We start from the raw sequence: 125,952 nt of genomic DNA, 5'->3' as shown, positions 1-125,952 counted from the left end.
TTGTGTGTATGCTTTCCCGAGGGGGAAAAAACGTGCATGCTCAGAATCGAGTATGAGACGGGAGCGCTCGTTCTGGTAAAACTAGCATTCGGAATGGAGATGGCACATTCGTCACGCTGTAACAGACTGAAAAGCGTGAATCGTCTTTTACTAACACGTTACAGGTTCGGCCTGTAACCCACTTCCAGTTCTAGGATGACGATGCTTGCTTGCCCTCAATCAGAAAAACAGGTATTTTTGTAAACTCAAACAAATATAACACAACGCTTCCAATGGTGTATATATAACAGACAAAAGAAAGCAAATAAGAGAAGTTTGCTGTTAGGATTTATATACACTTTAATTTGCATCTCTTATTGTCACATTAAAAAGAAAATATTAAGCAAATCAATGTTGAAGGAAATGTAATAATTACAATCTGGTGATAATCTATCATGTATTCATGGATCACACCATTGCAGTCCAAAGGAATAAAAAAACAGCTAAAAATCTACTTATATACAATATTGACTGTAAATAGTCCACTACATTGCACAGCATATCATTTACACAATCAGGTTAAAGTGTATTTATTTTCCTAGGAAGGCACACACATTTCTTTCCCAACAGATATTTCTGACGTTTGTAGTTCTGAAAGTACCATAACATTCACCAAAAGACTTGGGCCCCATGCACAGAGGGCATTTACCCTCAAGCAGAGAGCACATCCTCTATGAGAGTTTGCCAGCTGCTGTGGCTGGACAGGGCTGGGTGGTGCACTCACAATATGTAGGTTTAGGGCCATATGCACCAAGATATACACTGGAGGTCAAAATTAGAGAAATTTGAAATGATCTAAACACGAGTAAAAGAGCACTTTGTTAAGCATTGAAAGATTCACACTGGGCTGCGGGAGTGAAGTTCAGCTGAACTCGCACAATTTCACTCCCGCTGGCAGTACCGATATCGGCCGCGATTTAAGAGACATCTGTTCAGGTTTCTGCACAGATGTCAATGTAAATCCCGAAATCGCAAAAAGTATTACAATAACTACTGTATTGAAATCTGAGCAGCACCGCAGATGCAGCGTCGCACCGATTAGGACGGTGTCATTGCCAGCAAATGCCGCCGATTTGAGATGCGATTTGACATGTGAAATCGCATCTCAAATCGTACCCAGTGTGAACCTGGGCTTAATGAGTTGCATATATTTTGAAGCACAGAATTAAAAAACTTCAATGAGTTTTAAAAAAGAACAAAATTAGAGAACACTTTGAGATACCTCACAGTTATTGTTGTTAATCTGGCACCTTGTGCTAATTTATTTAATTATCTAACAAACCCTATTTAACTGGCAGCCTAACTTTCCAGTTTTCACTGACTTTGCAAGATGGCGAGCTGTTCTAAAGAGAATGAAACCCTCCGGCCACAGGTTGTCCAGATGAAGACCAAAGGGATGGCCCTTTCAGCCATAGCAAGAAAAGTTTTTCGTTCCAAATCTGTGATTTATAGAATATTGCTTTATCTTTACAACATCACAAACTGATTAAAGTCCTCCAAGAAGGCTGGTCGTCCATGAAAGTCAAATGCAAGACAGGACAGGATAATGCAGAGAATCTCAATTGGCAATTGGTTCAACTCTGCAGCATGCGTGCGGGAGATTTCCTTTCCGGCATGGGTCGGCGGGGCCGGCCCTTCAGCCGAGGATCCCCCCTGCGCATGCGCCACTGCAATCAGCGGCGCATTGCGAGCGGAATATCTCCTAAACCGTACAGGTTTAGGAGATATTCTTTATACCTACAGGTAAGCCTTAATATAGGCTTACCTGTAGGCAAAAGTAAAAAAAAGTGGGTTTACAACCACTTTAAGAGAATTTGGACTGATAGAATTAATTAAAGAGCTAGAGCAGGGGTGCGCAACCAGTGGCCCGGGGGCCACATGCGGCCCACGGAGCCCTCTGATGTGGCCCACGACCTCCTGCTTTGGGATGGAATAGAATAGAATACTGTTATTAACCACTTTAGCCCCGGGCCTGTTTTTCAGAGTCGGTGTTTACGAGACAAAACCATTTTTTTTTGCTAGAAAATTACTTAAAACCCCCAAACATTATATATTTTTTTTTTCTAACACCCTAGAGAATAAAATGGAAGTCATTGCAATACTTTTTGTCACACCGTATTTGCGCAGCGGTCTTACAAGCGCACTTTTTTTTGAAAAAATTCACTTTTTTAAATGAAAAAATAAGACAACAATAAATTTGGCCCAATTTTTTTATATATTGTGAAAGATAATGTTACGCCGAGTAAAATGATACCCAACATGTCACGCTTAAAAATTTCGCCCGCTCGTGGCATGGCGTCAAACTTTTACCCTTAAAAATCTTGATAGGCGACGTTTAAAAAATTCTACAGGTTGCATTTTTTGAGTTACAGAGTAGGCCTAAGGCTAAAATTAATGCTCTCGCTCTAACGATCGCGGCGATACCTCACTTGTGTGGTTTGAATACCGTTTTCATATGTCGGCGCTACTCGCGTATACGTTCGCTTCTACGCGCGAGCTCGTCGGGACGGGGCGCTTTAAAAAAATTTTTTTTTGCTTTTCGCATTTATTTTTATTTATTTTACAATTTTTAACACTGAAAAAAAAAAAAAAAAAAATTATCACTTTTATTCCTATTACAAGGAATGTAAACATCCCTTGTAATAGAAAAAAGCATGACAGGTCCTCTTAAATATGAGATCTGGGGTCAAAAAGACCTCAGATCTCATATTTAGGCTTAAATGCAAAAAAAAAAAAAAAAATTTGGAAATGTCATTTTTTCAAATGACAAAAAAAAAAATGTTTCTTTAAGACGCTGGGCGGGACTGACGTTTTGACGTCACTTCCGCCCAGCGGAGCTATGGGGACGGGCGAAGGAGATTTTTCCTTCAGTCTCGTCCCCGCTCACCATCCGGATGGTCGCGATCTCCTCCGCCGCTACCGACGGCTCCGGTAAGCGGCGGAGGGCGCGGAACAGCGGCGGGAGGGGGGGGGGGCCCCTCTCCCGCCACCGATAACGGCGATCTCGCGGTGGATTCGCCGCGGAGACCGCCATTATCGTTAACACGGCCGCCCACAGAAGAGATGAATATCTCGATTGTGGCAGCAGCTGCTACCGTTACCGAGATATTCATCTCTAAAGTGATGACGTATAACGACGGTGGGCGGTCGGCAAGTAGTTAAGGCTCCATTCACACTAATGCGTTTTTGGTGCATTTTGTAGAAATGCAGGGATTTTTTTTAACATGGGTTCCTATGGAACATGTTCACATCAATGCTTTTTTGTGCCTCTGCGTTTTTGGAAAGGGTCGGGGACTTGTTTTCCTGCAAAAAGCAGCGTTTTGCATGTAATAGAATTCAAAGTGCCGCGATTTGCGTTTGCGTTTTTTTTAACCTGTTTATAACTGGTTGTTAAAGGAAATGTAAAAAAAAGAAAAATTACCGGCTAAAAAAAAAACCCTGCAAATTGCAGTAAAATCGTGGTAAACACGCACGTCAAAAAAACGCAGCAAGCACCGCAAAAATCACTGCAAAAACACTCAAAAGCAACATGCATAGGTGTGAATCGAGCCTCAGGCCTGGTTCACACTGGTGAGTTTTGAAATGCGATTTGGCATGGACTGACCATTATTAACTCTTTCCTGGGAAGACTGGAAGTTCAGAAAAGCAGCCCTGAAAGAGAGGAGCCAGTAGAATTAAACATTGTAAACTGCAAGTGCTAGGGTATGATTTTAACGAGTACTTTACTGGGGAATTTTGTTTTATTGAGTTCAATGTATTAAGGTAAAACATTGAGTGTTTAATACTACTTTAACCTTGACGTTCGCATATGTGGTTATGGTCAGGGCTCAAGTCCTGCGGGAACGCGTGGGAACGGAGTCCCTGCACTTTTTTCACAGCAGGAACTCCGTTCCCTTTGCAGGACTATAGCATCCGAGAGCAGCTGAGCCGCCTGAGCCAATCCACTAAGCGGCGATGCCCAGCTCGAGTCACTGTCAGGGGCAGGCGAATCTTAGTAATCCTTTATGTTACCGGCCACTTCCTGTATATGGATTCACCGGGGAGTGTGCGGGTATTCCGTCACTTCCTCGATGACGCAATGTCTCCTGGGAGCTTTTGTCATTGTTCCCAGGAGACATTGCGGAGGTCTACCGCGAGTTATGGCGGGATTTAGAAAGAACTTGCTTCTTTCTAAATCCTGCGATAACTCGGGGCAGACCTCCGCAATGTCTCCTGGGAACAATGAAAAAAGCTCCCAGGAGACATTGCGGCATCGAGGAAGTGACGGAATACCCGCACACTACCCGGTGAATCCATATACAGGAAGTGGCCGGTAACATAAAGGATTGCTAAGGTACAGTGGATCGGGAAAAAAAACATGTGGTTTAGAAATTATGCATATGAGCGTATCTTTTTTAATTTTTTTTTGGTGGGGGAGTGGATCTTGGGTGGGAGTTCCCACACTTTTTTTCCCAGGACTTGACCCCTGGTTATGGTACTGTACAGAAGCACAAAGCAGACCTATAAAAGGAAAGACTCACACTGATATTTCATTTGGCCCCGATTTGTCCCAGGGTCCTATAGCAGTCATGTGGGCAGTTATTGAAGTAGTTCCAGTATTGCTAGAATAAAAAGTCTTCCAGCCTTTATAGTAATTCTACTGGTTCACAGTCATCATTCTCCTCTGGTGAGCAGCCTACTTTATTATGGAAAATGTGAGGCAAGCTTCCCTTCTGAGAGAGTTTACTCCGCACTGAGGTCTTCTTCTGGTGCTTGGTCTGCGAGCAGATTTCTTTTATATCCCAGACTCTAAGAGTTCCATCATGAGAAGCCGTATATAAAACATTGTCATATATCTGCAAACAAAAATCACAGGACAATAATGAGCGAATGTTCCTCCAGAGACTAAACACAAACTAGGGAGTTCAATAAAGCAATTAAAGTGATACTAAACACATTCTGTTTAATTTGCATTGTCCCTTGTATTTCTGTTTATGGATGATGGTACAGTGGAACCTCAGATTGCGAGTAGCGCTGTTAACGAGCGTTTTGCAATACGAGCACTGTATTAAAAAAAAAAAAAAATAACTCGGTTTGGGACTGTTGTCTCGCAAAACGAGCAGGATTCAGGTCAAAGTGTTTGGCCTGAGGGGGGGGGCGTGGTTCGGCCGATCGGCGCCATTTGGAAATGCACGGAAAGGCCAGAGGACAGCTCGGGTGACCTCAGAAAACCTTGGGAACGGAGTCTTTCCGAGGTTTGCTGAGGTCAGCCGAGGTGTCCTCGGGCCTTTCCGGCCGTTTCCGAGGCTCTCCAGCGCCCCCCCCCATCTCTGGCCGCATGTGGTATTGCACGCCATTGAAGTAAATGCGGAACAAATCATTTTAGTTTCCATTGACTTCAATGGGGAAACTGGCTTTGATATGCAAGTACTTTGGATTACGAGTATTCTCCTGAAACGGATTATGCTCGTAATCCAAGGTTCCACTGTACTTTAAAAAAATATCCAAGTACCTTTTTCCTAATCGATATACAGCTGTCACATGGCCCAGATCTTTCCCAGCCTTCCTGCAGGGAAACATAGTCTTGGTTCACACCTATGCATGTGGCTGTGGGTATCGCAGCGATTCCTGCACCCGCAACCACCCGCAGAGGAAATGTGCTGCTGTGAGAAAACACGCGGGGATGACATTCATTCTGAATGGCACCCCCACACATGTAAAAATGCAGCGCAATTGCTGGTGCAGCAACTGCAGCAAAATGCCTGTGGGACAGGTTTTGAGAAAGGCGCATGCGCCTTTTTCTTTGAAAACGCAGGCATGGCAGCCCATTCAAAAGCGGGGGCCGCAAGAACGCAGAGGTGTGAACCTTGGGATAAGCAGGAGGAGCTTCTAGTTCTCTGCTGCTGGTTACATGTTCAAAATAAGAAAAACGCCCTTTGGAATTCAGAGTAAAAATAAATAATATCAATAAACTATTTTAAATTGTCATACAAATATATATTTGAAATCAAATCTTAATTTTTTTTTGCCAATAACATGGTGTGGGCGGATTTTTTACCAGTCACAGGCTATGTCACGCCCCTCCAACCTGTGTTTTATGCTGGCCATACACTATATGAAAAAATCGCCCGAAATTCGGTCATTTAAACAGTTTTTTTTTTAAGGACAGTTAATGGACACAAAATTGATAATCATTGAGATGTTTTTGAGCCGAATAAATTAAGGACAAGTTTGGAAATTTTCTGACGAATGAACGATAAATTTAAAGGTTAATGTGTTTCCCGTCTGAACTTTCTGCACTAGGTAGATGTAAAAAAAAAAAAAAAAAATGTATTCATTTATGTCCACTGAACGATTTATCGGTCATTACATGATGGCACTATCGTTTGCGCTCACGGCCGAACGTTCATTTTTCGAAAATGTGTTTGCCCGATTTTTTGTACAGTGTATGGCCAGCATTAGAATAAGAGGGAGGTGAAGCCTCCATTAATCTACATGTAATATCCCGCCCCCATTGTGTTTAGCTGGTTAGTGGGCATGGAGGAGGAGGAGGGAGGGAGTGGGCTGTCATTTACCTCTGTGTATACGCCCACTTGTGTGACTCTATAGTCACATGGGCTACTCAGATGTCATAGGGAGGAAATGCTCAGCATAAAAACTCACTGAAAACTGAGCATGTGCAGAGTTGCCACCACAGCTGCAAAATTCCTAGCTGAATTGGTGATAGAGAGCAGCAGGATTACGCAGGTTTTTTGCAGAATACAGAAAACGAATCTCATAGTGACTGAGTGAGTATGAACAGCATGTAATAAATCATATATTGATAGTTTTTTTTATGTTGTGGGTTTAGTGACACTTTAACCTCTTGGCGCCGAGCGGCTGCATAGATGTGTGCAATAGCACCAACAGTGCACACCTTGTGCTCTACCGACACAGTGACTGGCGGCTCATGGAAAGACTTTTCCGATCATGTGGCCACCCTGACAGCCAAGGCTCTCACATATCTCTCTCTTCAGAGTGTGTGAGGTCTGGTACTTCCTGTCCCTACTAGTGGCGTCATGTCACATGACTTCATCAGTCAGACATGACGCCACTAGTAGGGACAGGAAGTACCAGACCTCACACACTCTAAAGAGAGAGATATGAGCTCGCTGCTCGTTTTGTTTGGATATTTCTGACATTTTAAATGTCAGTTTTTTATATGTTTTTATATTAAATACCTTTTGAAGCGGAGCTGTACTATGTGCCTTCTTCTCTCTTTGCCCATCTATACCTGCTGAGCATTTAGTGCCAGTATCCGTGGATGTTTAGGTGGAGGCCAAAGAGAGAGGATCAGCATACAATCAAGATCACAGACTGGGTCGCACGAACTCGCCGTTCGTAGGAGATAGGCCCACTGCTCACGGCCTCCATGTGAGTGCATGTGCATGTGATTGATCGTTTTTTAGACCCTTGCTTCCAGTATTACGCCATATCTTTTTCTTGTTTCTTCCAATATGGTCATTTAATGTGGAGACTACATCTAGCCCTCATCCTGCTGGATCTTTGAGTACACCCTGAGTGGTATCCAGGCTATCCGTGCTATGGCCTTGAGGTGAGCATTCCATACCACTAGAGGTGTGCGCACCGAAGCTTGCCTTTCTCTGAAATATTGGATTTCCTGGTTTCTCATCACTTATTACTCACAGCTATCAAGGACTGCACCTTTAAATATATGCTTTTTGGATGCGAGATTTGTATTTGCACTTGATTTCACTGGATTTTTACCCTTTATTATGTGTTGGGATCACTTACCTTTGGTCTTTAGTACCAATCCTGGACATTTATTTTGATAACTGTACTTCCATGTTTATTTTATTTCCTTATAAGGATTTTGCTGCATAGTGTTAACCTTTTCCAGACCACCCACCTTCACAGTTCAGATTGCACACTGCTTGTAGAGTTCACCCCGCCCATTTGGTGGGACTTATTTGATCACTGTTTATTTCATTTTTTTATTTATTTTTTTATTTTATTTTTTATTATTGTTTATTGTTTTTTGGTTGTTGCCCTATCCCTCCATACCCACACAGCGCAGTTATTATCACTCATTTCATTTGTTTTCATTTTTGGCTGGGACCAATTTCAGGTAACTGCAGCAGTGCCCCCTAGGTTTAGAATATCGATAGCGCGAGAGCCCTTCCATTGCATTATAGTGTGAACCCAGCCTCAATCCTTGCCTATGCTCCAGTTTAAGCCATGGCCACTACTCCAGGTTTCCTGTTTCAGGGTGGTGCCTTTATCTTGCATCATCCTATGGTGCCACCCTTGCATGCAGGGACTAGCGTTGTGCCTCCCCACACTGTGTACTTTAATAGAAACTCACAGCCCTGTAACCTAGGATGGTAAGGCGTCTTCTTCCTTCATATTCCTCCCTTCTCTAAGCTAATAGATTGGTTTCAGACTGCACTGTCCACTGTTAACTCTTTCCTGTGAAGACCAGGGAGGCAGCATTGAGAATGCAGGAACCAGCATTAAAAGTCGTAAACTGCAAGTGTTCTGGTAAGAATTTTAACAAATATCTTACTGGGGAATGTTTGTTTTATGGTGCTCTGTGCGTTAACCTAAATGCTTATAGGTAGATTCAGGTAGAGAAGCCTATAGTTACGGCGGCGTAGCTTAGCGTGTTTAGGCTACGCCGCCGTAAGTTAGCTAGGCAAGTACATGATTCTCAATGTACTTGCCTGCTAATATATGGCGGCGTAGCCTAAAGCGGGCGGGCGTAAGGGCGCCGAATTCAAATGTCTTGGAGGGGGGCGTGTTTAATGGCAATGAGGCTTGACCTCACGTTTTTGAAGTCTTTTTTTTATGCGCATGCGCCAGGCGCCTACATTTCCCAGGGTGCATTGCGGCTAATTTTTAACGACGTTAAAAATTCGAATCTCGCGGCGGGAACGACGGCCATACTTTAACATTGTTATTCCACCTAATAGATGGAATAACTTTAGGCCTGCTAATGCCTTACGGAAACGGCGTAAAACTACTGCGGCGGCCGGGCGTACGTTCGTGAATCGGCGTATCAACTCATTTACATATTCTACACGGACCGCAATGGAAGCGCCACCTAGCGGCCATCCGAAATATTGCAATCTAAGATAGGACGGCGCAAGCCGTCTTATCTTAGATATGTTTAAGCGTATCTCTGTTTGAGCATACACTTAAACATAAGTCGGCGTAGATTCTGAGTTAGGTCGGCTTATCTACTGATAAGCCGGCCTAACTCTTTCTGAATCTACCTATTAGTGTTTAATTGGGTTTCATACAACTTTAGTGACGCTTTTCTGTTGGTAGCTCCCTTCAGTACTGCCTGCACATAACTCGGTACTATATTGTACTCATTTCAGTAACATTACTGACATGTGTGCCAAATTCAGGTAGTTATTACTATTGCCACCTTGAGAACCTATCACTCGGACCTCAGGACTGGCCCCAGACACATTCATATACCGTTTTCTGACAGCTGCATGAATATCAGGCAAGCACTCACAATCTCAGTTTGGAGGGTTGGAGGGTTCTAAAGAGTGTCTATGACACCTGCAATGAAATCCCCCCAAAATATCATCCTGAATCCTGCCTTGATGTAACATGGACTGAATGAGGAACAGGAACCTTCCAGGGCCAGAAAATGCAAAACCTGCAATCTTCAGGTTCTCCATCACTGGATCCACATAGGGGTCCTCACACACCTGAATGCAGTTTATGATGAATGTGTGTCCTGGGAAGACTTGTTGCAAAGCTCCGGTCCTTGTGTTAAATGCCCTTGCACAAGTATCACCACTTCCTGTAAATACTGGAAAGAGAATAAAGAAAAGATCATATATCACATTTGTGAACAAAACACAACTGTAGCAAAGTCAATGCAAACCTAAAGTGACACTAAACTTTGGTTAAAAAAATTTTTTTTTTTTTTTTTTTTTTTTTTTTTTTTAAAGCGGGGGTTCACCCTTAGAGGGCACTTTTCCCCCTTAGATTCCTGCTCGTTATTACTAGGGGAATCGGCTATTTATTTAAAAATAGGTGCAGTACTTACCCGTTTACGAGACGCATCCTCTCCGTCGCTTCCGGGTATGGGCTTCGGGAATGGGCGTTCCTTCTTGATTGACAGGTTTCCGAGAGGCTTCCGACGGTCGCATCCATCGCGTCACGATTTTCCGAAAGAAGCCGAACGTCGGTGCGCAGGCGCAGTATAGAGCCGCACCGACGTTCGGCTTCTTTCGGCTACGAGTGACGCGATGGATGCGACCGTCGGAAGCCTCTCGGAAGACTGTCAATCAAGAAGGAACGCCCGCTCCCGAAGACCATACCCGGAAGCGACGGAAGAAGATGCAGCTCGAAAACGGGTAAGTACTGCACCTATTTTAATACAAATAGCCGATTCCCCTAGACCGAACGAGCAGGAATCTAGGGGAAGAAAAAATTTTTTTTTAGAAATGGGTGAACTCCCGCTTTAAGTCCCTTCTATTGTTCTCAGCCTCTTCAAAACCTCCAAATTCCTTATTTTCTTTGGTGCTGTGATCTGACTTCTTGTTAGAGGGTGGCTACATTCGTAAAAGGAGAAGTTTCGAAGTCCACAGAGGACCCTACAAGGGGGAAGAAAAAAACAGTAAGCCTGGCCATACACAGAGCACATTTCTTTCCGGCAAACACGGGTTGCAGAAAAGAAAATTGCTTGATTTTCCCGTCAACACAGACGGTGGTGACAGGGGAATCCCTCCTGCCGAGACATTGGGGGTTATTTACTAAAGGAAAATCCACTTTGCACTACAAGTGCACTTGCTGTAGATCCGAGGGGGACATGCAAGGAAAATAAAAAACATAATTTTAGCATCCACATGATTGGATGATAAAATCAGCAGAGCTTCCCCTCATTTCAGATCTTCCCCTCAGATCTACAGCGACTGCACTGCTATGACTAAGCACTAGTTTCAGTGCGAAACGCGTCAGCAGTCAGGTTTTATTTCATGTTGCTGTGACTTGTAGTGCTGTCTTTTTTTTTTTTTTTTAATAAAGGCTACAACTTGTTCAGAGTGCGGCTGTCCAGAAAGTATCTTTGTTCCTGCTTTACTATAATAAGTTGGTTGCTAAAGCAAAAGCAGCTCAGTGGCCTTTGTATACTAGATGCCTTGATCATATTAATTAACTGCAATGTAGTTTGATCATTCATGCACACAGTGACATAGCAACCTTGTGTCACACAGATATAACCATGGAGTACATATCACAGTTCTGCACGGCATTCCAAACAATTTGTCTACATACCAACCTTCAGGCTTGGTATACATAATTCCTTTTATTACTCAGAAAATGGCACATTACCAATGGGTTACCCAAAGGTGTGCAGTAACAAAGCAAGGTACGGGAAAGAGACCGCCGCTCCAGATGAGTGCACCTTGGTGGTGAGTATGGACTCAGAAAAATCCAGTGGGTGCAGGCAATGCACAAAGCATAAATAGAAGCAGAAAGGTATGGACAGCAGCACTCCGATAAATGTAAAAAACAATAAAAGCCTTTAACCACTTAAGCCCCGGACCTTTAGGCAGCTAAATGCCCAGGCCAGGTTTTGCGATTCGGCACTGCGTCGCTTTAACAGACAATTGCGCGGTCGTGCGACGTGGCTCCCAAACAAAATTGGCGTCCTTTTTTCCCCACAAATAGAGCTTTCTTTTGGTGGTATTTGATCACCTCTGCGGTTTTTATTTTTTGCGCTATAAACAAAAATAGAGCGACAATTTTGAAAAAAATGCAATATTTTTTACTTTTTGCTGTAATTAATATCCCCCAAAAACATATATAAATTATTTTTTTCCCTCAGTTTAGGCTGATACGTATTATTCTACCTATTTTTGGTAAAAAAAATCGCAATAAGCGTTTATCGATTGGTTTGCGCAAAATTTATAGCGTTTACAAAATAGGGGATATTTTTATTGCATTTTTATTAATTTTTTTTTTTTACTACTAATGGCGGCGATCAGCGATTTTTTTCGTGACTGCGACATTATGGCGGACACTTCGGACAATTTTGACACATTTTTGGGACCATTGTCATTTTCACAGAAAAAAATGCATTTAAATTGCATTCTTTATTGTGAAAATGACAGTTGCAGTTTGGGAGTTAACCACAGGGGGCGCTGAACGTGTTAGGCTTCACCTAGTGTGTGTTTACAACAGTAGGGGGGTGTGTCTGAAGGTCTGATGTCATCGATTGTGTCTCCCCTATAAAGGGGAAGACACGATCGATGCGCCGCCACAGTGAAGCATGGGGAAGCCGTGTTTACATACGGCTCTCCCCGTTCTTCAGCTCCGGGGAGCGATCGCGCCGTCGTCCTGGATCGCTCCCCGAGGTAAGCCGCCCCCCGCCCCCGATCGGACCCCAGACACGCGGAAAGGCAAGGACGTATAAATACGCCCATCTGCCTGTCCGTGCCATTTTGCGGACGTAAATAGTCGTGCGGCGGGCGTTAAGTGGTTAATCCAGTAAAAAAACACTGCACAAACAGAGAAACAGCAAACGGTGGGATGATATAGCTGACGTGTTTCACATTGATGTACAATGCTTAGTCAAACTGCAATGTAGTTTGATCAATGTGAAACGCGCCGGGGTGCGGCTGTCCATAACTTTCTGTTTCTAACAAAGCAAGGTACCATGGCAATAGATCATAAGTACCCAGGGATCCACAAAGCTCCACCTCCACCTGAAATCTAAAGTCTGGGTGGACTGACCCTTTATCAGACTTCCATATAGCACCTGTAGTTTCCATGTCATTGCTTATATGTGTATGCTAGTGTACGGGCTGCAATGCAACTAGTCTGATTGTGGACATGGCTGTGACTTACATATTCCAGCATGGTATTTCAAAGTGCTAACGCTGTGCTTGTGAGACTTGTATGTCCGGACGCATTCACCGGTGTCAGGCAACCAGCATTTCGCTGTTCGGTCCACACTCCCAGAATACAAGTGTCGTCCCACCATCTGCAAATATAAAGAAAACATCCAGCATGAGGAACCTGTGCACACACATGACAGGCAGTCACAAGTGCTTTATTTGAGCAGAGATCTATAAATATAAGCTTTATAAGTCTGGAAATGTCATGGAAGATATAGAATTTTTCATTTCACGTAAAGTAGAACTCAAGTCAAAAACAACAAGATAAATATAAATAGGCCATTAACAGGTACAATAACTGCTATTAAAAACTTCCATCTGGAGCAGGGCTTCTTAACGTAGGGTCCACGGATGAGTTTTCCAGGGGCACGTGAGGGTCAAATTTTTACATTCACTATACAGCCCTCCTTCTTGTCCCAATCAATGGTTTGCAATTGAAATAAATAAAGAAAACGCACCCTGCACTGCTTATAGTGCTGACCGCCAAGTGTCTCTTGACTTGCTGTTGGCCCATTTCTAAATTTGTATTGTCTAATAAAAAAAAAAAAAAAAATTGTATCGTCATTCTGTGCACAACCACCATCTTGTGCCACTCCAGCAGCAAGTGCTAATTCTCATTTCTATTAGTAGTAGTAAATTGTTTTGTTTAACCACTTTAGCCCCAGAAGGATTTGCCCCCTAAATGACCGGGCCATTTTTTGCGATACGGCACTGCGTTGCTTTAACTGACAATTGCGTGGTCGTGCGACGTTGTACCAAAACAAAATTATCCTTTTTTTATTCCCACAAATAGAACTTTCTTGTGGTGGTATTTGATCACCTCTGTGTTTTTTATTTTTTTGCGCTCTAAGCCACATGCTGAGGATACCACCAGAGTAAGGCCTTTGTGCCTAACACTGCAGTCTAAGGCCCCGTACACACGAGAGGATCCATCCGCTGAAAAATCTCAGCGGATCGGTTTCAGCGGATAGATCCCCTGGTGTGTACGTTCCAGCGGATATTTCCGATTTCCAGCAGATAAAAATTTGTAGACATGCTTACAAATCTATCCGCTGGAATCGGCTCCAGCGAATCGATCCGGTGGTCTGTACAGACTCACCGGATCGATCCGTCCGAACCCGTCCCTCGCATGCGTCGTAATGATTCGACGCATTGCGTGGAATTGCTTATATGACAGCGTCGCGCACGTCACCGCGGTGTAAATTCGGCGCGGATTTCGATCCGATGGTGAGTACACTCCATCGGATCAAAATCCTCAGAGGATTTATCCGCGGATACGGTCCGGCGGACCGTATCCGCGGATCAATCCAATCGTGTGTACCAGGCCTCACAGAGGGACCGGCTCGCCAGCTAGGAATACTGGACTTTTCCATGCACCAACTCTAAAAGGGACAATACCTAGAGCGTTGCAACGCAAGGTTTTGGGCCCCAACAAGCTGGCCAGCATAAGATTTAGTACAAGGGGACTACTGACTGTTGCTGCAGTGACCATCCTTTGTAAATTAAGGAAAGGGGTAAATTACTGAGTTCACTGTTTGCAGCTTGCTAATAATTCCAGTTAATCATCACAACATTACTGTTTGCTAATGTTTGATCATAAACTGCTGCGTTATAATCTTTCATGGTGAACTAATTTCAATATAACCTTCCTTCCTGATATACCCCAGTATAGCTCTTATTGCTCATGCCAGTTTACAATATAATTAAGGCCTGAATCACACTAGTGCGTTGCGTTTTGGAGCTCCGTTGTCTTTGCGAATTTCTCTATAAGGTGTTCTGCAGATCAACTGCGTTTTAGCTGCAGATCAGGTGCGAATTTGGAGACCTGGGAGAGGGGAGGGGGAGGGGGGAAGTCTATTGAACCAAATGAGACAAATACTGAAGAGAAATGAACACATCTGCGAATTTAGCTGCGTACCCATAGAAGATAATGTTACTGAATTCGCACCTGAGCCGCACCGCAAGACATAAAAACCGCACACGGTTTGGAGGCAATGTGCAGTGCGGATGCATCGCACATATGTGAACCAGCCTCATTGAAAACAATGTATTTTGAAATGTCCTGCGAATTAGATGCAGTTTAAGCCGCACTCAATTCGCATAGGTGTGAACCTGGCCTCAATGATACTTCAATTGTAAAAAAAATTATATTTAAACAGGTTTCTGTCATTTTCTGGTGCATATGTGCTGCTTTATGTGGGGGTATTTTTACGCACAGGTTTCTGCATTTATATCCTTGGTCCAAGCAGGCATTTCAGAGAGTACAGAGCTATTAGCAGAGTTATAGGTACGCAACAGAAGACCTGACAAAAGCAGCTTTTTCGAGGGCAAGGACTACACCTAAAACAGCCTTTGCAATCTTGTTCTCCCAGATAAATCCAGTTCATTATGGGTCAAATGGGAAATGCCCCTTACAGTGGGGGTCATGGTTTCTTGCACCGGGGCAAGTAGCATATAGTAGTGATCAGAATGTCACTCTTAGGCCCCGTACACACGGTCGGTTTGGTCCGATGAGAATGAACCGAAGTTCATTTTCATCGGACCAAACCGACCGTGTGTATAGGCTATCGGTCTGTTTTCCTTCGGTCCAAAATTTTAAAACTTGCTTCAAAACCGAACCGATGGACCGCTGCCCGATCGGACCAAACCGATGGTTAGTACAGAAAAGCATCGGTTCAAAACCCACGCATGCTCAGAATCAAGTCGACGCATGCTTGGAAGCATTGAACTTGGTTTTATTCAGCACGTCGTGTGTTTGATGTCACCGCGTTCTGATCAGATCGGATTTTGGACTGTTGGTGTGTACACATATCAGGCCGTACGGCCACTTCAGAGGTGAACCGATAAAAACGGTCCGACGGACCAGTCACATCGGTTTGATCCGACCGTGTGTACGGGGCCTTAAAGACAGATGAAAAGATTATTGGTGCCATGGTGCTGGCTCTGCCTTGTGACGTTGATCTTGGAACTAAGCAGGAACCGTCAAATAGGAAGTCAATCGGCTACAGCTCAGGGAACCTCTAGCAACCCCTGTAGGGATGCCAGTGTTTCACAGAACCCTGGTTGAGAATGGCTGCTCTAAAAACTGGTTCCAAAGCCTTGGCATCTTTAATAGATTGTTCGAATATAAAGAGCTGGAGATTGAAATACAAAGATCAAACAAAAGAAAGTTAGATGACATTAGATTGACATTAGATGACCAATAGCAAAGGATGTCATTCTTTTTCTTTTGTCTAATTCAGGTCATACGATAAAAGTAAGCATCGGACAGGTTGCTATGGACAGTACCCTCCCACGTCCCTTTCATATGATGACAACTCAGCCTCAATGTCCTCCTATTGCCCTCCAGCAGGAGCTCATGCAGCATAACAGAGAAGCCAGGAAAATGGAGCAAGCTGATGATATCATTAGAAATTACCGACCAAGAACAACATTTCACAGTCTTCTAATTCCCTCTTCCAGCTAACTACAGTGAGATAAAGGCCAGCTCAGGGCAGCCCATGTAAACAGTCTGTCCATGTATCTGTCAATATTATCTCATGTAGCATGCTGTCCGATATATCATCTGTTTCCTTTCTTCTCCAAAAGAAATCTCTGCTCTGCCCAATAACAGCTCAGCTAAAGTGCGATGATTATAGGAGACCAATACCGAGACAACGGTCAGGATTTCCAGACCTGCACAGAGATCAGCCAGATGGTTGTTTTTCTTTTTCTATTGTTTAACATCATCTGAAGATAGAATTTCATGGATTAATCTGCCAGGACCTACAGGTGACGTGAGAGGCACTCCACTCCTTGATGATTTGTCTGGCTTTTCCCTGATGCTTTGTGCGTTATTGTAAAACACAATTAACATCAAACTAAAATGTATCTGACGTCTATATACACAAAGATGATCCATCTGCCTCATTGAGCTCTATTTTGGATGACTGCTGTCAAGAACTGTAATGCCCCGTACACACGATCGGAATTTCCGACAGCAAAAGTCCGATGTGAGCTTTTGAACGGAAATTCCGACCGTGTGTATGCTCCATCAGTATTTTTCTGTCGGAATTTCTGCCAATAAAAGATTGAGAGCTGGTTCTCAAATTTTGGAAAATCCTATCCTCTGTAGCAATTCCAGCGTGCAAAATTCCAACGCATGGTCGGAAACAATTTCGACGCATGCTCGGAAAAAATTAAATTCATTTTCTCGGCCCGTTGTAGTGTTGTACGTCACTGCGTTCTTGACGGACGAAAGTTCAGAGAACTTTTGTGTGACCGTGTGTATGCAAGCCAAGCTTGAGCGGAATTCCGTCAGAAAAAGCATCCAAGGTTTTTCCAAAGGAAAATCCGATCGTGTGTACGCGGCATAAGAGTATGTTAATATTTGTTTTTTATTTGTTTTATTAATGGAAGCACACCTGGTTCACAACTGTCCAGGTCTTAAACCCCAAATCCAGTTTAATAAAAAAAAAAAGAAACATAGAATACACTTGCCCAAGGTTCCTTAAAATATAGAAAGAGCAGCCCTAGCAGAAATAGTTACTTTCTACCTGGGGCTGTCCCTCGTAGACTCACCTCTTTTTCCTGTAGAGTTCCTCTTTTTGGTGAAACGTCATTTAACTAGCTTGCTTATAGGTAGATTCAGAAAGAGTTAGGCCGGCTTATCAGTAGATAAGCCGACCTAACTCAGAATCTACGCCGACTTATGTTTAAGCGTATGCTCAAACAGAGATACGCTTAAACATATCTAAGATAGGACGGCTTGCGCCGTCCTATCTTAGATTGCAATATTTTGGATGGCTGCTAGGTGGCGCTTCCATTGCGGTCGGCGTAGAATATGTAAATGAGGAGATACGCCGATTCACGAACGTACGCCCGGCCGACGCAGTACTTTTACGCCGTTTACGTAAGAGATGGGCCGTGTAAAGTTAGAGCTAGGCTCTAGTGGAATAGTAATGTCAAGTATGGCCGCCGTTCCCGCGTCGAAATTCGAAATGTTTACGTCGTTTGCGTAAGTCGTCCGTAAATCGGGATTTAGCCGCAATGCACACTGGGAAATGTAGGCGCCCGGCGCATGCGCAGTGCCAAAAAAACGTAAGGTCAAGCCTGATTAACATTAAACACGCCCCCCTTCCACACATTTGAATTGGGCTCCCTTACGCCAGGCCGCTTTAGGCTACGCCGCCGTATATTAGCAGGCAAGTACATTGAGAATCATGTACTTGCCTAGCTAACTTACGGCGGCGTAGCCTAAACAGGCTAAGCTACGCCGCCGCAAGTTTGCATGGATGTACCTGAATCTACCTATTAGAGTTTAAGGTGTCAAGGGCACAGCCCCTGGGGAAGTAACATCAAACTGGGCTTACAGGAGAATACTGCTGAGCCATAATGCTGAACAAAGTCCTCTGCAGCATTCAGAACTGACCAATGCCAGAAAAGACCAGGAGATGAACAGGACCCCATGCATCACATGGCTGGTCATAAGACAGTTGAAAAAGGAAAGTATACAGTGCCTTGAAAAAGTATTCATAACCCTTGAAATATTCCGCATTTTGTCATGTTACAACCAAAAAAACTAAATGTATTTTATGTGATAGACCAACACAAAGTGGCGCATGATTGTCAAGTGTAAGGTAAATGATAAAGAGATTGATTTTTTTAAAATTTGTGAAGTGTGGCATACATTTGTATTCAGTCAATACTTTGTAGAACCACCCGTCGCTGCAATTACAACTGTAATGCCGCGTACACACGGTCGTTTTTTGTGATGAAATAAAACAACGTTTTTCATCATGAAAAAAAAAACGCAGTTTTTCTAACTTCATCATAAAAAACGAGGTTGCCCACACACCATCGTTTTCTGAAAATGTTCTAGCAAAGCGCGGTTACGTACAACACGTACGACGGCACTCTGTTCCATTCAAGCTCCCGTCTCATAAGTTGCTTATGAGCATGCGCAGGTTTAAAACGTTGTTTAAAACGTCGTTTTAGCCCACACACGATAATTTTTTTATGACACAAAAAACGACATTTTGAAAAACGACATAAAAAATTGAAGCATGTTCGAATTTTTTTTTGGTCGTTTTTTAGAAGACAAAAAAACAATGTGAAGCCCACACACGATCATTTTAAATGACGTTTTTTAAAACGTAGTTTTATTTCATCACAAAAAACGACTGTGTGTACGCGTCATCAGTCTTTTTGGGGATGTCTCTACCAGCTTTGCACATCTATAGAGTGAAAATTTTGCCCATTCTTCTTTGCAAAAGAGCTCAAGCTCTGTCAGATTGGATGGAGAGCGTCTGTGAACAGCAATTTTCAAGTCTTGCCACAGATTCTCAATTGGATTTAGGTCTGGACTTTGACAGGGCCATTCTAACACACGAACATGCTTTGATCTAAACCAGGGGTCTCAAACTGGCGGCCCTCCAGCTGTTGCGAAACTACAAATCCCATCATGCCTCTGCCTGTGGGAGTTATGCTTGTAACTGTCAGCCTTGCAATGCCTCATGGGACTTGTAGTTTCGCAACAGCTGGAGGGCTGCCAGTTTGAGACCCCTGATCTAAACCATTCTATTTTAGCTCTGGCTGTATGTTTAGGGTCATTGACCTGCTGGAAGGTGAACCTCCCCCTCAGTCTCAAGTCTTTTGCAGACTCTAACAGGTTTCCTTCCAAGATTGCCCTGTATTTAGCTCCATCCATCTTCACATCAACTCTGACCAGCTTCCCTGTACCTGCTGAGGAAAAGCAACCTCAACATGTTGTTGCCACCACCATGTTTCACGGTGGAGATGGTGTGTTCAGGGTGATATGCAGTGTTAGTTTTCCGCCATACATAGTGTTTTTTCTTTTAGTCCAAAAAGTTTAATTTTGGTCTCATCTGACCAGAGCACCTTTTTCCACATGTTTGTTGTGACCCCCAAGCAAACAGCAAACGGGACTTCTTTTGGCTTTCTTTCAACAATGGCTTTCTTCTTGCCACTCTTCCATACAGGTCAGATTTGTGGAGTACACGACTAATAGTTGTCCTGTGGATAGTTTCTCCCAACTGAGCTGTGGATCTCTGGAGCTCCTCCAGAGTTACCATGGGCCACTTGTCTGCTTCTGATTAATGCTCTCCTTGCCCGGCCTGTCAGTTTAGGTGGACGGCCATGTCTTGGTAGGTTTGCAGTTGTGCCATACTCTTTCCATTTTTGGATGATGGATTGAACAGTGCTCTGTGAGATGTTCAAAGCTTGGGATATTTTTTTTATAACCTAACCCTGCTTCTCCAAAACGTTATTCCGGACCTGTCTGGTGTGTTCCTTGGCCTTCATGATGCTGTTTTTTCCTCACAAAGATTCTCTAACAAACCTCTGAGGGCTTCACAGAACAGCTATATTTATACTGAGATTACATTACACACAGGTGGACTCTATTTACAAATTAGGTGACTTCTGAAGGCAATTGGTTCCACTAGATTTTAGTTGGGGGTATCAGAATAAAGGGGGATGAATACAAATGCACGCCATACTTTTCAGATATTTATTTGTAAAAAAAATTAAACCATTTATCATTTTCCTTCCACTTCACAATTATGTGCCACTTTGTGTTGGTCTATCACATAAAATCCCAATAAAATACATTTACATTTTTGGTTGTAACATGACAAAACATGGAAAATTTCAAGGGGTAGGAATGAGGGGAAAAGGGGATCAGGACTGTTTTAAGGCCCCCCTTTTCCTTATGGGATTCCTGGCAGGGGAAGTTTCAAGGCTTCTGGGGTTGGTTTGAGCGGGAACAGCTGGGATTGGTTTTTGTAAGCTGTTGCTAGGGGTAAAATCTAAAGCTAGGATTGGCTGGTAGGGCCCTTAGGCGGGAAAGGCAGGGATTGGGCTAGCTAGCCAGGTTACTGGGGAAAATTCAGGAATGTTAGGGTACCTGATAGGTCAGCTGAGGTCAGATGACAGGTAAGAACATTCCAGAAGCTGAGAGCAGGCCTATATAAAGAGCTGTTGGAAGGGGTCCGGAGCCAGCCGTTCCTGAGGAGGACCTTTCAGCAGAGCTTTGACACTGAAAAAGAGCTATTACACACCTGCTGTTAACGGTTCCTCTCGGCGGCATGAAGACTCTCGTCCGTCAGCTGCTGGAGCGGGTGGAGACGGAAGATGATGACTGGATTCGGCGATGCCTCGGATTGCCGGCGGGTCAAGCAGCGGAAGAAGCCATCGAGGGTGTCCTGTCGCAGCCGGAGGGGTTCGGAGACGCCATCGTTGAAGACGAGGAAGAGGAGGAGACAGGATCGGAGCTTCCCTTTCCAGGTCCGGCGTCGTGTTCAACAGCGGTGATGGTGGAGGAGGCGGGACTTCCGGCGAAGAGGCTGCGCACATCAAGAACACGGTTCAGCCCATCGTCAAGTCCGGGTCGCGTGACGAAGAAGGCGGAGCCGGCGCCGAAGTCAAGGAAACAGAGGACGCAATCGGTGGGCGGAACGGATGACGCTGGGCCGAGCGCGACGCGGAGATCCGGAAGATCGACGTCACCGCGACGACCGCCGGCGGCGGCGAATCAGAAGACGGCGCGGCAGGCTGGCGTTCCGGCGGCAGTTTCGAATGCGCCGGGACGTGGACGACAGGTAGCTGAAGCAGCCGGTTCCATTCCGGTGCTCGGTGAGCAACAGCAGCAGGTCCGGGCGGATGCCGGATTAGCAACAGGTGAGCTGCAAGGTAATTTTTTACAAAGAATGTCTAGAGATTTCTCTCTTTTTATTGCAGAGATGCAGGGTTCACTGTCGCGCCTGCAAGGTCCAGTAAGTACACCAGAGGTTTCCCCAGAGCCGGCTGCAGTTGTCTGGTCGGCCGACAGGTTATCATCAGTGGGGGGGGAGAGGGTGGTACATCCAGATACGCTGCAATCATCTGCAGGTCTGCCTGTCTCCTCTGTTACTGTTAATGATGGAAATAGTGCCATGGCAATGAAAGAAACTATGCCTTGTTTTTTGTCCCCCTTGGGCTTTCATTTGCCTGCGGCTATGAAAGAAAAAATCTGGAAGGGGGAATACGTAGATGTACTGTCTTTATTACCTGCAAAAGAGTCGTTTGTTAAACCTGACAAGGAAAGAATTGAAGAGGACCGCCGTAAGTATACCCCTTATAGGTCCTTCTCCAACTGGTTGCAAGGCTTTTATATTTTCTCTAGTGTATTGTGTGAAAAATTCCCGCATCACAGCTCGGGCCTTTTTCAACATATAGACATCATTCAGGAGGCTTACAAAAGCTTTGCGGGATTTGCCTGGTTTGCTTATGACGAGGCTTTTCGTCATAAGCTTGCAGTATACCCTGGCTTACAATGGGGTACAAAAGATGTAGGTTTGTGGCTTAATTTGTTTCTTCCGCAGAAGCCGGTAGTACCCAGGGTAAGTTCAGGTAATACTTCTGCTGTGGCTACTGCCAGCTATAGGAAAGGACTGTGCTTCTCTTACAACGACAGTCAGTGCAGATGGCCCACGACGTGTAAGTACAAACACGAGTGTGCTCTATGTGGTGGTGCTCATCCTGTTGCGAAATGTTTTCGCAGAATGTCAGCTAACAACCACAACCTGCCCCAAAAGGAATTTTTTCCTAAAGGCGCCTACTCCGGTGATACTGGAAAGTCTGCTCCCTTGGCTGCAGCAGTATCCAAACCGGCGGACGGCGGACCTTCTCATTAAGGGTTTCACTGAAGGTTTTGTAATTCCTAGGTTTAATGGTTCAGGAGTCACGATGGTGGATAATATGAAATCGGTATCGGTACTTCCTCATGTTGTGGCAGACAAATTGAATTCCGAAATTGTTTTGGGCAGGATTGCGGGTCCTTTTTTGCATCCCCCCTTTCGGGATTTCCGTTTGTCTCCTTTAGGTTTGGTACCTAAGAAGGAACCCGATACGTATAGGTTGATTCACCATCTGTCTTTTCCGTCGGGTTCTTCTTTGAATGATCAGATAGATGGTGATTTAACCTTGGTTTCTTATGCGTCATTTGATCAAGCAGTACGCAAGATTAGAGCTCTGGGTGTGGCGGCGGTGTTAGCCAAGGCAGATGTGAAGGCTGCCTTTAGGCTTTTGCCTATACACCCCAAGTGTTTTAACTCCTTAGGTTTCCAGTTTCAGGGTAAATTTTACTTTGACCGCTGTTTGCCCATGGGCTGTTCCTTGGCATGCTTCTATTTCGAGGAATTTGCTACTTTTGTTGAATGGGTGGTTTCGGTTAGGTCTGGCTCCCATGATTTGATGCACTATCTTGATGACTTTCTGTTCTTGGGACCTCGGGACTCCCCGCAGTGTCTGGACTTGTTGCATCAATTCATGGGAGTATGCGCGGAATTTGGTATCCCGTTGGCAGCAGAAAAAACGGTATATCCATGTACGTGCATAGAATTTTTGGGAATTACCATAGATACGGTTCACCAGGAATTCAGGTTGCCTAGGGCTAAGATCATTAAGCTTCAGAGCCTTCTTCTGTCTTTTATTAAGAGGAAGAAGGTTTTATTGAAGGAATTGCAATCCTTGTTGGGATTGTTGGCTTTTGCCACGAGGGTTTTACCGATCGGGAGGGTTTTTTCTAGACGGCTTTATTTAGCTATAGCCGGAATGAAGAATCCTTTCGCTCATGTTAGGTTGTCTGTTGACATGAAGGAGGATTTGCTAGTCTGGCATAATTTCCTTCTCCATTTCAATGGCAAAACTTTCTGGCAGGAGGAGTTTGTACTGGATGAAGACTACTGTTTATCCACGGACTCTGCTGGATCTGTGGGTTTTGCAGCTGTTTGGGGAAATAGATGGTGTGCAGCGGTTTGGCCTCTCGGATGGGTAAGTAGGGGTTTGTGCAGAAATATTGTCCTACTGGAACTCTTTCCTATTGTTGTTGCTTTGGAAATTTGGGGGGACAGTTTTGCCAACAAGCGTCTTCTGTTTAGTACGGACAACAAAGGCGTTCTGTTCGCAGTGAATTGTTTATCTTCCAAATCCCCCCCTGTTATTTCTTTGATTAGGTATTTGGTGTATAAATGCCTTTGTCTGAACATTTGGATAAAGGCTAAGTACATTCCGGGTAAGGTTAACGAGGTGGCTGACTCCCTCTCTCGTTCGCAGATGGAGCGTTTTTTCTCCCTGCTGCCTACTGCGGACAAGGATGGGACACCTTTCCCTGCTCGCCTTTGGGACATCGTCTAGTTTCAGAGAATATCAAACATTCGTTGGCTGCTTCCTCTTGGTCCAGCTATAGGGCATCTTGGTTAGGATGGGTCAGATTTTTAAACTCTATGCACGAACAGGCGGGGGAGGTTTCGGAAGTTCTGGTACTATCTTACCTGGAGTCGTTAATGGCTCAGCGTTACTCGTGGGCACATATTTATAAAAGCTTCTGTGGTATTTCCTTTTTTCAAAAATTACACGGAGTGCGGTCATGTTTATCCTATTTTTCCGTTCAGCAGGCTTTGAAAGGATACAAAAAGTCCAATTTTAAAGTGGATGGGCGGTGTCCTATCTCTCCTGCTTTATTGGCGGCCCTTTGTAAAATTACCTCGGCGGTGTGTTCGTCTTCATTTGAAGCAATTCTTTTTAACGCGGTTTTTACATTGGCCTTTTTTGCGGCGCTGCGTATTTCGGAATTGGTGTCGGCTAGCAGGGATAGACGTTCAGGTTTACTGTTACAGCATGTTGTGCTGGACGAATTACAGTTAAAAAATTTTATTCGGTCCAGCAAAACGGATCAGTTGGGCAAGGGAGCTTGGATACATCTGGTTCCTTGCCCAACGTCTGAAATTTGCCCGGTGGCTACATTAAGAAGGTATTTGTCGGTCAGGCCTGGTTCATCAGGCGTGCTTTTTGTGCACGAGGACTCCTCCCCTCTCACTAAATATCAGTTTAATGTTGTGTTATCCAGGTGTTGTCGGGCTTTGAATCTTGGGAATGTGCGTATTTCGTCACATTCGTTCAGGATTGGGGCAGCGACGGAAGCTGCAGGATTGGGTATGGGTTCGAGTCGTATTAAGTCTCTAGGTAGGTGGAAATCCAGTGCATTTCAGTTGTATGTTCGTCCTAATCTTCTGTGTTGATTGTTTTTAGGTACTGGAGTGGTCTGGATTATTGGTCATTCGTTCGTGTACTGGGCACAGCAGCGGGCGAACGGACGGTCTTATTCATCCAACTTGGGCCTGGATCCCAGTTCTTTTCAGGTTTTTTGGTTCGGTAGGAGAGGGATGGGCTGGGAGGATCTCTTGTTTGAATTTAATACATTGCTGTTATCCTTTCCTGAGCCCAATGTGCTGATTCTCCACTTAGGGGGAAACGATATTGGGCAGATGAAGACGTTGGATTTGATCTTCAGTATCAGGGATACTATTTTGATAATTAAGGAAGCTTGCCCAAATCTAGTGGTAGTTTTCTCTGAAATTATTCCCAGGTTGCGTTGGCTGGAGTCAGCCGCCCTGAAACCCTTTGAGAAGATTAGAAGGAGGATTAACAAAGCGGTGGAGAAATTCATGTCTCCGTCGCTGGGTTTCTCCTTTAGGCACGTGGATCTTGAAGGTGGGATTGAAGGGCTTTACAGAAGTGATGGGGTGCACTTATCGGGCATAGGCCTGGACATACTAAATGTTTCATTTCAAGCTTGTGTTGAGCGTGCTGCGGGTTGGGGTTTGGGTGCCAGTCTGGGTTGAGGCAACCCTTGCCTGGCGTATGGGATGGTTATTAAAGTTTTTTTTATGACAGCTCGAGCCGTAGTGACTGAGTTGTTTATGTGGTTTTGAACTATGGGTTGAGTAAGTTACAGTTGTGTACAAGTTAAAAGGTATAGTAATTAATCCAATAGTTATGCCGCGGCCAATTTTATCCAAAAAAAAAAAAAAATATATATACTATTATATTTAAATAATATTTATATTTAATAAAGATGTGTTATGGTTTACATTTGTGTAGTTTCAAGTTATTTGGTGTGTCCAGGCATCCTGCCTAGAATCCCATGAGGGGAAAAGGGGAACAGGACTGTTTTAAGGCCCCCCTTTTCCTTATGGGATTCCTGGCAGGGGAAGTTTCAAGGCTTCTGGGGTTGGTTTGAGCGGGAACAGCTGGGATTGGTTTTTGTAAGCTGTTGCTAGGGGTAAAATCTAAAGCTAGGATTGGCTGGTAGGGCCCTTAGGCGGGAAAGGCAGGGATTGGGCTAGCTAGCCAGGTTACTGGGGAAAATTCAGGAATGTTAGGGTACCTGATAGGTCAGCTGAGGTCAGATGACAGGTAAGAACATTCCAGAAGCTGAGAGCAGGCCTATATAAAGAGCTGTTGGAAGGGGTCCGGAGCCAGCCGTTCCTGAGGAGGACCTTTCAGCAGAGCTTCCCACCCACCCTCCCTTGTCGCGGCAAGACTATATGGATAAATCTCTTTGTGATAACAAAGGGGATGGTTATTAAAGTCTTTTTTATGACAGCTCGAGCCGTAGTGACTGAGTTGTTTATGTGGTTTTGAACTATGGGTTGAGTAAGTTACAGTTGTGTACAAGTTAAAAGGTATAGTAATTAATCCAATAGTTATGCCGCGGCCAATTTTATCCAAAAAAAAAAAAATATATATATATATGTACTATTATATTTAAATAATATTTATATTTAATAAAGATGTGTTATGGTTTACATTTGTGTAGTTTCAAGTTATTTGGTGTGTCCAGGCATCCTGCCTAGAATCCCATACTTTTTCAAGGCACTGTACTGTGAATAATACACTGAACAAAAGAATGGTTGTGGTGAAGGAGAGGCTTCTGAAAAGGAAGGTGTCAAAAGACTTGTGGGTGCCCAAACTGGAGTTGGGTGTTAAAGTGGAACTTGACTCCACAAACTAACTTTGTCCCATTGATCAGGATCATGTGACCACTCTGACGGCCAATCACAGTGAACATATAACCGAATAGTTCATTCTGCCTATTTTTCCGCCCCACCCCTAAAAGAGACAGCCAGCTCCAGATGACATCAGAGAGGAAGATGGTGGCCCGGGACCCAGTCTGCGGCAGCCGGGCAGTTGAGTCCAGAAGAACAATGCTATATTTGCTGGAGGGGCGATTATGATAATTCAGGATAAAAGGAATGAACAGACTGAAAAACAAAAACCACAGAGGGACACAGGGGAAAGAAGTTCCTCTTTAACATAAATCTTCATTGAAAGGCTGCCAAATAAATTAGATTACATTTTCACCAGCAGTCTTTACTCTCATAGTCTTATAAACTGCTGGCATTCGCTGACTGCCCATAATATCATGAAGAAGGGAAAGGGATGCTTGGTTTGTTTTAAACTCTTAGAATATTAGTTCATTTCAATGTTCTTTTATTTTATTTTTTTTAATATAAACTGTAAAATGTTGATGTGACATTGCAATACTAATTTAAAATATGTGCTGAAAAAAAAAACAATACTGTCCCTCATAGGAGCTAAGGGTCCTCAGCCAGCCTGAGCAGCCCTGCAGGTCACTGGCCAACCCATGGAGCCGTCTCTCTGTAGAGTTAGGGGTGTGCTCAGATTCTGGCGCAAGATAATAGTAGATAAGGATCACTTAAGAGCACATTATTCATGCTATTGCAGGTCAGTGAAACTCTAGCACAGTTTCCATTAGTACATATTTAAGTTATTATTCTAAAGTCATTTTTAGAATTAGATTTAGATTTAGTAATGTGACTTTTCCATTTGTGATTTTTTTTTTTTATTACACTGACTCTCAGACTAACAGGCTTGCCCCGAGAAAAGCAAAGAAGGACAAAGAGTATATAGTAATACTAAGCAGGAAATAGGACCTGCATATGTATTAAGCTAATATGGCTGCTACATGGATATACAGTGCCTTGAAAAAGTATTCGTACCCCTTTAAAATTTCCATGTTTTGTCATGTTACAAGCAAAAATGTAAATGTATTTTATTGGGATTTTACGTGATAGACCAACACAAAGCGGCACATAATTGTGAAGTGAAAGGTAAATGATAAATGGTTTTCAAAATGTTTTACAAATAAATATCTCAAAAAAGTATGGTGTGCATTTGTATTCAGCCCCCTTGAGTCAATACTTTGTAGAACCACAATTCACTACAATTACAGCTGCAAGTCTTTTTGGGGATGTCTCTACCAGCTTTGCACATCTAGAGAGTGAAATTTTTTTCCCATTCTTCTTTGCAAAATAACTCAAGCTCTGTCAGATTGGATGGAGAGCGTCTGTGAACAGCAATCTTCAAGTCTTGCCACAGATTCTCAATTGGATTTAGGTCTGGACTTTGACAGGGCCATTCTAACACACGAACATGCTTTGATCTAAACCAGGGGTCTCAAACTGGCGGCCCTCCAGCTGTTGCGAAACTACAAATCCCATCATGCCTCTGCCTGTGGGAGTTATGCTTGTAACTGTCAGCCTTGCAATGCCTCATGGGACTTGTAGTTTCGCAACAGCTGGAGGGCTGCCAGTTTGAGACCCCTGATCTAAACCATTCTATTTTAGCTCTGGCTGTATGTTTAGGGTCATTGTCCTGCTGGAAGGTGAACCTCCCCCTCAGTCTCAAGTCTTTTGCAGACTCTAACAGGTTTCCTTCCAAGATTCCAAGCCACAGATTCTCAATTGGATTTAGGTCTGGACTTTGATTGGGCCATTCTAATGCCGCGTACACACGATCATTTTTCGGCATGAAAAAAAACAACGTTTTTCGGCATGTAGAAAAAACGAAGTTTTTCCAACTTCATCATTAAAACGACGTTGACCACACACCATCGTTTTAAAAAAATGCTCTAGCAAAGCGCGGTGACGTACAACACGTACGACGGCACTATAAAGGTGAAGTTCCATGCGGATGACGCCACCCTTGGGGCTGCTTTAGCTGATTCCGTGTTAGTAAAAGACGATTCGCGCTTTTCTGTCTGTTACAGCGTGATGAATGTGCTTACTCCATTCCGAATGGTAGTTTTACCAGAACGAGCGCTCCCGTCTCATAACTTGCTTCTGAGCATGCGCGGGTTTTTAACGTCGTTTTAGCCCACACACGATCATTCTTTACAACCCGAAAAACTACATCGTTTAAAATGTTGTTAAAAAATGCAGCATGTTCCAATTTTTTTTTTTGTCGTTTTTCAGAACACGAAAAATGATGTGCAGCCCACACACGATCATTTTAAATGAAATTTTTTAAAAACAACGTTTTTTTTTAATGCCGGAAAATGATCGTGTGTACGCGGCATAACACATGAATATGCTTTGATCTAAACCATTCCATTGTAGCTTTAGGGTCGTTGTTCTGCTGGAAGGTAAACCTCCCCCTCAGTCTCAAGTATTTTGCAGACTCTTGAGTCCTGTACACACGATCCTCACTCCGCATCTACTGTGTTGAGACACGATAGATGTCGTCACTGGCTCTTCACGACGCGTTGCGTCACGTCACGTGACTTTCTCAAGCTTACCCTTGAGAACATGTGTAATTCACGTGTTCAGGTTTAAAGGGAGGAGGTGTCAACCCTACATGGACCTCTTGGCTGCTTCTCTGATTAATGCTCTCCTTGCCCAGCCTGTCAGTTTAGGTGGACGGTCATGTCCTGGTAGGTTTGCAGTTGTGCCATACTCTTTCCATTTTCAGATGATGGCTTGAACAGTGCTCAGTGAGATGTTTCGGATATTTTTTTATAACCTAACCCTGCTTTAAACTTCTCCATAACTTTATCCCTGATCTGTCTGGTTTGTTCACTAAGGCTCTCTAACAAACCTCTGAAGGCTTCACAGAACAGCTGTATTTACACTTAGATTAGATAACACACAGGTGGACTTTATTTACTATTGGTTACACTAGATTTGAGTTAGGGTTATCTAGTAAAGGGGGCTGAATAAAAATGCACGCCACACTTTTCAGGTATTTGTAAAAAATTTAAAACCATTAATAATTTTCCTTCCACAATTATGTGCCACTTTGTGTTGGTCTATCACATAAAATCCCAATAAAATACATTTACGTTTTTGGTCGTAACATGACAAAATGTGGAAAATTTTGATAGGTAACAATACTTTTTCAAGGCACTGTATATTACAAACTATACACAGAAATAAAGCTTCTCTCATTGTTCATTGTGGGGCACAGTATCCGACTTCTGGGTATACACACTGCCTCTAGTTTAGAAGATTTAAAACTAAGAAAACTTAAAGGGTAACTCCATTTTTGTGGGAAAAAAATATAAAGAAATTATATAAAAATAATAGAGGCATATACAGTCAAAAATTACCTTTTAATTTCAATTTACAGCATGGTAATTTTCTGTAAAATTTAAGGCAATATTGCAAGGGTCTCCAAATTTTGTAACCAAGGGACCAGTTTATGGTCCTTCAAACTGTAGGGGGGGGCTGCACTGTGGCCAGTGGGAGAAGAAAATTCTCCAGCATCACTGGACATAAACAATGTCCTTGGTGGTCAATGGTGAAAAAAGACTACAGCGTCTGTGGTCAGTAAGAGGAGGAATAGTGCCCCATTATTGATGTCTGTCGAAGAAATAGTACCCTATCACTGGTGTAAAGCTGCGTACACACGATCAGTCCATCCGATTAAAACAGTCTGAAGGACCGTTGTCATCGGTTAACCGATGAAGCTGACTGATGGTCCGTCGCGCCCACACACCATAGGTTAAATAACCGATCGTGTCAGAACGCGGTGACCTAAAACACAACGACGTGCTGAAAAAAATGAAGTTCAATGCTCCCACGCATGTGTCGACTTGATTCTGAGCATGCGTGGATTTTTAAATTTAAAGCAAGTTGGCTTTTTTTTAAACCAATGGTTAAATAACCTATGGGGCCCACACACGATCGGTTTTGACCGATGAAAACGGTCCATCAGTCCGTTGTCCTCTGTTTAACCTATCGTGTGTACGAGGCCTTAGTGGAGGGAATTTTTCCTGACTATTGGTGTCAGTCGAAGGAATAGTGCCTGACTGTTGGTGTGATTGGGAGGAATGGTGCCTCATTGTTGGTGTTAGTGGGAGGAATAATGCCCCGAAGGCTGGATAAAGGCAAGCAAAGGGCTGCATGGGCCTGTGAGCCCCAGTTTGGAGATCACTGCAATAGTACACAATTGGTGTGCAGAAAATACACAGAGGTGTAATCTCCTACTTGTGTGATTGGCTTACTGATTTTCCCAGAAGTCTAGACTAATTTACAAATCTGATTTTAGGCACCCTCGAAATCCTCTGCAACAAAAATTATATTTTTGGTGAGATACTCCCAAAGGGTTAATCACATTTAAAGGGTTTCAGACCCTGCCACTTTCCTCCTTAGAACACTGCAAGTGCAGTAGCTGATCAATAATGAGGAAGTCACCCCCATATGCATTCACTTTGAACTTGGACAAAGGCAAACAAGCTATTTCTTCAGAGCAGAAACAGGTAGGAATCTGTAAAAATGTTTATTAAAATCCTTGCAATATAAATTGATTACCCAGAGGGGGTTGTCTTTCCTCAACAAAAGTGAAATTACACTTTAAAGCACAGCACCCAATGGACCCCCAGAGATTTACTGAAAGATAAAGCCAAATTACTGGGGGCGACAACTGCATTGTGTAGGTTCTTGGCCCTCTTGCCACCTTGTCCACTCTCGCCCCTAATAGTAAACTGTATGCATGGTAAACAGCCATAGCCACAAATCACTTAAAGGAGTACTAAAGTCACATTTATCACATTAAGTATTATTAAAGAACATTAATCATTGACCCTAAGCACTGTGATAGTATTGCTTACTTTGAAAATATGTGCATATCTTAAGTCATATCTGTAGCTTCAACTGCTGTTCTTTAGTACTTCCTGCTTAGTATAGCCAGCAGGGGGAGTGATATACCAACTTCCTGTTGATTGCAAACAAAAAAGAACACATCCCTGGACACCCTTTGGACATGCATGTTCCAGGGAGGGAGCTGGCCACTGAATGATGTAGATTTTAGCTTTGCAGCCTGTTCATCAGTTGCTTGATAACATTTTATCAGACCTACTTCTGGCACAGTAATTAAGTATAAATGATTAGCACAGCTAAATGCTGCACCATTCATGGGCCAGCAGGGAGGAACATACTCATCTATAGGGATTTCAAGAATGCATTCTCTTTCACTCAAGCTCATCACTCTTAATAACTTACACGCTCTGCTCTCAGACAGTGCATCTGAATGGGTGACTACAAATATTGAGAGAGCAGAATGAAATGTAGATACAGGCAAAAAGAAAATGGATGCAGGTGGGGATATCTGGGACTATTCTAAGATATTTATGGGGATTTGATGCGCAGAGCATTTTAAAGAAACATGTTGAAATAATTGAGAATTGAAACTTGAAGTACTGTATTTTCCGGCGTATAAGATGACTTTTGGCATGTAAACAAATGCCTTAAAACTCGGGGGTCGTCTTATACGCCGGGTACCTGTGTGTTCAGGCTGCGGGCATCCATTATTCAAAAGCCGTGCTCCTCCATCCTGTTCCCTGATAGGCGGAACACTCATTTTCCCAGCAGAGCCTCTGTTTCAGTGTTCCACCTATCACGGATGCCTTCTCATCCTCTGTCTCGGACGAGAGGACATCCGTGATAGGCGGAACACTGAACAGAGGCTCTGCTGGGAAAATTAGTGTTCCGCCTATCACGGAACAGCGCGGATTTTGAATAATGGACGCCCACAGCCTGACAAACGGTACAAACAGGAGAAGGTAGGGAGATCGTGACAGTGAGGTCGGCAATGGCACAGTGGGAGATCATGTGTAATGGCACAGTGAGGCATGTGTAATGGTACAGTGAGGCATGTGTAATGGCACAGTGGGGCATCATGTGTAATGGCACAGTGAGGCAGGTGTAATGGTACAGTGAGGCATGTGTAATGGCACAGTGGGGCTTGTGTAATGGCACAGTGGGGCATGTGTAATGGCACAGTGGGGCATGTGTAATGGCACATTGGGCACGTGTAATGGCACAGTGAGGCATGTGTAATGGCACAGTGAGGCATGTGTAATGGTACAGTGAGGCATGTGTAATGGTACAGTGAGGCATGTGTAATGGCACAGTGAGGCATGTGTAATGGTACAGTGAGGCATGTAATGTAATGGGCACAGTGAGATTTGAGAAAAGCTGAAAAAAGCCTGTTTCTGTCAGTGGTTGTTCCTGTCAACGGTTGTTCTGGCTACCCCTCAGCTTCCTGACAGACTAGTAGGAAGGGGATCGTCTTATACGGCGAGTATATCCCAAAACCAACATTTTAGCTGGAAAAAATGGGGGGGTCGTCTTATACGCCCAGTCGTCTTATACGCCGGGGCTTTAGTGGCTTTAGTTATACTTTCACACGCTGCATTTACACAAATGTTGGCTACATAATATAACAGCAGGGGAAATATAAAAAAAATACAAGTCTTAACATCCCTAGTAGAGATTCTGAGTAGCCACCCAGGAGAAAACATAAGAAGGGCATGTTATAAATATTTAATGCTGCAAAAAATGGTGATGCCAGCATAGAATGGAACGCAGTGTTCAGTGCTATACCGCAAACATCTGCTTTGTTCGCAGAAAGTACGTTACATTCATTTTGACTTCTACCTAAAAGTATACAAATGGTAATCACAACTAACCATTACCATAGCACAGGCAAGAGAGTGCCTCGGTTTTCATCCCAATGTTTATTTCCACTACTGGTCTTGTTGACCACCGATGAAATGAAATCCTCGAACAGAGCAGAGACAAGCTTGTAATCACAATCCTGTTTAATCTGGCTCTAGCTCCCCAAGGAACTCTATAAGAAATGCAGACCGATTTAATAAGTTATTGAAGGGCCCTTCCACACTGGGACTGCGCTGGACACCTTTGCATGGTGCAGTCCCAAGCCTTGTTCACATACTGCCCTGCAGTGGTGTGCACTTAAAAAAGTAGGGAGCCTTAGATACAGTAGTTTACAGCCACATTCATCAGAGATGCCTTAACCTGACAGTGTGGCTTACACCCTATGGGCTAGATTCAGAAAGATCTGCCTATCTTTAGGCGGGCGTAGCGTATCTCAGATACACTACGCTGCTGTAACTTAGAGCGGCAGGTCCTGTATTCAGAAAGAACTTGCGCTCTAAGTTACGGCGGCGTAGTGTAAATGGGCCGGCGTAAGCCCGCCTAATTCAAATTGTCCAGGCAGTGGGCGTGTTGTATTAAAATGAGCCTTGACCCCACGTAATTGACGTTCCTAAGGAACGGCGCATGCGCTGTCCGTGAACGTATCCCAGTATGCATGCTCGAAATCACGTCGCAAATAGTCAATGCTTTCGACATGAACGTAACTTACGCACAGCCCTATTCGCATACGACTTAGGCAAACAACGTAAACGACGGAAAATTCGACGCTGTCCCGACGTCCATACTGAACATTGGCTACGCCTCATATAGCAGGGGTAACTTTACGCCGGAAAAAGCCTTACGTAATCGACGTAGAAAAAATTTGTCGGGCGTACGTACGCTTCTGAATCGGCGTATCTAGCTCATTTGCATATTCTACGCGGAAATCAACAGAAGCGCCACCTAGCGGCCAGCGTAAATATGCACCCTAAGATACGACGGCGTAGGAGACTTACGCCGGTCGTATCTTAGCAACATTTAAGCGTATCTCAGTCAAAGATACGACGGCGCGGATTTGGACTTACGACGGCGTATCTACTGATACGCCCGTCTTAAGTCTTTCTGAATCTAGCCCTATATCTGCAAATGTTTGAAACCTAACCTGAGTAGTTAACCTAAACTGATCATTTTTTTTTATTTCTTTTTTTTGTTGGATAGCTTGAAAGTTTGCTGGCACTTACTTTTGTACAGTCTTTGAGCTCATTCACACCAGGTCAGTTGCGGAATGTTTGTGTATCATTGGGTTGCCTAATGCACCACAATTATCTTAAATGTGCCTAATTTCGAGGGAATGTCCCTAATTTAGAACAGAGTCCGTCTGTCCCTCATTCCTCCTCATTTGTCTCTCATTTTGGTCTGATCTAAATAGTTGTATATTAAAATACACTTTGTATCTTTCAAAAAGTGTTTCCCACTTCTAAACCTTTCATCCAATTTCTAAATTGCTGTAGCTGTCAATTTTAAAAGTCAGTATAAAGTAATAGTAGTGGTGAAAAAAAAAAATTAAGCAGTTGGAGTTAAACTAATCATTTTTTTATTTTTTTCATAGGTTTATAATTTTTTTGTATAATTCTCCTTTAACCACTTCAATACCGGGCACTTTCACCCCCTTCCTTCCCAGTCCAATTTTCAGCTTCTCGCACTTTCAATCATAATTGCATGGTCATATAACGCTGTACCCAAATGAAATTTTTATAATTTTGTTCACACAAATAGAGCTTTCTTTTGGTGGTATTTATTCGCTAACCAGTTTTTTTATTTTTTGCGATATAAGCGAAAAAAGAGAGGAAATTTGGAAAAAATATATATTTTCTTCTTTCTATTTAAAAAAAAATCCAATAAAATCAAATTTTGGCATAAATTTAAGCCAAAATGTATTCTGCTAAATGGCTTTGGTAAAAAAAAATCTTGTTAAGTTTATAATAATTAGTTTGTGTGATCACGGACAGATGTACGCAGATGATCATGTACAGATATGTGCAAGTGATCACGGACATATGTGTGCAGATGATCATTGGGACATATGATTTTACTGTTACATATGTGGGGGACAGGTGTTTTTACTGTGTGGGGACATGTATTTGGGGACACTATTTTGGTGACTTTGTATGTTTACATTGTGTGGGGACATTGGGCCGGTGATCAGTGTGTAAAAAGCTGTAAAAAAAAACAGCTCACACTGATAACCGTCCGGCTGCAGAGATCCGCTCTCCTCTCTTCACTGACAACTTCTGTGTGAGGAGAGCCAATCGCCTAGCAACTGGCTCTTTATTTACATCACATGATGGCTGTGATTGGGCACAGCCGTCATGTGATCAGGAGGGCCAATTAGAGAGCCCTCCTGCTGATCGGAGATGAGCCGTGTCCGGGTGACGCGAGCGCAACGGGATTGCGCAGCTGCGTGGTCACGCACGGGCGCGATCCTCTTCCTTCTGAATGATGTTCCTGAACGTCCACTCAGAAGGAGAAAGCACCCACCCGGCCGTATATGTGCAGTGGCCGGGTGGGAAGTGGTTAAGGGGCATGGCAGGGGGTGTGTCCTATGCCTACATACTCTTGGTAACAGGTTTCCCTTGTTCCTATCTCATAGTTGGAAGGTATGCTAAATGTTTTTCAGCAGTTGCACTGCGATGCATGTTAGTTTATTGACTGCACATTCCTGCTTACTGATGTAGCACCCTCTTAACTAGGTTGCTAATAGTTAAGGTAAATTTAGTTTTTGGCTCCTCTGTAGCAGTGAATAAGTGTTCAATTGCTTTTGGCTGTTGTGGGTTCTGCTAGTGCAGACTCAACTACATTCCCCTGATTTCTAGAATGCTCCAGAATTTAGTAGGTGGAAGAGATGGACCCATGCATGCATATTTATACCGCCTCAGCCAATCCCTGGCAGGAAGAGTGGCCAGTATGGGGCAGAGGTGGGTATAAATAGGCTGGGGCCTTGAACAGCAGGGTCCTTGATCTTATAGGAGAAGATCCGGCCTGAGGGTTGATAGTTGCAGCTTAGAAGAGGCAATCTAGGTACCAGCTTTAGCTAAAGAGCTAGGGGACCCACGTGCTGAATTTCTAAAGAGCAGTGCAGAAAATCCACAACTGATCTGACCTGAGGCATTCGGTACAGAGGCTGGCTGGTACAACAAGAAAGCATGGAAGTACACAGGAAACAGTGAGTACAAGCCTAAAAGATCACAGAGACTGTTCTTGTCACTTTTTGGAAGAGCTTACTCCAGTTTTTTGACTAAGGCCTTACCTTCGCAAAGGGGTGCCCTGAGTTGTAGTTCACTAGACATTGAATACAAGAGGGTGGCTTTACCTTGAAGAGACAGTGCAGTTAGAAGCATCCACCATAATATTTCTACTAGTTTGGAGTATCCCAAGGCTTATCTGCACACAGTTATATCAGCAACTTAAAGGGTCACTAAAGGAAAAACGTTTTTTTGCTGAAATGACTGTTTACAGGGTATAGAGACATAAAAATTAACGGATTCCTTTTAAAAATTATTAAAAATAGATCAAAATCAATCATATAATGTGCCTGCAGGTTAGTTTCACTTTTAAACTGGTTTCATGTTCCTGTGAACTAGAGAGACACACAGAACAAAAACAAACAAATCCAGGGCAGTGTTTTGTTTTTAAAATTAATCTGATTGGGTCTGTTAAGTTTTAGACACACAGTAATTACAGCTTAGACCACCGTGAAAAGCTCCCAGTACTGTGGTTATAAGGAAACAGACAACCAGAAAGTGTGGAGATCAGAGCAGAATTACAGCTACTTCAAAGCAAAAACGAACAATAAGGACATGAAACCAGGACTGCAGTAAGGTAAAGGAAGCTATTTAAAGGTAGCTAAAAAAAAAAATCCTTTAGTGATCCTTTAAACTACAAAAAAAAAAAGCATGCACTGCCTGCTTTGTGAGTTGAGTGACTGTGAACTGCTGTGTGCCTGGCAGCCCTGTGCCTCGCAGGGAATGGAACCTAAGATAATACAGACAGCCCAGCCTGGGGTCTGTGCTACACTGTGAAGGTGCATAGGTGTGCAAATCAAAATGGAAATGTGAACCTCTAATGTATGTGAATGTACAGTGTGTTACCATTCAGTGATGTAACTTCTGTGGTAATACGCACTTTATCACAGTGCACTTCTATGACCAAGCTCTTTAGCTTACAATAAGCACCTTAGGCCCCGTACACACGACCAAACATGTATGCTGAAACTGGTCCGCGGGCCAGTTTCAGCATACATGTTCGGTCGTGTGTGGGCGCGAGCGGGCCGAATTCCAGCAAACATTTGCCCGCCGGGCCTTTTCCCAGCGGGCAAATATTCCTGGACTTGTTTTAAAACAGTCCGCTGGAATCCTGCCCGCTCGGACATGTACGGTCGTCAGTACAGACCTACCGTACATGTCCAGGCGCCCGCCGTCCCTCGCATGCGTCGAATGACTTCGACGCATGCGTGGAAGCCTTTAAATGGCAGGCCCGCCCACGTCTCTGCGTCATCGCCGCGGCGACAACGCGGACACGCCCCGCGTATTGTTTACGCGCGGACTTCTGTACGATGGTGTGTACAACCATCGTACAGAAGCCCTCTGGCAGACATGTACGGTGAAAACGGTCCGACAAACCGCTTTCACCGTACATGTTTGTTCGTGTGTACCCGGCCTTAGAGAACTCTGCTGAGCTTACTTCCAACATGCCTAATGATCCCAAATTACAGACCATGGGAGTTCCTTCTTTTCAGATACCCCACTGCATACATTACATATACATATGTGGAATCTGAGCAGTGATTCTACTGGGTCATTCATATTCAGAACCATTATAAAGGGATGTTAGACGGTAGTGTTTGTTTTTCTGTGACAGAAAAAGTACAGAGAATAATGAGGCTCCTCCTGGAGGTAGGGCATAGACCTCATGATGGGTGAAACAGGGCCAACAACTGAACTTACTGCTGAGTCATTAAAGATGGCAGACGGGACTTCAGGCCAAAATATCTGTTTTGGTGGGAAAAACTTTGCTTTGGTGGGATTTTTTGCAAAGAAAAATGAACACAACACACAAATACCCTTCGCTGAGTGGGACGTCACATTCAGTATCAACTCGCCACACAGAATTGTATTTCTAGTGTGGATCGAGAAAAGCAGACGGCATCTTTATTTTCTCGTTTTCCCTTGAACATATCGTATTCTGTATTGACAGCAGAACATTCTTACCATCTGTCAGCAGATTCATTTATTTCAATAAGATGTTAAAACAAACTTACTGGGCTCGATTTTCCCCTCACATCAACTCAGATCTCCAAAATGTGTATGAAATGGCTCAAAAATCATCTGTAGCCAAATATACAGAGTGATGACACAAACAAATACTCTAAGAGGACCATTGCAGGCGTCTACCTCTGATTAATACATACCTCCCAACGTCTGAATAGCAAAGTTTGAAACAATGTAAGGGACTGTATAATCTATTTTCCTTATAATGTCCAGGGCTGAAAGAAAATCCTGTCTACCACTTGCAGCCAGTAGGAGGCAAGCTCCAAGAATGAGCACCTGCTTTCCTGATGATCAGTAATACTACCAAAGGCAGTAATGGCTGCCATTGTTCTATCTTTACAGGTTCCCTTTTAAAGCAGTATCACTCGTGCACTTGACAACACTATATTTTCATAACTCAGTGTTACTTTTGATATATGTCAGTTATAGTACCAATTAGATATTAAAGCGGAGGTCCACACAAAAAGTGAACCTCCACCTTTTGGAACCCTTCCCCGCTCAGGTGTCACATTTGGCACTTTTCAGGGGGAGGGGGTGCACTTCTGGGCATAGATGCCCGTAGAGGGTCTACGTCACTAGCCCCCCCCCCTCGCTGTCCTCTGGGAAACACAGAGGTCCCAGAAGAGAGCAGGGACCAGTAAGAGAGCGCAGCGCGACTCACGCATGCTCAGTAGGGAATCGGGAAACTAAGCTGCAATGTTTCACTTCCTGATTCCCTCACCGAAGATGGCGGCGGGGGGAAGCCGAGAGCCAAGCGATTGCTCGGCTTCGGCTGCCGACATCGCGGGCACCCTGGACAGGTAAGTGTTTATTTATTAAAAGTCAGCAGCTGCAGTATTTGTAGCTGCTGGCTTTTAATATTTTTTTTAGGTGGACCTCCACTTTAAACACTGCAGTAACCACTTGCCGACTGGGTCATAGACAAATGACATCCTCGGACAAATGACATCCTCGGACAGATGTGCAGTGAAGTTTTTTAAAGCATTAGATCAATGGTTTTTTTTTTATCTGATTTTGTAAAGGAGAGATCTGCCACTACTTATTTCTATCACAAGGGATACTTACATACATTGTGATGGGAAAAAAAGTGGTCAAAATTCGTTTTTTTAAAGGGACAATGTAAAAATAAAAATAAAATGAATAAAATAAATAATTAAAGCTGGGCTAAGTGGTGTGCACATACGTAGGTCACGTCTACATATGTAAACAGAGTTCAAACCACACATGTGAGGTGTTGCTGCAAAGGTCAGAGCGAGAGCAATAATTCTGTAACTCTAAACTGGTAACCTGTAGAAATTCTTAGAAAAGTTGCCTATGGAGATTTCTAAGTACCGTAGTTTTCCGCCATTCCATGAGGGTGCACAATTTTAAAGTATGACATGTTGGGTATCTATTTTGTCAGCATAACATTGTCTTTCATATTGTATTGGGTTATATATTGTTTTTTTTTTTTTTTTTTTTTTTTTTTAAGAATTGCAGTTGAAAAACCGCTGTGCAAATACCATGTGACATTAAAAATTGCAGCAATCTCTATTTTATTCTCTAGGGTCTCTGCTAATATATATATATATGCATATATAATTGGCCCGGTAGGTTGTACAGTTGTGGTTGAATCTGCTTGTATTTAGGTGTGCTGGTGCATTAAACACTCAAAACAAGTTTAGGTTAACTGCCCTTTCTGTCTAACATTTTAAATTGTTTCCAATGTCTTAGATATGCTGTAACTTTACCATGTACAGTCGGAGTTCGCAGCAGTTTCAATGATAGTTCTGATTTTTTTTTTTAACATTTGTCATGCGTGTACATTTGTTCTGTGCGAATTTGGCAAAAACAAATGTTATTAGGCTATTTTCTTAACAAATGTTCTTTATGGGCAGTAATAAAATACTGCAGTATGGCCACTAGATGGAGCCGAAAAACAGTTCCATCTTTTTTTTTTTTTTGTAGCAAGAGACGCAATGTAACAATTCCAGAGAACACTAGCAGAAATAAGCAAATGAATGTAACTATTAATTTTATTTAAAGTGTTACTAAACCCACAACAGTAATTTCAGTCTGTATATGCAGTAAAGCATGCTTGTTATACTCACTGTGGAACCTAAAGGGTTAATCTTCCACATTGTGTAACAAGGCTGTTTGATCCCATCTTCTCTGATCCTCCTATTCTTTTACTGTCCCCAATCCATCTCCTGATAGAACAGAGCTCTAGGAGGCACTCTGCACATGCTCAGTTTGGTGTGTGTTACTAGAGAGTTTTTTTTGTGTGCATGTGATCTGCATAGGGCCAATCAGCACTGTCCAGACAGGGGTTCAGCCTTCTAGGACAGTCAGGGAAGAATGAAAACGACTTTTTAACCGGTGCTCTGCTGGACACTGATAGAAGTCATAAGACTTCTATATACTGTTGATGAAAAAAGGTATTTAGCAGTTTATATTTACTAAAATAATTGCATTTCCATGTTTTGTGTACAGTGGGAGACAAGATATAGTGAATGCAGGTCTTGGGTTTAGTAACACTTTACGGATAGGTTCACGTATCTGCAGACGGATAATGTGCACACAATCACATGCATTCCTGACCTTCAGAGACATGTGCTGAACTTTCTTAAAGGGGTTGTAAAGGTTCGCTTTTTATTTTTTAAATAGGTTCCTTCAGGGGGATACAAAACCTGTGGCCTGTTTTTACCACTCCCTGATCCCCACTTAAAATCTTAAAAGATGTTTACATGGCTTGTCGTATCCTTTCACGCTTGCCCATTCAAGTCAATTGGGCTTGGCTCTCGGTTGCCCTGCACATTAGTCTCATTAAAAATAGTGAATGAAAGGGGTAGGCCAGGGATCAGGCTGGAGAGGAAAGATCTAGATCAGGGGTCTCCAAATTTTTCAAACAAAGGGCCAGTTTATTGTTCTTCAGCCTTTAGGAGGGCCGGATTGTGGCCAGTGGGGGCAGAAAAAACCCCCGGCCCAGCATTGGTGAGATGAGTAGGATAAGGAGTAGTGCCCCTATTAGTAGGAGTAATTGTATCTCATCATTGGTATCAGTGGAAGAAAAAGTGCCCCCTTGTTGGAGTCAGTGGGAAGAATAGTGCCTCATATCAGTGGGAGGAATAAAGCCCTGAGGGCCCTCGGGCCGCAGTTTGGAGACCCCTGATCAAGATGATGCTGCATGTCCTCCAGCCAGGGAGGGAACTGTAAAGCTGTTTTCAAGCCAGTGGGTGGTTAAAGCATGCCACAGGTTTTGTAACCCACTTACCACACCTAAAAACTTAAAAAGTTTCAGGTTGCATTCACAGCTGAGTGTTTTCAGCTCATAAAATGCTCGTAAAACGCCCCAAAAAACTCCTGAAAATGTGCAACAGGCAAAATCCCATTTATTTCAATGGCACCTGTTCACATCTGAGCGTTTTGTCACCTGAAGCGAAACGCCTGAAAAACTACTTAAGCTCAAAAAAGAACATGAGCTTCTTTGGGGCAGATTACAGGTGTTTTTTTTGCTGTTTAAAGCGGTGGTTCACCCTTATTGACAACTTTCCATCATTAAATTAGGCATAGTAGCGCGAGCTACAGTATGCCTGTATTTATTTTTTTAGCCCGGTACTCACTGTGCAATCCTAGCGAGACGATTCCGACTCCCCGCGGGGAATGGGCGTTCCTATCCAGAGGGATCATGATTGACGGCCGGCTCTGGCACGTCACGCTCCTCGAAGATAGCCGGAGTAGGTCTCGGCTCCTTACGGCGCCTGCGCACAGACTATGCGCAGGCGCCGTGAAGCGCCAAGTCCTATTTCGGCTATTTCCGGAGAAGCGTGACGCGCCATAGCCGGCCGTCAATCATGCTGCCTCTGGATATGAACGCCCATTCCCCGCGGGGAGTCGGAATCGTCTCACTAGGATTGCACAGTGAGTACCGGGCTAAAAAAATAAATACAGGCATACTGTAGCTCGCGCTACTATGCCTAATTTAATGATAGAAAAAAAAATGTTTTATTAGGGTGAACCACCGCTTTAAATTGGTGACCTGTACAAAATCGCGGCAAAATCTCAGTAAAAACATTGAAAGGCTCAAGTGTGAAAAAAAGCCTTATGCCGCGTACACACGATCGGTCAAACCGATGAGAACAGTCTGATGGATCGTTTTCATCGGACCAAACCGATCGTGTGTGGGCCCCATCGGTTATTTATCCATAGGTTAAAAAAAAGCAATCTTGTTTTAAATTTAAAAATCCATGCATGCTCAGAATCAAGTCGATGCATGCTTGGAAGCATTGAACTTCGTTTTTTTCAGCACGTCGTTCTGTTTTACGTCACTGCGTTCTGACACGATAGTATTTTTAACCGATGGTGTGTGGGTGCGACTGACCATCAGTCAGCTTCATCGGTTAACCGATAAAAACGGTCCATCAGACCGTTCTCATCGGTTTGACCGATCGTGTGTACGCGGCATAACATGGCTTGCCCATTCAAGTCAAAAGTGCTTGGCTCTCAGTTGCACGGCACATTAGTCTCATTAAAAATTGCAGATTGGTAAAAAAAACAAAAAAAAACAAACAGACATTCAGGAGACGTCAGGATCGCCTCCTGAATGCCTGACAGTAGAAGATTAGCCACCTTCTGTAAAGCAATCCACTGTGAATCATTCTTCAGCAGCTGCCCAAAAGTGAACTAGGCTTACGTTATACTTTTAGAAACCACAAGCCCTAAATGTAAACCCACCCACAGGTATGACTTCAGGGGCAAAGGGTGTGCCTAGAATTCATGGCATCTATAGCGCATCCACGATCTGTGCTGGCAAGAAGTATTGAAGGATTTGCTCAGCTGGGAAGCCCACTGGCACAAACATCCAGATCGTTGTTTTTCCGCTCCTGTAACCCGGTAAGAGGCAATGCCTTCAATGCAAGTTGTAACATGTTGTGGAATTGTACGTGTCTTACGTGTGGCCTGAGAAGAGCATGCTATACATAAATCAGAGCTATATACCTTAGTGTTTCTGAATAAACAATAATATAACATTTATGATATGCAGTTAACACACCGGGCCTAGAAAGAAACAAATGATATCAGAGATGGAATGTTAATTGCTTACTGAAGACCTTAATCAATAAAGCCCAACTCCGGGCAAATAAAATATTATCTCTTGCAAAGGAGCTGAGCCCACTAAACTGTTCCATTCTACTCTATTTACTTACCCGACTCTCTGTTCCTCCCCACATAAAGCTAGACCAGTCCCTTAATCTGCCCCCCCACGCTCCACCAGCCTAGGGTCCCCCTGATGTCATCAACACCAGAGCAAGGTCCATAGCTCTGCTCCGGACATGATGACACCAAGGGACCTGTCAAACTCACCTATCGAAGTCAATAGGACTGCAACACATATAGTAAATTAGCTCATAGTAGTTGCAGTGCGGTATTTCTATGTAAAGTTCCCAGTCAAATGGATTTAAGAGGCAGCAGTATCACCTCCTCCTTGCCTTAAAATCGCCTCTGAAAAGCAGTCCACCGTGGATCACTTTTCAGAGAGGTGGTAATGAATGCTACCTGTCTGAAAGAAGCCAAAGGAAAGCAGACAAGTGATGCCGCGTACACGCGATCGGACATTCCTACAACAAAACCGTGGATTTTTTTTTACGGAATGTTGGCTCAAACTTGTCTTGCATACACACGATCACACAAATGTTGTTGGAAGTTCCGAACGTCAAGAACGCGGTGACGTACAACCAGGGGCATACCTAGAGCATTTGCCACCCGGGGCAGATCCTATATCTAGCACCCCCCCACGTTAAAATGTAAAAACACCCCACTGTGCCCCCTGCATCCCCCAATAACTCTTTGCCACTACTGTGTACCCTCTCTCCACAACTGCACCTCTGGACCCCTTTACACAGCACTCTGCACCCCTGGACCCCTTTATATTACACAGCCCCCTGCACCTCTGGACCCCTTTCCTTCACACAACACTTCTGGACCCCTTTACACATCACCCTGCACCTCTGGACCCCTTTACACAGCACCATGCACCTCTGGAACCCTTTACACAGCACCCTGCACCTCTGGACCCCTTCACACAGCACCCTGCACCTCTGGAACCCTTTACACAGCACCCTGCACCTCTGGACCCCTTCACACAGCACCCTGCACCTTTGGACCCATTCACACAGCACCCTGCACCTCTGGACCCCTTCACACAGCACCCTGCACCTCTGGACCCCTTCACACAGCACCCTGCACCTCTGAACCCATTCACACAGCACCCTGCACCTCTGAACCCATTCACACAGCACCCTGCCCCCGCTGGACCCCTTCACACAGTACCCTGCACATCTGGACCCCTTCGCACAGCACCCTGCACCTCTGGACCCCCTCACACAGTACCCTACACCTCTGGATTCATTCGCACAGCACCCTGCAGCCCCTGCATGTTACTCAGACAGCCACCCCCTCCCCCCCTTCCTACCTTAATCATGCAGCCAGCATGGGAACTGCTGGAGTTATTTTTCAAATTAACAAGATGATTGGTTGCCAGGACCACCTAGCAACCAATCACCTGCTGGTTAACTTTAGCCGTTCCTCTGTTCGGCGCTGCTCACTGTCTCTCCTCCTGCGGTATAGTAGGAGAGAGAGAGAGTCTCCTTTCTTCCGCACGGTCATTATGTCTGTCTTGCAGGTTTCTTTTTTTTGGAGGATTTTTTTACAGAGGTTTACAATCTCTTTAAACCTTACAAAGTAAAGTGTCCTTAAGATTTCGATTCTAAAAATGTAGAAATTGTAATCTAAGCTTAGTGCATTCTTTCGCTAAGCAACTTAATATGCAAATCTCATCACTGAAACCCCTGCCAGTATAACAGTTCCAAGTATGGAATAAGGGTTTCTTAAATCACTATTTACTTCTTCAAATACACATTAGGAAACTGTGAGAAAGGGTAATGGTATTGTTTCTTTCTCTTTTACACAATATTCCAATGCTTAGTTTTTTTTTTTAAAGTTGCTGTATGCTGATGTACACATTATGGCCTGTCATACTTCAGTATCCTGTAGAACAGTGTTTCTCAACCTTTCTTCAGTTACAGCACCCTTTAGAATTGTGCGCAATCTGAGGGGGGGGGGGCAGCAGTCTGAGGGCTCATTCACACAGGAGAGGCTTCCAAGTGCGCTTGCATTTTTGTGCATTCCCATGCTCTGCATCTTTTTAAATCACTGAACCAAAATGCATTATACTACGGTATCATGTGTTTTAGCGGGTGTGAATGACACTTGCAATTGCTAGACACTGGGCCAAATCTAAAATAAAAATTAATGCGATGTCCCTTTAAATCATAAATGATTACATCAATCCTAAACTGCATTAATCTGTGAATACAGAGTGCAAAAAATGCACAAAAAAAACATGCAAATTAATCAGAATGTAAATCACAAAAAGCTAAACATTGTGCAAAAAACAATAGTGCAAATCAAGCAATAAATAAACTAAAAGGGGCAGATCCACAGAGATCTGCACCCGCGCAGCGTATCAGAGATACGCTACGCCGCTGTACCTTACCTGGATTTAAATCGAATCCTGGAAGAATTAGTGCCGTAAGTTACGGCGGCGTTGTGTATCTCTGGCGGCGGAATTCAAATTGGCGATTAGGGGGCGTGTTTCATTTAAATGAAGCGCGTCCCTGCGCCCAATGAACTGTGCATGCTCCGTTTCAAAATTTCCCGCCGTGCATTGTGCTAAATGACGTCGCAACAACGTAATTTTTTTTTAACTTAGACGTGAATTCCGTCCATACCGATTCACGAACGACTTACGCAAAAAAAAAAAATTCTAAATAAACGCGGGAACGACGGCCATACTTAACATGGCAGGTCTAACTATACGCGACAAAATACCAGCTTTAACTATACGCCGGAAAAGCCGACTAGAGACGCCGTAAAAAAATACGCCGGCCGCTCGTACGTTCGTGGATCGACGGAAATAGCTAATTTGCATACCCGACGCGGAAAACGACGTGAACGCCACCCAGCGGACGCCAAAGTATTGCATCTTAGATCTGAAAGGCGTACGAGGACGTATACCTGTCAGATCTAACCCAGATGCCGTTGTATCTTGGTTTGAGGATTCAAACCAAAGATACGACGCGGGTAATTTGAAAGTACGCCGGCGTATCAGTAGATACGCAGGCGTACTCGCTCTGTGGATCTGCCCCAAAGTGTACAAATAAATCCAGTTGATATCAATAATAAAAAAAAATAATCATAAAGAGTCCTTATATAAAGTATAAGTAATGGTGATGTCCCAGAGGATGTCATTTTTTGGAAAACGCTTGGGACGGAGTGTGATGTCATCACGTGTCGGCAGGAAGGGGAGACGCAGCGGCTAGCGTGTTTTACTTCGGATGCCTTTTATACACTGCCTAATTGCAAGGGCAACTTATTTTTTTAATAAAAGTCAATCCGACTTTACTGCACTATGAGTTTTTTCCCGGCTTATCTTTCATATGAGATCTCATGGAGAGTGATCTTATGATGATACAAGGGCTGGTTCTCAAAAAGGTCCAATTACATTATGCCGAGGAAGCATATTGTCACGAGTCGGTTTTGTATGGGAGTTCTCACCTGGAGATGGAAATCATGCTCTTTTGATCCCTGTAATTCAGGATCAATACAGTTTTTTTAAGCGGTCACCTTATTTTTGAAGGAGCACCTTTGAGTACTTTAGCACCTTTTGGAGGACTTTTTTCTGAGCACCTTTATCACCATTTCTTATATAAGGACTTTTTAAATAAGAGACTCTTAAGGATTATTTTTTGAATATTGATATCGACTGAATTTATTTGTACACTTTTAATTTATTTATTACTTGATTGCACTATTGCTTTTTTTTTTTTAAAGGTACATTTTTTTTTTTTTTTTACTTACAAAACAAACAGTACAACAAACACACATACTGGGCGAACATCGCCCGTTACATTATTTTACAAAACTCTGGTAGCTGGTACACATTGAGAATATTCATAGAAACATATAAAAAAATAGGGGGGGGGATAATAAAGTCATCAATTTACTCATTCAGGGTTACTCAACAGGCAGAGGTATCAGTCATCAGTCAAATTTCAAGGAGCAGGTGGTATGGTGCTCTCTGAATCAACCCAAGAGCCCCAAACCTTCAAGAATTTTTTTGGACACCCTCTGGCCTCATATGTCAACTTATACAGCGGTATAGCATGATTGATTGTGGCGAGCCAGTGGAAGGTTATGGACTTCTTAGCATAGAACAATACTACTGTGTTTCCCCGAAAATAAGGCCTACCCTGAAAATAAGCCCTAGTTTAAAATACCTAGCGTTATTTTCCAGGACAGCTGCAATATAAGCCCTACCCCGAAAATAAGCCCTAGTTTAAAATGCTTGTAAAATCCTATAATCCACTCTATTACAGTAGTATATAATGTACAATGTGTGTGTTTCTGTAATATAATTGAAGGGAAGAGAGCTCCGGCGGGTCACAGAATTGCAGAGCGGCACTATAATGAAGGTATTTGGCACAATTATATTACAGAAACACACACATTGTACATTATATACTACTTTAATAGAGTGGATTATCGGATTTTACAAGCATTTTAACTAAGTTCACACTGGGGATTCCTGACAGGCAGGTAGAGAGAGGGGGAGAGAAGACAGCACATTGCATGGTAAGACCTACCCCAAAAATAAGCCCTTCTGTGTCTTTTGTTGCTAAAATTAATATAAGACCCAGGCTTAATTTCGGGGAAACACGGTATCCGCAGGAAGGTTTGCGTATTCTTAGATATACGCTCGTCCTTAATATAGCCCAGTAAACACCTCAGGGGATTACATATATTTGGGATCTGCGTCAGCGAGCTAATGAAGGCCGTGACCTCCGACCAGAACTTTCTAATAGGAGCACACTCCCACATTAAATGAAAGGACGTGCCATCGGCCGCGCCGCATCGGGAGCATAGTGCTGAGGGGATTCTGTTCAGTTTAAACAGTAAGCATGGTGTGAAATAGGATCTGTATAACAGTTTGGTCTGTATTACCTTGTCACGGGACGAAATGACAGAGGGGACCTGGATGGGCAATACCTCCTGCCAGATGTCCTCCGTCAGCTCAGGGATGTCGGCTCTCCAGCTAGCAGCCGCACTATTGCTTTTTAGCACAATGTTTTGCTTTTGTGATTTACATTCTACTTAATTTGCTAATTTTTTGGGGCATATTTTGCACTCTGAATTCACAGAAGAAATCAGATGTAGCACCCTCCTAGTTCAGAGAAGGCTACTAGGTAAATTTAGGTTAGCTCCTCTGTAAACAGTGGAGCATGGATTGACTGCTTAGGGCTGTTAAGTTTTTTCACAGGCTGCTGTTCTGCTTCTCTCCTTGTCTTCTAGCGACTTTTACATGTATAGTTGGAGGGAGAGCATGACAGGCAGCCTGGATATTTATGGGACTCCAGCCAATCCCTAGAGAGATGGGCCCAGAAGGTGGAGGGAGTGCCAACTGTATAAGTAGTCTTAGACTTTGCAGCTGGAGGAGCCAAGGTGAAGACACCGAGATCCCAGCTAGGCTTGGCTGTGGGACCTCCGAAGAAAACTTTGTCTAGAAACAGAGCAGAACTAGATAGAACTTAGTGGGAGGAAGAGCCTCTCCTTAGGGAGTGTAGGCCACTATTGGTGCAAGCAGTCCTGCAGGAAATTTCTCTTGCCAGTCCAGTACAGCCAGGAATTGTGCAAGAAGATAGCAAACATTTGTACATTACTGCACCAAAGTTTGCCCTGTACAGCCAGGGGTTGTGCAATACAGTCAGAAGCCAAGCAGTCTTTAAGTTGTACAGTTATACAGTTCCGGGGTATTCCATGCTTCCCACCCCTATCCAAGTTGCTGTTCCAATAAAAACCAAAAAAGAAACCCCTAGACAGATCTTCTAGCCAAATGAAGAATTCAGAAAATGCTGCGTGCCTGGCTGTGTGTGAGGGGGGAAATAGGACCCAAACTACCTGAGGGAATAGCACTACACTAATATGATCACAAGGAGAGGATAGCACCAAAAAAAGCCCCCTCCCCCTCGTTGACCTGTACCTCCCTATTATCTTTGGAGGCAAGTGAGCAGGAACCAAGGACGTTGTGCAGCCTCCTGACGTGCTCCTTATCAACCAATGACGTTATCAGTTTGTAGGATATAGGTGGGTAGCCCAACACAGGGTTAGGGCTTGTACCTTCAACCTGTGGCTCTGTTTAAAACAAGTAGCTTGATCCAAGATTACCTTATTTTACGCAGAGCCACACTTTTACCCTTTTTTAGCATTTTGCATGGCACCCCTGAGGAGCACAGAAAAAAAAGGCCCAAAAAGGCCACTGTAGACAGATGGGTAAAGATTGACGCACACTGTTTTCACATTTCATGACCTCAGCTCTCAGAATTGTAAGATATTGTACATAATCTGGTTTCCTGCGGAAGCAAATGATGATAATTATGATGTCTTCTGCATAAAGCCACAGAACATAAACATATATTCTTTATGGAACTATTACAAATGGAACTGTAAAATGCACTAGGTTGGGGCTCCTCTGTACAGTACGTTGGGTTGTCCTCGTCTCCAAAAACACTTCTCCTGAAACAACAGGATTACTGCTGTTCCTTTTCTGCTTACATTCTTTGCCAGTTCAGCCAGTGAACCAGAGGTTCCTATGACTAACCAAGTTATTTTATGGTTATGCTACAATACCAGATTTAACCAACAGATGGTGCTTATATTTAAAAAATTATCATTGTAAAATAATAATAAAAAAGAGTGCAACGCTACTCCATATAAAACAATAACATAGAGTCACTCCCAAGTTTTGTGCCAAAAATGATGTTCTATAACACAATAAAAAGTATAAAGTGAAAATTTGTTTCTTTTGTGTTTCTTTTCCAATTTTAACACATCCACAGTGTCTTGTGTATCCATTATTATTATAGTGCTCAAGTAAACCTTCCTGCACCTCTGTGCTCAACACCAGATGTGCTCTCACCTTCTCTCCATGACCCATATATTATAATAGATCATAAATCGCTTGTTTCCCCTTTTTTATATCAAGGTCCCTAGATTTCTCAATTCCAGCTGGTATCTCTTATCCTTTCAATTTCTCAGGGCAGAGGATGTCATGTGTCAAAACGCATTGGAGGGAGCTTGGATGACGTCATTACGTATGTACATACCAGGAAACAACCATAATTTGTACGTATACTGGCCACTGAGCACCCATCGTGTAATATACTTGTGCTTTACACTTCTGTGCCCTGGGGCTTAGTGCACTATGAAATGTGAGTGGATTTTAGTAGTGTTTTTTTTTTTTTTTTTAACGCCTGTCCTGAGAATTGGAGAGGATAAGAGGCACTGGATGGAATCGAAACTCTGAGGATCCTAATAAAAAAAAAGAAGGAGGAAACAAATGATTTATGGCCTATTATAATATATTGATCCTGGAGAGAAGGTGAGAGCACATCTTGTGTCTGTTTTTAATGCAGTGCTGTCTGAGGGCCCAAAGAGAAAATGCATCCAATATTGTGTTTTGGCCTTTTCCCTTGTGCACAGAGATTCCTCCAGGTTCTTTGAATCCTTTGATGATATTATGTACCGTTGATGAGATGTATTTAAAGTCTTTGCAATTTTATGTTAAGGAACATTATTCTGAAACTGTTCGACAATTTTTTTAACTTTTCACAGATTTGTGAACCTCTGCCCAGCTTTACCTCTGAGACACTCTGACTCTCTAATATGCTATTTTTCTACCCAGTCATTGTTGACCTGCTAATTAACCTAATTAGTTGCAAAATGTTATTTCAGCTCTTTCTTGTTAGTACCACATTCTTTGCCAGCTTTTTCTTGCCATATCCCAACTGTTTTGAGACATGTTGCCACCATCAATTTTAAAACTACCTTTTTTTTTGTTGCCGAAAATGGTACATTTTCTCAGTTTAAACATTCAATATGTTTTTTATTTTCTACTGAAAATAAAATATGGGTTTATAAAATTTGCAGATCTGTGCATTCTATTTTTATGTAGATTTTACACAGCATCCCAACTTTTTTGGAATAGGGGTTGTATATATTATGTATATATATATATATATATATATATATATATATATATATATATATATATATACACACACACACACACACAGGGCTCGACAAAATCTGGGCGTCTGGTCGCAATTGCGACAAGAAATAGTGACCTGGCGCCCGGGGAAGCTTAGGCCTGCAGAAGGACGCAAAGCCGCGGCCTCAATTACTGGCCGCGATCGCGCACCCTTTAAAATCTCCATAGGCGACGTTCAAAAAATTCTACGGGTTGCATGTTTTGAGTTACAAAGGAGGTCTAGGGCTAGAATTATTGCTCTCGCTCTACCAATCGCGATACCTCACATGTGTGGTTTGAATATCGTTTACATATGCGGGCGCTACTCACGTATGCGTTCGCTTCTGCACGCAAGCTCGGCGGGACGGGGCACGTTTTCTGGCTCCTAACTTTTTTAGCTAGCTCCTAGATTCCAAGCAAATTTGTCAAACCCTGTGTATATATATATATATATATATATATATATATATATATATATATATATATATATATATATATATATATATATAAACACTGAAAACTATAACCACATTTTCCGTATAGAGTATTTTCTGTGATAATGTTGAAAACCGCTGATGGTTCTCATTATTTACATTGAACATAGTCACCTAATCCATAATCAGATATAGGAGGTTTTAATCAAAACAAAGCACAGTATTCTGCTATCTCATTACTGCAGGGTTTGACAAATTTGCTTGGAATCTAGGAGCCAGGTAAAAAAGTTAGGAGCCAGAAAACGCACCCCGTCCCGACGAGCTTGCGCGCAGAAGCGAACACATAAGTGAGCAGCGCCCGGATATGTAAACGGTGTTCAAACCACACATGCGAGGTATCGCCGCGATTGGTAGAGCGAGAGCAATAATTCTAGCTCTAGACCTCCTCTGTAACTCAAAACATGCAACCTGTAGATTTTTTTTAAACGTTGCCTATGAAGATTTTAAAAGGTAAAAGTTTGTCGGCATTCCACGAGCGGACGCAATTTTGAAGCGTGACATGTTGGGTATGAATTTACTCGGCGTAACATTATCTTTCATAATATAAAAAAAAAATGGGAATAACTTTACTGTTGTCTTATTTTTTAATAAAAAAAAGTGTAATTTTTTCACAAAAAAAGTGCACTTGTAAGACCGCTGCGCAAATACGGCGTGACAGAAAGTATTGCAACGATCGCTATTTTATTCTCTAGGGTGTTAGGATAAAAAATATATATATAATGTTTGGGGGTTCTAATTAGAGGGAAGAAGATGGCAGTAAAAATTGTGAAAAATAACATTAGAATTGCTGTTTAACTTGTAATGCTTAACTTGTAATACCAACGGCCACCACCAGATGGCGCCAGCTTACACATATGGTGGTAATAACTTGTAATGCCAACGGCTGACCACCAGATGGACCAGCTCACAAAAAAAAAAAAAATTTTGTTTTGCCCCCCTTCCAAGCCAAGTCGCCAGGACCCTATTTCTAGTCTCCATGGCGACCTGGCGCCCGGGATTTGTCGAACGCTGCATTAGTGCACTGGGAATCCTTTGTCACATATTAAATGTCTTTGCAAAACAAATTCTGTATATTCTGTACAGTACAATCATACAGCTTATGTTGATAAGTCCTTGAGGGCAGGGACTGATGTGAATGTACAATGTATATGTAAAGCGCTGGGTAAATTGACGGCGTTATATTAGTACCTGAAATAAATAAATAAGGAACTAAAGCAATCCAAATGCTCTCACTCGAATCAATGCATAGCTCAGTAAAACCTTATAAAACAGAAGGTATTTTACATTACTCACCCAACCACATATTCCAAAACAAAAGGATTATTTTGCATTTCAGGACAGTGGGCAGAGACATGCAAATAATTGCTTTACACCCCATTGACCATAAACTGGTGTATAGTGCCAGTATAGTCTAAAATCATAGTGTCATTTATTCTAAATGGTATACAGCTGCTCCAGGCTATTTGGCATCAGTGCATTATATGAAAACGATGGCTTCTGTGGAGTATGCCTTGGGATCCAATGGGACAGTAGGGCTTGGAACCCATTTAAATAATAGCAATCAAAAACCCTCAACTCCAATCAGTGTATATACATCACAGTAAAGCCTTCTTAAAACCGAAAGTGCCTCATTTTATCAAATATCCAAAAATACAAGGATTATTCCTCACTTGTAAAGCAAATCATTGCTTTACACCCCTTTGCACATACAAAACTGTTTATACAGACGACAGTTTCAATATAACAACAGCTTGGATACTTATATAAAAAACAACTAAAATAAAACTGACCTTGTATTCTACACATAAGCAAGGTGCAATGGGTTAAATGGAGATAAAATAGAAGCTGCTTGGGAATTAAAAATAGCTTCCCCTTGAGTACACTGGCCCGCAAGATACAAGAGGAGGAGGTCAATGTACACTGAGAAATTCCAAATTCTCTGCATGGCCTTTCACATAAAAGGAAGTCTTATTCTGATTTTTCTTTCTCTCCAGGATATATATCCAATCAGAACCATGAAAATGTTTCACAGAATACTGATCAGTACGGTAGGTTCTAACAATCATAGAAGAAATATCAATCAAAATGATAAGTAAGGAAGAATTCCAGATATGAGCAAAATTTGAGTATAGCCTCACATAGCACTCAATAATACTTAAAGCGGTCCTCCACCCTAAAGTGGAGTCCCGCTGATCGGAACCCTCCCCCCCTCCGGTGTCACATTTGACACCTTTCAGGGGGGAGGGGGGTGCAGACACCTGTCTAAAGACAGGTATTTGCACCCACTTCCGGCCACACGATACGGGCGAAAGACGGGCATTCCGTCACATCCCGTCTGTCGCCCGTTGTGTGCTGGGAACACTCGGCTCCCAGCACACAGCGTGTGAGCCAATCGGCGGGCGCAGCGCGACTCGCGCATGCGCCGTAGGGAACCGGGCAGTGAAGCCGCAGCGCTTCACTTCCTGGTTCCCTGAGCGTGGATGGCGGGGGGGAGCAGCAGAGTGACGAGCGATCGCTCGTGCTCTGCTGCGATCGGCGCTGGACTCCAGGACAGGTAAGTGTCCTAATATTAAAAGTCAGCAGCTGCAGTATTTGTAGCTGCTGACTTTTAATATTTTGTTCCCATGGCACATCCGCTTTAAAGGGTCACTAAAGGAAAAAACATTTTTTGCTGAAATGACTGTTTACAGGGTATAGAGACATAAAAGTTAACTGATTCCTTTTAAAAATGATTAAAAATAGATTAAATTCAGTCATATAATGTGCCTCTAGTTTCACTTTCGGTTTTAAAGGTACATACATGAAGTTCCGGGTGAGAGGTGAGTCAGGAAGACTCACAGAACAAAAACAAACAAATCCAGGGCAGTGTTTTGTTTTTAAAATGAATCTGATTGGTTCTGAGGAGTTTTAGACACACAGTAATGACAGCTTAGACCACCGTGAGAAGGCTCCCAGTACGATGGTTATTAGGAAACAGGCAACCAGGAAGTGTGGAGCTCACAGCAGAATTACAGCTACTTCAAAGCAAAAACGAACAATGAGGACATGAAACCAGTACTGCAGTAAGGTAAAGGAAGCTATTTAGCTAAAAAAAAAAATCCTTTAGTGACCCTTTAAGCAAAAAGTACCATCATCCAGATTGAATGTAAACGATTAATTCAAGTAGACCCATGGTGGCAGGTGCTGATACTGCCTCCACCCATATATATTGTCACCAGGGAGGAAAATTGGTTGGACTATCTCAGTACCGAGATAGTCCAACCAATTTTCCTCCCAGGTGACCATATATGGGTGAAGGCAGTATCAGCACTTGCCACAATGGGTCTACTTGGATTAATCGTTTGAATTCCAGATATAGATCTTTTATACATAGTACCAAGGTAACTGTATATACCATACCTGGTTGATGCCCCGGAAGCTGGAAATAACTGAAGTAGACACCACTACCCCAGTGATCTCCACTTTCTTTCTGGGTCCTGTGTTGAGTAGCCGGCCTGATGCATTGTGGACACAGTGGTAGGCCGCTTGCCATTCTGAATAAATGCAAAGCATTCTCTAAATTGGATGAGGTGGAGAATGTGACATCACCACCCCGCCTCTCCACCTCGTTCAATCAGAGAACTACAGTAAAACCTTGGTTTGAGAGTAACTTGGTTTGAGAGCGTTTTGCAAGACAAGCAAAATGTTTTAATAAATTTTGCCTTGATATACAAGGGATGTCTTGATATAAGAGTAGCGTCATGTCACAGCTGAGTATAAAAGAGAAGAGAGGAGCCTCCAAGTGTAGCAATATGGTTACATTACGTACAACATTTAGCAACTTATTGCTACACTTAAAGGCGCCTCTCTTCTCTTTTATACCCTGTAAAAAAATGCTTTGATATACAAGTGCTTTGGATTACAAGCATGTTTCTGGAACAAATTATGCTCACAAACCAAGGTTTTACTGTATTTGGATTAATTAACAAACAGCAAAGCATTATATGAATGGCACCCATGCCAAGCATCTGACCTCTTGTGTTCAGTAATCAGGAGTGCAGTTTCTTGGCTCGGGACCCGGAAGCAAGTGAAGATAACTGAAGTAGCAGGGTTTACTTCTGTGATTATCAGCTTCCAAGGGCATCAGCCAGGTATGGTGTATACATACTGTAGGTATATTGGTAAAGATGTACCATGCCTGGAATTCTTTAAAATCTATGCATTGAATTATATTGTAACTGTTCTGTCTGCTCTCTTGCTGCGCGAACTGTTGGAGCTATATAAGTCCTGTATTATAATAATAATAATAACAATAATAATATCAAACCAAATCTTTGTTTCCCATTACTTTTGAATAGGGTGGTGAAGGGACTATCATGTTTTTTTTCTCCTATCCACTTCAGCTCCGGAAGGTTTTTCCCCTTTTACCTCTCATTACCAGGGTGTTTTTTGTTATTCAGCACTGCACTACTTTAATTGGCAATTGCGTGGTCATGCAACACTGAAATTGTTATAATTTTTTTTTCACACACATACAGCCTTCTTTTGGTGGTATTTGATCACCCCTGGGTTTTTTTTGTTTGTTATATAAATAAAATAAAAAAAACATATTTTCTACTGTCTGTCATAAAACATATCCAATAAAATCGAATTTATGCCAAAATGTATTCTGCTACATGACTTAAAATAAATTACCCATAACTGTATAATAGTTGGTGTGAAAGTTATAGCGTTTACAATCTATGGCATATACAGTATATTTGAAAAGTGATCAATTCTGCTGTATTGATGAAATGTATAATTTCTTGAGGACCTACAGTATAATGTCAGGACAGAACAAATATCCCCCAAAATGAACCATTTTTGTAAAGTAAACAGTCTGAGGCATTTAGTAAGAGGCACAGCAATTTTTTTTTAGTTTTTTGCTTTTTTTTTTACATACTGTCACCAGTGCAGTACAGCGTCATCATATGACTAGTGTGGCGGTGATCAGAGACACTAACTGGTGACAGAATGTGATTTTTTTTTTTTTTACACTTTGTTTGCTATTACAATGAAGATCATTGTAATAGCAAAGTTTTCAACTGGCATGAATGTGTTAACCATTCATGACAGCTGTTATCACCAGTGATCTGTGATTGGCTACAGCTAACCACATGGTACAGGGTGCTGTGATTGGTCCAGGTACCATGTGATAGCTGTAGGCCAATCATAGCATAGGCAAAACAGCTGTTATGAATTAATTAATTCATAACAGCTTGGATGGCATTGTGATCGTGTGATTGCATAGCGATCACACGATCACTGGGCTCCGAGTACCAGGATCCTCAATCCACCGCAGTGCCCCCTAGCCCGAGCAATCAAAATGACACACATAGGACAGACTGCATCACATCATAACAGGCTGACTATCTGAATAGGGAGTACTAAATGTGCATGTTCTATCATCCTGATTTTAAATGTTATTCTTTCTGATCAGGACTGCTGGGTTATATTCACACAGAAAGTGGTAGTGTATGTGTATTTTTTTTTTTTTATTTCTAATGAACACAAAATATAATTATGTCTCCTACCTCCAGGCAGATAACAGATCCCTGGTGATCTCTGAACACTTTCAGTTGGTCTCCTGTGACCATGTTCCACTTTCGGATGGTATAGTCTGTGCTTCCTGAAAACAGTTCCTTGTTGGGGACATCCAGCACAATACACAGTATGGCTCCTACGTGTCCCCGTAAGGTCTGGAGGCAGCAACCACTGAAGGCTTCCCAGATTTTCACTGTGCAGTCTGTACTCCCAGTCACCAGAAATTCCTTCACTTCCTTCCCTTCCATGTCGGATGCTTCCAGGATATCGCTGGATGAGAAATGAGCTAAGGCCAACACACAGTTTCTATGACCCTGAAACTCCTGAAGAGATCTGCCAGAGTCTACATCCCATAGACGAGCTGTCCGGTCATAAGAACCACTGAAGAGCAAATTCCTGCTGACTAGAATCCTGTGGGAGATGAATAAACAGTCATGAATTTTCTTAGTTAAGGCTTACCTAACCCCAAATATATTGTTGCTCATGTTCCTGTAATATTGTGCGTTTAAAATAAAATTCTGCTTGTTGCATCTTTGATCAAAAAGCTAATTATATAGGTTCAATGCTACTGCACCTAAAACGCATGTAAAACACACTAGGAAAAGGTAGGCCTAGCCATGCAAACTTCATTTAATTCCCTCATTTAACCTGCAAGCTGAGCGAGAGAAAATCACTTGATTCCTCTATCAACACTTATGCCGCGTACACACGATTATTTTTCGGCATAAAAAAAACGTTTTTCAAAAACGTCATTTAAAATGATCGTGTGTGGGCTGCACATAATTTTTCAGTTTCTGAAAAACGACAAAACATTTTTTTTAACGTCGTTTTAAACAATGTCGTTTTTCGGGTTGTAAAAAATGATCGTGTGAGGGCTAAAACGACGTAAAAAACCTGCGCATGCTCAGAAGCAAGTTATGAGACGGGAGCGCTCGTTCTGGTAAAACTAGCGTTCATAATGGAGTAAGCACATTCATCACGCTGTAACAGACAAAAAAGCGCGAATCGTCTTTTACTAACACTGAATCAGGTAAAGCAGCCCCAAGGGTGGCGTCATCCGAATGGAACTTCCCCTTTATAGTGCCGTCGTACGTGTTTTAGGTCACCGCGCTTTGCTAGATAATTTTTTTAAAACGATGGTGTGTAGGCAATGTCGTTTTAATGATGAAGTTGGGAAAACGTCGTTTTTTGGACATGCTGAAAAACAACGTTTTTTTTCATGCTGAAAAATGATCGTATGTACGCGACATAACAAGTGTGAATAAAGGAATTTCCCCTGCCAGCTATTACCTGTATATTTAAGCAACCGCAAGTCCACGACACCCGTGCCTTGAATACCCAAACAGTGACTGCATATGATAGGATGTGGTCACTCTACAGCCAATAATCAATACCATGTAGTGCAAGGGCCTGCCTGATTCCATACAAATTAAAACTCTTAATCCTCGTACGCACGATCGGATTTCCATCGGACAAAGTGTAGAACTTTTGTCCGAAGGGCGTTGTCGATAAACTTGTCTTGCGGCAAAGAATTGTCGGCCAACAAACACGATTCTACATATTTTTTTAGCTCTTTAGCACCTTTGGGCAACTTCTGCTAATGTTGTATTATGGTTAGCATTGGTTTGGAGCATGCGTGTTTGTACTTTAGATTTTTGTCCGATGGACACACAATCTGAAAAGCTGACAAGACACATTAGTTGTCAGAAAATTTGAAAGCATGCTATCCAACATTTGTAGGCGGAAAATCCGACAACAATTGTACGATGAAGCATACAAACGGTCGGATTTTCCGACGACTAAGGCCCCGTACACACGACCGAACATGTCTGCTGAAACTGGTCCGCGGACCAGTTTCAAAAGACATGTTCGGTCGTGTGTAGGCCCGAGCAGACAAGATTCCAGCGTACATTTGCCCGCCGGGCCTTTTTCCAGCGGGCAAATATTTCTGAACATGTTTTAAAACATGCCCGCTGGAATCCTGCCTGTCGGACATGTTCGGTCGTCTGTACAGACCTACCGTACATGTCCGAGCGGCCGCCATCCCTCGCATGCGTCGAATGACTTTGACGCATGCGTGGAAGCATTGAACTGGCAGGGCCGCGCACGTCGCCGCGTATCGAATACGCGCAGATTTCTGTATGATGGTGTGTACAGCCATCATACAGAAATCCCCGGGCAGACATGTACGCTGAAAACGGTCCGGCGGACCGTTTTCATCGTACATGTTTGCCCGTCTGTACAAGGCCTTAGGTTTAAAGCCTTGTGTGTATACACGATCGGATTATCCAACGGGAATTGTGTGATGGCAGGCTATTGTTGGAAAATCTGACCATTTGTATGCTCCAACGGACAATTGTTGTCGGATTTTCCACCAACAAATGTTGGATAGCATGCTTTAAAATTGTCCCCCAACAAATGTGTGTTGTTGGATTATCCAATTGTGTGTACCCAAGTCCTTTGGACAAAACTCCAAAGTACAAACACGCATGCTCAGAAGCAATGCTAACCATAACACAACATTAGCACTAGCAAGTTGCCCGAACGGTGATGCTAAAGAGCTGAAAAAACACGTAGTTTTGCGTTTGTTAGCCGACAATTCTTTGCCATTTGTATGAAATACATGTTCCTGGCCAAGCCCTTCGGACAAAAGTCCTACGCTTTGTCTGATGAAAATCTGATTGGGCCAGATTCAGAGACATGAGCGGATCTTTGTGCGGGTGTAGCGTATCTTATTTACGCTACGCCGCCGCAACTTAGAGAGATAAGTGCAGTATTCACAAAGCACTTGCGTCCTAAGTTACGGCGGCGTATCGTAAATTGGCCGGCGTAAGCCCGCCTAATTCAAATGTGGAAGTGGTGGGCGTGTTTTATGGTAATTACTCGTGACCCCACGTAAATTACGCTTCTTACGAACGTCGCATGCGCCGTCCGTGGACGTCTCCCAGTTTGCATGCTCAAAATTACGCCGCAAATACTCATTGGTTTCGACGTGAACGTAACTTACGCCCAGCCCCATTCACGGACGACTTATGCAAACGACGTAAAACGTGAAAAAATCAACGCTGTTCCGACGTCCATACCTAACATTGGCTAAGCCTCATAGAGCAGGGGTAACTTTACGCCGGAAAAGGCCTTATGTAAACGACATAAAAAAAATGCGCCTGGCGCACGTACGTTTCTGAATCGGCGTATCTAGGTCATTTGCATATTGGACGCAGAAAATCTACGGAAGTGCCCCTAACGGCCAGCGTAAAATTGCACACAATTATACGCCGGCATATGCAAGTTACGTCGGCGGAGGAAGCCTATTTTTTCAACGTATCTGGCTTTGAGAATCGGCCTAAAGATACGACGGCACAGATTTGAAATTACGTAAGTCGTTTCTGAATCTGGGCCATCATGTGTACCAGGCTTTAGGGTCTGCCTGATTGCATACAAATTTAAAGGGTTTAGGTTTGACCTCATATTATATGGTTTTGGTAAATCTAAAGGAAAGCTGTACAAGAAAATTGTATAAAAGTTGTATAGTATGTAGCCAGCTTAAAGCATAGTAAAGCCTCATACACACGATCAGATTGTTGGCAGGGGATTGTGTGATGACAGACTGTTGGCCTAAAATCTGACCATTAGTACCATTGTCCTTCAAACAATTGTTGTCCAACTTTCGACCAACAAATGTTGGATGACAGGCTAGTAAATTTAACGCGGACAACGGTCTGTTGTAAGATTTTACACAAGTTCGTCGCACAAAAGTCGAAAGTACAAACACGCATGCTCGGAATCAATGCTCACCAAACACTGAGGGCCAGATTCTCAGACGAGATACGCTGGAGTATCTACTGATACTCCGGCATATTTTCAAAATTTGCCGCGTCGTATCGTTATTTGTGATTCACAAACAAGATACGATGGCTTTTGGCTAAGATCCGACAGGCTTATGGCTTCGACGCCTTCGGATCTCAGGCTGCAATACTTCGGCCGCCGCTGGGTGGAGTTTGCGTCGTTTTCCTGCGTCGGGTATGCTAATGAGCATTTACGGCGATCCACGACGGTTTTCGCGTTTGTTACGTCATCGCTAGTAATTTTTTCCTGTCGCAAAGTTAAGCCTCGTTTTACATGCCTTAACTTTACACGAGCCATGTTAAAGTATGGCCGTCGTTCCCGCTTCGAATTTCAATTTTTTTTTTTTTGCGTAAGACGTCCGGGAATTCGAAAGTACGTTACGCACGTCGCCGTTCAAAAAAATTACGTCACTTCGCGCAAAGCACGGCGGGAATTTCCTAACGGAGCATGCGCAGTACGTCCGGCGCGGGAGCGCACCTAATTTAAATGGTACACGCCCCATTTGAATTGGGCGGGCTTGCGCCGGACGTGTTTACGATACACCGCCGCAAGTTTACAGCTTTGTGAGTCAGGCACTTACGCTGAAAACTTGCGGCGGTGTAACGTAAACGGGATACGTTACACCGCCGCTAGTGTACGTGAATCTGGCCCTAAATTAGCAGGTGGGGTCCCAAAGGGTGGCACTCATGAGCTGAAATTCCTCGTAGTACGTCACTACATTTGTGTTTGTTGGCCCACAATTGTGTACCGTTAGTATGCAAGACAAGATCCAGGGACACGCTCTAAAGCCAAAAATCAGATGTTCGGTTGACAACAATCTGCTCATGTGTACGAGGCTTAACACTACAGAGTTGAAGGTAAATCTAAAGGAAATTGAACAACAAAAATTGTATCCAGCTTTATATAATGTCAATCCTGATGTATATTCATTTCTGTGACTTTATTTGGGCTTTAGCTCTCCATCATATTATCAAAAACGGTCATATCAGTTATGTATGGACTGACCCTTTGAAGTACTAAATATATATATAGTTACATGATGTATATACATGTGTGTAGACCCGTTAGACAATATTCCACTTATATGTTTTGCTGATGGATGACTCAGAATACCAGTGGGGCACAACTGCTGTTAATTATACTGAGAAAGAACAAAGAAGACTCCCCACGTTGCACCCATACAAATCACATCTAGCAAACATTATGACAGCTGGTCCGGGGACGGCTTACCCACCTATTAACAATGGACGTGTGTCCTGTGTACACGGTCAGGCACTGTCCTGTTGCTACTTCCCACTTTCTCGCAGAGTGGTCTGCACTGCATGTGAACGCCACCTCGTTCTCCAGATGACAAAAGGTGATGTAGCTGCTGTGTCCTACGACCAAATACATGCAAGACAAACAAAGAGAGGTGTCATGACAGCCGGATACACCCCCTGATCTCCATATAGTGTTTACTATGAAAACTTTGTAATGTGGATGTAGATATACAATTGAAGAAAAAAAACGCCTTTAATGTGTAATCGGTTTATCTTTTTAATAAAGAATCCTAGGTATGGATATTATTATTTTTATTATACAGGATTTATATAGCGCCAACAGTTTGTGCAGCGCTTTACAACATTAGGGCAGACATTACAGTTACAATACAATTCAATACAGGGGGGATCAGAGGGCCCTGCTTGTTAAAGCTTACAATCTTATATCCAGCTTGGACCAATGTACCTCTGTATATATCATACCTGGTCGATGCCCCTGGAAGCTTAAAAAAACTGAAAGTGGAGGTTCACCCGAAAAGTTAATTTTTAACCTTAGATTGATGCTCATTTTGACAAGGGGAATTGGGTAGTTTTTCAAAAATCGAAGCCGTACTTACCGTTTTAGAGATGCATCTTCTCCGCCGCTTCCGGGTATGGGCTGCGGGACTGGGCGTTCCTACTTGATTGACAGGCTTCCGACAGTCACATCTATCGCGTCACGATTTTCCGAAAGTAGCCGAACGTCGGTGCGCAGGCGCCGTATAGAGCCGCACCGACGTTCGGCTTCTTTCGGCTACTCGTGACGCGATGTATGCGACCGTAGGAAGCCTGTCAATCAAATAGGAACGCCCAGTCCCGAAGACCATACCCGGAAGCGGCGGAGAAGATCGCTCTCTAAAACGGTAAGTACGGCTTCGATTTTAAAAAAGCTACCCGATTCCCCTTGACAAAATGAGCATCAACCTAAGGTTAAAAAAACATTTTCGGGTGAACTCCCACTTGAAGTAAACCCTGCTGATGTCAATGCTTCAGCTTTCTACTTCGCCCAATCAGAGAACGCTTTGCATTCATTCAGGTGCTTCATTCTCTGAAGGGTACCCATGCCAAGCAGTCAACCTTTGGTGTACACAATACAGCAGAGCATTCAGATTTAAAGCGTAACTCCACTTTTGTTGAGAAAAAAACATTCCCCTCTGGGTGATCTATGAACATTGCAAGCAGGGGCGGACTGACCATTGAGTAACTCGGGCACTGCCCGAGGGCCCCATGCCACTAGGGGGCCCCATCCGGGTTGCCAGGCTCAGTAAAACCAGGGACAGTATGTAAAAATCTGTGTTTTTTTTAGATCTGTCCCTGATATGTCCGAAAATGACATGCTTTTAATGTGAATATCCCAAGATTTTAGCTGCCCGCCTCTGCACTACCTCCTGGCGTGGTGGTCATCTGTAAGCCAGAGGGGCCCCATAATCTTCTATTGCCCGGGGGCCCCATGAGTTGTCAGTCCGCCCCTGATTGCAAGGATTGTAACAAACTTTGTTACAGATAACTACCTTTTGTTATTCTGAAGAAATCCCTGTTTGTTCCTCTGTGGCCCTGGGCTTAGTGGGTCTAATGGGAGTGGTTTCATAATTATCAGTCAGCTGTGCACCTGCAGGTCTCTAATGAGGAAAGCTGCTGGGCCTGCATTCCTTTAGACGTGTTCCTATTGGGAGTATTTTACCAAAAATACAATTTTTGTTGCATGGGATTCCAAAAATCTGACTTGTATTTTAGTGCAGACTTCTGGGAAAATCAGTAAGCCAATCACACAAGCAGGAAATGTTTCTGGGGGGTGTTCGTACACATTCTGTGTACAGAACACCTCCAGATAGCCATAGTGCAATGCATTTTCCGAAAATTACAGCGGCTGCAGATTGAAAAGGAAAGGTAATTTTTAATAACATTCAATTACAATATGACATGTGTCGCAATTTTATACGCTATATTATTTTTTCTTTAATTGTTATTTTTTCTTCACACAAAAGTGGAGTTATCCTTTAACCACTTAAGGACCGCCTCTTGCACATATTCGTCGGCAGAATGGCACGGCTGGGCACAAGCACGTACCTGTACGTCCTCTTTAAGTGCCCAGCTGTGGGTCGCGGACCTGATCGCCTGCTGGAGTCCCGCGATCGGCCCCCGGAGCTGAAGAACGAGGAGAGCTGTGTGTAAACACAGCTTCCCCATTCTTCACAGTGGCGCTGTCATTGATCGGGTGTTCCCTGATATAGGGAAGCACGATCAATGACGTCACACGTCCAGCCCCGCCCCCCTACAGTTAGAAACACATATGAGGTCACACTTAACCACTAGGGGGCGCTGAAGGGGTTAACTCCCAAACTGCAATTGTAATTTTCACATGAATATTTGGTTATTGAGTTAATATTTGGTTTACGTTTTTTATGAAATAAAGTTGGTATTATACTGTTAAATTTAATAAAACCAATGAATCCGGCCGTGGCCAATATTTTCCAAAAATGTATTTATTTGAGAAATAATAAAATATTATTTGATATATATTTGTTGTGTATTTATTCTCTGTGCATGTTTGGGTATGCATGATGCCTGTGATCCCATTGATTGTCTCTCATTCATTTATCATGCCAGGCTGCCAGCAATTGCCAATGCAATCAGTGTTGCATTTCATTGCCACTGCCTGCCCATCAGTTCCACCTATAATTGCCCATAAGTGCCACCCATCAGCACCCATAAGTGCCACCTATCAGTGCCCATAAATGCCACCTATCAGAGCCAGCATATCAGTGCCCATCAGTCAGTGCCAGCCATCAGTGTTGCATATCAGTACGGTAGTACCCATCATTCAGTGCCACCTATCAGTGCTGCAAATCAGTGCCACCTATCAGTGCTGCATATTAGTGCCAGCCATCAGTGCTGCATATCAGTGCCACCTATCAATGCTGCAAAGATATCATTAGTCTGTATTGTGCTTTGAAAACTGTCACATGACATTAAAAAAAGTATCGGTATCGGCGAGTACCGTATTTATCGGCGTATAACACGCACCCTAACTTTAATAGGGAAGTTTCAGGAAAAAAACGTTCCACAGCCTCCTGCGTATAACACGCAGGCACAGTTTAACCTCTATTTTCAGGGTAAAAAAGTGAGTGTTATACGCCAATAAATACAGTACTTGAAAAGAAGCATCGGTATTTGTGTGGTATCAGTGCAACCCTAGTGACTACCATGGATTTCTTTCACTTTGACGGGATTTCCTCACTTCCTCTATTAGCTTTGTGAAGTGAAGGAAAACCTCCCCAATGGGACACAGCAAAAAAAAAATACTGACAGGGGTTATAGCTCTAAGAAATAAAAAGGTAAAATAACGTTTGTCTTCAGTTCTGCTTTAATTTGATTAACCACTTGGGATCCGCGCTATGGATGAAAGACGTCCACAGCGCGGCTCTCAAGTGCCGAGTGGACGTCTTTGGACGTCCTGTTGTTGTCATTCCCCGTGCGCGCCACTGGGGGGCACGCATCGGGGAAACAACGTGCCCGGCGCATCGCTCGGGAGCCGATGCGTGTGCCTGTCGGTCGCGATGTCCGCCAGGTACCCGCGATCGTCGGTGACACAGCAGGGACGTGGAGCTCTGTGTGTAAACACAGAGCTCCACGTCCTGTCAGGGAGAGAGGAGACCGATCTGTGTCTCTTGTACATAGGGACACAGCATCGGTCACCTCCCCCAGTCAGTCCCCTCCCCCCACACAGTTAGAACACACCCAGGATACACATTTAACCCCTTCCTCACCCCCTAGTGTTAACCCCTTCACTGCCAGTCCCATTTATACAGTAATTAGTGCATTTTTATAGCACTGATCGCTGTATAAATGTGAATGGTCCCAAAATTGTGTCAAAAGTGTCTGATACGTCCGCCGCAATATCGCAGGTCTGACAAAAAAAAAAATCGCAGATCGCCACCATTACTAGTAAAAAAAAAAAAAAAAAAATCATAAATCTATCCCCTATTTTGTAGGCACTATAACTTTTGCGCAAACTAATCAATATACGTTTATTCCGATTTTTTTTTACAAAAATATGTAGAAGAATACGTATCGGCCTAAACCGAGGGAAATTTTTTAAAAAAAAAATTGGGATATTATTATAACAAAAAGTAAAAAATATTGTGTTTTTTTAAAAAAAATTCTGTCTTTTTATGTTTATAGCACAAAAAATAAAAATCGCAGAGATGATCAAATACCACCAAAAGAAAGCTCTATTTGTGGGGAAAAAATTATAAAAATATAATTTGGGTACTGTGTTGTATGACCGCGCAATTGTCATTCAAAATGCGTCAGTGCTGAAAGCTGAAAATTGGTCTGGGCACGAAAGGGGTTTAAGTGCCCAGTAATGAAGTGGTTAAACAATGTCAAAAACCCTGAGATATTGGCATAGTGGTTGTGTACATTATTTTCTCTTAATATACAGAATGCCATATTGTGAACCTCAAGCCATCCAATGGTAGTGCAGGCAGAGCGTAGACACAACAGAGGTAACAGATGAACTCACAGTGACTATTTCACCTCTGGCACACCCCGATTCTCCGCTGCCACTGGCGCTGTGCATATCGGGGCTACAAGAGTCCTGCGGACTGTGAGTTAACTACACACAAAGACATTGCAACCCTGCCAATGTAAACTATTATGTGTTATAAATATACATTTTGCTTAACCAATTCCATTATGTGTTGTTAAATGGTTCCTATTATAAGAGAAAATACTCTTAAATTCAGCAGAAGGTAAGTGCATTCTATAATATTAGGCCTCATGCACAATGAGCTTAAAAACATTTTTTTATAGGCATTTTACAGGTTTTGTTCAGCCTGTAAACGCACCTCTATGTTATACAAGCAAAACTGCTCCAGGTGAGTGGTTAGTCCACCTACTAACCACCCGGGTGAAGGTACTAGCACAGCTCATCTGTAAGCCACAGAGAAGAAAATGATCTGCAATCTGTTGCACTTCCTTACCTTTATTGAATTTTCTTTAAAATCACCACAGACAGTGAGGAGTACACCTGAAAGTTAACGCGTTTCATGCTACAGTTAGCACTTACTCATAACATCCAACATAAGGGTTGAAGAAGTAAGGCAGATTCTGGATTCTTTTCTTCTCTGCACCTCTATGTTAGCCTATGTGGCCACGCATACTTAGGCTTCATTTCCACTGACGTTTTTACAGCCACTTTTCTGAGCGTTTTTTACAGCTTAAAAACGCCTGTCCATGTTATTCTATGGCATCATGCCCACATAGGCGTTTTTGAGCTGCAAATGGCATAGGCGTTTTTGAGCTGTAAAAAAAACGCAGGACCAGGGCGTTCTGAAGCTCCAGAGTAGAGCTGTAAAAACGCCAGACATTACAAAAACGCTCAAAAACACGCGAAAACGCTCAAAAACGCTACCTCGGCATTTTTAAAGCTGCAGCTCACAAAAAAAATGTGCGTTTTTTTTTTTTAGCCAGTAATTTTTTTTTTTACATTTCCTTTAACAACCAGCTATAAACAGGTTAAAAAAAATGCAAATCGCGGCAAAATGCGTTTTGGATGCAGGTCCATTGAATTCTATTGCATGCAAAACGCTGCTTTTTGCTGGAAAAAAAGTCTCTGACCCTTTCGAAAAACGCAGAGGCACAAAAAAGCATTGATGTGAACATGTTCGATAGGAAACCATGTTAAAAAATTTCCCTGCATTTCTGCAAAATGCATCAAAAAAAGCATTAGTGTGAATGGAGCCTTAGAACCGGACAAAGGGACTTTACCCTCCTCACTCCATCCAAAAACAAAAAAAGATAAAGACTTTTCCCTTATTCTTCAATATAATCCATACACATCTACTACTTAAAGAGGAAGTAAACCCTCGTAAAACAAAACAAACAAAAAAAAAAGCCTGCAAGACAAAGGCATAATGAGCTAGTATGCATAGCATACTAGCTCATTATGTATTACTTACCTGAGATCGAAGCCCCCACAGTAGTCCACGTCTCCCCCTCCAGCCGCTGACATGTCGTCCCGGAGTTACTTCTGGGTATCGCGGCGCCAGTGCTGTGATTGGCGCGCGGGAGCCATCGGTAACGGCACGCAGACTGAAGCAGCGGCACATAGGTGACATTGCTTCAATTTGCCTCAGTGCGCATGTGCCGATGGCAGGGGACAGGGGATATCTCCTAAACCGTGCAGGTAATACACTTCTGTTTAAAATAAGCAGTGCACGTTATTTGCAGTCATATACACGCTACAAATCCAACAGTCCACAGTTCATAATGGGAGTGCGCAAGAGAGGGTGGCTACATTCCTACATACAGTGGGGCCGTAGAGAAGGAACGTAGCCACCCTCTAACAGGAAGTTGGATCACAGCAACAAAAACATTTGGAGATTTGAAGGAGGCTGAGAGCAATAGAAGGTATCTTTTTCAGTTACGAATACATACTTGAATCAAATTACATTTTTTAAACCAGAGATTGGTATCGCTTTAACATGGCCAAATCATCAAAATGTTTGCACAAATTCATCACATGCCATGCTTTTATTAGGCTGTGCATGGTAGTAACAAACATGACAATATTTTATAATCCAATTATGCTATCAGATTTCAGTTTACTGTAAGGCGATAATTTAATAATTTCCAGGTGCTTGCTACTGGCATAGTAATTGCTATGAGTAAGACTGTTTGCAATGTGAATGTATTTTGGTTTCTTTTTATAATTTGTAAATTAAAAAAAATGTTAATATACATTAAAGACCAGTTACTTTTGTTTCCATGTGTACCTACACACAACTGTTATTAATGTTTTGAACTATTGTACCCCAGTACTTTTGTCTGAATATGGAAACTGCTTTATCTGCAATAAAAACTTTTATTGTTTAAAAAAAAAAAAAAATTATAAAAAGATGAATGTTTACCAAAACATGTCAGCTTCTCTTGCTGTAATTTTACCGGCTGTGCTAAAAAAAAATCTATGTTTTATCAAGGACATATGTCAGGTGTATTGTTGGGGATCAGCACGCTGGGCTGCAGCACCAACGTTTACACCTACCTCGAGCCTGGCTTCACAGGTGGAGCGTGGTTTTGGAACTGGGTACTGCATGTTGGACATGCCTGGCTCATCACATTGCCCAACTGAATAAGAGTTCCCAGAAAACAGAGTACAAGCAATGGGATTGCAATCAGCCCACAGCCCCAATAAATAATAATTCATTTTAACCTTAAATAAATAAACAAACACAATTGTACTTTTGGCAAAAAATTTAATGGCCGTGGCACTATATTGGTATAATATAAAATACAATTCTTAAATATATATATTAAAGATTATTATTTAAAATAAATATCATAAAATCAATAAATCTGTAAATATGTCAGCTCAGTTATTGGAACTCGAGCCAAACCAAATATTTAAAACATAAAACATCCCCCCCGGAAATCCGAGGTGATTTAAACCACATAAGTGCCTACGACAAGGGAGGGTAGGGTGGGTAGCTCCTTAAACTCTGCTTGATAAGCTAGTCTGAGGTGAATTACCTCAGAGCACCCCTATATATAGGGTACCAATCCTTCTGGAAAAATCCATAACTCCCTATTGGTCCATACAATCACCTCAAATTTTTAAAGAGACAGTACACATTTTACAACATGAATACCTATTGTTAAAAAGAGCGGGAATGACCTGACAGGAAAAGGAAAAAAGGGGGCGGGGCTGCCACAAGCCCATGAAGGCGGGCACAAATCCTTGCTCCCTCCTTTTACATTCTCCTATGTGGGGCATCACTTGGGATAATTTCGAAGTCTTCACCTATTTAGGAGGTTGAGTTACTCATTAGCCTACAAAGAGTTTTTCTAGCTTGTCTGCTATGGTGCTTAGGAAAGGATCAGAAAACTGCACATACTTAGGTAGATTCAGAGAGATTGCCGCAACTTTGCGGCGGCGTAGCTTAGCGTGTTTAGGCTACGCCGCCGTAAGTTAGCGAGGCAAGTACTTGATTCTCAAAGTACTTGCCTGCTAAGTTACGGTGGCGTAGCTTAAAGCGGGCGGGCGTAAGGGTGCCTAATTCAAATTTGTCTGAGGGGCGTGTTTTATGGTAATGAGGCTTGACCCGACGTCATTGACGTATTTTATTAACTGCGCATGCGCCTACATTTCCCAGTGTGCATTGCGGCTAAGTCCGCCGCACGGGCCTATTGATTTCGACGTGGACGTAAACTACGTAAATCCCTATTCACGGACAACTTAGGCCTCGTACACACGACCGAACATGTCTGCTGAAACTGGTCCGCTGGACATGTTCGGTCGTGTGTACTGGACAGGTTTCCAGCGGACAAATGTTTCTTAGCATGCTGGAAGCCTGTCCGTCGGACATGTTCGGTCGTCTGTACAGACTCACCGGACATGTCCGATCGGCCGCCATCCCTCGCATGCGTCGAAGTGATTCGACGCATGCGTGGAAGCATTGACCTTCCAGGGTCGCGCACGTCGCCACGTCATCGTCACGGCGACGGCGCGGCCACGTCACAGCGCTGTCTGTCCTTGCGGATTTTGGTTTGATGGTGTGTACAACCATCAGACCGAAATCTCCGAGCGAACATGTCCGCTGAAAACAGTCCGGCGGACCGTTTTCAGCGGACAGTCCACTCGTCTGTACGGGGCCTTACGCAAACGACGTAAAATTTTCGAATTTCGAAGCGGGAACGGCGGCCATACTTTAATATTGTCTACGGCCACCTAGGGGGCAGCTTTAACTTTAGGCGGCCTATCTCTTACGTAAACGGCGTAAATGTACTGCGGCGGCCGGGCGTACGTTCGTGAATAGGCGTATCTACTGATTTACATATTCTACGCCGACCGCAATGGAAGCGCCACCTAGCGGCCAGCCGAAATATTGCAACCTAAGATAGGACGGCGCAAGCCGTCGTATCTTAGATATGTTTAAGCGTATCTCTGTTTGAGAATACACTTAAACATAAGTCGGCGCAGATTCTGAGTTAGGTCGGCGTATCTACTGATACGCCGGCCTAACTCTACCTGAATCTACCTAATTGTCACTACCGGGTCCTATGCCACGTGCACACGATCGGTTAAACCGATGAGAATGGTCTGATGGACCGTTTTCATCTTTCAAAACCGATCGTGTATGGGTGCCATCGATTATTTAACCATCGGTTAAAAAAAAGCCAACTTGTTTTAAATTTAACCGATGGATTCCTAACCGATAGGTCAAAACCGATCGTTAGTATGGAACAACCATCGGTTAAAAATCCACGCATTCTCAGAATCATGTCGATGCATGCTTGGAATTGAACTTCGTTTTTTTCAGCACGTTGTGTGTTTTACGTCACCGCGTTCTGACACGATCGTTTTTTTAACCGATGGTTTGTAGGCGCGATGGACCATCAGTCAGCTTCATCGGTTAAGCAATGAAAACGGTCCATCGGTCCGTTCTCATCGGATGGACTGATCGTGTGTACGCGGCATTAGTGTTGAGCCAATTCAACTAAGTACAGAAAGATACCTTCCCTTCCATCTCTTTTGTGGAGATATACAACTGTCTATTTCCAGCTTTAGTATCCAATTATGGGGAAGATGATTCAAATTAATAAAAGAACTCACATTTATACAATATAAGTTACTCTCGTTACTACAAATTTGTTTGTGCCAGAAACTGTGCTTTTGGAACAGCCACTAAAAATGGATTTATCATAAATAATGACTATTTTTTTATTTTCTGCTAATTACTGCATCAGATGCTGCTCTTATTCCAAAACATTGCAGATCATTTAACAGATTTATTTAAAAAAAACTGCTCCCCTTACCAAACTGCCAAATGACAGCTTTGTATTTGCCAACCTTGCCACGTAGTATGAAGTCTCTGATCCTTCCATGTCCTCATTCAATTTAAATGTCAATTCAATTACTATGCAGTATAAGCTTGTATATAAAACTCAGGTCTGATGTCAGCTGAAAGTGAGAGACTCTTGCCAAGATAGTGTTCTGGCGCAATACCAGAACAAGCTTTTAATTATAAAATGAAACCTGATTAAAGTAACATTCGGCTTCTGGAATTGTCAACTGGAAAAAACCTGGGAAATTAATCTCTGGAGAGAAGCCTGCCTGTCTCCCAGCCAGGTTTAATATACAGCACAGCTTTAGAAGAAAATTGCGGCGTCTTTTTATAACACTCTGCGTGATTATATCTGCAAATCAGGATTAGACCACCAAAGTGTTCTTGGATCACGAGTCCAGTCGACTGCATATTGCATTTATCTATTGTTTTATTGTGGCAATGTTTTATCTCCACTCTTCATCCGTGAGCTCTAGATTTATCAACAAAAACACTGGAGATAAATTAATCAATGTATTTGAATGATATGCAACTCATTTAAGTATCTCTGATAATAAGTATGCAAATGCATCAAAAGTGCTTTTGTCAACATTTTCAGGTATGTATCAAACTAAAACAATTCTCAAGTGGGTAACAGAATCACTGAGTCCGAAAGGTTATTAGTAGGGTCATGGACATAAAGACAGATACACAACATAACAAAGATGCTTTTGCAATAAAGTTGAATTAGGCATATACTGTATATACAATTAGTACAAATATCCAAGTATGTCATATCACATCAAGCATAATACAGCATATTGTAGGTTTTCGCTCCACTGTTAATACCAACAAAAATACTTGCATGTATATACTGTATAGCGAGCATCACTAAAGTCAGACCGTGGTGAAAAGAGGGATGAGTAGGAGGTAAAACTCAACATTTAAGGGGTGTGACTCTCTTTCTCAAGAACCTCCACCCTCACACCCAGAGCCGATCCACCCTATAGGCTCACTATGCAAGGCCCCTCAAATTACTAGAGGCCCCGCCTGGTGAGAAGTCATTTTTGGCCCCTCACCCCGCTTCTCAACTCGCGGGCTGCATTGGAAAGAAGAGGTAAGAAGTCAGCACCCCCGCCTTCTCACTTTAATGTAAGATGTCAGTTCCGATAGCAGAACACCCCCTCCCCCCGCTTCTCAACTTTAATATTTAAAGCGGGGGTTCACCCTATAAACCCACAAAAAATATTTTTTTTTTCCTCTACCATAAAATCAGGCATTGTAGCGCGAGCTACAGTATGCCTGTCCCGATTTTTTTATCCCCGTACTCACCTTGTACTCGTACATCGAAGATACCGACTCCCCTCGGGGAATGGGCGTGCCTATGGAGACGGAGGATAATTGACGGCCGGCTCTGGCGCGTCACGCTTCTCCGGAAATAGCCGAAATAGGCTTGGCACTTCACGGCGCCTGCGCATAGCCTGTGCGCAGGCGCCGTGAAGAGCCGAGACCTACTCCGGCTGTCTTCGGGGAGAGTGACGTGCCAGGGCCGGCCGTCAATCATCCTCCCTCTCCATAGGCACGCCCATTCCCCGCGGGAGCCGAAATCTTTAATGTAGGAGTACACAGTGAGTACGGGGGTAAAAAAATCGGGACAGGCATACTGTAGCTCGCGCTACAATGCCTGTCTCGATGGAAAAATCATGTCAGTGAGGGTGAACTACCGCTTTAATGTGACATTTTGCTTAGGGCCCCAGGGAGGTCAGGATCGGCACTGCTCACACCCTCTTTTGCCAGGGTCTGGAACACATTTGGAAAAATTGGAAATTTTAAGATGTCATAGACTAGCCAATCCTAGAGTAAGGTTTGCTACAAGTGGGCTGACCTCATCCCAATCAGCACTCAGGAGGCAGTAATAAGCAATTCAGAAGTAACAGTTAAAGAAACTATAGGCAAAACTTTTTTTCCCATTTGGATAGAGCAAGGAAGAGTTGTAACCCCTGTCAATTATTTTTCAGCCATTTGTGTCCCATTGTGGAGATTTCCCTTCACTTCCTGTCTCATAGTCAAATAGGAAGTGACAGGAAATCCCTGTAAATCGAGGAACTTTCTTTGGGACCCCGAGGTCACCAGAACTAGTGTACCCATTAGAAGATTTCCCCTCTATTACTTTTCTGGGGACAACCCAAAATTTGGGTAATTTCTTTTACTTTCACTTTCAATAATAATGGTAAACAGGAAAAATAGAGAGGGTGAATCTCCTTAACCGCTTCAGCCCCGTAAAAAAAAAATTGCAATAGGCGTATATTGATTGGTTTGCGCAAAAGTTATAGGGGCAGATCCACAAAGATATTACGCCGGCGTATCTATTGATACGCCGCGTAATTTCAAATTTTGCGCGTCGTATCTTTGTTTTGTATCTTCAAAACAAGATACGATGGCATCTCGGCTAGATCCGACAGTCGTACGTCTTAGTACACCGTCGGATCTAAGTTGCAATTTTTCGGCGGCCGCTAGGTGGCGTTTCCGTCGAATTCCACGTCGAGTATGCAAATTAGCTAGTTACGGCGATCCACGAACGTACATCCGGCCGGCGAATTTTTTTACGTTGTTTGCGTTCGGCTTTTTCCGGCATATAGTTAAAGCTGCTGTTATGAGGCGTACTCAATGTTAAGTATGGCCGCGTACAATTTTGAATTTTTTACGTCGTTTGCGTAAGTCGTTCGCGAATAGGGATTTGCGTAGAATGACATCTCCGTCGTGAGCATTGGCTTGTTCCGGGTTAATTTCGAGCATGCGCACTGGGATACGTAGTTTACGTCGGGTCACGACGTATTAACATAAAAGACGCCCCCATTACATCCATTTGAATTCCACGCCATTACGCCGCCAAAGATACACTACGCCGAATCCTCAAATTCTTTGAGGATTCGAAAAAAAAGAATAAAGTTACGGCGGCGTCGTTTTTCTTAGATACGCTGCGCCCAGCGCAAAGGTACGTGGATCTGCCCCATAGCGTCTAAAATATAGGGGGTAGCGTAGCTTTATGGCATTTTTATTATTGTTATTATTATTTTTACTAGTAATGGCAGCAATCTGCGATTCTTATCGGGACTGCGATATTGCGATGGACACATTGGACACGTCTGACACATTTTTGGGACTATTCACATTTATACAGCGATTAGTGCTATAAAAATGCACTGGTTACTGTATAAATGTCACTGGCAGGTAAGCGGTTAACACTAGGGAGAGATCAAGGGGTTAACTGTGTTCCCTCTCTGTGTTCTAACTGAAGGAGAGATGGGACTTACTAGGGGAGATGTATGAACACACGGTCAGTCTCTTCTCCCCTAAGAGAACCAGAATCTGTGTGTTTACACACACAGATCCCTATTCTCACTCTGTCACGAGCGATCGGGGGTGCCCGGCGGTCATCGCACCTGCCGGTCACTCGCATCGGCACATGCGCCCCAAGTGTCCAAAAGGTGAAACGACGTAAGGTAAGGTGGCTTCAGCTTCGCCCAGCCATGCCATTCTGCCACAGTAAAACTGCAGCGGATGGTCGGCAAGTGGTTAATGGGGGCACAAACCACAAAAATATGACAGGTGTTCTAATTCCTCTCCACCCCATTCAAAACGAAAAAAAAAAAAGTTTTGCCTTTAGTTATACTTTAAGTTAGAGCTGAGTCAATGAAAAGAGGGTTGAAAGTGGTTCTAAAGGCAGAAGTTTTTTTTACCTTAATGCATTACCTGCATTAAAGGAGTTCTATGACCTAAAACTTTTAACCCCTGCTGTGCCCGGGCTGTAAAAATATACAAAATAAACTGTCACTTACCTGCCTACGATCCCCCGTTGTTCCGATATCGCCGTCCCGTTCTCCGGTCCCGGTCTCTTCCGCTTCCTGTGTGTCGGTGACTCATAGTGCGCTCAGCCTATCAGCGGCCGCGACGGGACATTGCTGCGGCCGCTGATAGGCTGAGCGCACTATGAGTCACCGACCCCCAGGAAGCGGAAGGGGCCCGGGACCGGAGAACGGGACGGGGATATCGGAACAACGGGGGATCGTAGGCAGGTAAGTGACAGTTTATTTTGTATATTTTTACAGCCCGGGCACAGCGGGGGTTAAAAGTTTTAGGTCAGAGAACTCCTTTAAGATAAAAGAAACACTTCTGAAACCAGGCCGCCACTTATACTTGTGAAAAATTGAAAGGTTACGGTGCCAAAGAATGAATGAATAACCCAGTGCTGCACCTAAAATTAGTGGTGTACTAATAATTCATGAAAAGTGTATATACACTTTTCATGAATTATTAGTACGCCACTTATACTTAACTGAGCCTGATCTCAATCCAGTGCTGTGCCAGAAAGCAGTGAGTCCCTCTGCTCTCCTCACTTGACATGGAGGCAGCAGCGGGAGCCATCGGCTCTTTAGTCCCATGGGTTGCATGAGTAGAAGCAACAGAACTCAGCGCTAAAGGGACAGGTAGATGGCCACAATGGTTGTTCTTAGGAACATTGCCCTCTACATTTAGCCTAAGTATTTGGGACCATTTATTCAAGGATATATTCTGAAATCTGTGCAGCTGAGGCTATTAGGAAAGCCAGATGGTATATTACACTAGAAAAACAAAACAAAATGGTCATGATGACTTTGAAAACTAATATATGTACCACCACTTAGCTGATGTAATGCCATGGCTTAGTGTCTATGTGCATTCATAGGCTATGAATATACATGAACTGTATACTGTTTATACATGTTGTTTTGACTCCCAATGGCCAACATCCTTCCATTCCTTTCCTGATAAGTCTCTAAGAACTGAAGATAGTCTATGCCAGTGATGGCGAACCATGGCACCCCAGATGTTTTGGAACTACATTTCCCACGATGTTCATGCACTCTGCAGGGTAGTTGAGCATCATGGGAAATGTAGTTCCAAAACATCTGGGGTGCCAAGGTTCGCCATCACTGGTCTATGCAATCTACTACCAAGGGTAATCATGCTAATGGTCACTTGTTTTCAAATTGGTGAAGTAGCGGTGCAGACTCACCTTGCAGCAACCTGCAGCATTGATTGTCAGATGTTCTCCATAGACGGGCCGTGCAATCCTCACTGGCAGTCAGCAGATGACACCCATCGGGGCTCAAGCTCATCCAGTTAATTCCTCCCTTGTGATCTCTACAGATTTTAATCAGCGAGTTGGTTGTAGTAAAAGTGGAGCTACTGCTCCCCATTCTCTGGAGCCCAGCATGGGCAGTGGCAGAGGGAGGAGGACTCATTGGGTTCACCACTCCAATGTGAAAAGAGAAGACAGCGCTTTCCAGCCGACACTTGAATCTTCTACATTGTGACAAATTGTCTGTAGCCACTAAACCCTGTTTTTAAGAAATAAAGAAAAAAAATGTAAGCAAGGAGGTTGACTACCATCATACAGGATGCAAGAAATGACCATATTGGTGCACTAAAGAAAGACACAAGTGATTTTTTTACACTCAATAGCGCCTGATCTTTGATTAATGTATATATGGGAAATTCCGGCAGTTATGACTATTACTGTTGCTAAATCAATTAAAATTATTTCTGACTATTGCATACTGAATTCTGCACACCATCAAAGCTTTTTGCAGTGACATCCTGAGCAAGCCATTGGTGTTCTTTCATTCTGTCTATAAGACCAGCACCAGCCTTCCACATGCATTTATGCACTTAGGGCCATATTCTGAGTAAGGATATGATGGAGTATCTCAGGATACTCCATTGTATCTCTTTTTTTTGGCCCGTGTATCTATGCGATATAGATACACTTAAGATCCGCCATGTAAGTCACTTACACTGTCGGATCTTAAATGTAATTACTCCGCCCGCCGCTAGATGTCGTTTACGTTCAGGTCTCATTTGTTTATGCAAATTAGCCTGATACGCTGATTCCCGAACGAATTCGCGTCGCGTAACCGTCGCTAACGTCGTTTGCGTAAGCGTAAACTTACCCCTGCTATATGAGGGGTACGTTTACACAAGTCCCACGTAGGCCATGTTAAGTATGGCGTCGGGTCCGCGTCGTGTTTTTCCGTCGGCTACGTCGTTTCCCTAAGTCGTTCTTGAATACGACTTTACGTCAATGACGCACACGTCGGCGTCATTGACGTTTTACGCCGAGAACTGGAGCATGCGCACTGGGCTATTTTAAGCCCGGCGCATGCGCAGTTCGTTAGAATCGGTGGCGCGCTTAATTTAAATAGAAGCCGCCCCCTTGGAGATACGCGTGGCTACGCCGGGCCATTTACACTCCGCCGCCCCAAACTACGGAGCAAGTGTTTGGGGAATACAGCACTTGCTCCTGTAGGTTGGGGCGGCGGAGTGTAAATGGCTTACGCGCCGCCCGCGGGAAATCTAGGAGAATATGGCCCTTAAACTTCAGACATTTCAAAATTTCAAAAGAAACACAACATATTCAGTTAGTGTAATCTGTTAATGATATACAATCTGATCGACATTCTGTAGTGTGGGAGCAGAAAGTTCCTAGGATGTTGGGAACAAATACATTCAGTTGGTCTGTATATGGACCTCATTTCTGCCCTAGGAACACCTAAATAACAATGGCATTTTGTACAGGCTCCTACCCTTGTGCCATGTAATTATCACAGTGAAATGTACTATAAAAGACTGGTACCAATGCTATGCATTAAAAAATATTATGCATTCTTTAAAAAAAAAAGTGAACTAACTCCAAATATCCTGGCCGCCCCTTCAGACACCTCTGCATGTAGTGACTATAATTCCCCAGGCTGTCAGTGTAGCAGTCTGTAGTCTGTTATACTCAGCTCCAGTGAGTATCCATCATAATACTCGCAATGGCAGGCGCTTCTCATTGGTCAGCGCGGTCACATGGTTAAGCATTATGATGAATACTCCCTCTGGGGCTGTGTATAACAGAGTACAGCACGCTACATCAGTAACGCTGGGCATCACAGCCACTATGTGCAGTGGGTTCCAGATGGGGTGGCCAGGATATTTAAAGTTTGTTCACTTTTTTCTTTTTCATGAAAGGATGAACTTAGCCTCTAAGTGTGTGTTTGTTATTTTGCTGGTACTATTTTGAAAGGCTTAAAGTGGAGGTTCACCCAGAAATAACATTTTTTAACCTTAGATTCCTGCTCATTTTGTCTAGGGGAATCGGCTATTTTTTTTTAAATCTAAGCTGTACTTACCGTTTGAGAGATGCATCTTCTCCGCCGCTTCCGGGTATGGGCTGCGGGACTGGGCGTTCCTATTTTGATTGACAGTCTTCCGACGGTCGCATCCATCGCGTCACGATTTTCCGAAAGTAGCCGAACGTCGGTGCACAGGCGCAGTATAGAGCCGCACCGACGTTCGACTTCTTTCGGCTACTGTCGGAAGACTGTCAATCAAAATAGGAACGCCCAGTCCCGAAGACCATACCCGGAAGCGGCGGAGAAGATCGCTCTCTAAAACGGTAAGTACAGCTTTGATTTTAAAATAACTAGCCGATTCCCGTAGACAAGATGAGCATCAATCTAAGGGCAAATTTTTTTTTATGGGTGAACTCCCGCTTTAAATCACATATATCAGCGGTCGCCAGCCAGTGGGCCATAGGGAAAATTTTGGTGGTCCCCAGGTATTCTGCCTCAGATGAACATTGTGGCGGATGTACAGTATACTGCCCAATGTTGTTTCCAGTGTCAATACTGTCAGTACACATTGATACGTGATGCCTCTGTGGTTTCGGCTCCTGTGAACTCAGAGGGAGAATCTGGGAGTAGTGCAGAAAACGGGAGGTGAAGAAGGAGGGGACTTCCAATGGCAGCGCTGAACACAGACTGTGGGAGGGAGCATGAAGCTTGAGCATATGGCTAAATAAGGCGTAGGGCTGAGTCTGAGAATGATGAGTCTGCGTAAGGCAACAGTGTGATGCAGAGTGCAGGGGGGAAGACAGCTGGAGCATTGTGTGTATAAGGCGGCAGCGTGATCCAGGGGAAGGGGGACAGAGAGGCAGAGCATTGTGCATATAAGGCGGCAGTGTGATCCAGGGGAAGGGGGACAGAGAGGCAGAGCATTGTGTGTATAAGGCGGCAGTGTGATCCAGGGGAAGGGGGACAGAGAGGCAGAGCATTGTGTGTATAAGGCAGCAGTGTGATCCAGGGGAAGGGGGACAGAGAGGCAGAGCATTGTGTGTATAAGGCAGCAGTGTGATCCAGGGGAAGGGGGACAGAGAGGCAGAGCATTGTGCATATAAGGCGGCAGTGTGATCCAGGGGAAGGAGGACAGAGAGGCAGAGCATTGTGTGTATAAGGCGGCAGTGTGATCCAGGGAAAGGGGGACAGAGAGGCAGAGCATTGTGTGTATAAGGCGGCAGTGTGATCCAGGGGAAGGGGGACAGAGAGGCAGAGCATTGTGCATATAAGGCGGCAGTGTGATCCAGGGGAAGGAAGACAGAGAGGCAGAGCATTGTGTGTATAAGGCGGCAGTGTGATCCAGGGGAAGGAGGACAGAGAGGCAGAGCATTGTGTGTATAAGGCTGCAGTGTGTGGCAGTGTGATCCAGGGGGGACAAAGAGGCAGAGCATTGTGTGTGTATAAGGCAGCAGTGTGATCCAGGGGAAGGAGGACAGAGAGGCAGAGCATTGTGTGTATAAGGCGGCAGTGTGATCTAGGGGAAGGGGGACAGAGAGGCAGAGCATTGTGCGTATAAGGCGGCAGTGTGATCCAGGGGAAGGGGGACAGAGAGGCAGAGAATTGTGTGTGTATAAGGCATGTAGAATTCAAGTCAGTGGTCCGTGAGGTCCAAAAGGTTGGTGACCACTGACCTATATATTCAGTTTGCTTGAGGTTGGATAGAAATCTCTTTAAGATCTAATCACTGCATTAAAAGTCTAAACAAAAAGCATTACAATGGTGGAAGTGGTGGGATTCTTTATTTAAGGTCATGAGATCATGCCAAAGCACTAATGTGTGTGATTTAAAAAAAAAAATGATCAGCTGAAGCTGAAAGAGAGGAATGAATTTGAAAGAAGTAAAGCCCTGTACACACGATCGGATATCTGATGGAATCTTATCCGATGGATTTTTTCGTCGGTTATCCGATGAAGCTGACTACACACCATCAGTCAAAAATCCGGTCTTGCCTACATACCATCAGTCAAAAATCCGACCGTGTCCAACGCGGTGACGTAAAACACTACGACGTGCTGAGAAAAATGAAGTTCAATGCTTCCGAGCATGTGTCGACTTGATTCTGAGCATGCATGGATGTTTGATTGATGGACTTCGATCATTCGACAGACGATCATTTTTTTCTATCTGTTTTTTATCCATAGAAAATTTTTAAAACATGCTCTATTTTTTTTCCACCGATGGAAAACAAACCGATGGGGCCTACACACGATCGGTTTGTCCAATGAAAACGGTCTGTTTTTATCAGACAAACCGATTGTGTGTACAGGGCTTAAGACTTATCAATGATGTCCAGTATCTGGTGTTTTATCTAGCGACAATTACAGTGCATATTGAATTGTATGGCATAACAGACACAAGTACTTTACCAAATCGAATCAAATCGCTCTAATAGTTCTTATTAGATTTGTACTTGTTTGCCGATTATCCTACCAAGTTATTTCAGGTCACTGTCTGCATTATATAGCTGTATAATTATAACGGGAATGTTTTCTAGAAGAGCATCCAAGAGGTTATGCATGCAAAGAGTTCATAAGTCAACATAATAACATTTTTATTATATATTTGTTCCACTCAGGAAAATTTAAAAAGTTGTATTATTTTTGGCAGGAAAACAAGTGTTTGCTAATACTGACAGTCAAGAAAATTTTTCTTCTGCTAAATGATAAAATAAAGAGTTTGTTGAGAATGTTTTATGTTTAATTTTTATTGCCGGATCCCTTGGATAGCCTATTTCTATTTGTTTTTTTCTTTTATTTGTCACTTTGAATTATCTGAAGCAATTACTCTCTGGTATAAAGGTGAATGTTTCCTTATGGTCAACATATACAGTACTAATAAGCTTCATATGAGATACATAGTATATGCCATGTCAAATGGTTGTTCAAAACAGAACTTTAAGACTGCAGCTAAATTCGCCTTTAAAATACATATAAAATTGCAATATAGCCTTTAGAAATCTATGTGTAATATATAATATAAATCCGCAGTACCATCATCCAAAAAATTAGAGATATAGAAATCCGAATTATTTGGTCCCCAAACCAAAGTTCCTCACCCTTTTTTCCTTTTTCCTCTTTTACTACCCTTCATTTACCACATTTCATTCCACACAATAATTCCCCAATTTTGTTTTTTCTCCCATCACTATAACACTATAACACCTCACGTCCACACACTCCTACCCTCCTACCCCTTACACTCCATTGGTCTTGTGTATCCACTGTCTTATATTGTTTATCTAGATAGATAGTCCATAATTTGGCACTTCCCCCCTAGTCGCCGCAGGGGACCCTGTTTGGTGATGTCTACTGTCCCATTTTGGCAAGGGCTATAGATAAGCAGCTCTGCTCCTTTTCCCCCATGTACATAATATTTCTGTGTTTTTCATGTACGAGACTGTATTAATGATTTGATTAATTATATAGTTTTCTGATTAAATTGTCAATCAAATTACAGATATTCTTCTGACGAAGTGGCAATAGACCGCAAAACTAGTTGAGATGCCTTTCGTGACCCACAATTCCATTGTGATTCTCCCCTTTTGGGGACCTTTATACTGGTGATATGTATGGATTGCCATCATGCTTTATATCTGTATATGATTTTGTGTCGTCTTTTATTGGTTTTGTATTAATAAAAACGTCATTTATATTTTTCTATATATGTTTTTCCATATATATGGGTCTACTTTTCAAACCTGTACCGAGATAGTCCAATTGCCCCCGCCCTTTGGATCTTTGGTTTGGGGACCAAATAATTCAGATTTCTATATCTTTAAAACACATTTATATAATCATTTAACCTGGTGAAATAAAATAATACACCCAACAGATAATACACCTGTCAGAAAACCTTTCCTTTCCTTTCAGAATCAATATTTTCTATATTATACTATACTACATAATAGTCCCACAAATGCGGGCCATTGATTGCAACCAAGATTTGTTCATTTGTACACACAAAAAAGTATTTTTCCTAACAAATTCATTCAAGACCATGTTGCAAATATGAATACACCCCAATGAAAGTCTTATGGGCAAAGCTACATTTTAGACAACAACAATCCTAATTAACTCATAAATAAATCCTAATTAAATCCTAATTAACAAGAATTCAACTACAGGTGGATTTATTAAACAGGTGTCCAGCAGACAGTTGATTATAAAAGGGCGTTACTTAACAAAGAAAACCCCTTCCCATTTCATGCTGTCAGCCATGGAAGAGAAATATCACAAGGCCTTAGAACAGTGGTTCTCAACCTGGGGGTCGGGACCACCATGGGGGTCAAATTACAATTTGCCAGGGGTCACCAAATTCTGGGCCGTTCCTGAAGCCTGTGCTGCTCTCCCAGCCTCTTTGCAGCTGCCCAGCAGGGCTGTCCCTGGAGCATGTGGCCACCCAGCTGGACTGTTCCTGGAGCCCGCAGCCACCCACTCAGCCTCTTCGCAGCCGCCCATTCAGTTTATGGCATGGGTGGGGGGCAGAGACTAGAGGTCTGCTGACTGGTGAGGAATGTGAAGTGGGAGGGGCTGGAGGAGACCCTATCTCCTGATTTTGGCATAAGTGTCACTGCTGCGAGACACCACAAAGTCGGAGACACAGTGAAGCCAGAGACATAGTGAGTAACACTACCTGGGGTTATAGTTGCCATTAAAAGTCCCCCCTACAGTTCTCAGATGAGCAGATGACCTTGATCAAGAGCACCTAAGTTGGCTGATCAGAACTCCCACCAGCATTGCCACTGATCCCAACTCCCTGCCAGCACTGCCACTCACCCCACCCCACCCCCACCCCTCCACCAAGTAGTAAGAGAAGGAATAAAAATAGAGAATACATGGAAGAGAGAGGTGGAAGAACAAAGAAAAGGGGAGAGAAAGAACAAGAAAGACAGCTAGAGAGAGGGATGGGGGGAAAAACAAAGAAGTTAGCATAGAGAGATATAAAAGAAAGGAGAACAAAGAGAAAGAGCGGTACATCTGAAAATGTACCAGAAGGGGTTTTAATACTGTACGAGTGGAAGGGACTCAGGGAATGGTAAATGTTCCTGGGTTAGGAGCGCAAATTACTTGTCCTGCCTTGGATGCTGACAACCCACACTACGAAAATTATTTTACTGTTAAGGGTCCCCACAACTTAGGAAATTTTATCAAGGGGTCACGGCACTAGAAAGGTTGAGAAGCACTTCCTTAGAAGATCCTTTACATGAGAAAGGTGAAGGCTACAAGATCAGCAAATCTTTACTTGTCAGAATACTGTAGCAAAAGTGATAATTTTTTTTCTAACAAAGATGGAACTGCAACCATCTCACAGCGACATCCAGGCCATCCAAAAAAATGAACACCTCATCAGGAGCATCTTATGATGAGAAGGGATGAAGAAAATCACCATCCAAGTTCACTGCAGTCAGCAAAAGAAGTAGAAAGCCAAACTGGGGTGATTGTTTCCCGTGACACAATACGGTGTACGCTGCAGAGGAATGGCATGCATGGGTCTCATCCACGAAGGAAGCCTCTCCTAAAGCCCATGCATAAAAAGCCCACCTAGAATTTGCCAGGGTCCATGCTAAAAAAGAAGAAGACTACTGTGACTCTGTACTCTAGACGAGACCAAGATAAATGTTTTTGGAACTGATGGCTTAAAAACATTTTGGGGTTGCAAAGGTGAGGAGAACAAAGAAAAATGAATGGTGCCTACAGTGAACTATGGTGGTCGCAGGGTCCTTTTGTGGGGCTGCATGAGTGCTGTTGGTGTTGGGAGCTGCATTTCATTGATGGTATCATGAATTCACAGATGAACTACTCTATATTGAAAGAGAAGATTCTACCATCACTCCGCGCCCTTGGTCGTCATGCACTTTTCCAACATGACTCAAAACACACATCTAAGGCCAATGTTACATTTCTAAAGAAGAACGGGGTGAAAGTGATTCAGTGGCCAAGTATGTCTCCTGATCTGAACCCAATAGAACACCTATGGGGAATTCTGAAGAGACGAGCGTCACTCTCCATCCAGCATCCAGGCTCTAAAAGAGGTTGTTCTTGAAGAATGGAAGAAGACAGATGTTGCAATATGTCGCCAATTGTTCATTCCATGCCTAGAAGACTTGGTGCTGTCCTTACAAATCATGGAGGTCAAACAAAAAGCTAGATGTAGTCGTTTGTGCTGTGAGGGTGTATTAATTTTTTTTTTTTTTTTGCACCAAGTAATTTGAGTAAAACTGAAGATTTTGTAATCTAAGTTATATTATTAACCTTATTTTCATGTAATGAGCTAAACAAATGTTTTATAAAACTAAATTTTGGAAATTGTTCTTGTATTCATTTAGATATTAATTAAAATCTCAAAAGGGGTGTACTCATTTATGCAGAGCACTGTATGTAATTCTGTCTGGTGTCCCTAACCTTACTTATCTTCACTGTAGACATTTACTATGACCACTGATGTCCCAAACAATCTGTTCTGTAGACAAGCCACACTAAGGCAGGCCATAGACAGTGCAAATTTCTTTCCTGAAACCGCAGGTTAGAATGGGGTTGAGGAAAGCCATCCTGCTGGGAGAACACAGTGATTATTGCTAGTGGCTATAGCAGCCGCTAGTGATAATTGCAAGTAAATCCAGCAGACTGGTTGTACCTAAGTTGATCGATCAATTTGATACATTCAGCCTGACCACACATGGTTTTAATCTCTGCCGCTTCCTGCTGAACCAGCCGAGATTTGAACCGTCTATGGCCGGCCTAATTTGTCAATACCATACTTAGTTACCTCATTCTAAAAACACAGGTGTGATACGTCAAATACAAGTGAAACTGTAATACATCAAACTAGCTTTGTAAAACATTAGTAACCAAAATCTCACTTAATATATGAGTGGTTATAAAGGTGTTTTTTTCTTAAAATACCAAACATGTTTACTTACCTGTTCTGTGCAATGGTATCACACAGAGCCCCAAACCTCCCATTTTTGGGGTCCCCCATTGGCACTCTCCGCTTCTCTTCTTTTGTTTCTGCCACTATAGCCACCATAGCAAGCCTCTTGCTGTAAGGGCAGAAGTGTGGGCTCACCCCCAAACTGGGCTGTGCATGTCTATAGACATACACAGAGAGGCTTACCCCGCCCCTGCTCTCAGGGTTTGATTAATAGCAGCAGGAGCCACTGACTCCCTCTGCTGCTTCGCTGTCCTGTGAACACAAGGAGAGAAGTATAGCGCTGGATCGAGTGAGGACTCAGGTAAGTATATAGCAGGGTGAGGGGGTGATACTGCTACTGGAACATTTTGGACCTAATAAAGGGGATGCATTAAGGTAAAAAATGCCTTGGCTTTGGAACCACTTTAACCACTTGCCGACTGCCGCACGCTTAATCACGTTGACAGAATGTCACGGCTGGTCAAATGGGCGTAGAGGTACATCACCTTTAATTTGCGGCCGTTTGGTCACAAACGTGCCGCCGCCGCTTTCGCAAACCTGTTGCGAGCTCCGTGACCGTGGGACCCGCAAACTCAATGTCCGCCGGTGTCCCACGATTGGGTCACAGAGCTGAAGAACAGAGAGATGTAAACACAACATCTCCCCTGTTCTTCCTAGTGACATGTCACTGATCGTCTGTTCCCTGTCATCGGGAACAGCGATCAGTGATGTGTCACTCGTAGCCACGCCCCCTAACAGTAAGGATCACTCCCTAGGACACACTTAGCCCCTTTAGTGCCCCCTACAGGTTAACCCCTTCACTGCAAGGTCCATAAAGAGATGGATGAGCAAGTTTGTGGTGGAGGAACTTGACTGGCCTGCACAGAGTCCTGACCTCAACCCGATAGAACACCCTTGGGATGAATTAGAGAGGAGCCAGGCCTTCTTGTCCACATCAGTGCCTGACCTCACAAATATGCTTCTGGAAGAATGGTCAAACATTCCCACAGACACCATCCTAAACCTTGTGGACAGCCTTCCCAGAAGAATTGAAGCTGTTATAGCTGCAAAGGGTGGGCTAACTGAATATTGAACCCTACAGACTAAGACTGGGATGCCATTAAAGTTCATGTGCGCGTAAAGGCAGGCGTCCCAATACTTTTGGTAATTTAGTACACGAATATATGAAAAAATACATATCAAATATTTCACACGTCACTCGAGATCAGGCTCCACAATCGCATCTCAGGTGCTGGCTGGGCTCCCCTGAAGTCATCCATACCAGAAACAGGACCAAATTCTATTCTGACATGTTTTATGTTAGGTACAGCTCTATTACCCCCCCCCCCCCTTCATTCTTTGTGACATCGGAGATAAAGACAGTTAGAGACAGCGAAACTCCTGTACATTATTATTTATTACAAACAGTAATAAAAACCTGGTCGTGGTTCTAACCCCTCGCCACTCTATCCAGATCTAAATTAAAAAGATTTTGCTTTAGTTAGACTTTAAGTGACCACAGAAGTTCTAGAACCTTTGCCAGATCAGGCATTTTATGATCGGATTGGGAAACATTCCTGTTTTTTGGCACTTTCATGACCCTGGCAGTCACAGAAAAAGAGAGGAATGGCAGTGAGATAGAGAAAACAGCCCCGGGGGGGGGGGGGGTTTGGACCACAAAGCAGGAACAGAGCTGGAGAGTGTGGACTGAGAAGAACAGTGATGGAAGTAGACCTAAACCCAATCACTCTAATCTCATACAGGCTTTAACATGTTCATGTTTTAAAAGTAATTTACCTTATTTATAAATCTGCAGCTACTATTAAAGAATAAGGACACCCGACACTAAAATCTCTACATCTACAGACATCTACGATCCAACACTAACCTACAGTATGTAGCCCTGTAAAGAAAAAATCAGTATACATACCTTTTTTAAAGCCGATCCGACCCGATCTCACGCTGAGCTGTCAGCCGTGGCTTCGCTGTGGAGGACACATCTGACAACGGAAGCACCATAGTAAGTCTATGGGTGACGTCACTTCCCATTCATTTCACAGCCATTGTATAGCTTGCCATTAATAAGCTATATTATGCAATCAAAATGCACTTGTCTTTCAGAGCTACATTTGAACAAAATCCTAATTGCTTTGCATGCCACTGTTACTCTGTAATTTACTAGTTATGTGCACTACGCTAAAGTTAGTGGGGAATGGGAGAGTTATTTTGCTCCCATTCACAATTTTCTATATTTTGAGCTGCTGTCATTCCTGAACTGTCCTGTAGGTCAGTCTGCGCTCCAGGGGTGCTGTTCCCACCCCTGGGTGACAGGTGGCGATAGAGGGGTTCTGGCAGAGCCACTTTTCCCCAGCAGCCAATTAGAGGAGATTTCCCTCGCGGGGCATGCTGGGGGAGAGTATATCTGTGGCAGACGCCATTTTTCTACATCCTTCGTGGGTTCCAGGTGCGGCACCCACCTTCAGGGTGTGCATATCCAATGGACCCCGGCGATGATCTACCAGGCCGGGGTCACATTCTACGCGGAGTTCCATGTTCCTGAGAGGGGCCTCAGTGACTTACTGGGTCCCCAGTTCTATTGAAAGGATCCCAGGCTGGGTGCCATTAGATTAGGGGGGGGTCGACTTGAGGAGAACCCGGAGGCAGGTTGTCTGACAGGGCTTTAACGAACCAATCGGGGATCTGGTGACCGGAATGCCGACAGGTACACTTTGCTGTCATCCGGTGACCTCTGCTAAAACCTACTGGGAGGATTCGTTCAATTCATTCATTTAGCTCATTTAAAGTAATAGGCCTGTGGCAGAGGCCCTAGAGCCAGGTCTGTGTGAGAGACCTGTTCCTCCCAGCAATCTAAAGTGACACTTCGGCTGCCAGGCTTGTGGCAGGAGTCTGTCCGGGGGCACTTCACCCACTCTGGCTAGAGTGGCGACGAACTGAAATTGATACTACTGAGAGCAGGATTGCTCGGTTCATATCCAGGCCTGATACTGCGAAGTTCTCTCTCTCTTGCTTCATCAACCTTTCCTTCCCATTTGATGTTGATGTTGGCCGTGTTGGCCTGGAAATAAAGCATTGGAAAATCTTTATTCACTGTCTGGACATTCGCTCAATATTCTGTTCTCCAACTGCACCCCTAGACAACACCAAGGTAACTTAATACGCCGATCCCAACAACAAATCACCAGCTCCTGAGGGGGTAGCGCTACACAAGTTTAACAAAACAATTTGTAAAGTGACCGTTTTGATGCAGTTGGGATGCAAACTTTGGAGTGGAGCACAGCAAGCAAATGATGGTCGGTTAGAGCAAGGGTCTCTAAAATTTCTAAGCAAAGGGTCTGTTTACTGTCCTTCAGGCATTAGGGGGGGGCAGACTGTGCCCAGTGAGAGTAGAAAAATGCCCTGGCAATCAGTGCCCCATCATTGGTTTCAATAAGAGGAATAGGGCCCTATTGTTATCATATCAATGAGGAGAATAGTACTCAATTGATGGTGTCATTAGGGGGAATGGTACCCAATCATTGGTGTCAGTTGGTAGAATATTGCCCCAAGGGCCAGATAAAGGCAAGCAAATGGTCACATACGGCCCCCGGGCTGCAGTTTAGAGAACACTATGTTTGAGTATAGACCCAAAGCCCTTATACAGCCTGAAGGGGACAAATTCGTCCTCTATTTTTCACAATCTCACTGCTCCTTTAGATGTCCAGTAGTTATGAAGTTTTTTCATGCAAATTGGCATTTACAGTATACTATATGGCACTATTTTTGCATTTTAATTAATTGGGTTGAATAAAACTGATGTGTTTAGCCCAGTGGATCCTGGTGCACGGGTAGGTGCACCCCTGTTCATGTTACTGCATAGTTAATGCCACTGTTGGGCATAATTTAATATGGGACCATATACAGTATCTGTATGGTCTTGGCCACTGTGCTGCAGCTCAGTTTCAGGTTCTTGGCAATCTTCTTATAGCCTAGGCCATCTTTATGTTGAACAACGATTCTTTTTTATAGCTCCTCAGAGAGTTATTTGCCATGAGGTGCCATGTTGAACTTCCAGTGACCAGTAGGAGAGAGTGCGAGCGACAACACCAAATTTTTACACACCTGCTCCCCATTCACACCTGAGACTTTGTAACACTAACGAGTCACATGACACAGGGGAGGTAAAATGGCTAATTGGGTCCAATTTAGACATTTTCACTTAGGGGTGTACTCACTTTTGTTGCCAACAGTTTAAACATTAATGGCTGCGTGTGGAGTTATTTTGAGGGGACAACAAATTTACACTGCGAGAGCCGGTTCACACAGGGGCGGCACAACTTTGGGGGCGACTCGGCAAGGCGATCTCAAGACGACTTCAGTGGCGACTTGCAAAATTACTTCTGTATTGAAGTCATTGCAAGTCGCCCCGAGTCGCCCCCGAAGTCGTACAAGACATTTTTTCTAAGTCGGAGTGACTTGAGTCGCTCCTATTAGAACGGTTCCATTGAATAGAACGGAGCGCGACTTGTCAGGCGACTGAGTCGCCTGACGTGTCGCCCCTGTGTGAACCAGCTCTTATACAAGTTGTACACTCACTACTTTACATTGTGTTATTTCTTCAGTGTTGTCCCATGAAAAGATATAATAAAATATTTACAAAACTGTGAGGGGTGTACTCACTTTTGTGAGATACTGTCGTTTTTGTTTGGATTATATTCGTGGATGCTTGTATCGACATGCGATTGTATTACTCTTGGGCTTGTGTAAGATTAAAAATCACAAATAAGAATGCTGAATAAATGTCGCAGCATGATAACTGAGGTCGGGTAGGTTCATCTAAAAACGTATGCCGTGTACACACGATCGGTTAAACCGATGAGAATGGTCTGATGGACTGTTTTCATCAGTCCAAACCGATCGTGTGTGGGCGCCATCGGTTATATAACCATCGGTTAAAAAAAAGCCAACTTGTTTTAAATTTAACTGATGGATTCCTAACCGATGGGAAAAAATCGATCGTTAGTAGGCACAACCATCGGTTAAAAATCCACGAATGCTCAGAATCAAGTCGACGCATGCTTGGAAGCATTGAACTTAGTTTTTTTCAGCACGTTTTACGTCACCGCGTTCTGACACGATAGTTTTTTTAACCGATGGTGTGTAGGCGCGACGGACTATCAGTCAGCTTCATCGGTTAATCGATGAAAACGGTCCATCGGTCCGTTCTCATTGGATGGACCGATTGTGTGTACGCGGCATAGCAATCTTTTGGGCTTTGTATTGTGAGTGTCTGTACAGATCAGCATTGCCTGGATCTGGGTCCTATATATATATATATATATATATATATATATATATATATATATATATACATACATACATATATATAAATGATAACTGTATAGGCTGTAAAGACAATGTAGAGTATCTAGAGGTTGTGCAAAGAATGCTTAGTCTGGCCTGCCAGAGGAGAGGGTGACACACTGCAGAACAGAACAATGCTATCTATGCAGGGGGCTGCAGAGAGAAGTGCACAGTCAGCACAGTGTGGGGCTCCTCTGGAGTTCTTTCAGTGTAGATTCCAGGACTCAGCAACCAAGAGCAACAATATTAGACGTAAACTGCCATGTTATTCCATATTTAAACATAAAAACCACACGTGCAGGCCCATACTGTTTGTGAATTTATTGTATTGTCTAATATGGAACTGTAAGTCCCTGCCATTCCAGTCTCATGTGTTGTACAAAACAGAAAATGCCTGGGCTCAGTTAGGGGTTGGTGAGGCCTGCTGGAACTTGTAGTCCTACCTCAGGTGAAGACAAGAACGCAGTTGGCAATGCTGGGATTTGTAGTACCACAGGTAGCAGTAGTAGGGCCATGTATCATGTTAACCATCATTGGTTAGTTCACACCAGACGCAGTTTCGTGCGCTTTTTCCTGCACAAAATGCATGCACAGTGTTTTCCACGTATTCCAATGGCTCTAGTTCACACCTTGCAGTCAGTTTCTAGTCAGTTTCTGCATCGGACACTAACTGCATGGTGGGAACTAGAGCCATTGGAATACATGGAAAACTGTGCATGCATTTTTAGTACATAAGAAAAGCGTACAGAACTGAATGGAACTGCGTCTGGTGTGAACTGGCTCTTAATGAAGAAAGTTTGGAGTTTAAGTGACACCCTTTATTGGATAACTTAGGTTTTTATTTGTTTTTGGGACAACTTGGGTTTTAAACCTTTCCATGTTATTAGTACCACAAACAGAATTCCCCCCACACAGCTTATACTATGCTTGGCTATGCAGGATCACATCAAGGAACTAAAAATTAGCATGCAACCTAAAGTCATGCTGATGCTTGTAGTTCCACAAGAAACAAATAATGGGTTACAGACTTAAACGCAATGTATACATATTACAACAACAACAACAACAACAACAGAACCACAATAACCTTAATCATAACTAGTACAAGAACTAAGTGCTAATATTAAATTAAATTCCCATATTAGAAACCCATGTCCAGAACGCAGGGAATAGACTTCCTCTCCAGTCCCCTATTATAAGTTGTGAAATGTAAACACAAAACAACAACTGGTTTCACTCACACTGAGACCTGAATCAGCTGATGGTGTCACCTTGTCACTGTGCCTGTGACATCAAAGGACAAAGGTGTCACCTGGAACACATCATACATGTCACTCACCTTTGTCAGATAATGATGGCTTTCCTCTTATCCTCCTTGGAAGTTGCCAGGCTCTGGCTGTGCATATAGTGTTCTCTAGATTGTTTCCTGTAGAATAGATGACCAAGACTCTGAGCTCAGGCACAGCCCCCTTCAATGGGTCACACATGTACACCCCCCAGGGGGTCACCACATTGCAACACTGCACATCCAGGTCTGGATTCAATAATCAGCTCCTGAGATTGTGTGCTGCTGCTTCTTCCAAATGCAGCCTTAATCACTAGCAGCCCTGCTTAGAAATGAGTGATAAATGAGACTTCCCTCCAATCCTGGCCAGCTTGTGGGGGGGACTGAAGATGCAGTATAGTCATTGATGGTTAGCTTGTATGAACAGAGCTGCAGCTTCACTTCTATAGTGTGTGTGTGAGGAGTGTGAGTAAACTGCTCTTCATTTATCCTAGTGGGGGGAGCAACTCAGTACTAGTAATCCTGATACACTCCCCTGGAGATACCTCCCTCTCACTCCATCACAGCACTGTCACTTCAGATAATTCCCTAACACAGCTTCCTCACTGGAGATAATTCCCTTCCACAAGTTTCACTGGGGGTAACTCCTCACTGCAGTACTGTAACTGGAGGTAATTCCCTTCCATAGTACTGTCACTGGTGGTAATTCTCTTCCACAAGTGTCACTGGAGATAATTCTCTTCCACAAGTGTCACTGGAGATAATTCCATTCCACAAGCGTCACTGGAGATAATTCTCTTCCACAAGTGTCACTGGAGATAATTCTCTTCCACAAGTGTCACTGGAGATAATTCTCTTCCACAAGTGTCACTGGAGATAATTCTCTTCCACAAGTGTCACTGGAGATAATTCTCTTCCACAAGTGTCACTGGAGATAATTCTCTTCCACAAGAGTCACTGGAGATAATTCTCTTCCACAAGTGTCACTGGAGATAATTCCTCCCCACAGCACTTTGACTGGTGATAATTCCCTTCTACGGCTCCATCACTGGAGATAATTCCCTCCCACAGCACTGTCACTGGAGATAATTGCCTTCTATTGGCTAGATTCACATAGAGTTAGGCCGGCGTATCAGTAGATACACCGACCTAACTCTGAATCTGCGCCGACCTCAGTTTAAGTGTATTCCCCACCTGAGATACACTCAGGCCTCGTACACACGACGGGACATGTCCGATGAAAACGGTCCGCGGATTTTGGTCTGATGGCTGTACACACCATCAGACCAAATTTCCCGCGGACAGGGAACGCGGTGACGTGGCCGCGCCGTCGCCTCGACGATGACGCAGCGACGTGGGCGACCCTGGAACGTCAATGCTTCCACCCATGCGTCGAATCACTTCGACTCATGCGAGGGCTTTCGGCTGAGCGGACATGTCCGGTGAGTCGTACAGACGACCGAACATGTCCGACGGACAGGCTTCCAGCGGACATGTTTCTTAGCATGCTAAGAAACATTTGTCCGCTGGAAACCTGTCCGATCCGCCGGATTATTGTCCGGTCGGCCTTACACACGACCGAACATGTCCGCGGAAACTGGTCTGCCGGACCAGTTTCAGCAGACATGTTCGGTCGTGTGTACGAGGCCTCAAACCTATCTAAGATACGATGGCTTGCGCCGTCCTATCTTAGGGTGCAATATTTTGGCTGGCCGCTAGGTGGCGCTTCCATTGCGGTCGGCGTAGAATATGTAAATCACTAGATACGCCTATTCACGAACGTACGCCCGGCCGACGCAGTACAGATACGCCGTTTACGTAACGCATTAGCAGGCCTAAAGTTATTCCATCAAATAGCTCGAATAGTAATGTTAAGTATGGCCGCCGTTCCCGCGTCGAAATTTGAAAATTTTACGTTGTTTGCGTAATTCGTCCGTGAATACGGTTTTACGTCATTTACATCCACGTCGAAATCAATAGGACCGTGCGGCGTACTTAGCCGCAATGCACACTGGGATATGTAGGCGGACGGCGCATGCGCCGTTCGTAAAATACGTCAATCACGTCACGTCAAGCCATTAACATAAAACACGCCCCCTCAGCCGAATTTGAATTAGCCGCCCTTACGCCCGCCCGATTTACGCTACGCCGCCGTAACTTAGCAGGCAAGTACTTTGTGAATCATGTACTTGCCTCGCTAACTTACGGCGGCGTAAACACGATACGCTACGCCGCAGCAAAGTTAGGACGACCTTTGTGAATCTACCCCTATGGCTCCATCACTTGAAATAATTCTCATCCACAGCTCCGTCACTGGAGATAATTTACTTCCATAGTACTATCACTGGAGATAAGTTCCTTCCACAAGTTTCACTGAAGGTTATTTCTCCCCGCAATACTGTGACTGGTGATAATTCCCTTCCATGGCTCTGTCACTGGAGATATTTCTTTTTCACAGCTCTGTCACTGGAAATAATTTCCATCCACAACTCTGTCACTGGAGATAATACTCTTCCATAGTACTGCTACTGGAGATAATACCCTTCCATAGTACTGTCACTGGAGATAATTCCCTATCACAACAGTAATGCCGCGTACACACGGTCGTTTTTTGTCTTGTAAAAAAACATTGTTTTTTCTCATGAAAAAAAAACGAAGTTTTTCAAACTTCATTTTAAAAAACGACGTTGCCTACACACCATCGTTTTTTCAAAATGCTCTAGCAAAGCGCGGTTACGTTCAGCACGTACGGCGGCACTCTGTTCCATTCAAGCTCGCGTCATAACTTGCTTCTGAGCATGCGCGGGTTTAAAAACGTTGTTTTAAACGTCGTTTTAGCCCACACACGATCATTTTTTAGGACACAAAAAACAACGTTTTGAAAAACGACATAAAAAATAGAAGCATGTTCGAATTTTTTTTTTGTTGTTTTTCAGAAGACATAAAACAACGTTTTCCCCACACGCGGTCATTTTAAATGACGTTTTTAAAAATGTCGTTTTTTTTCATCACAAAAAACGACCGTGTGTGCGCGGCATGAGATCTGCCATTATTTTTACTAAGCTGGACCTGAGGGGGGCGTATAACTTGATCCGCATCAGGAACGGCGATGAATGGAAAACAGCCTTTCGTACCCGGTATGGTCACTACTACATGCCTTTCGGGCTATGTAATGCTCCCGCTACTTTTCAGCATTTTGTCAATGACGTGTTTAGAGACTTTTTAGACATCTTCGTCATCGTCTACTTGGACGATATTCTGGTCTTCTCCGGCTCATTAGACAAACATCGAGAGCATGTCCGCAAAGTTTTGAATCGCCTCCGCTTGCATGACCTATACGCAAAGGCAGAGAAATGCGAATTTGAGCAGCAAACTATCCAGTTCCTGGGCCTGGTGATCTCCCCGACAGAAATCGAGATGGATCCGAAAAAGGTATCTGCTATTCTGGACTGGCCAGTACCCCTAGATAAGAAGGGGGTACAACGTTTTATAGGATTTGCAAATTTCTATAGGAGATTCATTAAAGGATTCTCTGCAATCGTTGCACCCATTACGCAACTTACCAAACAAAACTTCTGTTTTCACTGGAACCCTGAAGCCCAGAAAGCCTTTGACACCCTGAAGGGACTCTTTATGTCTGCCCCAATTCTCAGTCATCCCAACCCGGCACTACCTTTCCCCCTTGAGGTGGATGCATCTGAAGTCGCAGTGGGGGCTGTTATCTCCCAACGTCTGGGAGACAAAGACATAATACACCCAGTGGGATTCTTCTCCCGAAAACTCTCCCCTGCGGAGAGAAATTATGACGTAGGTGACCGAGAGTTGTTGGCCATCAAGACCGCTTTAGAAGAGTGGAGGTACTTACTGGAGGACACTGCACACCCCGTGTTAATTTATACGGATCATAAAAACTTGGAGTACTTAAGGTCAGCAAAGCGATTGAAACCTCGACAGGCTCGCTGGGCCCTCTTCTTTTCCCGTTTTTGTTTTCACATTACCTACCGTCCAGGATCAAAAAATGTTAAACCGGATGCTTTATCCCGAATGTATGACAACCCGAAGGATACGTCCACTCCTGACACCATTTTACCAGAAGGCAACTTCCTACTCCTACATACTGACCTGCTTTCTCTGATCAGGGAGGCGTCTTCAGACTCTTCCAAGCCTTCCAATATCTCCCTAGATTCCAGGGATGGTTTATTCTGGAGAGGAAGCCAGATTTTTGTACTAGAAGATATCCGGGTGGAGGTTCTGAAGCTCCACCATGATCATCCGCTGGCGCGGCATTTCGGGGTTCGTAAAACTCTGGAATTGGTGCGTCGCACCTTCTGGTGGCCCGGCCTGGAGGACTTTTGCAGATTGTATATCAATTCCTGCCCTATCTGCAACCGGAACAAAACACCCAGAAACCAAGCCTGGGGTCTACTGAAACCATTACCTGTGCCCGATAGACCATGGAAAATGGTCGCCATGGACTTTATTGCTTCCTTGCTCTGAGGGATGTACAGCAATTTTTGTGATTGTGGATCGCTTAACCAAGATGGCCCATTTTCTTCCTTTAAGGAATACGCCTTCCGCTGCCGAGACTGCCCGTGTCTTCATTAAGGAGGTCGTCAGGCTACACGGAGTGCCTTCCAACATCGTATCAGATAGGGGGGTTTAATTCACCTCTCGGTTCTGGAAAGCCCTTTGCGAAACATTGCAGATTGAACTTTCTCTGTCCTCAGCTTATCATCCCCAGACCAATGGGCAAACTGAAAGAACCAATCAGACCTTAGAACAGTACATCAGGTGCTTCACAACCTTTTCCCAAGATGATTGGGTCTCTCTGCTACCTCTAGCAGAATTTGCTTAAAATAATGCCAGTCACTCTGCTACAGGGCAATCTCCCTTTTTTGCCAATTATGGTTTCAACCTAACTTTCTTACCAGATTTTCTTTCAGAGTCTTCAGTTCCGGCAGTACAGAGTACCGTGGAGTTCCTCAACCGCAACAACCAGTTGTTACTGGAAGCTGTGACAAAGGCCCCAGCTGACAGTAAGAAGTTTTTTGACAGGAAAAGGAGAGGAGAACTGGATCTGAAACCAGGAGACCAGGTATGGCTTTCTACGAACAATCTCATTGGGGCCTAAATTTATGGGACCTTTCCCAGTCAAGAGAAAGATCAATACAGTTTCATACGAACTATCCTTACCTGACTCTCTTAAAGTGCATCCTGTGTTCCATGTCTCTCTACTAAAGCCTGCAGCTCCTGATCCCTTTCCTAATAGGGGAACCAGACCTCCTGAACCTGTTCATGTCGATGGCTGCGAGGAATATGTGGTCGAAGCCATTCTGGATTGTAAAAAACGGCAAGGGCAAAACCAATTCCTGGTCAAGTGGAAGGGATACGGGCCAGAAGACAATTCCTGGGAACCCGAAGGTAATATCCATGCCAAGAGACTGGTACGTGCATTTTTTCTTGCCCACCCTGACAAAAAGGCCCGACTGGGCATCCGGAGGCTGCCCCTTGGGGGGGGGCAATGTCAGGGACTTACCTTACAATCACGCCAGTCCACCATTCGTTTAAGACAGCAGCGCTAATCTGCGCGCCGTTGCGCGTCCATTGCCAACATGCACGTTAATTCGGCTTGGCGCCAAAATGTCTTTAAAAGCTCACTTGTCTTCCCAGCACATTGCTGTCTGATCTGCAGCTTCTGAGTACTAATCCGCATCTGAAAACCTGATTGTTTGCTTGAACCTTCTGACTCGGCTTGTTGACCATCCGTACCTCTCCAACCTCTGACCTCGACTTCCGTTGAACTTGCTTCTCTGATTGATCCACCGCTGCCAGACCCTCCTTCCTGCCTGTACCACGATTACGCTCCTACATTCCGTACCTGATTACCTGATTATCCGTTGTGACCCGGCTTGTCTGACTCTGCTATCATCTGCTGTCCACTAACCAGCTTACCCTACCAGCTTGTTGCCGTGTACCTGCACCTTCCGTTAGGGTCGCTGACCCACTTCCTCCGCTTCAGTGGGTTCCAGTCCACTGCTCCAGAAGGAATCAGCACCCCGCAGCAACTGCACGCTACACCGGCACTCCTACCCTGCCGCGCTCCTGAGCCTGCTGTTCCCACTCCAGCGTCTCGCGAGCCGGAGCCGTATGAGGGGCCTCCTCCTGCGACCAGGCTCTGGCTACCAGGTACATGGTACATAACAGTCATGTGGGACTTCGCCCAGATGATTGAGGTCTTGAGAAAAACTTCCCCTCGGTGGATAAGGCGCGTCACGAGTTTCCGAAAGTAGCCGAACTGCAAGTCGGCTCTATACGGCGCCTGCGCAGTCAGCTCTACACGGCTCCTAGTCGGTGCGCAGGCACCGTATAGCTCCGTATAGAGCCGACTCGCAGTTCGGCTACTTTCGGAAACTTGTGACGCGCCGTATCCGCCGAGGGGAAGTTTTTCTCAAGACGTCAATCATCTGGGCAAAGTCCCACATGACACTGCGCCTCTGCATAGGAACGCCTACTCCCGCGGGAGTGTGTACACGGAAACCGGGTGGAAAATAGCAATAATACGGTATGTACAGCAAAAAAACAAACAGCATACTGTAAATGTTGGAAATATGCAGAATGTAATATTATATACATGTTTTTAGGGTGAACCTCCGCTTTAAACCTTCACCTACTATACAAAGAAAACTCCATAAATAAGGACCGAGGATTCAGTTTTGCAGCATATACAAGGAAGACAAGCCATACATTAGAATCACTAGTCAGCAAGATTTGGGCATAAATTGCATTTTAAAGACCTGATTCATATATTATGACATTTTACAATAAAAAATCAGAATGGTCATCCATACTGAAATGAACAGCACATAATGAAGATTCACATGCGTCCTGCACGTCAAGATTAATACCAGATGCTGATGAAATTCTGCAGACATGAACCCATCAGTGCTCCCTATATTTTCCAGAAGCCTCTGCATTAAAGTGTTTCAGTCACGTTAGATATACATCACCACCACTGACTGCACATATTATTATGGCAAAATAAACTGCTCTTTCCATCCCACAATCACCATTATTACCAGTAAAACAAAGAATAGAATATTGAACCAGCAGAACACAGGATGCAAATATAAAAAAGCTATTTCTACCCCGTCTGATTCTCACTCTACTTTGTAACATCTTGGAGTATCCCCCAAACACCCGACACTTTGCATGGTAGTAAATCCGGACAAATACACACAAATTATAGGCAACTCCTAAAGCTTGATGGGACATATTGTTAACAACAATAAGCTGCATTTAAAGATGTAAGGGTACCATTTTTGATACGGTTACATTTTTATTAATATTTTAGAAATAGCATTATACTGTATTGCCTTATCAGAACAACTTGATAAAAAAAAATGTTCTTTTGCAAGGAATATTCACTCCACATTAATAATTATACTACCAAAATTAGTGTGTGCTGTAAATTGCCTCCATTATTGTTACTGTTTCTTCTTGCTGGAGACTGACAATTAGCTGAAGCCCAGAGCCCCTGAACAGCAGTAAATCTTTAGGCTGTTAGCAGATCGGCCTCTACAAATTCCGCACAGTGCCTAAAAATATTATTATTATTATTATTATTATTTAGGTACTTATATAGCGCTGTCAATTTAGGCAAAGCTTTACATATACAATGTACATTCACATCAGTCCCTACCCTCAAGGAGCTTAAAATCTAAGGTCCCTAACTCACATTCATATACTAGGGCCAATATAGGCAGAAGTCAATTAACCTACCAGCATGTCTTTGGAGTGTGGGAGGAAACCGGAGTACCCAAAGGAAACCCACGCAGGCACAGGGAGAACATGCAAACTCCAGGCGGGTAGTGTCGTGGTCGGGATTCAAACCAGCAACCCTTTTTACTGCTATTTAAGAGTGCTACTCACTACACCACTGTGCTGCCCAAAAATAGAGAGCAACGGAGCATGTGCAGAGCAGGGTGAGACATTACTGGATTTTAACCACATGCTGACCAGCGCACGATGATATACTTTAGCACAATGGCTCAGCTCGGTAAATGGGCATACAAGTACGTCCCCTTTAAATCGCGGAATTGTGCACAATCGCGCCGTGTGCTTCGTGACCATGCTTGTGGGACCCGCGGACTCGATGTCCACCGGTGTCCCGTGATCATGTCACGGAGAGGCAGAACGGGGGGATGCCTGTGTAAACAAGGCATTTCCCTGTTCTGCCTAGTGACAGGACAGTGATCTACTGCTCCCTGCTTTCGGGAGCAGTGATCACTCACTGTCATGTCCCTGGTAGCCCATCCCCCCCACGTTAGAATCACTCCCTAGGACACACTTAACCCCTTCAGCGCCCCCTAGTGTTTAACCCCATTACTGCCGTCGTAATTTACACAGTCATGAGTTCTTTTTTTATAGCACCGATCGCTGTATAAATGATATGGTGCCAAAATGGCATCAAAAGTGTCCGACATAATGTCTCAATCATGATAAAAATCACAGATTGCCACCATTAATATAAAAATAAAAATAGTAAAAAATGACATAAAACTATCCCCTATTTTGTAGACACTATGGGCCAGATTCACAGAACAAATACGCCGGAGTATCTACTGATACTCCGGCGTATTTTCAAATTTGCCGCGTCGTATCTTAGTTTGTGATTCACAAACAAGATACGACGGCTTTTGGCTAAGATCCGACAGGCTTACGGCTTCGTACGCCTTCGGATCTTAGGCTGCAATACTTCGGCCGCCGCTGGGTGGAGTTTGCGTCGTTTTCCCGCGTCGGGTATGCAAATTAGCATTTACGGCGATCCACGAACCTACTCGTGTGCGTAACGTCGTTTTTTCCCGTCGCAAAGTTAAGCAATCTTTTTCATTGCTTAACTTTACACCAGCCATGTTAAAGTATGGGCGTCGTCCCCGCTTCGAATAAAAAAAAAAAATTTGGGCGTAAGTACGGCGTAAGTACGTTACGCACGTCGCCATTCACAAACACGTCGGGGCGCCGTAATTTCGCGCAAAGCACGTCGGGAAAATTCTGAACGGAGCATGCGCAGAACGTTCGGCGCGGGAGCGCGCCTAATTTAAATGGTACACGCCCCATTTGAATTAGGCGGGCTTGCGCCGGACGTCTTTACGATACACCGCCGCAAGTTTACAGGTAAGTGCTTTGTGAATCAGGCACTTATGCTGAAAACTTGCGGCGGTGTAACGTAAACACGATACGTTACGCCGCCGGAGTTCTACGAGAATCTGGCCCTATAACTTTTGCGCAAACCAATCAATATACGCTTATTGCGTTTTGTTTTACTAAAAATATTTAGAAGAATGTGTATTGGCCTAAACTGAGGAAAAAAATAGTTTTTTTATATTTTTTTACCGTGCAATTGTCAGTTAAAATTACGCAGTGCCGAATAACAAAAAGTGTTCTGTTAAGGAAGGGGGAAAATTCTTCCGGGGTTGAAGTGGTTAAACAGTATAGGTACTTATTTAAATTTTTTCCATAACAATTCCTGCAAAAGTGGCCAGCCTGAAGTGATCTAGCAGAACTTAGTTTTCTGACTAAAGTTCCGCTTAATGCGGAACTTCAGGGATAGTTTGTATGGCGCACTTACATTAGTTTGCAGATTTCATACCTGAAGGCCTGCTGGGAAAGCTGGAAATCACTGGCACTACTACAGTGATCCCTGTACTCTTCTGGGTCCCATGAAAAAGAAAAAAAATTACAATGTCTCAAAAATAAAACATATACAATTTTATTTGAAAGGAAATTGCCCCAACGTGGACTTTATAGGCAGGTTGGGGAAGTGTGAAAGACTATTACAAAATATAACAAAGTTTAAACTTTAAAGTTTAAATTCTAAACTTTGTTATATTTTATACTTTTGTAATACTCTTCACACTTCCCCAACCTGCCTATAAAGTCCACGCTGGGGCAATTTCCTTTCTAGTTGCATATTGGGATGTTGGCAGGTGGATTGGGGTTTTTCAGTGGTTCACTAACTCCTCCCCCTTTCATATGCAATTTCATTAGATTCATCCATTAAAGGGAATCAATACCTTTAATTATTGATGCGTTCCGGCTTCTTGCACAGGCCTTAGTCATAATAATCCAGGTTCCATGCAGGTTCCAGGCTGACCCACTGCACACTGACCACAGGGAGACGCTTAAGAATGCCTTATATTTGTTTCAATGAATACAAGGCATTCTCTGATTTGACAAGATGGAGATCATTAAAATACGACTAAAACTAAAAATGTCATTTTAGTCAAAAGACTAATATGGGACTAAAACTAAAATGTCAAATGTTAAAATTTTACTTTCAAATTAACAGTGATCTGTAGCAGTGGCGGCTGGTGCTCAAAATTTTTGGGGGGGGCGCAAACGGAAAAAAAAAATTGCAGCCTCACTGTGCCCATCACATGCAGCCACTGTGCCATCAAACGCAGCCACTGTGCCATGCCACCAAATGCAGCCACTGTGCCATCAATTGTCACCACTGTGCCATGCCATCAAATGCAGTCACTGTGCCATCAATTGTCACCACTGTGCCATGCCATCAAACAGCAACTGTGCCATCAATTGTCACCACTGTGCCATGCCATCAAACACAGCAACTGTGCCATTAATTGTCACCACTGTGCCATGCCATCAAACAGCAACTGTGCCATCAATTGTCACCACTGTGCCATGCCATCAAACACAGCAACTGTGCCATCAATTGTCACCACTGTGCCATGCCATCAAACACAGCAACTGTGCCATCAATTGTCACCACTGTGCCATGCCATCAAATGCAGTCACTGTGCCATCAATTGTCACCACTGTGCCATGCAACACAGCAACTGTGCCATCAATTGTCACCACTGTGCCATGCCATCAAATGCAGCTACTGTGCCATCAATTGTCACCACTGTGCCATGCCATCAAACGCAGTCACTGTGCCATGCCATCAAACGCAGCCACTGTTCCATCAATTGTCACCACTGTGCCATGCCATCAAACGCAGCCACTGTGCCCCTCAATTGTCACCACTGTGCCAATTGTCACCACTGTGCCCTTTAATTGTCACCACTGTGCCCCATGATGCCACTGTGCCCATCGTCACCACTGTGCCCCATGATGCCACTGTGCCCATTGTCACTCACCACTGTGCCCCATGATGCCACTGTGCCAATTGTCACCTCTGTGCCCTTTGTCACCACGGTGCCCCATGATGCCACTGTGCCAATTGTCACCTCTGTGCCCTTTGTCACCACTGTGCCCCATGATGCCACTGTGCCCATTGTCACTCACCACTGTGCCCCATGATGCCACTGTGCCAATTGTCACCTCTGTGCCCTTTGTCACCACTGTGCCCCATGATGCCACTGTGCCAATTGTCACCTCTGTGCCCTTTGTCACCACTGTGCCCCATGATGTCACTGTGCCCCTTTCCCTGTAAAAAGCACTTACCTGAGGATTCCATGTCCTCCCTCGATGTCTTCTGCCGCTGTGGTGAAGCTTCAGCCAATCAGGTTCCTGATAACCAGAATCGGGAACCTGATTGGCTGAAACGGCCATTTGTCTTATACAATGAGCGCAGATTGCCTGCGCTCAGAGTATAGACATTTGAGAGCCGGAGAAAAGCCTATCAGAGCCGCTGGCTTTGATAGGCAGTTCCCCTCAGCCAACCAGCTGCCACTATTCGGGTAACCGGCGTCCCACGTCCGGTTATATGAATAGACAAGGCAGCTGGCAACCAACCAATAACATACATTCGTGCATTTATGCACGAATGTGTGTTATTTGCGAGAGGGGGGTGGCGCTGCAGCGCCCTCTATAGACGGCCGCCAGAACTGCGGTTAAAATGTCAAAATGACATTTTAGCCGAAATAAAAGTTCTTAAAGGGCCCGTTTTTTTTTTTTTTATTATTTTTTTTATTTATTTTTTTGGTGTGACTGCGGGAGGGGAGGCGGCGCCCGTGCTTCCCTATGGACGGGCCGCCACTGGTCTGTAGTGCAAGTTCATACCTCAATACCTTAAAGAGGGGGTTCACCCTAAACATTTTTTCTAACATTACATTAAGCTCCATTCTGACATTGACTGTACGCTGATCTTTTTTTTTTTTTTGCCATACATACCGTTTTATCTTTATTTCCCCCCCCCGGCTTCCGGGTATGAATCCCGCGGGAGTGGGCTTTCTTATGTACAGGCTAATTGATTGACGTATGACATAAGCTTCCCCCCGGCGCATACGACCGCATCACGAGTTGCCAAAAGAAGCCAGACTGCGAGTCGGCTCTATTTGGCGCTATACGGCGCCTGCGCACCGACGTTCGGCTTCTTTCGGCCGTATGCGCCGGGGGGAAGCTTATGTCATACGTCAATCGTCAATCTTATGTCATACGTCAATCAATTAGCCTGTGCATAGGAACGCCCACTCCAGCGGGATTCATACCTAAAACCAGTGCATATTTATAGCACTGGTCGCTGTATAAATGTGAATGGTCCCAAAAATGTGTCAAAAGTGTCTGCCGTAATGTCGCAGTCCCAATAAAAAGTTTATAGCGCAAAAAATAAAAACCGCAGAGGTGATCAAATACTACCAAAAGAAAGCTCTATTTGTGGGAAAAAAAGGACGTCAATTTTGTTTGGGAGCCACATCGCACGACTGCGCAAATGTCAGTTAAAGCGACGCAGTGCCGGAAGCTGAAATTTTGCCTGGGCAGAAAGTGGGTATATGTGCCCAGTAAGCAAGTGGTTAATTAAATTTTTTTTATTTACATTTTTTTATGCTGTCTCTTTAAAAAAAATGCTCAACCTTTTAGCTATCACAAGGGATGAACAGCATCCCTTATGATAGCATAGGTAGTGACAAGTACTCTTTACTGAGACATATGGGGCCAGATTCACAGAGCAAGTACGCCGGCGTATCTACTGATACACTGGTGTACTTTCAAATTTCCCGCGTCGATCCACGAAGGTACGCGCAGCCGTCGCATTCTCTTACATCGTCGCTAGTCGCTTTTCCCGGCGTATAGTTAAAGCTGCTATTTTGCGGCGTATAGATAGACTTGCCATGTTAAAGTTTTTCGCGTCGAATTTAAAATTTTTTTTTTTTGCGTAAGTCGTCCGTGAATAGGAAAGGATGTAACTCTAAGTTCAAAAAATGACGTCGGTGCGACGTCATTTCGCGCAAAGCACGGTGGGAAATTTCAAAACGGAGCATGCGCAGTTCAATCGGTGCGGGGACGCGTTTCATTTAAATGAATCACGCCCCCTACCCGCCCAATTTAAAATACGCGCCGAGAGATACACTACTCCGCCGTAACTTACGGCGCAAAATCTTCCTGGATTCGACTTAGAGCCAGGTAAGATACGGCGGCGTAGCCAGGGAAATTCTATGTGAATCTGGCCCATGGGGTCTATTATAACCCAGGTCTCTTTTCGGCCCTCAAAAGCATCTGATTAAACCGAGATTGGTTTAATCAGATGCTTTACAGGCTGGTAGCGGCTTGTAAACAACAAACCAAACCCAGAAGTGACAAAATCCTTGCTGCTTCCAGTTTCATAGACCATAGGAATGAACAAGGGACATAAGTTCCTCCCCTATGTATATAGTCAGCCAGCGCGTCCACTGGTTTCAGTTCCAGACTCCCCGATATAACGGTAGAGGCTGTAAAGATGATCCAGTGGCAGTATAGCAGCTCAAATCACTTTTACTTAATAGAGCATGCTGGCTGAACACAAACATACCAGGGTCATGAATGCAGCTGGAACCATAACCCTGGTATAACCACTGAAACCTAGAGATTGGTCAGGGCCCTCAGAACACTCCAGCTAGCTTCCCCTAGACCCCTCCCAATTGCTTCTGGAATCTTCTCCCAGTTTCCAGATAGCAGGGGGAGTCACCACAGAAGCTGTTGCTCATCCAGTCACTCACCTGATCCAGAAAAAACACACAACACAACAAATACCTATCACTAGCAGTCTAGCAACACTAGAGGGTGCTACAGCTGCATAGCTTAAAGCCTAACTTCAGACATTGAAAACAATGAAAAAACCTGTAATAATCTAACACACAGTAATGCTTTTCTTATTCTGCAGTATTCCTCCCTGCCAGTTCCGGTTGCAATGCTAAGTTGCCTGAAGCCACTCCTCTTGACAATGTTTGGACCAGCAACCATGTCCCAACCTAATGACTTGACAGCTGACCATTGAGTGTGATGATGGTGGAGAAGTGAACGTAGGCTGGATCACTTGTCTATCAAGGTACATCTATAAACATCATGGTTGATAAATGGTTAAATCAAGCTTTTTACCAGCTTTAGGAGCCAGTGAAGGGATTCCTGAAAAAAATGATTCAGCTGCTCTCAAATGGCGCCTCCACCCCCCACATGTGGCACCAGTGGTGGTTCCCAGGTGCTTCAGTTCCACCGGGAAGCCCGGGACTGGAGGAAACTGCTTCCCCGGTGGAGAACGTTCCCCAATCACTCCTGCGACTAATAATCCTCAGAAGTGACCTGTATTACATTACTTCTGGGGTCACAGTTTTTATTCCTTGGCTAGCCAATGATGCAGCTATTCAAACACAATCTATGTTTGAATATCTGCATTGGATGACAGAGGATTTATTGGGGTCTAACTGTCAGCTTATTTTTTACCATCCCTGTCCCATTGCAGAGATTTCCCTTCACTTCCTGTCCCATAGCCAAACAGGAAGTCAGAGGAAATATATGCAAATTAAGGGAATCCATTGCGCCCTCAGGCCCTCAGAACTAGTTCCCCACTCAAAAAATTCAGGGCGGATCTTAATCAGCAAGGGGTGTGGCCTTGACAGGAAGGGGTGGGTCATATTTAAATTAGGGGGTGCACAAACCCCAGGGCCGAATGGCCTACCCATAGAGTATTATAGGGCCCACACAGAACTACGTTCTCCCTGCAGAGGGGCACCAGACAGGGATGCCCTCTCTTCCTTTGCCCTGGCCATGGAGCCTATTGCTGAGGCCCTCAGAAGTTTGGCTGGGGTCCGTAGTCTTGGGGTGGGCTGGCTGGAGGAGAGAGTGGTGCACTAGATATCATGGATGCCTTCTCCGCCTTCACGGGGTTGAGAGTGAACTGGCACAAGTCTCAGATCTTCCCAGTGGATGCGGGGGCCAGGTCCTCCTCACCCTCCTCTCTCCCACTTTAGTGGGTTGAACAGTTCACTTATTTAGTTGTAGTTGTTTCAAGAGAGAGTGGGGACTTTGTGCGGCTCAATCTTGACCCTGTCTTGGTAGTCATTAAAAACAAAAGCATGGAGTAATCTCCCTTTTTCCCTCATTGGGCGCATTAATCTTCTCAAGCTGAAAGTCCTCCCTAAATTTACATACATTTTTCGAAACTCCCCACAATGGCTGACTAAAGCTTTCTTTAATTCTCTCAGGCAACTCTTCCTCTCCTTTATTTGGGGGGCCCAGACCACCTAGATTGAAATATACCACTTTGACCAGGCCTGTGGACAGTGGGGGCTTGGCTCTCCCTGATTGCCACAAGTATTACTTGGCCACTCAGCTTGTGACCGCCCATTGGTGGCTGCAGCCGGACCTGACCAACTCTGCGGCGGTGTTGGAGGCGGCCATGTTCTCCCGCCGCTTCCAGGTATGGGCTGCAGGACTGGGCGTTCCTATTTGCTTGACAGCCTTCCGACGGTCGCATACAGCGCGTCACGAGTTCCCGAAAGTAGCCGAACGTCAGTGCGCAGGCGCCGTATAGAGCCGCAACGACGTTCAGCTTCTTTCGGCAACTGGTGATGCGCTGTATGCGACCGTCGGAAGGCTGTCAATCAAATAGGAATGCACAGTCCCGAAGATTATACCCGGAAGCCACAGAGAACATCGATCTCTAAAACGGTAAGTACTGCATTCATTTTAAAAAAAACACCCGATTCTGCTTAATAAAATTAGCCTCAATCTAATGTTAAAAAACATTTTTTGGGTGAACTCCCGCTTTAAGTTTAGTTATCTTTTAAAGGATCATGTAGCCAGTGGTCTTGTTTTAGCTTGCTAAATGGCCCCTTCTATGAATCATGCAATATATGGGAATCATTCTATTTTTTCAGAAAGCGTTATAGAAACAGCAGTGTGAGGAAATCTCAGTTCAGTTTATATAAGGGAAGCGTATAAATAAAGAACATTAACACAATATTCCATTCCATTTTTCTTTAAATATCGCGGGCACATTCGCTAAAATATGCCATTGTGTGCCTCTCGGCTTTCTATTGTTTATTAAATATGACCCATGGTGCCTTGGGCCTGAAGCCAGGTTTTTCTCTACTTAGGTTGGGAAAGTAAGAGGAATAATAAACATATATTTGGAGCCAACAGTGGAAATGACCATATGGAACAGTTTCATTGTTTGTCTGTTTACACATAGCTGGAACATGTTGTAAAAGCTGACACTTTATGATCTGGACAAAAAACAAGAGAGGTTTCGAAAAACAAGGACTAAACTATTTTTCAAAACAGTGAATTTAACACGTTACGTTCCCAATCTAAGAAAACAATATTTCCTTGTGTGTCTGACACCGATTCCACAAAACGATGTGTTTCGCCTGTGGATCACTGGTCCCAGAGACACTACAGAAGATGAGAGAAATCTCTTCACAGTGTGGGTTGAAACCCTCTCAAATGTTGTCACCAGAACATTGAAGAAGTCTTGCTGAAGTGTTCTGTGAACTATAGCTTTCCATGGCAAGTGTAACATTTTGGATTTCTCATCACTTTTTTCGTCACCAGGACAAATAGCGAGGGCAAATTCCCAACGGCGACTCAGACCTCAATAAAAAAAACATGTTCATAGGTTGAGGTGGTAGAGCACTGGACTTCAGGATAGGTGAGGGCCCTAATTCGATAGAAGAATTATGGGCCAGATTCACAAAAGAGATTGACGGCGTATCTCCTGATACGCCGTCGTATCTCTGTGTTAGGGCCGTCCTAACTATGCGACTGATTCATAGAATCAGTTACGCATAGCTAGCCCTAAGATCCGACAGGTGTAATTGAATTACACTGTCGGATCTTAAGGATGCAATTCTAGGCCGGCCGCTAGGTGGCGATTCCATTGCGGTCGGCCTAGAATTTGCAAATGAATAGTTACGGCGATCCCGAACGTCCGCGCTGCCCGTCGATCTAACTTTACGACGTTTCCGTTGAGTTACGCCGCGTAAAATTAGGGCTGAGCCCTAGTTGTCCTAAGCCATGTTAAGTATGGCCGTCGTTCCCGCGTCGAAATTTAAAAAACAACGTAGTTTGCGTAAGTCGTCCGTGAATGGCGCTGGACGCCATTTACGTTAACGTCTAAACAAATGACGTCCGTTTGAGGTCATTTAGCGCAATGCACGTTGGGTAATTTACCCGACGGAGCATGCGCAGTACGTTCGGCGCGGGAACGCGCCTAATTTAAATGGTGCCCGCCCCATTTGAATTGGCCGGGCTTGCGCCGAGTGCATTTACGTTACACCGCCGCAAGTTTACAGGTAAGAGTTCTGAGAATCAGGCACTTACGCTGTAAACCTGCGGTGGTGTAACGTAAATCATATACGTTATGCTGCCGTGGAGCAACGTAATTCTATGTGAATCTGGCTCTATGTACTCAGGCAGCTCTGGTGCTCAAAAGAGCCTGGACGGGGCGCTTGGGATAACTATCTGGTGTAGAATAAAGGAAAGAGAGCTCCAAGCTGTGGATATAAGTGTAGATATTTTTATTTATAACAAAAAAAAAAACGCTGCGCTTAGTTACAATAAAGAAATTTGGACTCATTAGTTGCCAGAATAAAACAGCAAATACAAACTGAAAAAATGACTTGCATTGTTCCTTTAGGCTCAGTTCACATATGAGCCGCATGCAGGGAATTTTGGGCTGAATTCGGGCCTGAAACGGACCAAAAGACGCACAGCGCTTTTGTGCAAAACGCATCAGATCCGCTGCGGAGATATGTGAACCGGATCCATAGAGAGCCGAACAAAATCTCCTGCTATTGCGAATTGGATGCAGGGATAAAACTGGTCCAACAAGCCCTTAAATGGCAATATCTGGATGCAAAATCCCTGCATCCAATTCGCAATGGTGTGAACCCAACCTTAAAAATATATCATATGACACAAATAAACACATTCATGAAAATCCACACCAAATTTGCATAACTTTACATAATGTAAAGTTCGGGGTTGTCAAGCTCAAGGGTAGCGCTCACCAGCGAGTATAGTTCACACCAGATATTGCCATTTAAGGGCTTGTTGGACCACTTTTATTTAAAAGAAAGTTCAAAGTTCCAGAAAAAAATCCATGGGTTTTCATCCCACTCAGATCTCTGGGAAATCTCTGAATGAAAAAAAACAAACGGAACCCCTCAATCTGCCTGGATGAGAATCCTGGGTCAACGGCTCTTTTTATATCCAGGCAAAGCACAGCATTGCCACAATATACAAAGTTAAACTGTAGGAATAATTGTGCTAAACCATGTACAAACTTAAAGCGGAGTTCCACCTAAAAATGGAACTTCCGCTTAACCCACTCCTCGCCCCCTTACATGCCACATTTAGCATGTAATTTTTTTGGGGGGGGGGAGTGGGGGCTTCAGGAGAAGGGGACTTCCTGTCCCACTTCCTCCTTCCGCCGAGGGGCTGGTAAGGCGATTAGCTTAATCGCCTTATTGCAGCCCCTCCCTGTAGGTGAGCGCCTGTCTAATCGGACGGCGCCGTGCCGCTCGCGCGTGCACAGTGCCGCTCGCGCATGCGCAGTGCCGCTCGTGCATGCGCAGTGGGTGCCCGGCCGTGAAGCCGAAAGCTGTCACTGCCGGGTGCCCACACTAGAAATGAAGACGCCGGCCGGCGAGGGGGGTGAGGAGCGGAGCCCCGGCCGGCACGTCGCTGGAGCCGTGGAGCAGGTAAGTGTCTGTTTATTAAAAGCCAGCAGCTACAGTTTTTGTAGCTTCTGACTTTTAATAAACTTAAAAAAAGGCTGGAACTCCCCTTTAATAAATACATTGGAGATACAAAGAGACTGCCCTGAAGATATACTTGTAGGTGGGGTGGTGCAACAAAAATTCACACAGTCAGGTGTGGTGATACACTCATAATAAAGCAATGTAGCAATAGTTCACAACAATCCTGGTGGGAAGACTGCCCAACCAGATGCACTCATGATTACAGCAAAGTGAACAGAGCGGGTTCCAGCCAGAATGACAGCATCTGTAGAGAGGGGCAGAATTGTGCCTGGCCATTTCATGCCCCATCAGGAAGATATCCAGAAGGAACGTGACCCTATGCTTTTCCCCTCTTAGGAGCCTTTACCTATCACTAGTACTGTGCCTAACAGACGGGGTACCTTGTCCTTCACTACCCACTTGCATAAAGCGGGCCAATCCCAGGAACCAGGACCTTTGACTGACCCAAGATGGCTGTCAGAGTTACATGGGGCAACAGCATCCAACCGTATTACTTCCCCAGTGACCCAGGAAACCATAGAGGAACCAGGTTGCTCCAGACTTCCTCTCCAGCTGCAGGGTCGCTGTGGTTGAGCGCCACCTGCAGTGGAGGAAATAAACTGCACCTGCCTACATACTGCCCTGGAAATATAGACAGACTACAATGGAGAAACACTGCCCTAGAGATACTGTGAGACTGTCCTGGAGATACACTGCTCAAGAGATACAGAAACTGCCTTGTAGATACAAAGAAACTACCCTGGAAAGACAGATAGACTGTTCTAGAAAATCACTGCCTTGGAGATACAGAGAGGCTGCTCTTGATAGACACTAACCTGGAGATTTATGCTCCATACACACAATCGGAATTTCCGTTGGGATAAACTCAGATGGATTTTTCTGACGGAATTTAGTTCAAGTTGTCTTGCATACACACTGTCACACGTACAACACTACGACGAGCCGAGAAAAATGAAGTTCAATTGTTCAGGCCCTTGTACTACACAGCTGTTGATAGATCTAAAGGAGTTTGTATCCTCAGGTTGTATACTATATGATCATCTTTCAGGAATTGAATCAGTAATTTGCAAATGGGTAGACATTTGGGTGACCTATACTTCAACTAACACGAAAAAACGAAATAAGATGCGATAAACAAGAAACTCAGTTTAACTTTCAAACGTTCATGTAATGATTCTTCCCGGCATTACTGGCAGTTGCGATGTGTTTCTGGTTAACAGCTGGTGAAAACAACAGGCTCATTCGCAGGGGTGCGGGTGCCGCCGCTGGAACGTGCGCTCTGCAGTGTCTCAGGTATGGGTTGGAAACGGATCAGTGCCTTTCGGAGTGCAGAAGTATTCCCCCGGCTGCAGCTAGAACTGATGTTTCATTCAAAGGATTGCTCAAGTGCCATACTTCTGAATCAACACAAATTGTGGTCACTGGCCAGATGTTGAGTAAGTGAAAATATCAATTTACATTACATTGGTAGGATGCAAAAACAAACAGGCAAGTGAAGAAAAACATTCTCTTTTTAGCTGGAAGGGCATTTTACCCCAGAAGAAAAAACAATATACAAAACAGGAATTCATCACCAAGTCTGCCTTCTGCAATTCGAACCAAACCACCTGCACACACATCTTCCAAGAGGAACATTGCTTTTCAAAAATAGTGTTTATTTTTGTGTATGGAGATTGCAACTTATTCATTATTAGATGTATTGGTTTAATTTGTTTTCTTTTTTAGCCTTTTTTTGCCATCCGGTAAGAAAGTCTTTTTTTTTTCAACTTCCTTTAACAGCAAAAGTGATAGATGGTTGAGGGAAACCGTTTAACACCGACAGGGGGTGCTCACTGTGGTCAGTTTTTATTCACTTACGAAAAACCTTTATCCCAAAAGACTGTCTTTGTAACTGCTTAAGTGGAACTTCCGCTTAAACCACTCCTTGCCCCCTTACATGCCACATTTGGCATGTCATTTTTTTTGGGGGGGGGGGAGTGGGGGCTTCAAGAGGAGTGGGACTTCCTGTCCCACTTCCTCCTTCCACCCAGGGACCGCTTAGGCGATACGTCATATCGCCTACAGCAGCCCCTCCCTGTAGGCGATTGCTGGGACACGTGACAGGTCCCAGGCGATCGTCTGACCAATCACAGTGCGCAGCACCGCTCGCGCATGCGCAGTGAGTGCCCAGCCGTGAAGCCGAAAGCTGTCACGGCCGGGTGCCCACACTAAGGATGAAGACGCTGTCCGGAGAGGGGGGAGAGGAGCGGACCCCCGGCCGGCGCATCGCTGGACCGTGGAGCAGGTAAGTGTCTGTTTATTAACCCCCCTGGCGGTATCCCCGAGCGTGACTCGGGGTTGATTTTTTCTACCAAAATCGGTAACCCCGAGTCACGCTCGGGGTAGATATGCAGAGCCTGCAGCGTGCGCTGGCTTACCTTGTCCTGGATCCAGCGATGTCACCACGCTGTGTGAGCGAGCGGGACCTCGCTCGATTCACACAGCGTCCTCCTGTGCCGCCGATCTCCGTTCCCTGCGACGTTACGACGCACAGGAGCGGAGATCGGCGCCAAATTCAAAAAAGTAAACAAACACTATACATACAGTATACTGTAATCTTATAGATTACAGTACTGTATGTAAAAAAAACACCCCCCCCCTTGTCCCTAGTGGTCTGTCCTGTGTCATGCATGTCATTTTATATAGTAAAAACCTTTTTTTCTGCCTGAAAACTGTAGATTGTCCATAGCAACCAAAAGTGTCTTTTTATGTCAAAAATGGTTTTAGATCAGCTAGAAAACAGCGATAATAAATTATAATCACTTGCAGAATTGTGCGATAGCGATTTGCGGGAAAATTCGTCATAAAAAAAAATAATAATAATGACAGCAACAATTCTGCAACTGAGCAAATTTCAGTGATTTTGTGTTGATTACATTATTGAATAATTTTTATTTTTATTATATTATTACTTGCTATAATTATTTATAATTATTTATTATATTATAATTTAAAATTTTGTTTTTAAAAAAATGTCATACCCGAGATGCCTATTAGATTCTTGTTTGGTCAGATTTAAGTGAGTTATTTCTAAAAATCATAGGCCTACAGTATAAAACGCCAAATTTCCTTGCAAATAATTGTACCGCTTTCAGCATGTTTTTTCAGACAGAATCATACCGCCAGGGAGGTTAAAAGCCAGCAGCTACACTTTTTGTAGCTGCTGACTTTTAATAAACAAAAAAAGGCTGGAACTCCCCTTTAACCAATTAAGGACTGAGCCTTTTTCTGAGATTTGGTGTTTACAAGTTAAAAACTGTTTTTGTTTTGCTAGAAAATTATGTAGAACCCCCAAACATTATATATATATATTTCTAACACCCTAGAGAATAAAATGGCAGTCGTTGCAATACTTTTTGTCACACTGTATTTGCACAGTGGTCTTACAAGCACACTTTTTTGGGGAAAAAAAATTTTTTTCAATAAAAAAAATAAGACAACGGTAAAAATAGCCCAATTTTCTTTTTATATTGTGAAAGATAATGTTACGCCGAGTAAATTGATACCCAACATGTCACGCATCAAAGTTCCGGCCACTTCGTTCCCGCGTCGAAATTTGAAAATTTTACGTCGTTTGCGTAAGTCGTCCGTGAATGGGGCTGGACATAATTTACGTTCACGTCGAAACCAATACGTCCTTGCGGCGTACTTTGGAGCAATGCACACTGGGATATGTACACAGGCAGCGAATGCGCCGTTCGGAAAAAACGTCAATCACGTCGGGTCACCAAACATTAACATAAAACACGCCCCCCCATCCTCATTTGAATTAGGCGTGCTTACGCTACGCCGCCTTAAAGATACGCGCCCCTACCTGAATCTAGCTATTTGACAAGAAAACCTGGAAGCTGTGTGATAATCACCTCAAAGGGGGAATGGAAGGAGGGGAATGGAGGGAGGGGAAGGGTGGGGGAAAAGAACTAAATAGAGAAGACTATGGCCAATGGGAGAGAGGATTGATAATTGATATTGTTTACTGTTTACTGCCATAGTGACCATATAACCGGGAACCATGCTGATTGGTTACAAATCACTGAATCGGAAAAGGCTGCTGTCAGGTACAGTGCAATCACAGAACTGCCATAGGAGTGGGGCATGGAGCATCATGCTGAGGAGTGTCAATATACAGATTGTGAATGGGATGAAATTCTAGATGAACTCCAGCAAAATAGTTAACTATGTTGAAATACACATACTTTATGTACATTGTTTTTTTGCCAAAGTGTTTGTCATTTTGTTCTGATGCTTTTATGAGTAAAATATCTGTAAAGAATGCAGCAAATACGCACATTTCATGATAACTACACCCAGTGCCGGGACAAGGTCATTCGGTGCCCAGGGCGAAGATGGAAAACTGCTCCCCCTGTGTCATTTTTTATACTATTATTGGTGGCGATCAGCACTAGGGCAACTTGTCATCTGACAAGTCGCTCTCCATTCATTGCAATGGAACCATTCTAATTGGAGCAAATCAAGTCACTCTGACTTAGAAAAAAGTTCCTGAACTACTTGGGGGTGACTTCAGAGCAGCTTGCATTGAATTCTATAAAAGAAGTAGTTTGCAAGCTGCGCTTAAGTTGCGCTGTGCGGAGAGGCTTAAAAGTCGGGTTACACTGGCTGGGAAGGGGTTAACATATAGGGGTATGCAAGGACTTAACTGAGTGTCTAACAATATGTGTGCTGCTTTGTACTACTGATTTATTTGTTTATTTTCTATGCTTTGCATGGAAAATAAATAAAAAAGCAATCTTTCCCTCTGTCTAGAGCCCTGTGTTGATTGTCAACACAGAGCTCTGGGCTGTGATCGCACACAGCTGATCAGCAGTGAATCATTGGCTGGGATCTGCTGACAGACTCCCGCTGCGTACAATCACAGGGGAGTAGGCGGGAGGAACATGCGCCCCAAACTGGTAGCAATGTGTGGGCATGTGCCGTTGCCTGTAGCTGCAACCTGCGGTGTGTTAGCAAATGGTAAATTAGCAATGTTATTTGTAATATGCAGCAGGAAAGGGGGTTAATGTACGGTCACACATGTATTAGTGACCAGTGGCAGTTAATTAACCCCTTTGTGCTGCGTTAGTGGCACCAGTGTTAATTAACTTACTGGTGCCACTAATGTAGCACAAAGGGGTTAATTAATTACCACTTGTCACTAATACATAAGTGACAATACATTAACCTCCTTTCCTGCTGCATATTACAAATACCATTGCTAATTAAGCAAACTCCCCTCAGCCGCTGCCGCTGTCATCAGGAAATGGCAATCTGCTTACTTGGGTGATTAACTGCTTGGTTCCTCCTCGATCTCTCTTGCGGGTCGCAGCTGCGACAGGTTGCACTGGCAGCACTCTGTGCTCCTTTCCCATCCCACCTCCCAGCTGGCCTCTTAGTGACATCACGCCAGCTGGGACAAAGAAGCTCCTGTCGGGCAGAGATTACACCGCCTGATAGGGAAGTGAGGGGTGGGACAGGGCTGGTCTTAGGCTTGTGTCAGGTGCATACTGCACACTTCTCCAGTACCCCCCTTCCTCCAGTAATTGGTGCCGCCCAGGGCATCCACCCCTTCCATCCCCCCTTATATTGGCCCTGCCTACACCATTAAACAAAATTTCACAAGTTCTCATCCCTAAAAGGAAACTGACATTTCCAGGAGTGTTAATCTTCATGGGTCCTCACAGCTCTGCTGGTTCCTCTCTTTTCCCTCACTAATGCAAGAGAGAACAGGAACCATTGAGTGCTATGGAGAAATCAGAAGATTGACACTTCCAGAAGTGTGAGATCCCTAGCAGACATCTGGGCATGAGAACTTGGAGCAGTGTTTTGCAGTACAGCCACCAGAAAAAGTGAGTATTTAATTTTTTGGTGCCAGATCACTTTCGAGATTACAGTCATGTTGCCACCTACCTGCACCCTGCTAATTGGACAATAAAGGAGCAGCAATACACTGATAAGTCGTCAGCAGTTAATACTCAAACAACTTAATACCAGACTTGAGCACTGCCACATAGGAGGAGGTCATAAGCTCCATTGTACCCAAGATCATTAGGTATTGTTGGCCACAACAGAGGCAGAAGTAGCATAGGAGCGATTGGCCATTCAGACTTCCATAACCGGCCTCTGATAAATGGAGTGGTTGTTCCTTAATGGCAGCTGTGTCTCCTTTATCCTCTGACCTTGATCCTCACTTGCCTCTGGTAACAGGAGTGGTCGTCCCATGTGGCAAATGATTCTCCCTCAGTGCTGGCAATGATTCAGTTCCCCATCCGGTGGAACCTCTGCAACTTGGTTGGGCTTCTGGCCAAATCCCCAACCCCACACTGCTTCTCTCAAACCTGCATAGGCCTCAGACAGCCTAGCAGCCAGGTGCTTCCGGAATAGGCCTCAGGCTTCTGGCCTAGCCTTGCAACACACGTCCACCCAGACAACCGTCCAGGTGGCACAGAATCCCAATCACCTGACTCCTCGAGAATAAATTCTCTCTCCCAGCAGGCCAAGGGGCCGAAGAAAACCCCTGCCAATTGGCTGAAACAACCTATCCACTTCCAGTCTGAATTCACTATGCCCCCTGTCATTCCAATGCCACGAGCAACAACACCACCTAGTGACAGAAGAGAAAGGCGTATTAAATCCAGAGTTAGAGAAAAGATCCCCCTAACAATTAGCCAGGCTAGTTACCAGTACATTTGTTAGCCACCCTGCCTAACACCAGGGTGCTACAATTTAAAAAAAAAATAGTTTATAACATTTTGCAGTATACATGGGTGTTTACAGTCTTTTATGCTTTCCTTCTGCAAATATCTGTATTCTTTCTTTTGGTAGAATACAGTCTTAGATTCTTCGACTTGGAGCAGAAACATTCTACACTTGTTTTCCCTTCCTAATCTCATGATTTGATCTCATGGCTGTCTTTCACTGTTTAGCTTGCGATTTCCTAAATAAACCTTTCTGTTTATTCATCATTCATTTTAGCTTTATAAATGCTGTTACCTGACTATGGAAAGTTTAAATAATCACCTTATCTTGTGCTGCGTAGACTTGGCTAGGCAGTAAAATTAAAAGGACGTTTTTCCGTGGAATACAGACCACCAAGTTCCCCACAAACAATTTAAAACATGTGTTTGTGCAGTACGAAGTGTGACCTGATAGAATTCCAGAGTACATGGCAGAAGCAGTTACATTGGGACTCACACATATATCAGCTGGAATCAATTTTAATAAATCATAAAGCAAAACTAAAGACAAGCAGCTAATTACATTTTTAATGAATAATTATGTATGTCTGTAATGTTTTTTTTTCTCCCAAAGTCTGGTAATTCTGTTCAGCCACTTTTAATTCACGCTATTCAGCTTGGTGCATAGCCAGGTCCTTGACCTCACTTTTCGCCACTGAAATTAGAACAATACAGCTTGGTCAAGGACCTGCCCCAGCGTGTGACTGGATTGTGAAAACAATAGCAAATAGATAAAGTCATCACACTGCTGTCACCTCCAGTCTTTGCGCTTTCTGTCTTAAAATGACAGCACTATGCATTCCAGTGCCACATGAATGTCTTGCAGTGCTGCTTATTCCTCTATCAATCTGAGTCCTGACAACTGGTAACATGTAAGCGGGTTGAATTATGTCAATTAAGTGCTGCCCCGGTACAGAAAGGTAAAGGTTAATGCGTTTCACGGTTCTTTGGTTTTGTTGGGTTATCTTTGGCTCAGACCCACTAGTCCTGAAAAACAAAAGAGGGACAGTGGTCCAGAGCACGGAGCCCCTGTGCAGAGAACCCCACGAGCAAAAAGAGACCGCCAGCAAGGAGCCTCCGAGCAGTGAGATCCAGAGCCTGTAAGAGAACTTCATGAGGGATAAGATCAGAGAGCTGCACCCAGGAGGAGTGAAAGAATGTAACTTGTTATTGCCGTGATGTAAAAGGTCATCAGGACCTGGGGTTCGTCCCTGAAGAAACCAACACTGTAAAATGGCACTTTAAGATTCCTTGATTGTACATGGACTCTTCCTTTTGCAGGTATGCCAGGGTAGCACATAGCTTCAGTTAGGATTAGGGATATAAGGGCACATGCACACAGGGCGTTAGAAAAAATTAGCTGCAAAGCCACTACCAAAACAGCGGCTGTAAAAAAATGCTTTTAATAGATTTTTTTATTCACGTTAATGCACGTTTAAGGAAAAAATGTAAATCAATAGTCACTGTACTAAAACAGTGATAAAGTATCAAAAGCAAAATCAATGGTGAAGTGAATAAATAAACTAGTGCTGTAAACAAACACAACCAAAAATAACAATGGAAAGTCCATCAAAAACTCGTGATCATAGATCCTCAAGGCAAACTATCACTTTCTTAAACTCAATGAAGATATGAATGCGCTTACCAGAAGGTGTGGATCTGCCTGTCAGCGACAGCAAATCAATAAGGCATGAACACTCTCAGGGTACAATCTGCTCGGCTTCCTCGAACTGGATCAACAGGTGAGATGAATCTTCAGTGGAGGGCCATGGATGCACAGTGTCCTGGAATGGTGTCCCGAATATCCCAAGGTGTCCACTCTCAAATGAATGAGGGGGGATGATGGTATAACCCCTTAGGGGATGGGACAAGGTGGAAATGGAAGACTCCAAACAACATGTGGGGAAAAAAAAAAGAAAACACAGCCCCAATGGTGCAGGTCAAAAAATATAAAGGTTTTATTGTAATAAAACCAAGGTATACATTAAAAGTGATCACAAAATATATAAAAGAGGGGCAATATGAGAAATGGTTAAAACCAAGCCCTACGCGTTTCATAATAGAGGGACTTCAACTGGGGCATCAACCATCAACGCTCTAGCTTTTAGCAGTGTTTCTCTGCCTCTATTCAAAATCAGTGGTTCCCTATGAGAGCCCATTAATTTGAATATAAGTTGCACCAGAAGTCGTATCGCGATGATCCGACTTGCAGTGCAACTTGTGCTCTGAGGATCTTAAAGGGGAACCCCACGCTAAAATGAAAAACAAAGATGGCATGGGGTCCTCCCAAGATCTATACTAGACTCTTCGGTCTACTATGGCTTTTTCATACCAGACTCTTTTCTGAGCATGCAGCCTGGCAGGTCAGGAAAAGGGGGGGCAGACGAGCGAGCAACCCCCTTCTGGACCATATCAGGTACACATGCCCTCAACACGGGGGGTGGGTGCACCTGTTGTGCACATGTTGATGGGGACAAGGATCTCTTCACGACAACCTAGGCTGTTGGTTGTTGGGGTCTGTGAACGAGGGGCTTATCATAATCTGGAAGCCCCTTTGACAAGGGGGCCTCCAGATCCCATTCCTCCGCCCTATGTGAATGTGTATGGGGTACATCATACCCCTACCCATTCACCCAAAAAAGTGTCAAAAATAAAAACAGGACACAGGTTTTTGACAAAGTAATTCATTAAAGCAGCTCCGGTGTCTCTTCTCCTTCCAATTTCCTCTCCCTCTAGTGATTTCTTCATCCTTTGTGTAAAAAAACCCTTTCAGTTTAAAATAGAAATTAAAGGCAACACATTTCTGTGTATATATATATATATATATATATATATATATATATATATATATATATATATACAGTATATATATATATAGTTAAAACATTATAAATACCCTTTTTCCCTTTTTTAAAAGTGATCACATACCCTCTGTTCTCAGCTGCATAAGGGCTTGGGGGAGGAGAAATAGCAGGACACTGATCTTCCTGGTGAAAATATTTGCAGGTGGTAGGGGAAGGGGCATGTCAGGAAAAGTCTGATCATTGGAGGAAAGCAGGCTGAGTTCCCGGCATAGCTAGAAAACTGACCAAGGTGTGTTCTCTTGCTTAATGTAGTCAGTTTTTAATAGGAAAGCAGAGGGACTGGCAGGAACACCAGGAAGTTCACACAAAGGAAGCAATACAAAGAGAACAGGATACTTTCTCATACAAGTACATGATACAGCATACATGTTTTAGGAATATGAAATGTTGGGTTTACATACTCCTCAATCACAAATCCCTGGACAATCCTTGAGGAAAGAGTTGGATGTTCTTAGCTGATCCACCTGTAGATAAGGCAGCACTAGGGTAATCAGCTACAGGTTCCTCTATAGGCCTACATGTGCATGTCCAGTCAGTTCAAATGTCCATGTTTGTGGAAAGATCTCTTATAAAAAAGCTCTTTTGGTGAATGACTTGTGTGCCCTCATGCCTGGCCATCTAATGTCTGCTGGTAACTTTGTTATAGCACCATGGCTATTATTTTAGAGACAGTATAAAATATCCTGCAGACACATATAAAATATCCTGTAGTTGTCAAATGAAGTATACAGTCATGTGCTTGATAAATTTTGCCACCAAGAATTATAAACAATTTTCAGTTTTAAGTTAAAATGAGTGTTTTCAGGACTACATTAGCAGGTCAATTATGGATTTAACATGTTGCTTGGGATTACGTTATAAATATAAAAAATATAAATATAAAAAAAATATATGAATATAAAAAATAAGGATCTGTTAAATGTAAAAAAGGGAAGGCGGCACAACAGAACTTTTCAGAAGAAAAACAACATTTTATAGAATTTCAGCTCTATTTTAGCAAAGAAAATTGTTTACCCTGACAATAAACATCAGAAATCTGGTTATTGTTTGCAGAGGTAGAGCTTCACTCCCAAGGGCTATGTTCAGTGGTGATATCATTGTAGGTAAAATACAATGTCATCATCACTCTGACCACATTGACTTCATCTTTCCTGCACACTGGGAATAGGCACATTGTTTCTGTACATTGTAAAACCTCATATGTAAGGGCCCTATGACCCTTAAAGCAGGGTCATCCTTAATCACAGCAACAATATAATCAGAGACTAAGATTTTCTTCTGCGGGAAAGAAAAGTGTAACAGCCCATCCAACCTTGCTGGCCCACTTACAAGGTCCAGCTCATACATTAGAAACAGGGGAGGGCTGGCAGCCTTAGGCCTGGGGGGCAAGTCCAGTCAAGTGGCCCATAGAGTGTGGAAAAGTGATGAATCGAGGAAAACAGTCTACGTTTTTTTATGATCACAAGAGTCCGCACAGAGCCTCCCCTTACATCAGAGTCCGCACAGAGGCTCCCCTTACATCAGAGTCCGCACAGAGCCCCCCTTACATCAGAGTCCGCACAGCGCCTCCCCTTACTTCAGAGTCCGCACAGCGCCTCCCCTTACATCAGAGTCCGCACAGCGCCTCCCCTTACATCAGAGTCCGCACAGCGCCTCCCCTTACATCAGAGTCCGGACAGCGCCTCCCCTTACATCAGAGTCCGCACAGAGCCTCCCCTTATATCAGAGTCCGCAGAGAGCCTCCCCTTACATCAGATCTGATGTAAGAGGTGTTCTGGGAAACTTGATTTAAGGGTGCATGCGGTGGACTATTGTGTAAAGAGGGTCTCTGCTCACCAAAGCCTGCCCCCCTTCCCTTTAACAAAGTCCACAGAGCACCCCTTTTTATACACTGGGAGGCAAGAGAGACTAGAGAGGGTGAGCTTACCAGGATGGAGGCTGAGGCACAGGCAGGCTGTCTGATGATTTTTTGGGTTCAAACTTCCTGTCCAGTGCCCACACATGCCTGGGGAGTGTGGGCAGGGCAGACTCAGAAGGAGGAGGAGGAGAAGATGAGCTCTATCTCTCCTCATGTCTGTGCAGAGAGAGAAGGGGATGTCAGCGCTGAGGCTGAGCTATGTGCAAGACGAGACATAGCTCAGCTCTGCAGCCATCTACCTTGGAGCTGACACAGGCACGGCTGCACAGTGGGAGGTGAGCAGTGGCCGTGACCTGTAATAACAGAGCTCCAGCAGGCATATTCCTGCTCTGCAAAAACAGCATTTGGTAGTGGGGGCCGGTGGCTGTGCATAGTGTCACGAGCCCAGAGGGAGATTTCCACCCTGCCCCCCCTGCCAGCCCTCCCCTGATTAGAAACCTCCTTCATTAAACATATCTTATGACTTTGGATATGTGTTGATTTTAATGTTAATAATTCATTCATACAAGTACTAAATTGGGCAAATTAAGTGCAAAAATACAAAATCAGCTCTAGAAATATTGTACTTGTGGGTATTGCTTAGGTGCTATAACCAAACTTATCTGCAAACATTTGGTCAGACATGCAGACACAAATTTAATCACCAAAAGATCTTGCATGCAGCAGGCCACCCTAATAGTGGCAACCTTTCGGTGTTACAATAGTAGGAAAATCCAACGTGGTTAGTTAATACCTTCCCCAAGAAAAATTATCCAGGAAATGTCTGTTAAGGCTGGGCTGACAGATCTGGTGAAGTTGGATTGTAGGTACTTGGACTACTGGGAAACTAGACTGAGTAGTCTTCTGTGCTAAAGCTATACTTTTGGCAAACAGATAAATACACTGCTAAAATACATATATCAGAGCCGGTTTACCTGCTAAGTGATGTAATTCTGCCCAGTCAGTCCTGAGGTTTGCATAATTCTGGAAGCCAGCATTGAACAGTTGGTGACCTGACTTTTCTGTAAACAATAAAGCCTGATCTTCACCTTGCCATCAGCTTATATGATTGGACAGTGAAGGAGAAGTTGCACACTTATAGGGTCATCCTCTCCCCTCTTTTTCGTCAGAATCTCTTGTTAGCATGATCATGCAGCGTAGCCTGATTGGCTCAGAGTACTGACCCTTCTTTCTCCCAGGTGCTTTAATGTCCTGGTGATTACACAAATCTGGTAATAGTACTTGTTCCTGGTCAGGAACTTCAAGTATTGAGGTAGGGCAGTTAGCATGGCAGCCAGGCAACTACTGAAATGAGAGTAAAGTAGTACCCCAGGCTATCATGGCTGGATAGAATCATGACTGAGGAACTCATATATACTACTTGAGAAGGTGGCTTCTGTTTAATAAGACATATGTGATGGAACTGTAGTTCTTTGCACGTTGAAGAATAAAACACCATGTATTATACCAGTTGTTCTGAAAGAAATCTATCAAATGGAATTTTGTGTGGACATTTGTTATTCCACAAAACAGGTTTTGGCTGAGAATATGTGAGTTCTGTGAAGAGGGTGGGCCTCAGGCCTGAAATTGCGGCAGTGGGTGGGCAGCAGGCTAGTGAGCAAGCATAACATGCACTGCCACCCTCCCACCACCAGAGGAGAGGGTACCCGCTCCCTTACCCCCAGAACCACTACTCCCTTCCCTC

General features: G+C 43.8%; 1 protein-coding gene across 1 annotated transcript; it reads right to left on the bottom strand.

The window, feature by feature from the left end:
• Positions 1 to 4,434: 4,434 nt before the first annotated feature.
• Positions 4,435 to 94,214, bottom strand: WDR86 (WD repeat domain 86). Its single transcript, XM_040352750.1, has 7 exons — positions 93,788 to 94,214; positions 78,036 to 78,360; positions 63,089 to 63,230; positions 57,999 to 58,419; positions 12,892 to 13,027; positions 9,744 to 9,847; positions 4,435 to 4,874 (listed from the first exon to the last, which is right to left on the bottom strand). Exons 2-7 carry the CDS (start codon positions 78,262 to 78,264, stop codon positions 4,665 to 4,667), a joined length of 1,242 nt encoding a protein of 413 aa, XP_040208684.1. The 5' UTR covers positions 78,265 to 78,360; positions 93,788 to 94,214; the 3' UTR covers positions 4,435 to 4,664.
• Positions 94,215 to 125,952: the final 31,738 nt, after the last annotated feature.

Source organism: Rana temporaria, chromosome 5, assembly GCF_905171775.1.
Source record: "Rana temporaria chromosome 5, aRanTem1.1, whole genome shotgun sequence".
In the NCBI taxonomy this organism is placed as follows: domain Eukaryota; kingdom Metazoa; phylum Chordata; class Amphibia; order Anura; family Ranidae; genus Rana; species Rana temporaria.
This window is presented reverse-complemented; position numbering and strand designations above follow the sequence as displayed.

Bases quoted from the DNA above. Each gene is read 5' to 3' on its own strand.
- WDR86 (XM_040352750.1), bottom strand. From the start codon at position 78,264: ATGAGTCCTCCTCCCTCTGCCACTGCCCATGCTGGGCTCCAGAGAATG. The intron at 13,028-57,998 runs GTAGGAGACATA...TTATATTTGCAG, and splicing joins GATCTGTTATCTGCCTGGAG to ATGGTGGGACGACACTTGTA. The intron at 4,875-9,743 runs GTGTGTGAGGAC...TTTTGTTTGCAG, and splicing joins TCATCATAAACTGCATTCAG to ATATATGACAATGTTTTATA.